This window comes from Phodopus roborovskii, unplaced genomic scaffold (assembly GCF_943737965.1).
Source record: "Phodopus roborovskii unplaced genomic scaffold, PHOROB, whole genome shotgun sequence".
Classification (NCBI taxonomy): Eukaryota; Metazoa; Chordata; class Mammalia; order Rodentia; family Cricetidae; genus Phodopus; species Phodopus roborovskii.
Window position 1 is genome coordinate 847,486 of NW_026126547.1, and position 136,956 is coordinate 984,441.

Genomic DNA, 136,956 nt, shown 5'->3' on the forward strand with positions numbered 1-136,956 from the left:
ATAGATATTCCATGTTCATGCATGGGAGGACAAAGTGGCCTGTCATTACACCTACAAAATCCCTAAAATGTCTTTTTTTTCAGAAATAGAAAAATCACTATAAAATTCATATGGAATCTCAAGAGACTTTGACTAGCCCAACAAGCAACAAAAAAAGAACAAAGCTGGAGGACTTAAACTTCCTGATTTCAAAATTTATTATAAAACCACAGTAATTGCTCTCTTTCTGCCATTTCTCTGAAAAGGCGGACATGTTTCTGTCTCTCTCTCTCTTCCCTCTTTCCCTTCCCTTCCCCTACTTCCTTCCTTTCCCCCAATAAACTTCCCATGTTAAAAACAAACACTAATTCAAAGAGTGTGGTACTGGCATAGGGACTGCCAATAGATCAAGGACAGACTGGTCAATCAACGTCATTGAAGAAACACTGAACATACACCGGATGTCCTTACTTTACACTGAATACAATAGTTAAATAATAGAGGATGCAGAAGCAAGAGCTAAAGCTAAAAAACACCGAGATGAAAACAAATCACAGTGACTTCTTCCCCATCGAAAGCACAGACAAGAAGACTACTTGATTTGGTTTTATTTCCTTTCCCTCCCTCCCTTTCTCCCTCCCTCTCTTTTTTTTTTTTTTTTTTTTTCTTTGTATTATTGTGTTCTCCTGTATTACTGTGATCGTCATGCAGAGCACACAATCACAAGACAACTTGCAGGATTCGGTTCTCTCGTTCCATGGTGGGTTCTGAATGGAGAGGTGTCTGGTACTTCCTTGTGGATTGTTTGAAGGAGAGAGTGGGCAGTTCAGTTCATCTGCCTCGACCAATGACCCCCAGCACCCTCGTCCTCTTTACAGATTCTAGCAGTGCGTCTCAACCTGGGTCAAGAACACTGAACACATTGAACACAGACCATAAAACAAGGGAAGGTAACCCCAAACTGCTGAGCAGGGGAAGCTGGAGACCATGTATCCTGTGTCGTCTGAGCTGGGGTGAGGCCAGAGAGGCTGGCCTTTCCTGTTAGTCTCTGTGAAGCATCTAATCCTCAAACACCTTGAGAGCTGGTTGGTAGCCTTTGTAGTCATTATCTATCACACTGCACTGCATTTTCTAACCTTAAGCCAAGCACTTGTGCTGTGTGGACTGCGAGGACCCAAAAGGAGCCTGAAAGGGTCCTGCAAGACCTCTCAGATGGATAGTCTGCCTGCAGAGCTGGTGCTTAGTGGGAATGTGTGTCCACATCTGTTACCCAGTCTTGTCAACATGGGGCCTCTGGCACATCTCTGCCCTTGGGAGGGTGCAGCAGGGGCCTCCCATCTAAGCTCTGAGTCACGGAGACAACATGGGTCTTGCCTGCTGTGCTGGGTGCAGAGTTCAACCCTGCCAACAGAGTTCATTCTATGATATTTCCTTCCTCATTTGACTGGACATTTTCTTCAAGCTACTTGGGCCAGAGAAAAGAGGTGTTGACACTTTCAGGGCAAACCTTTTAGTAGTAAGTAGCTGCACCCAGGAACACACAAATAACTTGCCATGCTCCTGCCTCCAGCGCATGCCCACAGCAGGGTAGGGCACGACACTGGAAACTGAAGTTTCATGAGTGAGACAGTTATTAGAGGCACAGACTGGGTTCAGGTCTGCTTCCTGGGAGAAGGCATGATGAGTGAGAAAGAATAATGCCCTAGACCTGCGGAAATACAACATATACACAGGACACAGCTAAACTGAATTTCACAGAAAACAATGTCCCCTCCCTTTTTGTGCTGCTGAGTGTTAATCCTAGGACCTCACACAATAGACACTGGTCTTCCACTGAACCACACCTTCAGCCCCCAATACATTTTTTAAATGTAATAACATTCCAGATACTGAATGGGACATGGTTATGTGGTAATCTTCTTCACCTTCCTTAAATTTTGAAGTAGATGAATGTCTGTACTGCCCCAGCTGAGTGAGCAGCCTCACAGCAGATCTGAACTTTGTAGGCTAGAGACATTCTGACAGGACCCTCCCTTAGCATCACTTAGCCAACTGAGTGGGTCTGTAATCAGAACCTGCTTGTCCACATGCAAGACAGATGAGTGATAAACCTCAAATGGTGGTCTAGGCAGCAGAGAATTGGCCTCACCTTGGAAGAAAGCTGTCAGAAACACAGATTCCCCAAGCCCGACCCTAGATCTGTAGAACAAGCAGTCGGTTGATGTGCCAGGAAACAGAACCTGAAGTCTTTAGTATGTTAAGCAAACACCTCGGAGCCTGTCTCAGCCCCAAGCCCCTGTATTTTATGAGGGTTGCTTTGTGATTTATTTGGTGTACCTGGGAGTTGGGGGTATGAACATTTGAGAGGCATCAGGTGTCAGCACAGAATAGGGCCCCAATAAGGGTGCTAGGTGACTAGGTCACACCAACACTTCACCTTTGTGCTCCATTAGCCTTCAGAGGAACCCCCCACACAGCACACTGTCGCCACTTACAGGGTACTAAGAGGCAGTGTCAGCCAGGTATGGCAGCCCACGCCTTTAATCCCACCACTCGGGAGGCCGAGGCAGGCAGATCTCTGAGAGTTCAAGGCCAGCCTGGTCCACAGTGAGTTCCAGGACAGCTAGGACTGTTTCACAGAGAAACCCTGCCTTGAAAAACAAACAAACAAGCAAACAAAAAGGCAGCATCTGTCCTTACGAGGCTATATGGCCAGTAAGTGACTGTGATGGTCTGGTCCAGGCTGTGATCTCCATCACAGGACTCTCTTAATGTGTCTTGCTATGTGTCCTTGCCAGACACCTTCACTGCACTCAATGCTAACCCTTGGGATTTGTTGGTGTATGTGTGGGCAGTCAGGTGAGTGAGCTAGAAAGGTTGGACCTGTCTGGTTCTGGAGACCTCCCAAGAATAAGTAATGAGTGTGTGTGCCCAGCACACAGCAGGTCTACTTGGCCCTCTTCAGTGAACCAACTTTCTCCTTCCTTTATCCCAGTTAAAAAGAGAGAGAGGGTTGGGCAAATCACCCAGATATGTAAAATAAAAATAAATAAATAAATAAATATTTTAAAAAGAAAAGGAGACCTGATCATGGTGGTGCACGCCTGTAATCCCAGCACTCGGGAGGCAGAGGCTGGCTGATTTCTGAGAGTTCAAGGCCAGCCTGGCCTACAGAGCTAGTTCCAGGACAGCTAAGGCCATTACACAGAGAAACTGTGCCTCAAGAAACCAAAAAAGAGAGAAGGGGAAGGGAGGGAAGGAGGGAGGGAGGATAGAAGGGGCAGGCTATTATAAATGGAAAAGTAGCAATTTGCAGCCCCTTCTGTAAGGTGGGCATCTCACAGTAATTATTTCCTGGGAAAGGAGGATGACATGAACTGAGGCGTCTCCCTGCTCAAGTTCTACCTTATCACTATTGCCTCTCAGGGACATCAATTATAAAGGCCAAAGTCCCGAAGTGAGTTCCTCAAAAGCTGAATCATTAATCCTTAGCAGGTGCAAGCAGAGAATCAGTGGCGCATGGAATCTTCTGTGCTCTAGGTCCAGAGGTTTTTGGACACACCCTGTCTGTCCTCCATTGTCAACCTGGCGTGACTATTGGGTCAGGATGCTATCCTCAAAAAACCCAGTGCGCCTTTCACCTTTTACAGGAGACCTTCAGATTTCCATGGGCTATCGGAGTTTTCAGTCTCACATCCTTTGGTGACAATCACACTGCTATTCTCATCTTCAAATGTACCTTCATTCCCAGGGAATTTGCACATGTGGGTCCCGTCAGGACTGCCATTTCCTCCTGCCCTTCCTGCCTCCGCAGCCTCTCCAACCAAATGTGGCCCTTCTCAAACCTCTAGCATCCTGGATCCCCCACCACGACTATTTCCCAGTGTATTACCCAAGTGTCAGCCCTCCACCCTGGGATGTAAGCCTTGAGGGACACACAATACTTTCCCTCCTACAGGCAAAAACAAATGGTACAAGCCCTAACTTGTCAACTGAAGCTTAGGGGTCTAACTCTTTTTTACCCCCAGACAGGGTTTCTCTGTGTAGCCCTGGCTATTGTGGAACTCACTCTGTAGACCAGGCTGACCTTAAACTCAAAGACTCACTTGCCTCTAGGTGTATGCCACCACTGCCTGGCTAAGGGTCCAATTCTTGGTTCTTGCATGCAGACTGCCTTGTTCCTGATTCTAAACAAGATCATGGCCAAGACACAGTAGGTCACCCAGGTCTAACTGAAAATGTCAGATTATAGGGCATCCCCAGACTGGAGAATTGCCTGGAATTTTTCTACTGCTTGGCAAAGCCTCAAGCTCCCAGCAAACCCTGCCCCTTTCTTCCTTTCCAGGCTAACATGGCCAAGTACCTCCTAATCTGGGGTAGCCCATTCTTGACTCTGAGTATACCTAGTCACAGATGCATCCTATCCTAGTGTAGAAAAGCTGTTGTAAAGTTAATGATACAGACAAGAGTCTCAAGAGACAATCCTGCCAACCCCAAGCACATGAATCTTCACACACAAGGCCATTTGGGCACAAAATGAGTGTGCTGACAGTTTCATGTCAACTTGACACAAGCTGAAGTCATCTGAGAGGGAACCTCAATTAAGAAAATACCTCACATGAAGCCACTGGCAGTGAGTCCAAGATCTAACATTAATGCACAAACTGACTTAGTGGAGCCCATTCTATACCTTGCCCAGCCTAGAGGGGTGTAGAGGTGCCTTGGTCCTGCTTCAATGAGATGATGGACAGACAGTAGACTTCCTAGGGGAGGCCATCCCTCTCTGTGGAGCAGATGGGAGGAGGGAGGGAGCAGGAGGACAGGAGGGAGGGGGAACTGGGATTGGAATGTAAAAATTAAATGAAAAATTAAAAAAGAAAATATCTCATTATGTTCAGGCTGTAGGCATAACTATAAGGCATTTTCTTACTTAGTGATTGATGGAGGAGGGAAGGCCCAGTCCATTGTAGGGGGGGGTGCTGATGGGAGATGTCATTCTGTAAATATGTTTCTCTTATTGGTTAATGAATAAAGCCCTGTTGGCCAATAGGAAAGCAAGACAGGTAGGACTAGGAGACAAGGAGGATTTGGGAAGAAGTAGGGAGAGGATTCAAGATGTAGGACGGGGAGAGCAGAATGTCTGGCCCTCTCTCCGGTAAGATAAGGCCATGTGGAAATACTTAGATTAATAGAAATGGGTTACTATTTAAGACAGAGCTAGCCAATAAGAAATGCTAGTAACAGGCCAGCAGAATTATATCTAATGAGCATCTCTGTGTGTTATTTGGGGCTGGTGTGGCTCTGGGACCAGGCCGGTGGAAAAAAAACCTAACGGTGCTATCCTAGGGATGGAAGTCCCGGATTCTATAAGAGAGCAGGCTGAGCAAGCCATTAAGCTGCACTCCTCTGTGGCCTCTGCATCAGCTCCTGCCCTCACTGCTTTTGATGATGAACTGTAAGCTAAATAAACTCTTTCCTCCCCAAGTTGCTTTGATCATAGTGTTTCATCCCAGCAACAGTAAACCTAAGACAGTGAGTTCTACATATTCTATCTAGACTCAGAGAACACAGGGAACTTTTTCTCTACAGTCTAGATCATTCCATCCCCTAAAACGTGTAGGACCTGTTGCAACTGCAACAGAATACCCAAGCACTTACATCACCTTCATGGGACAGGATGAAGCAGTGGCAGAAGTCCCAAGAGCTACTGCAGTTGACAACCAGGACAGGTGGCCCTGCAACCCCTGGCCAGGCCAGTCTCCAAACCCTACCTAATCCCAAATGCTGTATGACCTCATCTATACCGGGTTGCTTTAGTTTTCAATTTATTTATGAGGGTCACAAATGCTATGGTGCATATGTGGGAGTCAGTTCTCCCATCATGTGGATTCCGGAGACTGAATTGGGTTCATACACCTTGTTGGCAAGCACCTTTACCTGCTGAGCCTTCTTGCCAATCCAAATGAGTCACTTTTAAGCCTCAGCTACCCCAACTAGGACACCAAGGGCTACTGCTAAGCTGGGAAGTGTGCCTAGAATAGCTGCCATGCTCTCCACTGCAGCTCTGCCCCCACTCCCACAACTTGGTGACATCACACAGTAGAGTGCCAGCTTCATCTGCCCATAAAATCCTCACTGCGGAAACCCAATCTTTCCACTGTTTGGTTCTGGGGCACATCTTCATCATGGTCACTAAAAGAGACAGGATCACAGGCAGAAGCCATAGGAACAGGTGTGTACCATGTTAGAGCAGGCATGAATGCAACATTCAACTTAGAGCACCCAACTGTCATGGCTGTCAACAAAGCAGGATGGGAAATGCCAGGAGTTGCTTTGTGTGTTGTGTGTGTGTGTGTGTATGCTGGTACGAGCTGTTATGCACACCGAGGCCACAAGCTCTCTATTGCTCTCCACCTAATTTTCTGGAATCAGGTCTTTCACTGAACTTAGATCTTGCTGCATTAGCTAGACTGTCTAGTAAGCAAGCTGCAAGGATCATCTGTCCTCCCCACCTCCAAGGCCCACGGCGGAGCTGCAGATGCAGACATCTCACCCAGCTTTTACATGGATGCTAAGGGTGCAAACTCAAGACCCTCACTACTTGCATAGCAAGTATGCTACCCATGAAACCATCTTCCCAGCCCCTAGAGTTGTTCTCAATACATCTACCCACTAATAATTCCTTTCTTCCTTGGAGTTAAGATGAAGAAACCACGAATGCACATCTGTCACTCACCCCACACCCTAACTATATCCAAGCCTCACTTTAGGTTTGATATTTGTCTCTTCCACTGTCTCCTTCCACCACAGCCTAGCCTAATGACGCCTGATAGGCAAGTGAAAAGCAGATAGACAAAGTGACACTGCAATAAAGGGGCAGGTACGGTGCTGAATGCTCCTATAGTCAGTGCTCAGGTTAGGGCATGGAGGAAGGGATGTTGTGATGCTTTAAAGAAAATTACTTCCCTCCCCCCAATAAAGAATGACATTATTAGGAGCTATGGCCTTGTTGAAGTGCCACTGTCAAGGTGGGCTTTTGAGGTTTTCTAGGCTCAAGCTACACCCAGTGTTAAAGTTCATGTCTGGTTGCCTGTGGATCAAGATATCTGAAACTGTCTCAATTAAATGTTTTCCTTTACAGGCGTTGCTTGCATAGGTGTCTCTTCACAGGAGTAGAAACCCTAAGGCAGGTGTCATGGGTGTACATTCATTACACTATCACCTGTGCATCCGAAAGAGACATCAACTATCACACACCTTTCACCTGGGAAGGGAAGCCAGCTGCCTGGCTCCCAGGGCTCAGAGACTTTTTCCCCTCTGACTGTGAACATATGTGTGCTGGTGAGATCCAGGGGCTTGTGGTCAGGAATGCCCTGACCTGGAAACACAAACCCATCTTTCAGCTGATCTGGCTCAACAGAGCTGTAGGGACTACACACAGGGCTCTGGGTCAGCCACAGCCCAACACTGGACAAGCAGAATCAGGACAGGCTTCTCATGGCTTACACAGCTGACCTCTGCATACAGAGCCAGACAACACTACCTTCTGAAAGTTTGTCAATTCTGGAGACTTGTGAAAGCAGTCTCTTCCCAGACTGCCTGAGGCTCACTGCCAGGGGCAGCTGGAATCTTTATTCTGTTAAGCGGCAGGACAGCGATCCAAGTACAGTCTTTCCAGACAGTGAGCATCAGAGTGGGAAGCCCACTCACTCCATCCAGGTCAGGATGCCCAATTCAGCATCGTCAGGTCCAGGCCACCTCAGGAGGGCTTCGCTGTGGCTTTCAGTCTCTTTCCCCTGTGCTTGAAGTCACGCAGTGGGTTCTGGGTTTTCACCTTCTACAAGGATGGAGTCACAAGTTAGTTATGGGAATCAGCACCTGGCAAGACCCCTCCCTGTGCCATAAGCCAGAGACTGCTAGCTGCCACAGACAACATGAAGGAGCCAGCTAAGGACAGAAACAAGGCCTTCAGGCAGCTGGGGGAATACCACAAACCCACACCCCTATTCCACCCCTATTCCTGGGAGCCCTATCCCTCCCTCAGACAAGGCAACTGCTGAAGGTGAAGGGCAAGGTAGGAAGGAGTCCTGCTGTGATCCCAAGACTCCCAGGAGACATACCTTAACCTTCCTACAGGAGGGCAGCTTTCTCCGTTTCTTTCGAGGATGTACAATGTCACGAAGAGCGGCAGGAACTGGAAGAGATGCTGAGCCTCAGACATAGCTTCACTCTGCTTGTAAACTCCAGCTACAAAGTCCCACCCCCTTCTCAGGGCCACCCTATACAACTGTCTCAAAACAGGAAAACAGAAGTCTATATGTGTGGCTCCTGAAATGCAAATTCACTAGCCCTAACCTTCCCTCCATATTCCACGCAAACTTCATGTGATCTTGGACCTGCCCTCACAACATCTGACACTTTACACCTGGCTCTTGCAAACTTCCTGGCTATACTCTCAGTAAGTGGCCCTGCTTTTACATGAACTAGAGGCCAAAGGGACCCTCCCAGCATGTCAAAGACCATCAATGAAGTTTTCAGTCCCATCCCTATGAACCTGTTTTCAGCTCGTCCTCTGGCATTAGCATGCTCCCACCTTTCCCAGCACTTACAACCTTTCTGCCCTGTTATGTCCCTCCCATACCTTCCTATCACTTCTACGGCAGGAACATCACATCGACAAGTTATCTCCATTCTAGGCAGGCAAGATCAGGAATGGTGGAGGGCCTAACTCACTGCCCAGCTAACCCACTCTTCTCCATTTTGGTCATTGTAAGCATAGAAGGCATGAATACTCCCTGCTAAAAATACCCCACATTAGACATCAAAAATGATGAAATGCTATTACCAAGAGCCTTTATGAGCTGAGAAGGGTGAATGGCTACTCTCCTTCCCTTTGTAGTGTGTGTCTCCCTCATTTGTTCCTACCTACAGACCACAGAGGTCTCAACTTGATGCCTGCCAACTGAGAACATCCCCTAGCACAAGGCTCCTGTGCCTAGGACCCTCTCTCCAACTCGCTCAGCCTCGTCGGAACACAGAAAGCCAGTCACTGGCTCACTGTCCTGCTCAACCACACCCTGGAAATGTGCCGCCAACTCTGCACAACAAGTTTCCTCATCTCCACAACAGCGATGAACTGGTACACACTGGCTCACACATGCTGTGCTGCCTGGGTCTCTAGGTCCTCTCACATGCATGAAGCTTTCCCAACAAAAAGCACAGGGGCTGGTGGAAGATGACCAAGAAAGCTAGGCCATTTCCTCCAGTCTCCTGACCCTCAGCAACACTCACCCAAGTAGTCAGGGACATTGCCCAGATGAGGCTTTACCACGGCAGGGTGCAAGGGCAGATCATGGCGCAGCAGCTGCAGGTCCCTGGGATTGTCTTCAAAGTATGTCTGACAGGCAGAGAGAGCTCAAAGTTGAAGAGGTACAAAAAGTGACACCATGAAGTGTGCCTACCACTTTGTTCTTTACCCTCCTCGACGGCCAAAGCCTAGCACAAACCAGGACAAGATTCTCACGGCTTACACAGCTGACCTCTGCTGACCAAGTAAGGGACATTGCATGCTGCAGCAATGTCAAATACCCCCACCTTGTGGAAATCTGTCAACTCTGCAGTATAGTTCCTTCTCACATACCAGAGGTTGGCAACTCAGGGCAGCTAGAATGGTTATTCTCTGATGCTAGTTTTTCTGAGTCCCATCCATGGGCACACCCTCCTCTATGATACAAACAACAGCACCAAATCGCTTTAGCTTAGGGTCATCTTATAGATGAGATTTCTCATCACACTGGAAGCCTCTCCACTCTTCCCAATGTCTGTGGATTCCAAGGCTTCTGGTGTGGACCCCACGGGGGTTCCGTCTTTGGTTCTCTAATAGTGTTGCGTGCACACACACACAAACATACATATACACACACACCCTTATGTATACTCTTTTTTTAATGCTCTGTAGGCTTACCTATATTTCTTTTTTTTTTTAAGGATTTATTTATTTATTATATTTACAGTGTCCTACCTATATATTGCTGGCATACCATAAGAGGGCACCAGATCTCATTATAGATAGTTGTGAGCCACCACATGGTTGCTGGGAATTGAACTCTGGTCCTCTGAGTCATCTCTCCAGCCCATACACTCACTTGTTACCAATGCCAAGTGACTACCATGAAGTGTGTCCACCATCTGGGGGTTCCATGTTTGGCTCCCGAACACACCCATGTACACTCACTTGTGACTGATGCCAAGGGACTATCATCAAGTGTGTCCACCGTCCTCCCAGCACAACAGCTGTCTTTCAGCTGGCTTCCTGTCTCCCTGCCAAAGGCCAGCACACTGTCTAGCTCTCTGCTTCTCACCACCCAGAGCTTAGCCAGCCTTCCAATGGTCAGCTGCCAAGCTTGCCCTCACCTTGAGCTTCTCTGAGTGTAGAAGCTCCTCCTTGATCTCCTTCAATCTTGCCTCTCGGATGGCCTGTTTAGTCACTGAGCGCATAGCATCCTGTGGGTAGACCAGGGGTCAGACAAACTTATACCTAAGTGCTCAGCAATGGGGTGCAACTCTGGGTGATAGCCCAATCCTCAAGCAACCCCCACCCCCGCCCACCCTAGTGTTGAGCTTACCCTGCAGCGATAGCGAAAGCTTTCAATCTCCTCCATCCGGAACTGGTAGGGAAGCAGGATAGGAGCCTCGCCCTCTGGGGAGAAAGCAGCAGTGAGGGCTGAGGGCAGGGCCTGGTCGCCTGCTACTCCTCCGAATGAGACTATACCCTGAGACGACCCAGGATACTCTGGTCAGGGGTGTGTCCTTGAGCTCTGTGTGCCACCGCAGCCACAGCCTCAGCCTCGAAACCCACCACCCACTCACTTCAGGGCTTGGGTGGCCACAAGACCCTTCACAATTATGGCCTGCAGTCAAGGTATCTGAGTCAAGACAGAGCAGAATAGCTAATCAGTCCCTGACCATGAGGCAACCAGTGAACATGATAGTGGAAAACTACTTCATCCACTACCTGTGAAAGGAAAGGACACAGTGCTTGTCACATGTTGATGAACAGTGGTAGAGGGAGTCTGTCATCACTATGGATTTTTTGGTGTTTTTCACAGGGTCTTACTATATATATCCCAGGGAAGCCTCCAACTAGCTATGTAGCCTAGGCTGACCTACAACTCAATCTCCCTGCCTCAGGCTCCCAAGGGCTGGGATTGTGGTATGTGACACCACACTTGGCATTGTTGTGAAGTGTCTTCTTCCCTCTCATCTGGGACTTTAAAAGATTTATTTTATTTTTTATGTGTGAATGCCTTGCCTACATGCACATATGTGTACTGTGTACATGTCTGGTGCCTACATAAGCCAAAAGAGGGTGTTCGAGTTTTACAGACAGCCATGAACTGCCAAGTGAATGCTAGGAACTAAACCTGGCTCCTCTAAAAGAGCAGCAAGTCCTCTTAACCACTGATATAGCCTTTGATTTAAAAAATAGCAACAACAGCCAGGCTCTAGTAGCTCTCGCCTTTAATCCCAGTGCTCATGAGGTAGAGGCAGGTTGATCTCTGTGAGTTCAATAGTTCCAGGACTGGCTCCAAAGCAATAGAGAAAAACCCTATCTCGAGAAACCAAAAAAAAAAAAAAAAAAAAAAAAAGCAAAGGGTCTTGCTATGTCCCAGGCTAGCCTCAAATTGTCAATCATTCCATCTCACTCCCTGTGTTCTTCAATGGCTGGTGTGCACTACCATACTGGGTACAGTGGTAGGTTTCAGGGTGAGGTGAGAGAAAACCGGCTCCTATAGACTCACAGTCACGGAACAAAGGCTCTTACCTCCACTGAGAAGTGCCTCGATCTGTGCCAAGCAAGACTGTTCTGTGGGCAACACAAAGGTCAGAACTATGCCTGGGTTGTTGGCTCGAGCTGTCCTACAGTGGGAGATCAAACATGCATCACTATCCTGTCCGGATCACTCCAACTCCTTCAGCATGCCGGGCTCACTACTGTGCCATCCTCCTACCTGCCAGCTCGATGAATGTAGGCTTCTGGAGTGGGAGGAAGGTCAAAGTTGAGCACAGCAGACACGTGGTGGAAGTCTATGCCCCGGGCCACACCTGACTCCGGATCAGCAGCCCTGAGGAAATAGCCCAGTGTCAACCAGATCCTTATTCTCTGGAAAGGCATTCTCAAGTTCACTCTCTGAACTATCATGTAACCAAAGCTTAAACACCACCAAACTACTGGACGTTAGAATTACTCCAGGGCCAAACCCTTGCCCTGACCTCGGTTCTGCGCAATAGCAGAACAAACTGACCCACAAACCACCCCTGTGACCCTGAACTCTTCTAGCAGGCAACACTTGGAGAGTGTCTCTCCCCAAGCCCCCAAAGGCATTCCCTGCACATGGTAGCCACATGCCCAGGGCTGACTGGGCCACCTCCCCTGTAAGTCAGCTCCCATCAGCCCATGCCCAGCTTGACACTTTGCACTGAACATGCAGGCAGCACCCTTTACCACCCTCTCTACTTCTTCATGTCTGTCTGTCTAGGAAGCTAAGCAAGGGCCCACGGATGGCCTGGTATAATCATCAAGAATGTCTGGCAACCTGTTCTATGCACTTTGGCTTCAGTCTTAACAAATGTAGAAAAACAGTCCTCTCAGGGAACGCTGAGAAAACCGTGGCCTTACTTGTCTCCTTTGGAGCCTCGGCCTCGCCGCTTGCCTTTAACTGGCGGTCCCAGGATCTCAGCATCGGTTGCTATGACACAATCATAGAAGCCTTGGTTGAACTGTGAGATAATGTGGCACCTGCAATCCAAGAGGAATGGTTAGCCTGCAGCACAGAGGCTCTCCCCAGTCCTACCGATCCTAACAATCATCCTTTCCTATTTCATCCTCCATATCTCTTATCATCTTCAGGTCTGTGCCTTAACTTCCTCAGTTGAAAATGGAGTAATGGGCCAGGCAGTGAGGGCATACGCCTTTAGTCCCAGCACTCGGGAGGCAGAGGTAGGTGGATCTCTGTGAGTTCAGATCCAACCTGGTCTACAGAGTGAGTTCCAGGACGGCCAGGGCTACACTGAGAAACCCTGTCTCTGAAAAACACAAACACAAAAACAAAAAACAAGAACAAGGGACTAGGTGTACCACGCAGTGACTAAGTACTTGTCTAGCATGAACAAGGTTCTGTACTCAATCCCTAGCAATGCAAAAAGGGAGGAGGGAGAAATAAGACCAAGCTGTGTGAGCTGGCCCATAGAGCTTTAATTCCAGCACTTTGAAAACTGAGGCAGGGGGACTGCTTTAAGTTCAAGGTCAGCCTGGACTACAAATACCTCTTATACAAAGAAAGAACAAACTGGGTTCTCCTTCCATGTTTTTTCTCAGCTTTTCTTTACCAAGACATAGACCATAACAAACCTGGAGCGCAGCGGGAGTTCTCCATTGAGCACGCAGGAGGGGATGCTGAACTGTTCCAGGAAAAGACGGAGGCGGTAACCCCTCTCTAGAGTGTTGACAAAGAGCAAGGCTTTGCCCCGAATTAGTGACAGCTTGAGCAAGGCATACACGAGCAAGAATTTGTCTTCTTCAGTCTCACAGACCACCTGAAACTGCTGCAGCTGGTCTGGCCCCGGCAGCTGGGACTCTTGTAACTTGAGGGTAACCTAGGAAGAGGGCACACCTGTGATCAGGAAAGAAAGAAGGGGCACTATGGCCACTGCCTCAGCAACAAAAGCACCCACATCAGTGGGGAGCAGTGAGCTATCACCAAGCCCCCACACGCCCTATCCCCAGGGTTGAACCTAAGAACTCAAAGCGCCCTACTATTGTGGTATATAGAAACACAAACCATACGTACAGCATACAGCATCAGTGTACACAACCAAGAGAAACACTGATAGACAATATGCAGGACAGAAAGCCTGAGTAATGGTTCTGAAGACTAACATATATACAAGAAGAGAGCCCTGCCTGACCTTAGAATGTTGCCTCCCCTTGAGGACACAATGACCCCAGGTAAGCCTTCTAGGCAAAGCATAGTTTGGACTAGGGACACCTAGAAATATATAATAATTTTAGGTGGCTTCCTTTCAGTGACTAAGAACTAGGAACGACAAATCCAACAATAAACAGCCCCACCCCAAACACTGAAAGTTTCCTCTGAGAAGGAATGACAAGCCTCTGAGTGTCCCCAGCTCTAGCTCTAAATGTGCACTCAGCACCCCTTACCGGGTTATGTAGTACCAGCTCCTTCAGAGCTTGAACGTCCTCGTTGAAAGTGGCTGACATGAGAAAGGCCTGGTAAATCCGAGGCAAGTGACTAAAAGAAGAAACAGGGCCTGATCAGGCTCCAGTTCTACCCAGTCCTTTCCAGCCCTGGGGCTACACTCACAGAGGTTCCCACTGGGAGCCACGTCCATTTCTTTCTTACCAAAGAAGACTCTTGAGTTCATCCTCAAAGCCAAAAGAAAAGAGAAGGTCAGCTTCGTCTACCACCAGCAGCTCCAAGGAGTCACGGAGCTTCAAGTTGTCCTGCTTCAAGTGGTTTAATATTCGGGATGGGGTCCCCACCACCACATCAGGCTTCTCCATCAACATAGCTCTGCGGGTGGCAAGTTATAGGTAGCAAGAATTTAGCAGCCAGAACCTCACCCCGGCAGACCTGCCTTCAATTGCTATTCACAAAGCCAAAGCCATACACCTCTCCAAATAGCTTTGTTCCACCCACCTCTGAGAAGCCGAGTCTTCAGCGGCTGAGACGTTAGCCACTCTAACATCTCGCGCACAGTAGGCTGCCAGCTGCTGCATCATGGACTGAGCCTGCCGTGCCAGCTCCTTAGTAGGAACGAGGACAAGGCCTCTCACAGCTTGTTCCATTACAGGACCTGTCTGTAAAAGCATGAGTTAAAGACTGTTAAGTGTACTGGGCCCACGTAATGCTTTCTCCCACTCCTTCCAAACAGTGGGGAGGATGCAATATAGTCACCTAGTGATGTTCTCATAAACTCTTAATTCTGCCCACCTCAGGTCACTGAATGGAGAGTTTTCCCAAACACTGAAACTAGAAAATACTTGCTGCAGTCTTAAATTAATTAACACATACTGGAGCTAATATGCCTTCCCTAAATTAAAAAGTATGTATATATTTACTCGAGATTATAACAAGGCTGGTGGTAGTGGCAGCAAGGTCTGGGTTGAGACAGGTAACCTCAACTCCAGCTCGGAGCAAGTGGACCAGGTTTCTCTAGAGATCAAGGGATCAGGAGAAACCTTTGCACAGATGGGTACTTCCCTCCCCAGATTTTGGGGGGCTTCCTTCATCTTGCCTACCGCCCCTCTCGCTACCCACCGCTTTCTTGTGAAGAAGCAACTGCAGCATAGGAATAGCGTAAGCTGCCGTCTTCCCGGAGCCTGTGCGGGCGCGGGCCAGTAGGTCCTTCCCCTCCAGGGCCAGAGGTATAGCCTTTTCCTGGATCAGCGTAGGTTGTGACCAGCCCAAGTCGGCGACAGCCTAAGAAGGGATAGGACGCGGCTCAGGCGGCGCGCAGTGCGGGGGCACGCCGGGTTCCAGCTCCACAACCTTCCCCATACCTGCAGGAGGCGGGGATCCAGCCCCATGTGTTCAAAACCCAGCGTATCTTGGTCCTCCATGGCGTGCCTCTGCACTAACAGTGCGCACGCGTAAGGGCGGGACAAACCAGTAACCAATCAGTTCCGGAGGAGCCATCACTTCCTGGAAGTTCTTCCTCTAATTTATGCGGCCGTGCCGCGCGCAGGCGCGGAGGCGGTCTCTGAGCGCCTTGAGTCGCGGGTGCCTTTCTACAGGCACCCCAACCTTCCATGGCCCACTAGCGGCGGGGGCAGGACTTGGCCTGCTAAATTATGATTAGGACGCGACCGCGTTTTGCCTGAGAGGAGACAGGAAGGGCACATGCGCGGAAGAAACCATAAGACAGCTGCTAAGAAGACTCTCACGGATCCTGCCACATGCTCTGCTATCTTTCACAACCAAGTTGATCTGACCCCTTCTTGGGACCTGACTTTACCAGAAAACAAAAAACAAGGACTGCAGTCAGACAGTGTTACCACATACTAGCTAGGCCCATGCTTCTTCCAGAATCCCTTTCCCCGGGCATGTTCTTGGGACCTTTTCATTCTGTTTTTTTTTTTTTTTTTTTTTTTTTCAAACAGGGTCTCAGTATTTAACTGTGGCTGGCCTGGAACTTGGCAGGGACTGGCTGGGATTAAAGATGCGCCATCATGACCGATTTGATTGGGTCTTTTTAAACACCTTCTAAAGCCAAAAATATAATAAACTATGTCTCCAGATCTATTTGTGTGACGTCGGTCGACCTTGGGCCCATTTCTTCTGAGCTCCTCCACCCACAACCACTTTCATCACAAGAGACCTTGTGATGCTCCCTCGGGAGCAGATTGAAAGCCATTCCTTCATCTTATCACTGGCGCTTTAATTAACTACTTGCCTGAAGGTCACCTAATCTGGTCTCCCAAATTTAAGTTTGTATTTTAAGCTACCTGGTAATTACTGTTAAAGCAATAAAGAGATTGGTGGGAACTAAATACATTTACTAACAGGGTCTTATTATAATGACCATTTATTAAGAAAGGGAAAGACCAGGGCTGGAGAGATGGCTGCTCTTGCAGAGGACTTGAGTTCAATTCCCAGCACCCACATAGTGGCTCACAACTGTCTGTGATGCTATCTGGTGCCCCCTTCGGGCCCTCAGAAGAACACTGTATACATAATAAATCTTAAAAAAAAAAAAAAGACCAAAGAAGAGTCTTTAAAACCAGGAAAATGGCTCAGTGTAGAATTCTTCCCTAGCATGCATGGTGCCTTAGGTTCAGTTTCAACCAGCAGCAAAAGCCAGGAAAAATGGAAGACTAATGAGAAGGGAGACTAAGATAGAGGTCTAGAAGCCTAATTGTAGATCTCCAGCACCTGTTATTACCTACGCCAATGGTTCTCAACCTTCCTAATGCCAGACCCTTTAGTAAATGTTGTGGTGACACCAATCATGAAATTACTTTCATTGCTTTGTTAAAACTGTAATCCAGCTACTGTTACAAATTGTAATATAAATATCTTTTCCAGATGGTCTTAGGTAACACCTACAAAGGGGTTGTGACCCACGTTAGAACCACTGCTCTAGACTAACTTCTTCAAAGTCATCTGACTAGCAGTACTTGCCATGTCGGGTGGTACTCACAACTTTCAGGGGTTTGAGTAGTTGCATTTGGGGCACCCTGCCTACCATGTTCTTCATATACAAACCTGACTGTGGTAGAGCTTCAGTGCCACCAGAACCCTGTTAAATCTCTGAGGTGGAGTGAAACCCTGCTTGTTCACTGGGATATGTGCTCCAACGCCTGGCCTTTTCTAGCCTCTTACTCTCAGGTCCAGGGTCTGCTTTGCTGGCTAGAATTCTTGAGATACCAACAGCAGACAAGCATCTCTTCTCAAGAGCCTCACACTATGGGTCTAAACATCTAAGTCATTCAGAAGACATCTTATTTCTGAGTGTGTTGGCACACACTTATGATCCCAACACTGAAAGGCAGGGCCAAGAGGATCTTGACTTAAAGACCAACACAAGTGCCACCTCAAGGCTGTCTCAAAAACAAATCAAGACATTCCCTTACTGGGCATGGTGGCACAGGCCTTTGGTCCCAACACTCTAGTGATAAAGGCAGGTGGACTTCTGTGAGTTCAATGCCACCCTGGTGTACACTAAGGCTATGTATAGATAGATACTCTGTATCAAAAACTAAACTCTCTTAACACTTAACTTCTCATACTAGTTTGTTTGGTTTTTTTGTTTTTTCAAGAAAGGTTTTCTCTGTGTAGCCTTGGCTAACCGGGCCTTGAACTCAGAGATCCACCTGACTCTGCCTCCTGAGTGCTGGGATTAAAGGCAGACACCACCACCGCCTACCTTCGCATACTGATCCTATACCAAAAACTGCAAAACTATTTTAAGTATCAGAGGAAGTTGAACATCCAGAATTAGAAATAGGAGGGATATGCAGAATTTTTTTTCCTTTCTCTTTGCAAACTAAAAAAATTGCACATATTCTTTAAGTGTAAAACAGGCTCATAAATAGTAGAGAACACAGAAATAAGGGGAGAGCTTGGTTCTATAAGTCAGAAAAACAAATTTAATAAATATTCCAAATAAATATATAAAACTGTGAAATGAAATATCAAGAATGGGCAACTAATGGCATGAGGTTTATACAGGAGGGGACGAGGGAATTATTGTAAGAGCTGTTTGATTTGTTTTGTTAGTTCCTTGCTAACATCTTATCTACTAGGGTAATCTTAAGCAATCAACCCATCCACTCCCAGACCAAGCCTTAACATGGGTGCCCGATTAAAGTCTACCACACATTTTCTACAAAGGCAAGCAATCTAGGCCAGTAACCCCCGTTTTTTCCCCTTTTGGCCTTACCTCTGTCTACACCTATTATTTTATATCAAACATAGCTACTATGTTTCATTTCATTGAAAGAAAATCTGCATACAGAACCAAAACCTGGTTCTCTTGAAGAAAATATTTATGTCAGGTGTGGTGGCACTTGCCTCTTCAATCACAGCATTTGGTAGGCAGGCACAGGTGGATCTGAGGCTAGTCTAGTCTACATAGGGAGTTTCAGGCCAGCCAGAGCAACAGAGTGAGACTGTCTCCAAAACAAAAAAACCTACAAAACAGTACCATTGCTTAAATAAAAGTTAAGGGGAAGAGTACACTGCTCAGAATTACTGTGTCATCCTCTTACCCAACTCTGTGAACCTGTGGGATTGGACTCACAAGAGAATTCTTCTTGGCCTTCTAACATGGCGAGTAACTATAGTGTCTGCTTTCTGGGCCCAAACTGCTGAAATTATGAGCACTTCATCGTAGTGTGTGAGTAAGTAGAATGCATAATGTCTGAATTAGTGTTTTTGACTAGTTACAAGTAGTGATGATTCAACCAGGAAGGAAAATATATAATTTATCCAAAAATAGTTCTAAAATATAGAAAAAATCTCAATCCTTCAGGGCCAAGAAGTGCCCCTTATTTACATTCACAAAGCCATTGAGAGAACTCAGGACTGACCCAGGGATACTGAGGCAGGGCCAGTGTATGGGGTATGCCAGTTGTCCTCTGCACAAGAAGACAAACAGAAAGCAGAAGAACATTTGTTCATCTCTCCAAAAACAGGGGAGATCACCAGAGGCAAAAGAAACAACTCGATGTTGGGTTAATTCCAACTTCTCCCAAACCCTAAGGCAGATTTTGAAAGCTTGGACCAATGTCTGTTTCTTGGAGAACCAGGGTCAAAAGGTAGCTGATTTGAATGGCTTATTGCCATTATACCAATGTGACACATTGCTTTTCCATTTTCCCTCCTCAAAATCCAGGTGGACAGGGACTAGGTGGGGAAATTATCAAATAATTGAGGTAAAAGGGAAAGGTCATATGGCAAGAGCCCTACACCAGCTTCTTCGCTTCAAAGAAGCTCTTGAGGTGCCGCATCTGCCAGATCCCAGTGAGGATGAGGATGACAGTCTGGGCGATGGACCACCACAGGACCCGCTGATTGGTGCTCTCACTGGTCAGACGGAAGCGTTCCTCACGGTACTACATGGGACAGTGAACAAAGCATTAGAACTAGTAGGAAAACACAACTTGCTATTATAAGGTCCCTCTATCTGTGTAACTGCACAACTCCCAGAGCAAATGTCTCTGGAATACCACCTGTAATTCCAAATACCACCTGTAATTCCATTAGGTGTGCATCTTCCCACTGAGACTGCCCCTAGGAAGGAAAGTGATGTTCTCCTAGGTTATTTCTTCTACGACTAAAATAATGCTTCTACAGTAACAGCCCATGGAAAACAAGCAAGCAATAGGTACTACTAGATTGATTGTACGCTGTCCTCTCTAGACTGGCTCATACAATTTAGAAATAACTATCCAAAGCAAGATGAGAGCTCTTTACAACACACTATTATTCAACCTTAAAAGGAGAGTTCTACAGCTGGATGTGGTGGTGTACAACTTTAATCTCAGCACTCAAGAGGCAGAGGCAGACAGATCTCGGAGTTCAGAACAACCTGGTCTACAGAGCAAGTTCCAGAACAGCCAGGACTACACCCATCCTCAAGAGGAGTGGAGGTGGGCAGATAGTTCTACAGGCTGGAAAGATAAGCTAGTGGTTAAGAGCTCATACTCCTCTTGTAGAGGACCCATGTCAGATGGGTCACAGCCACCTGGAGCTCTAGCTCCAGAGGATGACGCCCTCTTCTGGACTTAGGGGACACCTGCACTAACACATACACAAACCATACATATTCACATAACTGATAATAAAAATCTTTAACGGGGGGCCATGATGGAGTTATCTAGCCTATATGGTGTTCAGTTTCTAGCACCATAGAAATAAAATAAATAAATGTGAAAATCAGAGAGTTCTGACACACTACAAGACAGATGAATCCTGGACACACTGATAAATGAACTGAGACAGTCACAAAAGAATTCCACTTAGTTGAGGTACAGTGGTCAAGACCACAGGCAAAAAGTAGAACAGCAACATGGGAAGGTAAGTGGGGAGTGGAGTCAGTGTTTAACACTAATCAGGGTCACAGATAAAACTGCAACTAGGGAAGTGGAGTGTGTGATGGGTTCAGACTCTCTAGGAGGGCGAAAGTTAGGCAGATAGAAGACAGGGTGGTTGCAACACAATGTGAATCTACTTAATGCCACAGTATTATACACTTAGAAACCGTTAAAATGCTAAGTTTTATATGTATTGCATAACAATTATTAAAAAAAAAAAGTTAAGGGTCCACAGCCACACCACCCGGAGCCCTTCGGAAACTAAGCAGGGACAGTACTTGGATGGAAAATACCAGGTAGTGTGGGATTTTAAAAAAAGAAATTGCATAAATGTGTGTGTGTGTGTGTGTGTGTGTACGTGCACACGCACATGGACTGAAGGAGTGAAGGCGTGGCTCAGTGGTAGAGATCTTGGCTAACATTCAGGTGAGGTTCAACCTTCAGCACTGCAGACATACACACAAAGTGCCAAAAAAACAAAAGAAAAAGCAAACCTCACCTACGTACACTGTTACCTCCTAATTCGTTCTCTGAAAAAGTGATCTAGCCCCAAACAGAAACGTTGCACGGTGGGTTTAAAGGTCAATCCCAGCCTCCAAGTGCAAAGAGATAGACGCCCTTACCCTCTGATAATCCTGCTCCTTTTGGATCTGTTCCACCTGATCAAGCAACTGGCGAGCGCGAAGCTGCAGCTCTGTTAATTTATCCTTAGCGGCAATCTCAGGGTAGTTGTTGGCATGCTCCCCAACCTGGATGTCCAGGTGTACACGCTACAAGGAAACAGGAATGATGAGTGGGCGCTGCCTCGGGTTACTGTTATGGAGTCCGTTCTTGGCTCTGGCTAAGGCAGAAGGGCAAACCTGGTCTCCCCAGTTCTGACCGTGCTCACCCGAGCCCCTAAAAAGGCAAAATTAAAAGAAAAAAACGCAATAAATCAACTTTGGATCAAGTGAAAAGCTTTAAGCTGAGCCTCTTACCAGTTTGCCTCCAGCGAAGAGAGCCATCCTGGTGGAGTTGGAGTGCAGACAAATCTGATGGTCCCCGGGTGTGTGGGAAGTGAAGGTAAAGCGGCCCTCGGAGCCATATTGCCGGGACAGTACCACCTGCAATATGCATTAGGTCCCAACTTTACAAGGACCTCTCAAAATGCAAGATCTGATACCCAGGGACCTTTTCTCAGAACCAAGGAGGTACTTTACATCCCGTAAGGACATTAACGGGCAGCTGACCCCCGCTAGTGCCTTCCGGGTGGGGTGGGGGGCTTACCTTGCTGTCTGGGTCCTTCACTTCTACATGCATGCCCAGGCCAGGAGTCGAGGGCAGGAAGACCTCCTTCTGCTTGTCCCACATCTGGGTTCGATAGTTGCCTGCGGGGCAGACATACAGTCACGACCGGGCCCGCAACAAGCGGCCCCGGGGCGCTGAGCAGGGGACCTGGCGCCCTCAAGGCACCCTCAGGATCGGGGCGAGCTGACAGGGGAGGAGGGGTGCTTCCGAGGGCCAGGAGAAAACAAAGGGCCTCTCCACCCTCAGCCCCCTGACCGATGACCATGGTCTCGTCGGGTATTTCCTCGATGAAGCAACGCTTCTCAGTCTCGCCGATGTGGAAATAGAGCCCATGGGCACCCGCAGCACACACAGCGAGCACCAGCAGCGTAAGTCGCACCATCGCCAGCAGCCGCTTGACCCCTACACCTGCCATCGCGCCTCAAGCCCGCGCATGCGCACGCTTGCGCACTGGTCAGCGTTGGTGACCCGGCACGAAAGCGGAAGTGCGCCTGCGCGGTGTTGCGGGCCCTCTGCTCTCTTACCCCGCTTTGTACCACACACACAGCGGATCCCAACCCCTAGTGCTCTGGCCTGCGCCCGTGCACCTCCTAGTAGACGAGCCACACAGAGAGAAACCTCCTGCGCGGTGATGCTGCCCGAGGCTAAGGTTCTTAGTCATTGGGCTTAAGTGTCCTTGCTATACACCGCTCTGCGTCAGCGCACCGTGTACGGTGGCGTAAGAGCGGTTTCCATGTAGGGTGCTAGGCGACCTTGTGAGTTTGGACTCACCCACGGCTAAGAGAAGTGGTTGTTCTTTAGCCTTTAGCCGAGGCCTGAACAACCTGAGTTCTTCTTGTCCTCAGTGCTGGAAGCAAAGTAAATCATTCTCATGAGCACACTACAGAAGAAACACATTAGTGTCATTTCACTATTGCAGGACTTGAGTGACAATCAATTCACAAGTTAGCTTCATCGGCTACAATCTGCCAATCTGGCAAGCACCGGGAGTTTTTTGTTTGTCTGTTTGCTTGCTTGTTTTGGGGTAGGATCCCAAGTATCCGAGGTTGGCCTGGAGTTTGTGACTTAGCTTAGAAGCTGTGGTCCAAATGCCTCCACCTCCTGGCCAGGGAGTCATCGCACCCGCACCCAGCGCTGCTGGGAAGCTGAAAGTGGAGCTTCCTGCATGTTGGCCAAGCACTCCACCCACCGAAATGCTCCCAACCCAGACAAAGATTCTTTTATTCCAATCTTAATTACAAATTCTGTCGCCCAGGTCACACATTGTATACACATCATACAGTGGTTATGTCTACGCACATGTCAAACATCAGTTGTCAACTTGACACAACAGAAAGAGGGAACCTCAATTAAGAATTAAGAAATTGGACTGGCTTATGGGTTTGTCTATGAGGCATTTTCTTGGTTGTTAGTTGATGAAGCTCCACTGCGGGTGGTAGCATCTCTGTGCAGGTGGTCCTGGGTTGTATAAAGAAGGTAGCTAGAGGAATCGAGCCAGTAAGCAGCACTTTCCCATGGATTCTGCTTCGGTTTCTGCATCCAAGTATCTGCCTTAGGTTCCTGCCTTACCTTCCTTGAGTGATGGACTGTAACCCATATACCAAATAAACCCTTGCCTGCCATGTTGCTGTGGGGTCATGATGTGTATCACAGCAAGAGAAAGCAAATTAGAACAGTGTGTGTGTGTGTGTGTGTGTGTGTGTGTGTGTGTGTGTGTGTGTGTCTGTGTTAAAGAAGAGCTATAAAAAGTAAAGGGCTAGGTGGTGGTGGCACACACTTTTAATCCCAGCATTCAGTAGGCAGAGGCAGGAGGATCTCTCTGAGTTCTGGTCTACAAAGTGAGTTCCAGGACACAGAGATACCCCATCTTCAAAACCAAAATCAAAAAGAAGAAAAAGTTTAAAAGGTTGCAACAGAGTTCAAGGAATTCAAAGAGGTCTTCATGGGAGGCGGAGGCACAGAGCCAGTTCAGATACAGTCACTGAGTGGCTCTGTTAGGTTAACCAGTCACAGAGCGTTTAGAGCCATTAGAGCTGAGGGTCAGAGTTGAACTAGGCAGAAGCAGAGGTGAAATGTGGGATCACAGAACCATGGATACAGAGCTCAGGACCAGGTCCAAGAAAATGAGCACAGTGGAAGTGAAGAGGAAAGATGAGAGAGAAAGAAGCAAATGTGTCATGGAGAGATGGAAGAGAAAGAGTATCAATGCTATGAGGACCAGCCTCCGGCACCTCAGTGCTTCAGGGGGATCCATGGAGTTGGCAAACTAATAACTAAACTTACTTTTTTTAAACTGCAAGAGTAAAACTTAATATTCTGGGAACTATCAAGGGGGCAAAACTTAATAACCTGGGGCCATCAAAAAAGGGAAATGCACACACACACACACACACACACACACACACACACACACACACACTCCACATCTCCAACATGTCAGGATCTCATCTAGGCTGCTAATGAATAGCCAGCCTTCAGCAGGTCAGAGAAACTGAAGAGGAGATGCAGAACAGATAAACTACTGGACAGACAGACACACAAGGATTTTTCTGAGGGCCAAAGCTTGGTTCTTTGTAGCGCCCGCGCTTCGATATGTTCCACGAATCCGGTGAAGATCTAGAGATTGAAATAAAGAGACAAGACAGCTGGTCATTGGTTCAATGGCAATGTCGGAACGCTGAATGATGAATGCTGTTTATTGAGGGGATAGAGCGGGCTTAAATACTGACTTACAGCACAGTGGAAAATTACAGGAATTTTAGGCTCAGCTCCTCCCCATGAGGGGTGTGCTGTGACAAGGTGAGTGTTACCAAAATGGGAAGAGTACCAACAACAGGTTTGGGGCAAGGAGTTCTGGCCAACAGCTTCAGGCTTGCTCAAGGTGCCTCGGGGTGTCCATGCAGGGTCCTACAGTTCTTCACTTCATTTTTCTTACTGTTGCTTGGTCTACTCTTTTTCTTTTCTATTCTGTTTTTCTACCCTGATGCTTCCCTTCTGTCTCTCTTGGTATATATAGCTTATATATCCAAGCAAAGTCTTTCAAGCAATGTAAAAATTATAATGTGGTTACATTCTATTTTAAGTGAATGTTTATAACGAAGAATAATAAAAGACATGTTTCCCACTTTGCTTACATAATTGAACATCCCACATACTGTAGATGGAAAACAAATTATCCCAAGAACCCACATATTCTCATATCCAAGCAACTTCTTATAGATTAACAGAGTTAATATCAAGCAAGGTATTTTTCTCAGCCAGTCCTTTTATTTGCAGAATATATTTTTCGGTTCACTTTCTTACTTATCTTGAAAGGTAATCTTATAAGAAAGCTTAAACTAATCACAAACCTAAACTTGTATATATGAAAAACAATCAGTCAGCTCTAAATACTCAGAGTTCATACCCATTTGTCAAAAGGTTTTTGTTGTGAGATACACACACACACACACACACATACACACATACACACACACACACACACACACACACACACACACACACACATATATATATATATATATGGAAGCTGAGGGGGAATGTCCTTCTGTATATATGTTTCTTTTGTTGGTTAAGTAATAAAACACTGTTGGCCAATAGAGGCAGGAAGATAGGAGGAACTAGGGGTTGAAGAGAATTCTGGGAAAGGTGGGCAGATTGAGGCACCATAGAGACACCATGGAACCACCAGAGGAGTAATAGGTTCCAGACCCATCTCCAGTAAAATAAGACCACATGGAAATACTTAGATTAATAGAAATTGGTAAATAATTAAGAGAGAGCTAACCAATAAGAAGCCCTAGCCAACAGTTTTATAACTAATATAGCATCCATGTGTTTATTTGGGGCCGAAAAGCAATGGGACCTGGCAGTCCAAGAAATTCCGGAAGCTCAGGGCAAAAGTAGGAATAAGGAATTAATCATCTTTGATCACCAACTCATCCTAGCAAGAAAGGCACATCAGCTAACAATGATTGGGCTTCTTTGTTCTTGTTCTTGTTCTCAATGAGTCCCTCTCTCAACTGTGTGCCTCTGTAGATTTTACATTGTTTCCCCTGGTTTTTCAAATCAAAGCTAGTAACAAAAACATCTTAATCTAACTTTATTTACTTATTTATTTATTTAGTTTGAGACAGGGTTTTCCTGTGTAGCTTTTGGAGCCTGTCCTGGAACTCACTCTGTAGAGCAGGCTGGTCTCAAACTCATGGAGATTTGCCTGCCTCTGCCTCCCAAAACTGGGATTAAAGGCGTGCGCCACCACCACCTGGCCCATTTTTTTAAAGCTTTTTTTTTTTCATCAATGAGGCACACCAAAACCTATGAACATATCTTTCAATTTAAGATTAAAATAACTTGAGCTGGCTAGGCTATTGGGACTCAATTGTTTTTCTTTTTTCTTTTTTGAGACAGGGTTTCTCAGCTGGGCAGTGGTGGTGAACGCCTTTAATTCCAGCCCTGGGGAGGCAGAGGCAGGTGGATCTCTGTGAGTTCAAGGCCAACCAGGTCTACAAAGCTACAAAGAGGAACAGTGTCTCAAAAAAACAAAACTAAAAACAACAACAAAAAAAGACAGGGTTTCTCTGTGTAGCTCTGGCTGTCCTGGAACTCAGGGTGGCCTCCAGCTCACAGAAATCCTCTTGTCTCTGCCTCTTGAGTGCTGAGACTAAAGGCGTGTGCCACCTCTGCCCTTAATAATTAACCTAAACAACAGTCTATGTGGCTCCTCAAGAGAAACTAGGTGTGTGACATTTCCTTGTTTTCATTTTCTATCTTCTGTAGGCCCTGCTTTATCAGGAGCTGGAGCAACACCCTATGTTACTTTTGCCTATATTAGTTTTCCCACTAAGCTAACCCCTACCATAACCCTTACTATATTTACTAAAGACCTTAATCATCAAAATCCTATTTAAACTAACACTATTATTATATAAAATCATTGCTTCAGCCAAACAATACAGCTTAGGAGAAAATCATCTTCATAATAGTGCACAGGTAAAAATGCCCACTGCAACAGGATATTTCCATGAGACAATCGTACTACATTAAAGACAGTGGGGACCCCCAACACCCATTCACACTATGCCAGATACCAGAGGAAAATGGCAGCGGCAACCGAGTAAATAAAGGCACAGCAGTAACAAGAAACATTCTGGGGCTGAAGCCCCCCACATTGCCTATCAGAGATTCACCCATGGGTGCTTCGCATGCTGGTGGGCAGATGCCCTGAAATCAACTGCCACCTGCTGCTCCTGGCAGGGCCACTGGCAAAAGAGAAAAACGAGCCATCGGCACTATGGAGAGAGGTGTAGGCACTTCAGTGGTGAGGAATTCCTGATGTGAGAGCTCTGTACAGCCAGCTGAGACCGTGGTGATGTCTGCATCCCTGCTGCAGGTGAGGGCCACATCTGGGTTTGTGGTCCTGAAGAAGCCGCATCTGATGTCAGTAGCCTGCGCTACCACTGAAGATTTTGAGGATGTCTGGGGTGTGTACTGCAGCTGGAAGCCATACTGACGTCTTTGGGCCCTCTTAGCTGGCTCTGTCCTCTCCAGTCGCCACATGGTGGTACCAGCTGAGAAGTGGGCTTGGGATAGCTGGCCAAGGGCATGGTGTGGGTGAGTTGGCCACATCTCTTGCCTGCTGATGAACTTGGGAGAGTGGCAGAGTAGGGGAGCTGGCCTTGGAGGCATGAGTACAGAAGAACCAGACCCAGTAGCAAGGGACAGGGAGAGCTGGCCCCATCCCTTGCCCAGGCTGTGTGTGAAGGCTGACTCCAGAGGTGTGGACAGGGGAGAAAGGGAAAGATGGCCCTGCCCTGCACCTGGCCCTAGGGGAAACCAGCTATTGTGGTGTGGTTGCAGAAAAGCTGGCAAGCTGACCAACTCAACTACCACCCAGACCCTGATCCAGGCCTTTGAGCTGTCTAGCCCTAATATCTTCCCCATCTAGGACCAGCGGGAGGGTATGAAAGGGCTGGCCCCCGGGCTCTGTGGCTACAGGATTCCCCAGGACTCAGGAAAACAGCAGAGTCTCTATATGGGTCCAGTATTGATGTTATAGCAGAAGCCAGAGGCATTGGACTAGCATAATGACTAGTTGCAATGAACATTCACAGGTAAAGCTGTTTGGGTTAACTGGGCAAAAGGGTATACTGCATGACACAGCAAAACTTCCAATGCCACTATGACAAACGGATGGGTGGAGGTGGAGAAAGACGGGGGATGGAATGGTACATCCACAGAGTGGTGCAGTTGATAGGGGAGCGAATCGTTGACCAGAGGGGTCGGGGTGATGAGATTTTTTGTTTGTTAGTTTTTTGTTTATTAACTTTTTGGTGGAGAGGCTACAGGGTAGAGGTCAGATTTGGAAGGACTGGGAAATGAGTGGGATTCAAGTACACAAGGTGAAATACTCAAAGATTCAATTCTAAAAATTATGATTAAAAAGCAAAAAGAAGCTAGCAGTTTGGCTTTGGGCTTAAGGTGTTTTGAATTTTAGATGTAAGTATCTAACTCAACCCTTATCTGTTGGATTTAACAATAAAAAAAAAACAATAGCCAACACTAAAAGCAATCAGGAAGGCTGGGTGTGGTGGCACATTTAGCTAATTCCAGTAATTGAAGGACAGAAACACAGAATTATGTGAGTTTGAGGCCAGCCTGTCTACATGGTCAGTTGCAAGATGACACCGACCCTGTTTCAAGAAATGAAAACAAACAAACAAAAAAACAACAAAAAACAAACAAACAAACAAAAACACTATCAAGTAGAACTGGCAAGATGCTACCAGATAAATCTGATAACCTGGATTCTATCTTCCCAGAATCTATGGTGAAGAAAGAGTCCCAGGTTCCAAAAGTTGTCTTCTGACCTCCTCATGCATCCTGTGGTACTCATGCCATGTGCCCATGCTCTAGCAATATTATTATTATTATTATTATTATTATTATTATTATTATAAAGCAATGAAGTAGACCACTTGTGATCTCTGTCAAAATCGACAGTTCCAAGAAGATCTGACATTTTCTTCTGACCTCCTTAAGTGCCATGTGTCTGTGGTGCACAAACATGCATGCAGGCAAAACACCTATATAACATAAAATAAAAACAAATCTCAAGCCAGGTGGTGGTGGTGCATACCTTTAATCCCAGCACTTGGGAGGCAGAGGCAGAGGCAGAGGCAGAAAGATTTCAATGAGTTGGAAGCTAGCCTGGTCTACAAAGCAAGTTCCAGAATAGCCAGGACTGTCACACAGAAAAATCCTGTCTCAGAAAAAAAAAAAAATTTAAGTAAATCAAAGTCATACATATTGGTGTATACTTTAATACCATCACTTAAAAAACAGAGGCAGGTAAGTGTGGTGGCACATGACTATAATCCTATTTCTATGGAGGCAGAAGCAGGAAGAAGATCTCTAGGTCTCCAACCAGCCAGTCTAGATTAATTGGCAAGCCTAGATCCCAGTTAGAGACCCTGTCTCAAAAAACAAGGTAGATTAATTGGCAAGCCTAGATCCCAGTTAGAGACCCTGTCTCAAAAAACAAGGTAGATTAATTGGCAAGCCTAGATCCCAGTTAGAGACCCTGTCTCAAAAAACAAGGTAGATAATGCACTTGTTGCCAAACCGGAGGACCTGAGTTCAGTCTCCAGTACGATCATAGTATGATAGGAGGAGGGGGAAATCAATTCCTGGGGGCTGTTCTCAAATTTACGGGCCATGGCATATACACAGATACATATGAGCTCTCTCTCTCTCTCTCTCACACACACACACACGATAAAATGTAATTTAAAAATTAAAAGATGAAAGAAATTAGATGGTTATATGCAGCCCCGGCAGAAGACAGCAGGAGGTATGGGTTGAGGACAAACAGGCAGGTCCTCTGGACCCAGGCAAGTTCCTGAATTGGATGGAGCATCATTTGTAGTTGTCACACTTTTACTGCAGCTGAAAGTCCAGAAAAGAATTCCACTTCAGGATTTCCTATCCTGGGCCACATGACATACTTGGCTAAGCACTGAAGGGCGTCCTGTTTCTGTGGAAGACTGGAATCACGCAGGTTGCTTCTGGCCAGGTCCCTCTTATCAGGATGTTGCATTCTCAACACATTCTGCAGTTATTATTTTGGGAAACTAAAGTGAGAAGGGGGTGGGGTTGGACCAGTTCAAGGTTACCTGGAGAGATGTCCTTAAATTTTGACATATGAGAATTGTCTTAGTTAGGATTATTATAAGCAAAAGGCTTACTAGGCTTTTACTTCTACACTGTAGCCCATGTTTAGGTGGAAGCTCCACCTCAGCCCCCCCCCAATCTCTCTCCAAACCCTGTCCCCTCGGAGAAAGCCAGCCAAGCAGTGGCCCCTTCCCTTGAGATGTACAAGACCACACCTACAGGGTATTTAAGACCTGGTCCGTATGATTTCTTTCCTGCTTCCCCTACCCCAGAAGTTGCTTTGCTCAGATTAAACACGATTTTATTGATTCACTTGATTTAGCTTTTTGCATTAGTGGAGAAACCCACAACTGGGTATTTCAAAATACTTATTAGTCCATCTTTGAAGGAAGCCAGGACAGGAATTCAAACAAGTAGACACCTGGAGGCAGGAACTGATGCAGAGAGGCCATGGAAGGGTCCTGCTTATTGGCCTGCTTCCCATGGCTTGCTCAGCCTTTTTTTCTCTCTTTCTCTTTTGTTTGTTTCTCTGTGTAGCTTTGGAGCCTGTCCTGGAACTAAGTCTTGTAGACCAGGCTGGTGTCAAACTCACAGAGATATGTCTGCCTCTGCTTCCTAGGATTAAAGGTGTGTGCCACCCAGGACTACCAGCCCAGGGATGGCACCACCCACCATGAGCTGACCCTCCCACATCAATCACTAATTAAGAAAATGCCTCACAGCTGGATCTTTTGGAGGCAGTTCCTCCATTGAGGTCCCTTCCTTTCAGATAACTCTAGCTTGTGTCCAGTTGACATAAGACTAGCCAGCAGAAAAATCAACATGCTACATCACCTTAATAGAAAGGAGAGGAATACAAGTCGATCTCAAGTAAGGAAGAAATGCTGCTGGACACAACCCAATAAGCTTTTGTTATTGGTATGGTTTGAATATGAAAGTCCCCCAGGGGTTCTGCATTGGATGTTTGGTCCCTATCCTGTGACTCTGCTTTCAGAAGCTGGGTAAACATTTAGAGGTGTACCTAGCTGGAGGAAGTAGGGGATTAGGGATGTGCCTTTGAAGGTTAAATCTATCCTCACTCCTGCTGCTGTCTACCATAAGATTCCCAGCTTTGGGCTGTGGAGATATCTCCATTGGTGAAATATTTGCTGTGCAAGCATGAGAACCTGAGTTTGGATACCCAACACTTACATAAAAAGCCAAATGCAGTATACAGCTGTAATCCCAATACTAGGGAGACAGAAGGAGCCTTGGGGCTCACTGGCCAGCCAGTCTGTTTGAATCAGTGAGCTCCAAGTTCAGTGATAGACATTGTCAACCCCCCCACAAAAAAAAAGAAGAAAGGAAGAAAAAAGAAAAGGTGAATCCAGACATGGTGGTGCACATCTTTAATGCCAGCACTCAGGAGTCAGAGATAGGCAGACCTCTGTGAGTTTGAGGTCAGTCTGGTCTATATAGTAAGTTTCAGGACAACTAAGCTATGTAGAAAGACTGTCAAAAATGATGTTGATTTCTGGTGCTCTCTCTCTCTTACACACACACACATCTCTGTGCCTGTCACACACACACACACACACACACACACACGTATACACACACATCTCTGTGCCTGTCTATCTCTCACACATACACACATATGTACACAGACACACAGACACATACACCTCTGTGCCTGTTTGTCTATCTCTCTCACACACACGTACACACATGTATACACACACACTGAACAGCATCTTCCTCCACATGCTTCCACCACCACATGCTTCACCAGGGGCCCAGGAAGGCTGTGGACTGAACTCACCAATGCTATAAACTGAAATAAGTAATTCCTTCTATTAAAAATTGTTTCAGGGCTAGAGAGATGGCTCAGCAGTTAAGGGCACTGGCTGCTCTTCCAGAGGACCTGAGTTCAATTCCCAGCAACCCCATGGTGGCTCACAACCATCTGTAATTCGATCTGATGCCCTCTTCTGCCCTGCAGGTAGAACACTATATACATAATAAATAAATAAATCTTAAAAAACAAACAAACAAACAAAAAGTTTCAAATATTTAGGCACAGTGATGCAAAGGTAACTAACAGAAGTATGAAAATAATACTAAAATATTAAGACCAGGGGCTGGAGTGATGGATAGGTCAGTGACTAAGAGTTCTCACTGCTCTTACAGAAGACCTGAGTTCAGTTTTCAGGACTCACATTTAGCAGCTCATAATTGCTTCTAACTCAAGCTGCAACAGAATCTGATACCTCTGGACTTTGCGCATACTGCACTCATGTGCACATACCCACACATTGGCACACATGCCATTCTAGTTTGTTTTTCTATTGCTATGGAAAAATGATCAAAATCAACTCAGATAGTAAAAGGTTTATTTCAGCTTGACATTTGTAGTACATCATGAGCCAGGCATTGGTGGCACATGCCTTTAGACCCAGCACTCAGGAGGCAGAGGCAGGTGGATCTCTGAGTTTGAGGCCAGCCTAGTCTACAGAGCTAGTTCCAGGACAGGCTCCAAAGCAATACAGAGAAACCCTGTCTCAAAAAACAAACAAACAAACAAAAGCCCCACAAAACCAAAAAATATTTGTAGTCCACCATGAAGAAAAGCTAAGGCAGAAACCTGGAGACAGGAACTGAAGCAGAGACCATGGAGGAATGATACTTACTGGCTTGCTCTGCCTGGGTTGCTTGGGTTAATGGTCAGTATTTTGTCAATTTGACATAAGCCAGGGTCATTTGGTAAGAGCAACTCACAATTGAGAAAATCCTTCTATTAAGATTTTCCAGCCAGGCAGTGGTGGTACACGCCTTTAATCCCAGCACTTGGGAGGCAGAGGCAAGCGAATCTCTCTGACTTTGAGGCCAACCTAGCCTACAGATATAGTTCCAGTAGAACTAGGGCTGTTACACAGAGAAACCCTGTCTCCAAAAACAAAAAACAAACAAACAAAAAAAAAAAAAGAACAACAAAAGATTTTCCTATATGTAAGTCTGTTGAAAAGTCTGTTGGGTATTTTCTTGGTTGATGATTGACAAAGGAGGGCCTAACCAACCATGCGTGAATCCAACCCTGGGAGGTGATCCTGAGTTGTATGAAAAAAGTAGGTTAAGAAAGCCATGGGAAGCAAGTAATTAAGCAGCATTCTCCATGGCTTCTGCTTCATTCCCTGCCTCCAAGTTTCTTCTTGAGCTTTGGCTCCTGCCAATGGTAGAGTATGATCTGAGGGTTATAAGGTAAAATAAACCCTTTCCTCAAGTGTGGTGTATTAATTATCACAGAAATAGAAACCATAACTAAGAGAGGAGTAGGATACTGCTGTTCAGACCTGGCTATGCTTTAGTGAGACTTGTTCAGATTGCATTTTTATGTATCTTAGGATAGCCTGCCCATGGGTGGCACAATCCTCAGCAGTCTTGGCTCTTCCACATCAATAATTAGCCAAGAAAATGTACCAGACACATTGTCTACAGGCCAAACTTTCCGTTGAGGTTTCTTTTTCCTGGATGATTCTAGTTGGGATTAAGTCGGCAAAAAAAAAAAAAAAAAAAAAAAAAAAAAAAATCCCAAAACAATACAACATTAACCACCACACACAAATAAACACATAATTACAAAAACAATTTCTAAAAGTTAATTAAAATTAGAGGGATTTTCCTCTTGGGCAGAGAATCGAATCTAGGGCCTTCCATGTGCTAGCTATGTTCTCCACAACTGAACTACAATGGCAGCTCAGTTACTTTCTTTTTATTTTCTCTTTCTTTCCTATCTTCTTCTGAGATAGGGTCTTATGCAGCACAGATTGGCCTAATCTAACCCCAAATTTATGATCCTCCTGACTCAATCTTCCAATACTAAGACCAAAAGCGTATACTCTCATGCCTGTCAGCAGTGGCAGAGAGATGGCCTAGCACCAGTAGCCCTAGGTCATCCCCTCTTAGTAACCTCGAACTTGGCCTGCCAATGACCAGTGTCCAGGAATTGAAGCTGAAGTCTGGATTCATCAGAACCAGGGAACGCTAGGCGATACTGCGCAAGAACCTTCTACTGGGCACCTGTGGTGTTTGAATGTGCATGGTCCTCATGAGCACACAGATTTGCATGCTTGATCCCCAGTTGGTAGAAATGTTTGGGAAGGATTAAGAGGTAAAGTCAGATCCTAGTCAAGTCAGCAAATTTATTCAGTAATGGTAAGGGATAGTGTACAATGTGAATATGACATTTATAGGCACACATATGAGATTCAGTACATACTGACAGCACGGGTTTCTTTTGCTGTTGTTTGTTGGAGCCAGGCGATTATGTATCCCTGGCTGGTCTGGACCTCCCAGAACTTCCCCTTCCTCTGCCCCCTCCCTTCACCCACCATGCTTGGCAGGTGCAGGTCTCTTGACCTAGGTGTCCTTCTAAGAGCTATGTGTGTGACTCTGTGGCTATCCAAGTTCCACTGATCAAAGGATGTCATTTACAACAAGGTCTAAGGACTATATAAAGTTTAAAACTTAAGGAAAAATTATATGGTCTGGTCTCCTTGTCTCTAAAAATAATTTCTTTTCAAAAATGAAATTGTAAGGTGTTTTCAGGAGATGTACTGATGAGAGAGGAGAGCGAAGACCTTTAAACTCAGTGCCACAAGCATTGTGGCCCTAAGTAAACATAGTTTGTCATTATTTTTAATTTAATGTCTTAATTTTTTGAGATTAATTACAAATTTCTCCCTTTCCTCCCTCCAAACACTACTATATACCTCTTCTTTGTTCTTTCAAATTAATGGCCTTATTTCATTATTATTGCAAATACACACATGCATGTATGCAGGAAATATATATATACATATACATATGCATATATGTATACATACACACACACACACATATATATATATATTCCTAAATATAACCTGCTCAGCCCATACAATGTTTTTTGTGCACAATTTCAGGGCTGATCATTTGATATTGGTTAACCAATTGGCGTGCTCTTCCCTGAGGGAAAACTATTTCTCCTGTTCCCACCACTCCTCAGGTGCCTGTAGCTCTTTGTATAGTGTCAAGGTCTCATGGGCTTTTCTCTATCATTTTGGCTTGTCTATTGGTGCTGTCCTTGTTCATCTCACATTTGGGCAGTCATGCTGGTGAGACTTTGTAGATGTGCTATTATTTATATGTATTATACATTTGTCTGCTAGTCCTTAGTGTCCTGTGTGAATGCAGTTTGTGTAGAGACCAGCAGAGGGCGTGGAGTCTGATGGAGCTGGAGTTGCAGGTGGTTGTGAGCCTGCTGTGACAGATGCGGATGCTTGGAGTGGCACCTGATTTCTCTGCAAGAGCATTAAGTGCTCCTAACTGCTAAGCTTTCTCTCTAGCCCTTAGTTTATTGCCTTTAACATTCTTGTTTGAGGTATTTGGAGTGGGGAAAAGACATTTTATTTTTCTGTAGGCAACTTTGGTTTTAAGGCTGTGTTGAAGTTTCTTGACTTTTGTCCAGAAGGAAACCCAAAGTAGATTCTGGGTGAGGGGATTTTCCCCTTCTTCCCATGTCCCCTTAGTTTTTCTTGTCTTTTTATCCTGCTTTGTGCCCTGGCACCCACGATTTTTATTAACATGTTAAAAGACATCCATGAAAATCCCACAGAAAGCAGCAAATTCCAGGTGAAATATTGAAAGCCTTTCTCCTATAATTAGGAACAAGGCAAGCATGCCCACGACACCATTACTGCTTGGTAGTGAATGAATCCTATAGCCAGAACAATTAGGTAAGAGGCAAGAACAGAAGACATCCAAACTGGAAAAGAGAAAGAGAGAACTATGTTATGAGCTGTGTCCCCACTCCCCCACCCCACCCGCACCCCCCGTCAGGACCCACTGCCTCACCAGCCCCAAATAACACACAGAGACACTGTATTAGATATAAAGTTGTTGGCCTGTTACTAGTTTCATATCGGCTAGCTCTGCTTAAATATTAACCCATTTCTATTAATCTAAGTATTTCCATGTGGTCTCATCTTACCAGAGAGAGGAGCTGACGTTCTCTATGTCAGTCCACCATCTTGAATCTCCTCCCTACTACTTCCTCTCTCCTCCTAGTCTCCTAGTTACACTTATCTTGCTTTCCTATTGGCCAACAGTGCTTTATTCATTAACCAATAAGAGAAACATATTTATAGAATGATATCTCCCATCATTTCCTCTTTTCTGTCTAAAATAAAAAGAAATGTTTTAACCTTAACATAGCAAAATATATCACACAACAGTTGTCAAATAAAAACCATGATCAACAATGTTTAGTCCATTAACATTAGCAAGATTTAAATATTTTATCATCTATCCTTAGTGAGTCTAACTAAAGTCTTACATGTAACTTATCTTTAATCCTAACTAAGGAAAACTATAACCATAACTATCTGTCTTCAACTCCTTCAAAGACCACAGAAGGATAATATATAAGCTCTAGAATTGACAGGGACATCTTGCCTAGCCAGTCACCTGAACTTCTTCTGTAATATCCCATCTTCAGCCTATAGGCCATAGTGTGACTGGCAGACTCCTCAGAAAAGCAGGAAACTTTAAACTGTCCACCTGTATTGGCAGTTTGTCAGTCACTTTTCTCTGTGTCCTGTAGACTGCCTGGCAGACTCTTCCATGAAGGAGGAACTCTGTAGCAATGTCCATCATGTATCAGCAGTCACTTTCCTGAGGTCCTACATGTCCAGCTTATACAGCATGAAGTCAAACAGTCTGGACAAGAGCAGTATCTTGCTCAAATGACTAGTCTCGCCATATTGAAAGCAAATTCCATAATGAGTTTCTTCGATATCCATCTTTCTTTCTGAGGCAGGTGGTGTTGCCAGGAGCTGTTATGTCTCACTGTCAAGAAAAACCCTAAACCATTTTAAATGCCATATTCTGTAGGTCTGTAAAAGGTTTGAAGAATGCCTATCCATCTCAAATACATCTTGAAAACCTAACTAAACTCTAAGTTTTGACTATCATAGGTAACTATAATCTGTACTAATTTATACATTATATTTCTAAGTGAACTATATAAACACAATACCTAAACAAGAGGAGAAATATACATATCACAAAATTGAGCTTAAATTGTATCAATAAATGAAAATCCATTCCAAAATAAAGTATTCATATTTATTTTTTATCTTTAAAAAGATTGGTTGTGGTCATTTACCATGTATAACCAACCCCATTTAAATGAAAACAAACATTTATAAACAATATTTGGGAATTTGAGTGTCGTTCTTTCCAAACTGCTTCCTGCTGGTAGGGGGCGCTGTCATGGGGATCCTAAGAAGATCAGAATTCTTGGCTGTAGTCTGCAAGGCTGTCTTGTCCCATCTGTTTTGAATGTTGGATCACCTGAAAAACTATTTCAGGGGGTCTTTCTTGATCAAATCATGTTAGTCTAGCTTTTCATTTTCTGTGGAAACAAAAATAGAAATCCTTTTCCCCAGTAACCTGTCCTTAGACTTAAATTTTGGAGTCAAAGCTTTTTAAAATATATAAATTGAATTAATCCAGCAGCATTTCTTTTAACAGTTGTTGTTATTTCCTCAGCAGTCAAACGATACAAAGACCATATAATTCTGTACAGTATCCAGATTCTCTCTGTGCTTTCCATCTTTACATGGCTTTTTTAATTACTCTATTTCTTTTATTTTCATTTTTTGAGATAGGTTTTCTCTGTGTAAGTTTCATCTGTCCTGGAATTAACTCTGTATACCAGGTTTACTTTGAAATCACAGAGATCTGCTTGCCTCTGTCTCCCGAGTGCTGGAATTAAAGTTGTGTGCCATCACATTCAGCTACTCTCTTTCTTTTTATTATTCTTTTTTAAAACATTTTATCCTGTTTCTTTTTCTCTCCCATGTCTACATATATTTTAAAACACAGTGTAACCTTTAGAAGTTTTTCTTACTCTGAATCTGTCTTTACTGTAAATCTTTATCTTTTTCTGGCCATGAGTCTTTTATCTGGTAAACAACAACACTGCTAAAATGAAAACCATGGCTGTATTAGCTGTGCTCACTGCCTTGGTCTACAGTGCCATCCAGCAGCATGCTGCCGGCTTGGAGATGTGGTCACTGCTATTGCCAGCTCTCATACACACCATTCACTTGTTAGCAGAGGTCTTTAAAAGTCTTCTGGGTTTTTTTTTTTTTGGCACTTATGCAGAGTCAGGAAACCTCCCTTAAAGGATCCTCGCAAGTCTCTGTCTCTAGCAATACATAGTCCAACCCAGAAAAATGCTGTTACCAAGAAGCCTTGCTTGTCTTTGTTCTTTTATTCCCAAAACCTTTTCTTAAGCTTTTCTTAAGTTTTAAGTGGAAGTTCTTATTAGCCACGTTGAAGGTGCCATTATGTTAGGAGCGGTTTTTCCCTCGACCCTAGTCCCACCGCCACGCCCACCCCAATTAACACACAGAGACACTGTATTTTATATAATGCTGTTAGCCTGTTACTAGCATGTCTTATCAGCTAGCTCTGTCTTAAATATTAACCCATTTCTATTAATCTAAGTACTTTCCCGTGGTCTTATCTTACTGGAGAGAGGGACTGGCGTTCTTCTCTCTCCATCCTCCATCTTGACTCTCCTCCCTACTACTTCCTCTGTCCTCCTAGTCTCCTAGTCCCACCTATCTTTTTTCCTATTGGCCAACAGTGCTTTATTCATTAACCAATAAGAGAAACATATTTACAGAATGATAACTCCCATCAGAACTAGTTCTATCCACAGATGGTATGATCTACATATAGAAAATGCAAAAACTGAAAAAAAAAAGAATAAACTCAGCTAAAACTAATAGACTCAATTTCAGGGCACACATTTATACCCTCCAAATCAACACAGTAGTAATAATCAACCCAAAAGGAAAAGAAGGAGAGTTCCTACTTATAGATATATTGAAAAGAATAAAACATCTTGGAGGAAAGGGTTTTTAAAAATCTGGTTCTGGGGACACAGGTCTTTAATTCTAGCCTTTGGCAGGCAGAATCAAGCAGAGGAAGGTGGATGTCTGTGAGTTCAAGACACACCTGCTACACAGTTAGACCCTGTCTCAAGAAAGGGGTCAGGGAAATAATGACATTTTAAAATTTGTTTCCAGTGGTAGTAACTGAACCCACAGCTTACTGCATGTCAGGCAAAGCAAGCAATTTATCACAGAATCATATCACAGCTCTGCTAGGAATAAATTGTTTGTTTTTCTTTCTTTCTTTCTTTCTTTCTTTCTTTCTTTCTTTCTTTCTTTTTTTTGAGACAGAATTTCTCTGTAGCTTTGGAACCTGTCCTGGAACTCAATCTGTATACAGGCTAGCCTCCAAAACACAGAAATCTGCCTGTCTCTGTTGTCCAAGTGCTTGGAATAAGGGCTTGCACCACCATCATCCAGCTCTTAGGAATATTTTTAACAAAGGAGGTAAAAGACTTGTAAATTAAAAGCTATAAGACATGCTGGGAAGAAATTGAAGAAGTTGCCATTAATTCCAGCACTCAGGAGGCAGGGGCAGGTGAGTTGGAGGCTAGGCTGGTCTACAGAGATAGTTCCAGGACAGGCTCCAAAGCTATACAGAGATACCCTGCCTTAAAAAAAAAATTAAAGAAGGCCTAGCTAAAGGGAGATGGAAAAAATAGCTTGGCTTCATGGACTGGAAAATTCAATAGTGCTAAGATGTCAGTGCTACAGAGTTGTCTACAGAGTCACAGCAGTTCCCATGAAGCTCTAACAATCTTTATGAGTAGTGGGAAGTCCAGTCCTCAAATTCATGTGAATTGCAAGAGGTCTTTGATAGCACAAAGGGTGCCAGATCTGCTCAGTGAGAGAAAGAACCAGTTTCTTAACAAATCACACAGAGATAGCCGGAGTTCTATAAGCAAAAGAATGAAGCTGGACCCTTGCTGCATACCTTACAAAAAAAATAACTAAAATGTATGTAAGCTGGTTGTGGTAGTGAGTGCCTATAGTCTCAGCTATCCACAAGGCCGAAGCAGGAGAAAAACTTGAGGTCCAGAGTTTGAAGCCAGTCTGGGAAAGACTGAAATTCTGTCTGAACATACATAAGCTAAAACCATAAAACTCTTAGAAAAATACCCACAAGAATAAATAAATCTTCATGACTTTAGATTTGCCAATGAATTTTTAGATTTTACATGAACATTAAAAAAATTAGTTGTTTTTGTTTTGTTTTTTTCTGCTGCCCTATACTGCAGAAGTTGTCAGCCCCAGCTGACAGACATGTGATACAAGGCCTCTTGCCTGCTGGCTGCCCTTGGGGCAACTTCTCTCCCAGTGCCAAAGGCATCAAGAAGATCCAGACAGTTTGGGCATTAAGGCAGATAATGACCAGCAGCAAGGTCACTCGTGAACTGAGGGGGGAAAACATTGAAGAAGTCATCACCTAAGGTGTTGGCAAGCTTGCCAATGTGCCTGCCAGTGGGGTTGTGACTATTTCTGCTGCCCCTGATTCTGCAGCTCCTGGGGCTTTTTCCTACTTCCTACTTCCCCACCCCACCCCCCACCTACAGCAGGGAAGACCAAAATTCTTATTCCCCTGCAAATAAAGCCTTATGTAAGAAATAAATTATACATAAATACAAATTCAAATTTAGTTCTTTTTGTGGGTATCCACAAACATGGAGAGAGGAAGTACCAGGAGGTGAGAGCTTCTTTTTTTTTTTTTTTGATTTATGTATTATATATACAGTGTTCTGCTTGCATGCATGTTTGCACAACAGAAAAGGGCACCAGATTTCACTGCAGATGATTGTGAGCCACCATGTGGTTGCTGGGAATTGAACTCAGGACCTCTGGAAGAGCAGCTGGTGGTGCTCTTAACCTCTGAGCCATCTCTCCAGCCCAAGGTGAGAGCTTCTTATAAACTCCCAGCTGTACAAAGTTCTTTACTGTGAATCTTTAGGCCTCTGGTATTTTGTATCTCAATCAAGAATGGACTCTTCGGCCAGGCAGTGGCGATTCATGCCTTTAATCCCAGCACTATGGAGGTAGAGATGGCCAGATTTTGAGTTTGAGGCCAGCCTGGTCTACAGAGTGAGTTCCAGGACAGTCAGGGCTACACAGTGAAACCCTGTCTTGAACCTCCGCCTCCCCAAAATGGGGTCTTTGGAGAAATATATATATATCCTTATGAACAGGTGTTGAAGATCTTTGTAGGTGAAGAACCTGGGCAGATGAGAAACTCCCTTTGTCCCCATGGCTACTAACTACATCATAGTGAGTTTTCAGGATAATCCACTCAGCTGCTGAAGGCAGAGGAGATCCCTCCCCACTGGTGACTGTCAAATAATTCTGCTCTCTGTAGTCAAATTCCAACTGCCTAGTGGGATTCTCAGTGTCAGGAGAGCCATGCTTACCAAGAAGTCCAGAAACAGCTTCTAGTTAGGTTACTATGCTAGTTAGGTTACTATCAGACGGACACAAGCTAGACTCATTCAGGAAGAGGGAACCTCACCTGAGAAAATGACTCCATCAGATTGGTCTATAGGGCATTTTCTTGAATAATGAATGTCTGTCGTGGGAGGGCCTGAGCAGGTGGGTGGTCCTGTGTTGTATAAGAAAGCAGGCTGAGCGAGCCATGGGAAATAAGCCAGGGATAAGTGTTCATCTATGGTCTCTGTTTCAGTTTCTGCCTTTAGGTTTCAGCCTTGAGGTCTTGCTCTGACTTCCTTTCAATAAGCAATAAAATAAACTAAATCCTTTCCTCCCAAGTTTACTTTTGGTCGTGGTAGGTTTTTCTGTTTTTTGTTTTTCTGTGTAACTGTCCTGGGTGTCCTGAAACTCACTCTGTAGACCAGGCTGGACTCGAACTCTGCCTCCCTAGTGCTGACATTGAAGGAGTGTGCCATCACTCCCCCTAGTCAGGGTGTTGTCTTACAGCTGTGAGTGGTTCAAAGCACATGCTCAGTGGCTGGTGCTAAGAGGCAGGCTGGGGTTGGACCAAATACTTCCATTGTATGGTGTAAGCAGAGTACCCCAAGCTCCCTTCCCCGGGCCATTGGGAGATGCTACGCTGTGCTGCTTTCCCTGGCTTTTCAACGAAGGTCCTGTTTTATTTTTTGTTGTTTTTCAAGACAGGGTTTCTCTGTGTAGTTCTGGAACTCTCTCTGTAGACCAGGCTGGCCTCGAAGTCAGAGATCCACATGCCTCTGCCTCCCGGGTGATGGGATTAAAGGCATTCGACACCACTTCTTGGCTGGGTTCAGTTTTTAAAAGGATTCTCTTGAGTGGTCATTTCTTGCCTACTTCTGGTAGTGTGGACTGAGGCTAAACACAAAGAAAGCTTTCTTGTGTAGGCCTCGGAAAGCAGGATTCCTTAGTGCTTAACATCAACCAGTGTTACATTGTAGGGTATGAGACCCTTGGCTGTAAAGAATTGACACCTCTCTGTGACTCTTTTTTAGACCTCAGATGAGGAACAAGGACTCCTGAGTACCTAGGCTGCCTTTAAGCTGCTGTAACCAAGGGTGGAGGAATCTTGGCTTCCTAGCCCATGTATGAGCATCTCACCTTTAGGGCCCAGGACTCCAATACCTGAGAAGAAAGACAATCACCTGTGCCATTTGCTGCTGCTTCTATCTGTGCATCATGGCCTGTCACTGCTAAAGATCAGATCTTACTCACTTGAAGACCTTACTCACGACTTCTATTCCAGAAGGGCAGATGGACTTCTGAGCCATCTCACACACAGCACTGGTACCATCTGACATATGTAGGCAAGGGTAAACTGCCTCAAATCATAAAGTATTTTAAAGTCTGTATTATTGTTCAGCAAAAACTTCCAGCTTATGTTCTGTAGTCTGTGAAAAAATAGAAATAGGCCGGGCGTTGGTGGCATACACCTTTAGTCCCAGCACTCTGGAAGCAAAGGCAGGCGGATCTCTGTGAGTTCTAGGCCAGCCCGGTCTACAGAGCTAGTTCCAGGACAGGCTCCAAAACAATACAGAGAAACCTTGTCTCAAAAGACAAAAAACAAAAAAAAAAAAAAAAAAAAAAAAAAAAAAAACCAGAAATAGGAGTGGAGTTAAAGGCCTTGAGCATGAAGCTGGGATAACACACCTGTAATCGCAGTACTTGGTACATGGAGGCAAAAGGAACAGGAGCTCAAGGCCAGCCTACATTGTGAGTTTGAGGCCAGCACAAGCTACTGTCTCAAACATAAAACGAAGGACATGAGTATGAAATGAACCATTCCCCTTTTTGAGACTGGATTCAGCTATGGAGCTTGGACTGTATTGCGGTAAGGAAGTAGGAAGGAGGAGTCAAGATGGAGAGTCTGGAGAGAGCTGGACGCCAGCCGCCTCCCCGGTAAGAGAGGGCCATGTGAAAATACATAGATCAGCAGAAATGGGTTAATACTTAAGACAAAGCTAGCCAATAAGAAACTAGTACCTGGCCAACAGTATAATATCAAATACAGAGTCTCTGTGTATTATTTGGAGCTGGTGCGGCGGCAGGACAATACCAGGTGGCGGGCGGAAAAACCGTACGCCTTACAAATGGTGCCCACGTGGTTAATAAGAACTTCCACTTAAAATTTAACAAAAGCTTAAAAACAGGTTTTAGAAACAAAAGAACAGAGACAAGCAAGGTTTCTTGGTAGCAGCATTTTTCTCAGTTGAACTCTGCTTTGCTAGAGACAAGCAGATATTCGCGCGGCTCCTTTAAGGGAAGATTCCTTACTTTGAATAAGCGGCAAAAGAAAAAAACCGCACAGCTTTTAAATAACTCTGCTAACAATTTATTGGTGTGTATGAGAGATGGCAATGGCAGTGACCACATCTCCAAGCCGGCAGCATGCTTTCTGGGTGGCAGCGCTGTCCAAGGCGGTGAGCACAGCTTTCCGTGCTGGCGGTAAAAGTACCCGCCACCATCTTTGGTAAACCGCGGCTGACACAGCTATGACTTTCATTTTAACAATGTTGTTGTTTAACAGATAAAGACTCATGGCCAGAAAAAGATAAAGATTTACAGTAAAGACAGATTCACATTAAGAAAATGTGCTAAAAGTTTACAGTGTGTTTTAAAAAAATACATAGGCATATAAAAAAAAAAAAAGATGAAAAGCTCAGAGAGAATCTGGTTACTGTATGCTATTGTGTTGTCTCTACATTGTTTGACTGCTGAGAAAATAACAACTGATAAAGGAAATGCTGCTGGATTAATTCAATTTATATATTTTAAAAATGCTTTGACTCCAACATTTAAGTTCAAGGACAAGTTACTGGGGAAAAGGATTTCTATTTTTGTTTCCACAGAAAATGAAAAGCTGTGGATTCCTTGCAGACTAATGTGGTTTGAGCAAGCCAGACCCCCTGAAACAGAGTTCCTGATGATCCTACATTCAAAACAGCTGAACAAAACAGCCTTACAGACTACAGCCAAGATTTCTACGTCTTCTCAGGATCCCCCATGACAGCGCCCCCTGTCAGCAGGAAGTAGTTTGGAAAGAACGACGCCCAAATTCCCAAATATTGTTTATAAAAGTTTGTTTTCATTTAAATGGACTTGGTTATAAATGGGTAATGATCACAACCAATATTCTTTTTAAAGGTAAAAAGGGAATTATGGTATAGATATGGATACTTTGTATTGGAATGGATTTTCTTTATTGATACAATTTAAGGTCAATTTTGTGATGTGTATATTCTCCTTTTGTTTAGGTATTGTGTTTATATAGCTCATTTAGAAATGTAATGTATAATGTAGTACAGATTATAAATAATTACCTATGATAGTCAAAGCTTAGAGTTTAGTTAGGGTTTTCAAGATACACAGAGATGTATTTAAGATAGATAGGAATTCTTCAAACCTTTCAAAGACCTACAGAATATGGCATTTAAAATGGTTTAGGGTTTTACTTGACAATGAGACATAATTGCTCCTGGCAATACCACCTGCACCAGAAAAGAAGATGGACATTGAAGAAACTCGTTTTGGAGTTTGCTTCCAATATGGCAAGACTAGCCATTTGGACAAGATACTGCTCTTGTCTGGACTGTTTGACTTTGTGATGTATAAACTGGACATGCAGGACCCACAGAAAAGTGACTGCTGATTCAAGATGGAGGTCGGAGGGGGCCAGGAAGGCGCTCTCTCTTTCTGGCGTGACTAGGACAGGAGAGGATCGGGTTGAATTTCCTGGTGTTCATCTGTCTAGGTTGTAAGTTATTTCTCCCTGAATAAACATCTATTCGGCCTATTTGTTTATCCTGATCCTTATTTACCGCAATAGGACTGTCCACAAGATCTCTATGTAACCCGTCTTGAACTCCAATTGGTCACAGCCTTCCCAGTTCTGGGACTACAGGTGTGTACCTCCAAACACTGGGAGCTATATCAAGAATTCTAATTGTTCTTATTAATAAAAAGTGAGTCAGAAATTGGGGGGTGAGCTGAAAGATCAGAGAAACAAACAAGCTAGCCAATACCTCTTTTTTTCTTTAAATTTATTTTATGTGTATTTGTGTGAAGATATCAGATTTCCTGGAACTGGAGTTACAGCTTGTGAGCAGCTATGTGGGTGCTAGGAATTGAACCTAGATCCTCTGGAAGAGAAGCCACTGACTGCTTTTAACAGCTGAGTCATCTCTCCAGCTCCCAGTCACTAGCTCTTAACCCTACCTCAGACCAAATGAGTGATCTTGTCCTCACAAATACTCAGACTGAATGATCAAACTAACGGCCTTAGACCGACTGCCTAGACTGCCAGACTGTCCTGAGTTCCTGTCTCCTCTGGTCTTAAATTCCTCTCACTGCCTAGCCATAACCCTTCCTGTCTCCAAGAGGTGGGATCACCTTTGTGTGAGCTATGTTTCTCTTTTAGAGTGGATCAATTTCTTGTAGTTCTGGATGGCCTTGAACTAGCAGAGACCAGTCTGCCTGTCGCTCCAGTACTGGGATTAAAGGTGTATACCACTGCCGCCTGGCCTCTGTGGCTCTCTAGTGTGGCTAGCTTTGCACTCTGATCTTCAGGAAAGCTTTATTTGTTAAATCATAAACAAAGTATTACCTCAGGGAGCATTTCATGACAAGTGGAGTGTGACAGGTTAACCAGTGGCATTCTGTCTGTTTATAGCAGGCTCTGGAGCCAGGAGGATCCAGCAGCATCCCAGCACAGCTTCCAGTCAGAAAGCAGGTAGGAACACCCAAGCGTGACTTACTATACAATAGGGCTCTCTAACTACTCTTCACAGAGACTGCTGCAAAGCAAGCGTTCAAAACAGTAGATCTTGTTATTGAAATTATTTTGTGCAGTGATAAATCTCACCAACCCAACTATTACTTAGTGCAGCTTGTTTTGGTGGGTCTGAAAGTCGCCACGCTCACGCTTCGGCCTGCCACACACTGCAATTACCAGAGTGCACCGCACGCCCTGAATTTACTAGAGTCTTAACCAGGCTTTGGAAGCTTCTCGTGTTTAACTACTAACGACAGTGGGAGCGCGGTGAGCAAGAGGCCGACTTTGGCCAGTGGCAAGTTCCGCGTTGGCGCGAAGCCGGAGTGACCGGGCCGTGACGTCACGACACGCCCACAGGCCTTCTCCAGGCCGCTCCCCTGGGGCCGGGCTACGCGCTGACGCCACACGCCGGGGCGGGGCCGAGAGTTTGGAGCCCGGAGTGGGGTGTCGGCGCCTCACTCGGGTGGAGCAGAACGGGAGACAGGTAACCTTGCGCGGCAGACGGGCTCGGTCCAGTGTTGGGGAGGCTCGGCGCTTGGCACCCGAGGCTTGCGGCCCAGGGTGAGGCCTACACGCCCTTGCAGCCGGGGCACCTGAGTGACGGGCGTGGAGCCGGACCTAGCCGGGCTGACGGAGGGAGGCGATGGTGGGCGGAGGACGAGGCCTGATGGACGGGCGTCGTAGCCAATGGGGTGGCAGGGTCCGCCTGGCGGGCGGAGATTGGCGGACACGGACGGGCGCCGGGGGTCGCCGGGCCGAGCGCTATTGGCTCGGGCAGCGGAGCTTCGGAGGCGGCGGGCTAGGGTGTAGGTGGCTCGGCGGCCCGGGAGAACCCCAAGGTCGCAGCGCGTCACGTGGCCCGGGCGCTTCCTCCGGCCCGCGCGCGTTCTTTTGTCCTGCGTGCTCTGGCCCCAGCAGGCCGCCGTCCGTGTGCTCGCCGCACCCGGTCACGGCGCTGACCTTGGTGCCTGCGGCTGCCCCACCTGCCGGTATGAGGTAAAACCGGCAGCGGGCCAAGGTGACACCCGTTTCCCTAGAAACGCCATCCACGCACCGCTTTCCTCGCGAGAGTGTGTGACAGATGTGAGCTAATCCGCTGAGTGACTGGGAAGCCTGCTACCGTGCTCTCGCACGAGGCAGCAGAGCATGTCCCTTTTACCCACCGAGCATCGTGCCAGTCGCTGAAATGACAAGTTCGCAAAGAGCGCTCACGTGGCAGACACAAGTGTCCCGACGGGAGCCCCGAGGGTAGGGCGTAGGAGTCGCTCCAGGGAGAGGTGCGGAGACAGGGAATTAAAGGTAATGAGAAGGGACGGGCTCGGTGTTGTGCGCATGCGTAACCCGACTTCCGGACTCGCTCTGCAGGATCAGAAAATGGCGCCGTTGTCATTGGAGGGTGGAGTTTTAGACCCTTGACGTCAAAAGGTCACTCAGGGAACACCTTTACAGGCCCAAGTCGGGTCAGTGGTGTCAACCAGTTTCGACTGAGGCCTCAAAGTACATGAGAACAATTTAGATATGGTGATCGCGAGTCAGAGGTGGTATCTATATATAGCAAAGCCAGTTGGAATGTGCAATTCAGCTTCTTCACCTCTAAGTACAAGCGAGTAACTAAAAACAAAAGTAAACTTCCCCCTATGCCCCCCCAGATTTCCTATGGATTTCATTACCCTTACAGGCCCGAATTGTGTCTGTGCATCCTGTGCTATGACTTTGAGCGGAGGACACTGTTGGAGTTTGCTTGTTTGCCTGGTCTTGTAGTCCTGCCCTTGAGGTGAACCCTGGTAGAGTACTTAAGTAGCTGGCTTTAGGCTGAGTGACCCTGTAATTGTCTTTTCTCTTTTTCTAGTCTTGTCACTTTGCATCACATATATGCAGTTTTCTTTTTTACTTAAAATGTTCACATTTATTTATTTGTGTGTAGGAGAACATGCATCTGTGACAGCACTTGAGTAGGTGTCATAGGACAACTTGTGAGAGTTGGTTTTCTCCTCTCACTATGTGGGTCCTGGGGATTGAACTTATGTGGCCAGATTTGGTGGCTCTGATCTATCTTAGAGGACCCTTTTTTCCCTGATACGTACACATTTAGGTTTGCTTATCTTTTGGTAGATTGACCTTTTCATTATTTTAACTCTCTCAGTCTCTGGTAAGTAATTGCTTTTTCTTTGCTCTCTGCTTTATTAGATAATAATAGGGCCATTCTTAGAAATATGTGGGGTTTTTGAGACAGGGTTTCTCTTTAACCCTGGGTGACCAGGAACTCACTGTAGACCAGGATGACCTCAAACTTACAGAGATCCACCTACTTCTGCTTCCTACGTGATGGGATTAATGGTGCAGCATCACTGCCTGGCACAAAATATGTTTTCAGTTTTACATTCAGTGTTACTATCTTTGAAGTGCTATTCTTGTCATGTATATATTTTGTTTTATTCACCTGCCTATTGGTCTTCTGATATGTTAGGATTTATAGTGATGCTAAACTTGAAGGCTTTCATTTTGCTTATTCTAGTTTCATTTCTCTGCTTTGTACTGACATCCTCTGGGTTACTTTTAACATATATATAGCTAAGGCTCACCTTGAACCCATGGTTACCCTCTTGCCTCAGCCTTCTAAAGTGTTTTCTGCAGTGTTTGACTGCAGTAGAAAAATTGTTTACGTTTTTCATCTTGCTGCTCCTGTCACTATCCTTTGGCTTATGAACATGGCTTTATGTCTTCCCTTGTCTACATCTGTTGCCATTTCTTCTTTTCCTTTCTTTTTTTCTTTTTTTTTTTTTTTTTTTTTTTTTTTGAGACAGGGTTTCTCTGTGTAACAGCCCTGGCTGTCCTGGAACTCACTCTGTAGGCCAGGCTGGCCTTACACTCAGATCCATGTGGCTCTGCCTCCCCACTGTTATAAGATGAACACCACCACTGCCCAGCTATGTGTTGGCATTTCTTAGACCTTCTCTATTACTTAATCTGGAACATGTGCCACAAGGATAGTATTCTGTCAGTGCTCTGTCTGAGTCTCTTTAGGTTGCAAGATTCAAGGTTCAAGTCAGTTTTCCTTTTCTGGCCTCCTTTTTGTGGCTGAGTTTAGCAGGAAACAAATTCTTTATTTGCTTTAATAAAATCTTGACAGATTATTATGCTTTCTATAAAGATTTCATAATTTTCACTCTTTAAGGACACACTGTTTTCTTTGAGATAGGGCCTAACTAAGCCAGACTGGCCTGGAACTCGAGACACATCTCCGTCAACCTCCAGAGTGCTGGGATTACAGGTGTGTGTCATAATGCAACACCTCTTAAAGTGCGTCTGCATTTCTGCACAATCAGCAGTCCTCCTGTTAGACCCCTGCAGTCTTGGGCACCTCTGATGTTGCAGAGCCACAGCTAGAGAAAGCACAGCAGTCTTCAGGTATAGAGACTTGCTCAGTCTGACATTGGAAGTGCTCCTAGATGAAAGCCTGCATGTGGTTAGATGGCCTAAGTAGCTCGTTGTGCTAAATAATGGAGATATTATACTAATGTTTCACAAGTTAGAGTAATTGTCATACCAACGTGGCTGATGTTTACTTAACTTGGCACCTTGAATTTCTGACATCCCTGTCGGCTTCTTATAAGTTGACCCACTTGTAAATTATAATTCTTTAGTCCTAGAAATACTTGAAGTTCAAAAAGAAATGGGAGAGACAAGAGTAATTACTGTCTGTACTCTTGTTTCAAAGATATTGAACAGGTCAGGTCTAGTATGTAATCCTTACATAGCAAGTGGTATCACTGATACCTGTACCACTATCAGTAAAGTGCTTACTGTGCAGGCATGAGGACCTGGGTGTGGCAGATGCTTGTAATCCTAGGGCTGGGAGGCAGAAGTGGGTGGATCCCTGCTGCTTCCTGAGCAGCAACCCTAGCTTATTTGACAAATTTTAGGTGAGTGAGCTTACCTTGTATACAAAAAGGAAGGCAGCACTTGAGGAATGACAGCAGAGATTGACCTTGGACCTTATCATGTATACACATGTTTATAATTAATGTTACATTTAATATATAAGTATATATACCATAATATACTATATATGTATACATATACACACATATCTAATATTTAGATGTTCCTGCCTCAGCCTCCAGAATGTTATGAATACAGGTGGGCATTATTATGCAACATTTTTTTCTTTTATTCATTTATATGATGTGTTTTATGTACATTGGTGTTTTGCCTGTATGTGTCTTGTGAGGATGTAGGATCCTCTGAAACAGGAGTTACAGATAGATGTGGCTTCTGGGAATTGAACCTGGGTCCTCTGGAAGATCTGCCAGTGCTCTTAACTGCTTTCTCCAGCCCCTTTGCAACACCTCTTAAAAGTCTTCTTTATGCCGGGCGTTGGTGGCACATGTCTTTAAACCCAGCAGAGGCAGGTGACTCTCTGTGAGTTCGAGACCAACCTGGTCTACAGAGCTAGTTGCAGGACAGGCTCCCTAACAATACAGAGAAACCCTATCTTGAAAAAAAAGGGGGAGGGGGGAAGCAAAGAAAAATTGCCTTTTTACTTCATCATCACCAATCTGCCTGCTTATTGACACCTGCTTAACTATCTGATTATCACATATGTCTGATATTTAAGTGTGTCTTTCCTAAAGTTATGAATTTAACACTTAAAAATAATTTTTTCCTGGTTCCATTCTTTTCTACTTTTAGGTTGCTGATTACTAATCCAAGGCCTTGCCCATGCTAGACAAGCACTGTACTTTTGAGCTTAGGCCACTGTTTCTTTTGCATCTTGTTTTTTCCAAATACATAGGATTCCTTTCTCTCTTTTAAAATTTTTCTGTGTATGTTTATGCCATGTATATGCCTGTGGAGGCCAGAAGAGGATTCCTTGCATCTGGAGTTATAGGTGGATATAAGCCTCCCTGTGGGTGTTGGAGATCAAACCTGAGGCCTCTGAAGGAGCAGTAAAAACTCTCTTAATCATTGAACCACTTCTCTAGCTCTAGTTTTAGCTCTTATGGTTAAGGCTTTGATCCATTTTGGATTTTGTATCATGTATAAAGGGTTTATCTTTTATTTATTTATTTATTTATTTATTTTTGATTTTTCTTTTAGACCAAGATGGCCTGGAACTCAGTGAGGTCTACCTACTTCTGCCTCCTGAGTACTGAGAATAAAAACTTGTACTGCCACTCCTCACTGATGTGCTCTTTTATTTTTATTTTGTAGACATTTAAAAACTTTATGTTTGGGTATGTTTTGTCTGCACATATATGTGTTCTATGTGCATGCCTAGTGCCATAGAGGTCAGAAGAGGGCTTAAGATCTCCTGGAGCTGGAGTTAGACTGTTGTGTGCTGTCATATCAGTACTGAGAATTAAACCTGAGCCATCTACAAGAACCCCAAGTGAATTGCCAACCCATCTTTTCAGCCCTAATGTGCTGTTCTTAATGCTTTATTTATTTATTTATTTATTTATTTATTTATTTATTTAGAGACAGGATTTCCCTGTATTGCTTTGGAGCCTGTCCTGGAACTAGCCCTTGTAGACCAGGCTGGTCTTGAACTCACAGAGATCTGTCTGCCTCTGCTTCCCAAGTGCTGGGATTAAAGGCCTGTGCCACCACTGCTCGGCTGTTCTTAATGTATTAGGCAGAGCCCCTGAAAGTGTTTCTTAACACTTATGTAAGAAAGAACAGGCTATACTAAGCTAATTGGAATGTAAATCTTAGTATGAATAAAAACAGGTATCCTGGTCATTCCTAGGTAGAGTCAGGACCTGTTATGCCATCTACTGAAGAGCAACTCTTTTTTTGAGGGGGAGTGTTTTTTTGAGGCAGAGTTTCTCTGTATAATAATGCTGGCTGTCTGGAACTTCCTTTGTAGACCATGCTGGCCTCTGCCTCCTGAGTGCTTGGATTAAAGGCATGTGCCACCACCACCTGGTGAAAGTTTTATAAAAAAAAGTTTATTTTTGTTTTATGTGCGTTGGTGTTTTGCCTGTATGTATGTCTGGAAGAGTGTCAGATTCCCTGGACCTGGAGTTACAGGCAGTTGCCATGTGGGTTCTGGGACTTGAACCCAGGTCCTCTAGAAGGACAGTCAGTGCTCTTAACTGCTGAGTCATCTCTCCAGGTCAAAAGGGCAACTTTTTGATGAGTCATTTTGAGGAGGGTTTGAAGCTCTCTAGCTGTTTGTTCTGATGAAGCCAAGCTTCCTTCAGCATTTTAATATTTATGGTGCTTGAGGATAAGCAAAGCCAAATTTCTTTACCTTCCCAGAATACTAAGAGCACAAAGAATGCTGGATTTCTGTATATACTAGAAAAATGCCATTTTGTAATTAATATTAATCTTTAGCCAATCCATGTTGTCTTTTTTGCAGTTATTTTAGACAGTATATAAATGTAGAGATTCCCAAGTCAGATGGTGAAGTCTGCAACTCTGTGCCTACTACCCTGGGCTAACCCAGGCATTGTAGATGTGAGTGTGCAAATGTGACAGTCATGCTCTGTCTTGCTCTTGAGCAAGTTGTAGCTGTTGTGAACACCTTTCAAGATAGAATCCTTTTCCTGAACAGCTGGACAAATTTTGTCTCCTTAATATTTTCTTAAAGCTTCTCTTTCTCTCTTTTTTTAAACAGGTACTTGTGGAAGGCATCAGGACAAAATGTTTCATTTAAGGACTTGTGCTGCTAAGTTGAGGCCATTGACGGCCTCCCAGACTGTTAAGACATTTTCACAAAATAAACCAGCAGCAATTAGGACGTTTCAACAGATTCGGTGCTATTCTGCACCCGTAGCTGCTGAACCATTTCTTAGTGGGACTAGTTCGAACTATGTGGAGGAAATGTACTGTGCTTGGTTGGAGAATCCCAAAAGTGTACATAAGGTAAGACTCACAGAGTAGTTCCTGTGCTGTGTATGTCGGTCAGGTACTCACTGACTGCCAGGTAAGTGAATATCCAGAAGAGACAGTGGGCAGGCAGGCAACTGGAACCCAGCACCATCTGCCAGGTCAACTGCATCAGACTCAGCGTGGCCTCAGTGGAAAACAGTCTTCTTGAGTGATTGCCAGCAATAAGCTTAACATTGAGCACACAAGGAAGCAAGTGTAGTCCTTCAAGAATATGAGGAGATACAAGTGTGGCTCTGCGAATATATGAGGAAGCACAAGACTGGCTTTCCGGGATCTCCAAAAGGCTGCTTTAGGATGAAGCCTCTGAAGAACACTGTGAGAAAGAATGGGACCTCGAGATGCTCTTCAGTCCTGAGAGAACATGTGTATTTGTGACATTTTAAATTCATCACGTGTAATTTTCTATATAAAGAGTGGTTTAGATCTCTGTTTCTATTTTCCTCCTTTGATTTCTCTGTGTCATCTACATGGATATTTTCTTCTTAGACCCTTTTCACTGTTTGCCAGAACCCTTTTTGAGTATGACTTGTTTAGACAATATGGAGATGTGCTGTGCTTTATTGGACAATCCCAAAACTATCAGTATATCCACCTCCCCCCGACTAACCCAGGCTTCTTAGTACTGTCAGAATCAGTTTGTTCTGTTTGTGGCCAATGACTGTTTATAGATTTCTATGGTCATTTCTTAGTTTTTGGATAAGGGAGCCAGCCTGATGCAGTAGTTGCAGTGTGGTGCGATGGTAAAGCCTATATATTCCACAGCTTCTCATCTGTAAGTTTTTGTGGAAATGGAAGGAAATGGCATAGGCATGGTGTTTATCATGGAGGCCATGCTGAGCCAAGATGTTTACCTTTATTATGGATTGGGCCTGTTTGTACTATTGAGTCACAAAGTCACCTCACCAGAAGGCATCCTGTGCTCAATGACCTGTGGCTGTTTTTCGTTTGTTTTATTTTAACTTTGGGGCTTTATTGTACAGGAGGGAGGACCACACTTTTGTGTGCTCACCCCCAAAACTAACTTTTTTTTTTTGAGACCCTTGATGAATATCATGAGCAAGCCAAATAGCAAACAGCCCATCCCCCACCCGATGCCACCCACACACCCTCTCTTTTGTACACACCTCATCTTCACTCTCTTCTTTCATTTTTTCTGTGTTGATAGTGGTGGTTCCCCTGGTGGGCCTGAATCAGCAGACTCACTTAACCTGGGCCCTACCCAAGCCTACTGCTTCTGATTCTGCCACCTGTGTTCTTGGATGCCTTGCAGATGACTCATGTACATGTGGCATTTGAGCATACTAACATAGCCTTTTTTTTTTTAAGGAAAAAAATAAGTAACTTTGAAGAGACTGGCAGCTTTGCTGGTAGCAAACCTGATTGGAACCATATTTAAGGATGCTTCATTTACTGTATGAATTAAGGACAAGGTTTCTCTGGCCTCAAACTCACAGAGCTTCGTCTGCTTTTGCCTCCTGAGTGCTGGGATTCAAGGCATGCCCATGCCCAGCTTCACCTCCAACTTTTAAGTTATTATCCCGGCATCCTTCTTCATTCACAAAGTTTACCTCTGCACTGCTAATAACAATCATAATGGGGTTTATTGCTAAGCAAATTTTATTTTTCCCTTTTTAAATGTCCTTGCTACTTACCTTCACTGTCTTGGTGACTTCTTTTTCTTTCCATTGTGGTCTTGACTCCTTTGTTCATATTATTGCTCCTCCCTCGCTTGTATTCCTGGAGCTTAGCCCATTGGTTAGTTGTGGATTTCTGCGTCTGCTTCCATCTATTTCTGGAAGAAGGTTCTACCTTCTCTGGGGTTGTGGATTTTAGGCTGGGTATCTTTTGCTTTATGTCTGGTGTCCACTTATGAGTGAGTACATACTATATTTGTCTTTCTGGTTTTGGGTTACCTCACTTAGGATGTTTTTTTCTAGTTTTGTTCATTTGCCTTCGAATTTTAGGATGCCAGACTTCTTTTTCTTAATACAATGTTTTGATTGTTGTTTAGATTTTTTTGACCTTCCTTGGCACCTTGAGTTACTCTGGGCTTAGAGGTTCACTCCAGCAGCTCTGGGTCTCAAACACCAATCATTTGAATCACCAGAGACTCCTTTCTCTTCCCGAACCTGTGTCAAGATTTCCATATCCTTCTCCATCGTTTTCTTCTCTGATGCATGAGGCTAAGAGATCTAACTCTGCCCTCTGAATCCCAAGCATGTTCTTTTCTCGCCCAATTTACACCTAGATACTGACTTCTTGGCTTCATCATCTGAATGCTGCATATTATTAAATTTTATCTTTTAAGTGTTGGTGACACTGAGAGTGAATTTGTTCCTTTGAAGGTTGAACCACCAGGCTGTTATTTGACAGTAAGGTTCCTTGCTCAATACTTACCCATTGCCATGGCAACCTGGGAGTTCTGTTACTCCTGGTGAGGTGTGGTTTCTTGTCAGAAATCTCTAGTGAATGTCTAGTATATAAGCACAATGCCTAGAAATAAGTATTTTCTGAAAATTGCCCATAGTTTGAATTATATTAGACACTGCAGATTTCTGGTAATAGTAATGTGAACTGTGTTTGGAGTAACACAGCCCAGATGTATCAGAGTCAGAAGTTCATCTTATGTTAGAACTTAAGTTGTGTTTTGATCTATACAGCAGCTTCTAAATAACAGCCCCTTGAATATGAATGGTGAAGAGTGCCTGCACTCAGGGCTGAGTGGTCTGTGGGTGAAAAACAGTGTTGCCACCAGACCAGTCCTGGGCTGTGGCATAGCTGTTTGTATACAGTCCCTCCATTCATCCCTTGTTCCTCTCTCCTCTCTTCCTTATTCCCTCCTTTTTCTCTTCCTTTTTTCATTTCTCTTTCCTTTTTCCTTCCTTTCATTTCTACTCCTTTTCCCTTTTTTTTTTTTTTTTTTTCTTTTTCGGTCTCCTTTTGTCTGAAGATAAAAATCTACCATCTGCAAACAGAGGTGGCACTTTTGCTCCCTGGCCACCCAGTCCCGAAATAATCACACAAAAGCTTAATATTGATACTGTTCAGGCTTATTGTTGACTAGCTCCTACTTTTTAAATTAACCCCTTTCTATGAATTTATGTATTGCCATGTAGCTCATGGCTTTATCTGTGGTATAGTACATCTTGCTGCTCCTGGGGCTGGCTGCATCTTCCTTGAGTCCACCCTCTCTCCCCGTTTTCTGTTTGGCTTTCTTGCTTAACTATATTCACCCTTGCTATAGGCCAAAGCAGCTTTTATCATCAACTAGTGAAATGTATATTCATAGCTTACAGAAGGATTATCCCACAGCATTTCCCCCTTTCTGTCTAATCAAAAAGGAAGGTTTTAGAGCCAGGCAGTGGTAGCACACGCCTTTGATACTATCACTCAGGAGTCAGAGGCAGGCAGATCTCTGTGAGTCTGGTCTACAGAGCAAGTTCCAGGACAGGCTCCAAAACAATACAGAGAAACCCTGTCTCTGTCTCAAAACCAGAAAAAAAGCAAAAAGGTTTTTAACTTTAACATAGTAAAATAAATAATATTGACAATAAAATAGTCAAGTAAGAATTACAGTTACAATACCTAGTCTGTTTGTATTTGATAAAATTAAAGGAAATATTTAATCTATCTTGCTGAATTTAAAGTTTTATATCTAATTTACTTTTGTTTTTCATAGATAGCTAACATTTTGGCAAAAAAACAAAAACAAACCACTACATGTGTGATTTTATTTTTGTGTTTAAAGCAGCCAAGGTCTGGCCATGTATTTCAGGCTAACCTGAAATGTGTTAGGTTGTCCATGTCCAGGGTGCCTTTTCCAGAGGTCCTGAGTTCAGTTCCCAGCAACCACATGATGGTTTATAACCATATGTAATGAGATTTGGTGTCCTCTTCTGGCTTGCAGGCATACATGCAGATAGAACACTATATACATAATAAATACATCTTTAAGTAAATAAATAAATAAATACAAAAATAAGGAGGTGGAGAGATGGCTCAGCAGTTTAAGAGGATTTGTTGCTCATGCAGAGGACCTGGGTTCAGTTTCTAGCAACCATGTGATGGCTCACAACCATCTGTAATTCCAGTTCCAAGGGACCTGACAGAAAAATAAAATAAAGCATTCCTTTTTTTAAAAAAATATTTATCTCTGGTAACAGAAAGTTTTATTTTTTTTTCTTTTGCTTGTTTTAATTGCTCTATTTATTGCTGTTTCAGAACATACAGTTTAGATAGAAATAATAAAATTAGAAATGCTATGAGATTTGAGCATCTTTATTAGAAATGTCTGAGGTCAGTTTCTGTAATTATTTTCAGAGGGGTCATGGGGGCTACTGGTGCCAGATGCTCATATTCAATACTTAACTGTAGTATGTGTCACTCCACTCCTATATTATTAATTAATTAATTAATTTATTTATTTATTTATTTTGAGGCAGGGTCTCCCTATGTAGCCCAAGCTGGTTTTGAAATCATAGCCCAGGCTGGCCTTCAGCTCATTATCCACCTGCCTCTACCTCATAAGGAGATGTTTTCATAACCACACTGAATACAATTGACAGTGTAATTCTCTAATAAATTTGCATCTTTGATTTATATTTAAATCTTTGCAAATATCATAAAATTGTCCTTTTACATTTAGTTTTATGCTTTAAGGAGTTATTTTTTATTTGCATTATGAGTAAGGATGTGTGTGTAGATTAGTGTATATGGGAAGGCTAGAGGCATCAGATCCCCTGGACTAGGAATTACAGATAATCATGACATAGATTCTGGGTACTGAATTGGGATCTTTTATATCAGAGTTTGTCTATGTAGCCCTGGCTGTCCAGGAACTTGATCTTTAGACCAGTCTGGGCTCGAACTCACAGAGGTACACTACCGCTACCCAGCTCTGAATTGGGATCTTCTAGAAGAGTAGCAAGTGCTGATAACCATTGAGCCATCTCTCTAGCCCCTGGTGTTTTGCTTTATAGGTAAGCACACATAAACTACATAAACATATATTTTTACTTTTGGTGCTCAGAATCCAACAAGGGTACTCTGTTTTTTAAGAGGAGTTGTGTTGTGTTTCCCAGACCCTGGGCTTGGTCTCTGAATTTCTGGGCTCAAGCAGTCCTGCTGCAGCCTCTCAAGTAATAGGGTAGTGTGGGCCAGAGGTCAATGTTGGTGTCTTCCTCTATTGCTGTCCATTTCATGTTTTAAAACAGGGTCTCAAACTAAATTTAAAGCTTACTGATAGTATTGACTAGCTGGCTAGTGAACTCTGGGTATCTGCCTGTCTCAACCCCATTCCCTCCCAGTTCAGAGATTATAAGCATGTGCCATCATCACACCCAGCTTGTAAATGGGTGCTAGGGATCTGAACTTAGGACTTCATGTTTGCCTGGCAAGCATTTGAAGTCATCTCTTCAACCCCTAAAGATTTATTTTATTTATGATTTATTTTTATTTACAAGGTGCTGGGAATTTACTAAGTATGTATTCTACTCTTTATTTTGTGGCATGAAAGATAATCTTGTACCTTATGCGTGTAGTCAAGCACTGTACCATTGAGCTCTATCCCTAGCTCCCCAGTCCCAGTTTATTTTTTTTAAGTATATTACTTTTGTATGTCTGTATATGTTCACATATACATGTGGGTATACATGTAGAAGTCAGAGGTCAGCCCAGGTGTTGTCCTCGGAAGCCATCTACTTTGTGTTTTGAGATAAGAGTTTCTTACTGTCCTGGAGCTCATTGAGTAGACCAGTGGGCACCAGATAGTCTCCTGTCTCTACCTCCCCAATGCTGGAACTAACTGTAGGGGTGCCACTGTGCCTGATTTTTGTTTGTTTTGGTCTGGTTTTTTATTTTGTATGGGATATAGGAATCAAATTCAGGTCCTCATGCTTGCATGGTAACCACATTACTGACTGAGCCGTCTTCTCAGCCATATTTTCATCTTACTTTTAGTTGGTTATAAATTATTATGAAAATAATACATAGTCAACTTAAGTAGCATTTTAATAATCGAGACTTTAAAGTTGCATCTCAGAGATCTTCAACTTCATCTGTCAGGAGTGGTTTCAGCAATTGTGTTAAACTAGCTATACCATTTCCAACTTGAGCACAACATTGTACTTCTAATGGGTTTGCACTTGTTCCTGAAAGAAGGGGGAATTAGAAAGCAGTCTCATGTGTCAGTTTGCAGATCATGGCAGCTTTGTTGCTGTGAGAACTGTGTGCTGAATGGTTTCTGTGTACTAGTAATATATGTAAGTTGACTCAGCTAACTTTGGAGAGAACCCTTGAACTTCTGAAAGGAAGTATAGGTAGTTCTGAGCTTTGAGAGACGATGGGCAGGGTGGAAGTGGGGGACTTAGCAAGGGCGTATAACTTTAGCAAGTGATGGTTGGGGAGCAAGGTCAGGATTCATATTGAGGTTCTAAAGGAATCTAGAAGAAGCTTTTGTTAAATTTTAAGTGGAAGTTTTTATTAGCCATGTGGGCACCATATGTAAGGAGTAAGGTTTTTCCTTCCACCGCTGGTCTTGTCCCGCCGCTGTGCCAGCCCCAATTAACACACAGAGACTCTGTATTTGATATAATGCTGTTGGCCCGGTACTAGTTTCTTATCAGCTAGCTCTGTCTTAAGTATTAACCCATTTCTGTTAATCTATGTATTTCCACGTGCTTTCATCTTACCAGGGAATGGGGCCTGCGTCTGGTCTCCCCAGCCTCTTCATGTTGACTCCCCCTTACTCCTTCCTCTTTCCTCCTTGTTGCCTATCTTGCTTTCCTATTGGCCAACATTCATTCATTATTCATTAACCAGTATGAGAAAAACATATTTACAGAATGACATCTCCCATCCGTTAAGTCAAAAGGTGTTGGTTTATTTTATATCTTGTTAGGTGCAACACATGTGTGAACCCTCCTCAGTAGGCTGGCCGGGATGGCCTTGAGAACTACCTCAGGAAGGGAGAAACTGCTTTGACAATTACTGCATCTTTCATGGATTTTTGTTGTTGTTGTCTTGTACCAAAAACAAAAAATCAGAATCAAAGGGAGAAACCAAAATAAATCTTAAGGGAAATGGTGAAAAGGATTGAGATGCTTAAGGTCAGTCTATCCATGAGCAACCAGAATGTCCCCCTCTCCTGTGTGTGGGGGGGAAATCTTAAAGAGCTGAGCTTGTAAGTCCAAAAAGTAGCTGGTTTTGTCTACATTGCATGAGTCCTAGAAGTTATCACATTGTAGAGACAGCTTGTTCAATTTTGAGGCTTCCTATACTCTGACTTCCTCCTTGCATTCAAGGCTATCTTAAAGGTCTTAGGCCCTGGAACTCTTGCTTAACTCTGTTATATTGTGAGCTGAGGAGATGGTGACTTGAAGCCTCAGCATTCTACAAGAAATCTTTGAGCAGCTAGCCTAGGACCCCCCTCTCAAAAGCCCCAGGCAGTACTGTGGAGGACAAAATCAGTTGGTACTTATGCAAATGGGCCCCAGCCAGATTAACACAGATGACCCCAGATAACCATTTTTTGACTGGTCTCTCGTGAGCTGTGTCACGTGCAGATCTGGGCAGAGATAAGTTCTCTAATTTCCTACAGAATGTCCTGAGTTTGCTTAAGAGTCACAGGGTATGTTGCTGTAATACTTTCTTTCCATGGGAAAAGCTTAGTTCCCTAGAGCATTGGTATAACAAACCATTCCTAAACTTAATCTTAAAGAGGTAAGTAACAGTATGATGTTTCTCTTGATTCAATTGGATGAGGCTCCTGGTTTCCAGTAGTGACCCCATGCAGCCAAGATTACTCTAGGCAGGGTCTATGAAGGCCTCAGTCATAGCTGACAATAGTTACTGACCAGCCTCTCTTGTTATGCAGTCTTAGTTTTAGGGAAGTTCCAGTGATGGAGAGTGGCTGCAGAGTTCCTGAGATCTGGGCTCAGGCCTCCTGCTGCTGCTCATTATATTGGTAAGAGAGGGTGAGGTCTGCCTACAAGGGTTGAAGAAAGACTGTCTATCCTGAGAGATGAAGAGGCAGGGCATGTGTGTGAATGGACGAACATGTGTGACTGACTGGCTAGCCTCCAGCCTGTTTAACTGTGATCCAATAGTGTGGCCACCTGTAGTTTAGTGCAACATGCCTTTTACTTATATACTCCATACGTCAGAGCTAAGGGAGCTTTTCTTTGTTAGTCTTAGGTATCCATCGAAATTTGATACACATACTTAGACCGAGAGTTTATAAACGTCTGTCACCTATACTGTACTATAAAAACAACAGCATTGTAATGGAGCATGCAATTATTGGTGACATCTGATAGTGATTATCCTAGTTTTTGTTAGTTTCTTTTTATTTCTTTACATGCTAGGTAACAATTTGTTACTATCATTTCTAGGCTGTCAGCTTCAAGAGTAGTGGAATTACAGGCATGCTCCCATCAGGTCTCTAGTTTTACTAGCTTGTAATGTGTTTGTAGTATCAGCAAGAGTGGGTGACAGTGTTCCTGAGGTTTTGTCTCAGATGGGGTAGTGCTGGGCAGTGGTTCTGTCTTGCTGGAAAAGAGACTTCCTGCCTAGGAATTGCCTGAGTGAATAGAAGTGTCTAAAGTTCAGCTCTCCCTCTTGAATCTCTCTTGGTTTTTCGAGACAGGGCTTCTGTTTGTAACAGCCCTGGCTATCCCGGAACTCACTCTGCAGACCAGGTTGGCTTCAAACTCCACTTGTCTCTACCTCCTGGGTGCTGGAATTACCCTCTTGAGTTCTTTTGATGATTGTAGCCTTTACTCTGGCTACCCTCGAATTGGGTCTGAGACCTGTTCACACAGGTAGTCACACATTCACATTTGAAATTATTCCCAAGGTGTTTCTGGAAGGACTCAGAGCCTGAGAGTCAGAACAGATTCAAATGTTTTGAGGAGGAGGGTAGCTAGCATGCCGCCAGGCTTGTCCCTCAAAGTTACACTCGCCATCCTGTGGGTAGGTGATCATAGGGCACTGTGTGAACAGAGCTTAAAGGAAACCCTTACTGTTGGCTTTCACTCATTTCCCTGTAGCTCATATTGATAACAGTAAGTATAATTAGCATTTGAACTTAATAATTGAGGGCATATATTTGATAGTGCTGGACATCATCAAAAATTTATCATTGGTAGGTAGGCCTTTGAGCCTGCCCCTCCCATACTACTGGATTATTGTCACATGTCCTTGGTTATTTGGCTGGCACCAGTATAGGACTAAGTGCATTTGGTTTTCTGTAAATAAAGTGGAAACTCAGATTTAATTTTATGTCAACCTCAGTATTAAAGTTATTTGCATTTGAAATCTGTTCTGTTTCAAGTTGTCTTGGCAGAAAGGTTATAACTTTAAACCCACTTATGGAAGATTGGCAGGAAGACATGAGCTCCTCTACTGTAAGTGCCCTCCTCCTGTTAGCATTGGGTGGCACAGGTTATCCAGTATCCAGTTAGGTGCTGGCTTCCCAAAGGATAGTTAAGCAGTGTGCCCTCAAGTATTGTGTCCCAGGACCCGGTTTCAGCACAGTTTCCTAGTCTGGTTCTTCCCATACCATCTTACCTTCCTGGTGTAGCTATGCCGTGGTCTTCAGCATGTGATCGTTCTCCCTTCAGTTTCCATGCTCTTCAAGACTCACAGTCTGAAAATGCCCTGTGAATAAGTGCCCTCTCTTCTCAGCATTGGTATACATTGTACATCTTGTGAATTTACATATTTACTTTTCTTACCCTCCTTGAGAGTAGAAGCTCACTTTAATTTGTTTCTTGGTCCCAAACCCTAAAGCATGATTCATATAGTTAGCCTTTTAATGGATGTCTGTTGAATTGGACCAGAAGTAGACTTTTATCATTGTTCTTACATTTGATAGTGAGGGCAGGTGCCATGGTGTGTGCATGTGGAAGTCAGAGGACAGCTCTTGAGAGTTGGTTCTTTTCTTCCACCATGTGCTCCAGGCATTGAACTCAGTTTGCCAGGCTTGCTCCCTTAACCACACAGAGCCACGTCACTGGCCCCACAAATGGTGGTGGTTGTTTTTGTTTGTTTGCTTGTTTTTTTCGATACTGGGTTTCTCTGTGTAACCCTGACTGTCCTGGAACTCAACTTTCTACACCACTTTGGCTTTGGACTCACAGAGTCTTCCTGCCTCTGCCTCCCCGGCACTGGGATCAAAGGTGTGTGCCACCACTGCCCGGCCAAAAATAGGTTATTTTGTTTTTTTTTTTAAGATTTATTTATTTTGTATACAGTATTTTGCCTGCACATCAGAAGAGGGCACCAGATAGCATTATAAATGGTTGTGAGCAAACATGGTTGCTGGAAATTGAACTCAGAACCTCTGGAAGAACAGTCAGTGCTTTCTTAATCTCTGAGTCATCTCTTCAGCCCCAGAAACAGGGTTTTTTTTAAAAAACATATTTTTGCTAGGCATGGTGAGGCACAGCTTTAATCCCGTCGTTGAGGATACCCAGACGGGATCTCTATGAGTTCAAGGCTGGTGTGGGATACAGTGTGAGACCCTGTCTCAAAACATTTCCCCTACCCACCACTTATACTATACAACCCTTTTTTGTTTTGTTTTATTTTGATTTTCGAGAAAGGGTTTCTCTATTGCTTTGGAGGCTGTCCTGGAACTTGCTCAGTAGATCAGGCTAACCTCGAACTCACAGAAATCCGCTCGTCTCAACTTCCTGAGTGCTGGGGATTAAGGGCATATACCACCACTGCTTGGCTGGATAATTCTTTTTGAAGGAAAAAAATATTTTGAGCTAGTAGGATGGCTCAGTTAGTAAAGCAATGACCTGAATTGAATACCTAACACCCATGTAAAATATGACCGCAGTGGGCAGTGCATCCCTGAAGCTCCATCCCTGGGGAGGTGGAGACAATAGGCTGCCTGGGGCTTTCTAGCAAGCTCTAGCCTAGCTCTACCAGTGAGCCCGAAGTACAGTGCGAGACTGTCTGAAAAGCTATGGTAAAGAACAATAGTGAAATACGATACCCCTGGCACCCACATTCACGTGCACACACATGACCCCCAAATTCTTCATATATATAAACATGTATGCATACATGTACAGTATGCCAAAAAAGAAAAGAAAAGAAAGAGAAAGAAAAAGAAACTATGTATACTTTCTGAGAGTCCCAAAATCGCTTAGTAGGTGCAGAGACTGGTGCCTTGGGATGGGCACCTCTTGTTCCTGTAGCCCTCTAATTTTCCTGACAGCTTCCTGCCCCTTGAGTGTTGTTTGTAACCTTGCCCACCTATTGTGATATTTTAACATTTTTCCTTTTATAAAGGGCTTTATCTCTAGTGAGATTTGAGTGTTGTGAACTTTGTACAGTCTAGTACTAATCTAGGCAAGGAAACAAATATTTTTCTTACTATTTGCAAAACATGCCAACTAAGAGGTTAGAGAGGCAGATGACCTTAGAAATGGGTGTGGTAGACTTGGGAACATGAACAAAGACCAGCGTGACTCAGCCTCCACTACCACCCTTCATCCTCCTGGAGCCAGAATCCAACTCTCTGTCTTGTGGACAAGAAACCATTCCTATTGTAGGAAACTACAATGTGTTGTAACATATCCCAGTGATCCAGCTGTTGTTTTCTTTCTTTTTGCTTCTTCCTGGTCCACAGACAGACAGACATTTTTTCTTCTTTTTTCTTTTTTTCTAGACAAGGTTTCTCTGTATAGCTTTGGAGCCTGTCCTGGAACTCACTCTGTAGACCAGGCTGGTCTTGAACTGCCTCTGCCTCCCAAATGCTGGGATTAAAGGCATGCACCACCAATACCCAGCCCCCACATTGACCATGGGCTTTGTTCAGGTGATAGCAAGGGATAGTGAGGGTAGGAATAAATTTGACTCAGAGAAACAGAAAACTGACATTGGTAGCTTAGGCCCACTTTTCTCACTCACCAGAAGATTGGGGTTGGTCAGGTTTTCATCGATGCCACCAATGCTGTTACTTTCCTTAAGTACTGAGCAGGAACTGGGGGTGAGGGAGTTGACCTTATTTTTCCCCTGAAGCTTATCTCATATTTAAAGAAGCTTCCTCTTGTGCAGACCAAGCACTAATGTCTCAGCTCAGTGGCACTCCTTCATCCCTATGGGATAGTTTTTTTGGCAGCATGGAGACAGACTAGTGACAAATAATAGACTCTCAAGTTGAGATAAATGCAGGAGACCAACAGGGCTGGAATTGGGGTAAAGGAAACCAAGATAGCAATAAATCTAGTTGTTAACTGTGACACTTGTGTGAGGTGAATCGGGAAGGCAAGGATCTAGAAGTAAGTGGCCAGTAAGGTCTCTAAAGCCTACAGAGAACCCCAAACCCAGAGCTGCGATGTTATAGAAGACAATGACATGGTTGTTGGCGCATCAGGGGTGGGAGAGATGAAGGCAGGGCTGGGGGAATGGGTGCTGTGGGGAAGATTCAGGGTTGCAGAGGTGAGAGAAATGGCAATGGCCTCTGGCCTTCCCGAATAGGAAGTTGTCTCAGTAAGGCTATTGGGAAGAAAGTGTGGTCAGTAGGTAGCGGTGCTTCTGACCTTGCTCAGGTACATATATTTTGGTTACCTGTGGCCACACATGTGGGCCAAATAATAACCTTCACTTGTCTAAGTCTTTTTAAAAGATCTAAATATAAATAGCATGTTTGAATTTATTCAGTGTGCTTAGTGCAAGTTTTGCCAGGTAGGTCTAGTCAGCTTGCTGTATACTGAAACCTTTGAAGATTACCTATTAGTGTGACAGCAATAAAGGTTCCAAGGGGGACCTTTATTTACAGTCCCAACCCAGTATGGGGGCTCTCCAGCCACTGGAGCTGCATTACCTTCATCTTCCTCTCTGGAAACACAGGAGTACTGTTTTGTTTTGTTTTTCCTGACTGACTTTAGTATAAGCAGAGTTTGTCTGTTGTTTGCAGCCGATTGAAAATCACCTACAGATTTAAGCACAAAAGAGGGTCTTGGGGAACTGGGCATGGTGTTCCCATGCCCCACTTTTCATATGTGTGCTCAGGATTTGAACTCAGTCATCATGCTTGTACATCCATGATTTTAGCAGAGTTGAACCTGGAGTCTGCCAGTTTGACTAAATTATCTGGATAGCAAGCCTCAGATATGATCTTCACCTCCCCAGCACAAGAATTGTAGGTGCACACCATCATACCTGGCTCTTTTATATGAAGGTCAAACTCAGGCCCTCATGCTAATGTGTCAAGCATTTTACCAGTTGTGCTATATCCCCAGCTTTAGCATTGAACTCACCTTCTTGCTTCTTAGCCTTATGAGTAGCCTTCAAATCCAGGCCCTACTGCTGTACCTGCTCCTTCTCCAACTTGTGTGGCTGTCTGTGTAGCACAGGCTAGCCTTGAATTGTCAATTCTTGTGCCTTACTTTCCTGAGTGCACCATCATACTTGGCTTCAAACATTTTGATTTTTTACTGTAGTGTTTGGATTCTGATCCAAAAATGGTTGTTGCTCACTAGGGTTTTACAGTGTTTTTGTTTTGTTTTTTTGTTTATTTTTTTTGAGACAGGTTTTCTCTGTGTAGCCCTGTCTGTCCTGGAACTCACTCTGTAGTCCAGGCTGGCCTTGAACTCAGAGATTCCCCTGCCTCTGCCTCCCAAGTGCTGGTATTAAAGATGTGTACCACCACTGCTCAGCTACAATGTTATATAACATTTTTTTTTTTTTATAACTCAGGTAAGTTCTCAGTTTTAGGTCTTGGTCTTAGGTACTGTTTCTGTATCGTTAGTAAATTCTATGAGATAGAAGAATGGGTACGTAGGCAGACTTTTCCTTTCCACCCACCAGGTCCCAAATAATTGACATGGAGATTTAATATTAATTATTAATGTTCAACTAATAGTTTAGGTTTTTTACTAACTTAAATTAGCCCATTTCTATTACTCTATGTACTGCCCTGAGGCTTGTGGCAAAAGCCTCTCCTGCAGGTCCTGCTTCCTTTCTGTATGTCTGGAGATTCCTCTGACTCTGCACTTCTTCCCAACATTCTCTTTGGACCAAAAGTCCTGCCTAGCTATCAGCCAGTCAGCTTTTATTAACAACTAGAGCAAAACATTTTCACAATGTACAGAAGGATTATTCTACAGCAGGGATAGTATGCTTTAAGGATTTAAGAGTGTCTGGAGCTGGGCAGTGGAGGTGAATGCCTTTAATGCTAGCTCTCAGGAGGCAGAGGCAGAGGCAGGCAGATCCCTTTGAGTTCCAGGCTTACCAGGGCTACACAAAGAAACCCTGTCTCCAAAAACCAAAACAAAACAAAAGGAGTGTTTGGGAAGCTGGGGTTAACCCCAGCACTCAGGAGGCAGAGGCAGGCAGATCTCTGAGTTCAAGGCCAGCCTGGTCTACAGAGCCAGTTCAAGGACAGCCAGGGCTATACAGAGAAACCCTGTCTCAAAAAAGCAGGAAAAAAGTGTTAGGGACCTAGCATGGTGAAGCAGTATTCCAGAGGCTGAGGCCAACAGATATCTGAGTTCCAGGCCAACCTATTCTACAGGTAAGTTCCTGGCCAGTTGGCCATAGTGAGACCCTATCTAAGAAACAAAGTTTGAGTGCTGGGTTGAGTGAGTTGGTACAGTGCTTTCCTAATATGCACAAAGTCCTGAGTTTGATCTCCAACACTACATAAGCCAGGTATTTTTGGCACACATTTGGAATCCTATCATTTTAGAAGAGTAGAGACAAAGGATAAGAAGTTCAATTTTATCCTCAGCTACATAGCAAGTTTAAGGCCAGCATGGGACACATGAGACCTTGTTAGAAAATTAAGGAAGAGGGGCTGGAGAGATGAGATGGCTCAGAGGTTAAGAGCACTGACTGTTCTTCCAGAGGCCCTGAGTTCAATCCCAGCAAACTCATGGTGGCTCACAAACATCTTTAATGAAATCTCGTGCCCTCTTCTGGTCTCTGGCCTGCAGATGTACATGTAGGCAGAACACTGTATATATAATAAATAAATAAGTTTTTTTTTTTAAAGGAAAATAAAGGAAGAAAGCATGCTTTGTGTTTAGTTCAATGGTAGAGAGCCTACTTGGTGTATAAGAGGCCCTGGGTTTGATTTCCCCAACAATGAGGGGTGCTATGAAGATAAAAAGATGGTTTGGGTTGTGCTGTTCTTCATGGGCTACTTGCTGTCAGGGCTATGCTAATCTTGCAGCCCTAAGGCCATGAGGGCTGTCCTGGAATTCACTCTGGACTAAGTGAGCCAGCTACTGGAACTAGTTTGGAGTGATACAGAACCTTCTTGAGGTTTTATATGGGAGGAGCTGCTTGTTGTTAGCGTGTAGTACTGGTATGGGATGGGATTGGGTTATCTCCTGCCTAGTTTGCTGCTACATTGGAGAGACTTCTACTGAAGGCCTGGATGTAGACCAGGGAGAGCTATATAATGATTTCTTGGACTGGATATTTGAAGATGAACCACTAAACCATATGTTCCATGGTCATTTCTTCTAGAACCGATAGATGCTTACATGTGCTATCATTGATCACCTCTGCTTCTACAACAAGCACCTATAGCCAAAGTATACAGTCTTCTTTAATGTCTGCTTCCAGATGTAGGACCTGCTGGAAAGGCTCCATGAAGTCAGAAGCTCCTGGGGATATCCATCAAGTTTCGTTTGTGTATAGCCATTTTCTAGATGTCTGGTATAGAACCTGATAGAACCTGGCAGGATCTGAATGGGATGCTAACAGTCATCTCTTCCGTTTTCCCCACTTAGGTAGAAATATGGTTCTCTCCCACATTAGAGAAAGAGCCAGGGTGAGTTTTGGTGGGAGCCAAATTGATAGAGGAAAATTAAGACCATGACTTTGAGAAATATACATCCTGGATTTGTATTAAAAACACTTGGATAATATCTTCTGAAAAGTAAAGTTGTAACCCTTTTTTGATTTTTTTTTTTTTTTTTTTTTTTTTTTTTTTTTGAGACAGGGTTTTTCTATGTAGCTCTGGAATTCATTCTGTAGACCTGACTGTCCTCAAACTCAGAGATCTTAAAGGCATGTGCTACCTACCACCCTTTGCTCTGTAATTTCTTTTTTCATGTCTCAGACAATCAGCTTATGTTTGAATGTTCCTATAATAGATTTCATGGTAGATACCTAAAGAGAACATCAGATCTTTCTTCCCTAGTCAGTACCCATTTAATTAACCCAAAAGGTGGTAATTGTTGAAACATTTAAAAATTGTCATGGGAGTATAGTTTATATAATACAAATGCCATCATTTTAAAGTGTGCAGTTTTCTTTTTCTTTTTTTTTTTTACCATATTTACAAGGCTTTTTAATCATATTCCTAGTGTTTTTTTGTTTGCTTGTTTGGTTTTAGGACAGTGTTTTACTGTGGAGTCTTGGCTTACCTAAAATTCACTGTGTAGACCAGGTTGGCCTCTAAGTCATGGAGATTCATCATCTTGCCTCTGTCTCTGAAGTAGGAGATTTAAAGGTGTATATAACCATGCCAAGCCCAAGTGGTTTGTTTTTAAATTTTTAAAGGTGATTTTTTTTTTTAGATTTATTTATTTTTATGTGCATTGATTGTTTTCCTTGCATGTACACTTGTAAGGGTGTCAGATCCCCTGGAACTGGAGTTATAGACCATTGTGAGCTGCCATGTGAGTGCTGGAATTGAACTCTGGTCCTCTGGAAGAGTTGTCAGTGCTCTTAACTCTCCATTTCCCTTCTTAATTTTTTTTTTTTTCCTGAATACAAAGGAATATGTTCTTATTGTAAACTGTTATAGGTATTTCAGAAAAGTCTTCATAAGTATTTTATAATGAGAGGCTACCTATTCTATAAGAGGCAGTCGGGCCTTTGTGTAGTTTCAGGGATCTTCCTGGTTTATGTACCAAGAGCATATAGATATATTCATAAATCAGATATGTTGGTACTGGACATCATCATGAAAACTAAGTCTACAAAAGCCAGGTGACCAAATAGGGTGGGGTGGTGAAGAGGTCTGTTGGCAGATCACTTGCCTAGCATGTTTCATTCCTGGCATGATGAAACAATTATTTTTTTTAAGACAAAGAACCTTAATGATCAATATTATGATTTATTGAATTGTTTTTACCTGCTGTCCCCAGGCACAGGCAGAATCATTGGTAGCCACTAACCTGTCCATACCATATTCCTCTCCCCCCCGCAAGAAAACAAACCCACATCTGGTAGTATCTTTGCAGAGTTCTAGGAGGGTGAGCACAAAAGACTAGAAGTTTTCACCTTACATACTACCTGGGCAGCTACAACTACCTGTAACTCCATTTCCAGGGTACCCAGTGCCCTCCCCTGGATTCCACAGGCACACAGTGTCAAGCATGCACATTGTGGTAGATTGAATGTAACTGGCCCCATAATCTCATAGGGAGTGGCACTATTAGGAGGTATGGTTTTGTTGGATTGGGTATGGCCTTGTTGGAGGAAGTGTGTCACTGTTGGGGGACAGGCTTTGAGATTCCTATGCCCAGGATACCACCCAGTGTCTCAGTCAACTTCCTGTTATCTCTGAATCAAGATATAAGGGTTCTCAGCTCCAGTACCACATAAGCCTGTGCGCTACCATGCTCCCCACTGTGACAATAATGGACTGAACTTCTGGCCTATAAGCGAGTCACCCCATTAAATATTTTATTAGTGTTGCCACGGTCATGATGTCTCTCACAGCAATGAAAACCCTAAGACACACATCCATACAGAAATAAAATTTTAAAAATACATATATCTTAAATATTTTAAAATGTATATCTTGTGTAAGGTGGGTAAAGTAATATTTAGTATATAATTTATAATATATAATACAGATTAAATTATTAAAATCTAAAGTAATAAAAATGGAAATGACAGTGTTGCCTTTTGGTAGAGGACAGTTCTATATGGCATTTAAGGGAGAGTCACATAACTGCTCTTTTTGTCTTTAGTCATGGGACATTTTTTTCCGAAATACCAATGCTGGAGCCCCTCCGGGCACTGCCTACCAGAGTCCTCTTTCCCTGAGTCGAAGCTCCCTGGCTACCGTGGCCCGTGCACAGTCCCTGGTGGAGGCACAACCTAACGTCGACAAACTTGTAGAAGACCACTTGGCAGTGCAGTCTCTCATCAGGGCATATCAGGTGAGCAGCAGCTGTCCATCAGTATCATACAAGTTACAGAATTCCCTAGGCCTTTCTGGATGCGTGCTGTTTCACTTCTCTTCCAAATGCCAGCTGTCTTCTTCCTGCTTTGGTCAAATATACAAGAGAAAAGAAGCAAGATTACCTCTAGTTAAGCAATTCTTCCTCTTTAATGGTTTGTCTATAATAGCTCATGATTTCTATTCATAAATGGACAACTCAGTATGTGGGCATGGAAGGATATTGCACAATTAGTAAGAAGGGCAGTGAATGGGATGGATCAGTGTTCCATCTCAGTTAACAATTGAGTACTGTAAAAAAGTAAATCCATACAGTTTAGAGGCAAAAGCCAGAGGTGTAGGGAAGAGTAACTGAGTCTGCAAAATGCTCTTGAGGCAAGGATATTATTCTCTTGGCAAGCAACCAGCCTCATCAAATATGTGCAGCATGACTGGGCTCTTTTTTCCATCTAAGCACTATGACCAAAGATTTTCCTCCATGCCCACCTCTGTTGGGGAGCCAGAATTCAGACCTTACAATTTGAGTAGATCTGAGGAGGAAAGGTGACAGAAAAATAAACCAGGTAGCTTCCTTCTAGGACATCCAATGAGAGTCCAGGGTCCATTGCCTACTCTAGCATGGACAAAGCAGTAGCATCTAGGGAGCTTGCCCTGAGCTCTTGTTTCTGCCTTTAGGCTTCTGTTTCCTGGTGGTGGTGATTCAGGAAGGTCCTGGGTCCTCAGTCTTTCCTGTCATACTCTTCAGTGAGGACTCTTCTTGGGACATGTGTGCTGACTTGAGAAGGAGATGTATACAGTGCTAAAATAAATGCTATAGCTCTGACCAGATACTGCATGCAGTTGGCTACAGTAACATTTTTAATCTAGTTTCCAGTGACTTCTCATTGCCTGCTGATCTTCTCAAATTGCTAGCAAGAACTGTGACAGAAATGTTCCTAAATGAAAAACAAAAACAAAAAGCCCACTTAAACTTGAAGGACTTTTCTGAGTGTGGTGGCACACATGTTTAATTCTGGCACTTGGAAGGCAGAGGCAGGTGTTTCTCTGTGGGTTTGAGGCCAGCCTGGTCTACATAGTGAGTTCCAGGCCAACTAGGGCCAACATAGTAATAGGCCCTGTCTCAGAAAGAAATATACTTTTTAAAAATTTTTAAGTGAAGGGATTCCCCACCTCCCCTCCCTTTGTTGTTTTGATGCTTTGTTCTGCTCGAGATTGGATTTGGCATGTGGGTTCACAAGTGGTTTGCAGGAGCTCCACCACTGAGCTCTACCCCGCCTCTTATTTTTTATTTTATATTATTTTATGTAAACGGTTGTTTTGCCTGCATGTATGTATGTGAACCACATGTGTACCTGGTGCCCATGGAGGCCAAAAGAGGGCATTGGGTCATCTGGACCTAGAGTTATAGATGGTTGTTAGCTTCCATGCTGGGAATGGAACCTGGGTCCTCTGGAAGACCATTGTTCTTTAAGTGCTGATCCTCCCCTCTAGCCTCTTCTGTTTTGTTTTTTGTTTGTTTGTTTGTTTTTGTTTTTTTTTTTAATAGCTCAGATCCAGTGCTTTAAACCAATGTAGTAGTGGGAGATTCTGTTCTGTGTGTGAGACCTACCTACTCTGTGCAGCATTAGGGCCAGAGCCCTTAGTCCTCCACACACATAGATATATAATAAAGTATACCTTCACTTAATAAGATGGCAGCTTGTTTATACCCTTTCAATCACAGCCAGCACCTAAGCCTTCATTTTCCTCCTCAGGGAAATAATTGTCTTTCCACTGGAGTAACAATTCTCCCAGCATATCTTATTTCCATTGATCTAGAGAAACTAAAATCCCTAAGATAAAGCTCATTTTTAAATATCCAAGTTTATTTTTTTGTTTTTTGTTGTTGTTGTTGTTTTTTGTTTTTTGGAGAAAGTGTTTCTCTGGTTTGCTTTGAAGCCTGTCCTGGAATTAGCTCTGTAGACTAGGCTGACCTCGAACTCACAGAGATTATTAGTCTTCCTCTGCCTCCCGAGTGCTGGGAATACAGGTGTGCACCACCAACACTTGGCTTTAAATATCCAAGTTTATTATAACTTGAGAAATATATTCCTTTTTTTATCCTTGTAAAAGGCCATTTATGTACAATAATGCTTTGGGTTGTTTGGGGTGTGTGTGTTACTGGAAATTGAACCTATAGGCCTTGAGTGTTGCTAAGCAAGTGTTCTGTCATTGAGCTATATATATATATATATATATCCTTAGCTCTCTTATTGAGACAGAGTCTCACTAAGTTTTCTGCTTCAATCTTGTATCTTAGGTTATAGGTCTGAGATACCAGAGCCACCTCACAGTAATGCATTTTAAAATAAACTGTTTTAAACTTTTTAAAGAACTAATTCTATTTTATTGGTTCATTGAGCTATATTCCTTTCTGAGAAAGATTTGTATGAAGTATAACTCTTTTACCCCTTCCTGCAGCTTACTGGATCTGCTTAATGACTTGCTTGTATTATTATTCCAGGTCAGGGGTCACCACATTGCAAAACTTGATCCTCTCGGAATTAGTTGTGTAAATTTTGATGATGCTCCGGTAACTGTTTCTTCAAACGTGGGTGAGAATTAATATGTAAATGCTAATTTTAATGTAATTTTACTTTTTTTTGCCCCTTCCCTCTTTTTTTTCTCCTGTCCTTTTGTGTGTGTCCTTCCCTCTCATTGTTGGCCCACTCATAGATACGAGGGCACCATGTAGCACAGCTGGACCCCCTGGGGATTTTGGATGCTGATCTGGACTCCTCCGTGCCCGCTGACATTATCTCATCCACAGACAAACTTGGTGAGGGTCTGCGAGCAGTCAGCTGCGCTGCTTGAGCTCCTCTCGCTGTGCACAGCCTGTGCTAGCCAGGATATCCAGACAGGAGGGAAAGGCTCTTAAGTTTCCTTCGTTCTGATCACTTGAAATTGAGCAGTAATGTAGCCTTAGTGTGCTTTAAGGGTATTGTTTTTATCTCAATTTTCATCCAGATTGTCCAAGTCTCAATCTGGAAAATAAAATTTCAAAGGAAGGTCTGAGGTACTGAGCAAACCTGGCTCATTGCTTCAGAAAATAGCTCTTCTGCCTGCAGCTCTCCATATCCTACACAGCACTGTCTTTCGTAAGGCCATGATCAGCCTTGCAAGGCTATTGTTGTCATAGCTGTCCTATTCTGGAATATGGTGGGCCTGCTTGGACTGGAGGATGGTCATATCCCTAAGGAATGAGTTGCAGAGCAAGGTGTGCAGTTTGGGTTTCCTAATTTGTAAATGCTGGTGATCACACTGAGGAAACTTTGGAAGGCGTTCCCTGCATCGTCAGGAGGCCAGGGCCTTTGGGAGGTGCATGTGTGGAAAACAATTGGGGTGTTGTCACTGTTGCCAGAAGATATGCCAACTTGCAACTGATCCTCCTTGTGAGTTTAATGGGCATTGCGGTGCTCACTGCAGTTGCTTCCAGAGTTAATCTGCTTATGTCACTGTGCTGCTAACCTGTACTAAAGAAATGATGATGTGACTAATTATGAAATGGTCAGAGTGTTCACAGTAGACACCTTGCATGCTAATGAAATCAACAATCACCTACTTGCTAATACTCTTGGGGAGAAGATGAACTTAGTGTCCTTGAAGGCACTTTGAGGAATGGTCCCTGGGGCTCTGCATGTACCTTGTAGTTTTACAGGTATTGCTGAGTAATAACCAAGGATTTAGATGTTAATCAGCTACAGTTCGACATAAGGCATTATTGATGTTGGAATTGGTGCTGACAGTTTATATTTAGTTTTTTTTTTTTTTTTTAAAGTTTTCAAGAACACTCCTAGATGTTACTAGATTTCCTCCATTTATATATCCTTTATCAGATTTAGGAAATATGTAGAAAAACCTTTTTCTTTATCAACACAAAAAAACTATTTGTGACCTCAAAAGGCTCAGGGGGTGCTAGGGAGATCACTCAGTGGATAAGAACACTTGCTATGCAAGCATGAGGACCTGAGTTCAAATTCTAAGCACCCATGTTTTAAAAAAAAAAAAAAACCATGGACGCATGAGCCTATAACTCCAGCATTGTGGAGAGTGGGGACAGGAAGATCACTGGGGCTTTGTTGTTAGCCTAACTCCAAGTTGAGTGAAAGACCCTGTCTCAAAGAAATAAGGCAGAGATACCCAATGCCCTCCTCTGGTCTCTGTGTAAGTGTATGTATGTGCGCATGTACACACGCACGCACACACACACACACTCACTCATTCACTCTGAAAGGTGTAGATAGATTTCTCCTCACCAGCAAGTAAGCAGTTATTACCAACTAGGTGTCTTCTCATTTAATTCAGTTCTGATAGATGGTTCTATGAAAACAATTTGTTTATGATGAACTCTAAAGCAGAAAATCTGGGAAAGATTAGGGTTTTCTGATCTATGTTTGGTAAGAGGAATTTTAGCTTATGGCCTGCATCAAGGAAGAAATTGTAAGCCAGGAACTATGGACAAAAACTAACTAGTTGAGGCTGGCTAGGTGATTCAGCAGGTAAAGATGCTTGGTGCCAAGCCTGGCAGCCCAAGTTTGGTCCGGAACCCACATGGTGGAAAAAGAATGAACTCCTCCTCACTCTCACTGTGGCACATAAATGCATACATACATACTGACAGACACACAAATTAATGTAAATGACAACCTAACTTCTCTCTACCTGGAGATGGAATCAGATCCAGGATGGGGCCTCCCTTCCCAAGACTGCCTCCATCAAACTACAAGTTTATGTTCAAATAGCTTTGTTAAGGTAGAGTCTCACTGAATAGACCAGCCTGGCCTCAAAGTCTCTGATTAAAGGCTTGTGCCACCATACTGGGATGTTCCAATAGCTTATAGAACCCAGAAAAATTTCCATATGTTTACCACCTTATAAAGGCCATATTAAGAATGTAAGTAATCAGTCAGATGAAGAGAAGTTGAGGGCTAGTAGTCTGGAAGTGGCTGAGATACTCTGCTCTATGGAGTTGGAGTGCACCACCATCTTGGCATGTAGACACGTTTTTGAACAACTGCCGTTTGTTTTGTAGTACATAGCCTGCAGAACACTGTCTTCATGTACTCCTATGGAGACTGTATTGTACAGATGTGACCAAAACAAGGACAGTGACACTAAAATGCAGTTGGATACCAGGGGTATGACATAATGCTTACCGATTCCTCAGCATTCCTTCCTCTCAGGCATAAGATGGGACCCTTCTGAAATGAGATTTTTAACTACTATCAGGTGTAGATCAAGGAATTTATGGTCAGTTGTGATAGGAAGACTTGGGAAGATTAAGAAGTTTTGGACACACTTGAGTAAGAGGAATTCTCGGCCTACTTGGGAAGAAAGTTATGAGGCAGGAGCTATGAACAAAAACATGGATATAAAATAACACCGGAAGCTAGGTGGTGGTGCCTTTAATCCCAGCAGAGGCACAGGGAGGTGTATCTCTGAGTTCGAGGCTAGCCTGGTCTAACAAGAGAGTTTTAGGACAGCCAGGACTGTTTCACAGAGAAATCCTGTCTCAGAAAACAAAAAATAAAATAACATAGGAGGAAAGCATTAAGAAACTACCCGAATCTGACCAAATAGGGCCAATACTGATTGTACACTTGGGCGTGAGTTCAGCCTTGCTCTGGGATTCAGTGGCAAAAACTTTAGCATAAGCTGTGGTCTCTTTGCACAGCTCCTAGGTGGTTTTAATGCTTCCTTCCTTCCATGTCATCCTTTAGTGCAAAAACTCTTGCTCACTGTCTTCCAGTCCTTCCCCTACATTGCAGTCCCAAACCTCTTTTGTCTTGTTGCTTGTATCAATCAGTTCATGAATACTTCAAAGCCTTCTGCACGTCATAGGGTCTCCTCCATGTGCTTGGATCAGGATAAGCCCCTGCCTGGACTTCTTACCCACCCCCTTTGTGAGCACAGACCTTCCAAGAACCTCCTCTTCTCTCAGGAACACCTCTTATAATAGTCAACTAGAAACCACAAAAAAGTGCTTGTTTTACATGTATGATAAAACATTTGCACTAGAGAGAGAAGCAGATGAGAAAACTGGCCCTTGTCTATACTATTGGAATCAACATTAAAATGTACCTCTCTTAGGCTCTATATTAGAATAATTGGAGACCCTCAAGCTATCCTCTGTCCCCTCAGATTGTAAATCAAGGTCAGTTGTGGGGATCCCAACCTAGAAGTCTGTGAGTGTAAAAACCTTAAGGAATTCCAACAAAGCCCAGCCTCCTGAATCCATATTGCCTTAGTTTGCCCTCCCTTCCTGGGACCTTGCCTCATATCCACTTTGGATATGTCCTGGTGTTTTTGTGCTTCAGTGAGGACCAGTGTTGAAGACTTTATAAATCATAAAGCTTAAATGCATAGAAATGGCTCAGAGCTCTCTGAAATCCTCCAACAACTCTGTGACCAGGAGCATGTGGATCCACTAAGAGTTGGAGATAAGAGAAAAGCACATATTAATGGTGTCTTTTTTAAGATAGGGCCTCATACCACCCAAACTGGCCTAGAACTTGCTCTGTAACCAAGGTTGAGTTTGAATTCCTGATTTTCCTGTTTCCACCTCCCAGGTTCTGGGATTACAAATATGTACCACCTGATCCTGTATATTTTATATATTTTAATCAGAAAAGTTATAAAGCCCTAAGCAGGTCTTTAATTCTCTTTGTACCCCTGGCTGGTCTGAAATTTAAGATTTTCCTGCCTGGATTTTCTAAGTGTTGATTAATAGAGCCCTTTGCCATCATGGTTAGCTTTCCTCCTAACCCCTACCCCATCAAACTCAAGTAAGCTAGGCAAATGCTATACCGTTTAGCTATATCCCATCCAAGATGTTGTGAATTTTAAATAGTGTGACATAAAGATATCTATAGGTAAAAATGATATCAGGTTGTTTGAAACTATAGGGAAAGTAGTTTGAACAACTATCCTGAGTACACAGATTTGGCCCGAGTTTAGACAGTACTTAGCATCGCCTACTTATTGAAATACAATCTTTATAATCCCCGACCGTTAGCTGAAGGCTTGACCTTTCAGTGTCTTAATTACCTCATCTTTAAGGCAGATGTGATGGTGTCATCTAAGATTGTTTTCAGAGTTAGGCTTTGCATGAGGGAACATACTTATATTGAAAGCTTTCTGTGTAAGCCAGTGTGGCTTTGAATTTACTGCAATGATCCTCTGTCTCGAGTCCTGGGCTTATGTTTGTGAGCCACTGTACCAAGTATCTCTCTCTTTCCTGTCTCTCTCTTCCTTCCACTTCTCTTTCCCTCCACCCTCACCTAGGCTGGGCTCAAAGGACCCTATTGCCTCAACTTCTTGAATAACTAGGACTACTTTTTTTTTTTTTTTTTTTTTTTGGTAAAAAAATTAAAGATTAATTTTAGAGCAGTTCCTTAGTTATGGGTTATATTCCATGATTGTGATTATGATGTCTGGAATGGGGATACCTATTTCCACAATATACTTAGTTGGGTTCAGGTTCCAAGTAAGCCTCTGGAGGACCATTTTAATTTGTAGTAGGTTGTACTGTAAGTCATACTTCCTTATGGGCACATTTCCTGTCACCCATAGCCATGGTTTATTATATTTTCTGATACTGTGGCAGTGAGAGTAAAGCCGTCCCACTGTCTCTTGGTCAGAGGATGCTTAAGGAGGCTTTTCCTAGACTTTAAAGAAGGCTCATGAGTTTAGTAGGTACCAAGATAGACACGAATGTGCCTATGTGCAGAATGCCACAGTTGTTATAAGTGGACAGGTCTAGACAGCAAACCTCCATTCACTGTCATCTTTTGTGATCTACCAGATCAATTTGTAGAGCTGACAGCAGTGTGACACCCTGTTGTCTGAGGGTTTGCATTCTATGCTTGTCATTTCTTCCTTGCTCATTTTGACATAGAAATGGGAGCATTAACATCTTGTGCTCATTAACTCTTGTTCTCAATTTTTCCTTTCAAGTATAATGCCCGAACTAAATTCCTGCCTAAAATTGCTATCATCTGTGACTTCTGTTACATATCCCACAGCAACTTCTCACGGTAACAAAATAATTTTTTTCTAATGTGAGATTTAAGTATAATAAATAAATTCAGATTAACATTCTGTGAACAGATGTAAGAAAATATGAAAAGTCTCACACATATACCCCTTTAGTGTTTGTAAATCCCTAATAATATTAGGATGTGAACTTACATTTAGTTTAAAAGCCAATTTGTAAGTCCCAGATTATGTCAGCCACTTAAATGAGTTTGCTCTTGCCTCTGTGGCACTAGACACAGTATGTCAGCATTTCCTGTACATCCTGACTTTCTTGTGAAGAATGAGCTGAAAGCTGAGTATGAATTTATTTAGAGATTTTGTTTGTTTGTGTTTTTGAACATGTCATTCTTGTTGCCCAGGTCGGTCTTAAAACCATGTGATCTACTGGCCAGCCTTTCAGATAGCTGGGACAACATGTTTATGCCACACCATAGAATTGCCTTTTAATCACAATTAAAAACTCTAGGATTGCTTTTTAAACACAATTTTGGAGTTATGGCAGTTTGTTTAGCAGACATTGTCTTCTGGGTGCAACATGTTGTGCCTCGGAAAGCTGGAGAGTAGTAACAAGCTCCTTAGGTGACTACAAGCAGGTCTTCCTGAAACTGTATTTAAAGGGCATGAGGGCCCAGACCAGGAAGCCACTAGGTGTTTAACCTAGTGTATATGCCCAAGAACTGGTAAATCCATACACTCACCTCCATGTGCATCCTGTACTTTTACAAGTGCCACAGCTGTATCTACTCACAGTGATCCTCCTACACTCTAAAAGTAATTGCTGAAAAGACTCAGATACACTCGGTGACACTTGTGCTTCCTGTGACAGCACAACACTTCTCTTTCACTCTCTTTGGATGCCAAAACTATCCCATGCTATATTCAGATTTTTCTTTTCTTTTTGGTTGGTTTTTCAAGACGGTTTCTCTGTGTAACAGCTCTGGCTGTCCTGGAACTCACTCTGTAGAGCAGGCTGGCCTCCAACTCACAGAGATCCTGCCTCAGCCTCCCAAGTGTTAAAGGCGTGTGCCACCCCTGCCAGTGTGTTCAGACTTTTTTTTAACAAGAATGAGCGACTCAGCTCCCTTTGAGGCCCTCCCCTATGTCTGTTCTCTTCAGGATCACCAGTGGCCGCTTGAGGTCTGTTTTGATTCTGGAGATCCCAGGAGAAAAATTAAAACCTTAACCCTAGCCATAAGCACAGCATTGCTGCTTTTGTGTAGAGCTTAGATGTTTTGTTGTGTTAAAGAGTCACCAGGTGCTCAGATCTTAGATGGATGCCCCTAGAAGAAGAAGGCAGAGTTTTGCCTATGTTTGCAGACTGTAGGAGTCTAACATGAGACTGCTTTTCCCCGTGAACCCTCCACTTGAAGAGAAGCACTTGGCTGCCCATATCTGCATATCCCAACCAGTGAAATGGCCGACCGTGCTGGGTGAAGAGTTCTGTGTATCTGGGTAAAAGTTGGGTTAGAAATGCCTGAAAGCTCACGGGTAGTAGACAGTGTAAGGTGTACTTAGCTATGTGTAGTTAGGGTTCTTAGGGTGGTTTTTGGCTGTTGCGTTCTTCTGTTTCAATTCTGCCATCTTCTACAAGAAGACTAGACTAAAGCCCCCCCCCCCCCATTCTTTGGAATCCAGTTCTGAAAGATGGCTACTTCACAAATTAGGTCTTTTCACCTTCTTTTCCTCTTTGTCTTCCATCACATAGTGGTCTAGAAATATATGTCACTTTCCGGTACACACTGTGTCGGTGGCTTCTTGAGGCTAGGCTAGAACAGTGGGATTAAATGATTCTGCTTGGTGGCTTCTCGGTGTCAGGGCGATGGCCTTTCCTGCCTTCTGATCGGTCTTACCCAGCTCTTCTATGAACAGGTTCCACATTTACCAGAACAGGTCTCAGCCATTGAATCCCTAATCACAAAACCCAACTTTGTCTCCTTTTGTGAGTGTGTATGTGTCCATGTCCATCCGTCTGTCCATCCCTCCGTCCACTTTGCCTGTTTCTGTGGTGATGGTATAGGATTTTGGTGTTGAGGTTTTAAACTAACTTTCACCTGTCTTTTTCCTTCTGCGCTCACCCATGCTACCCTACTCTGCCTCTCAGATCTTGCAGTTTTCAAGGAACGACTTCGAATGCTAACAGTAGGAGGTATGAAAATAATGGGCCTTTCACCTTTCTGGAGTTGAGGACTTCATTTGAATAGGATGTGCAGTTTTTCCTAGCATGTGACTTGGGGAAAGTTAACACATTTATCAATGTTTTAAAGTTTGTTAATTGTTTTAAAATACATTTTTTTTTCTTCACTTAGTTTCTAACTAACAAGTAGAGCTATGTACCTGGTGTATCTGGGCTTATTTATTTCTGTTCATTTTGTGTTCTGAAGAGCATTTCATCCTACACATGCTTTATCATCGCTTTGCTGTAAACTTCCATCTTCAGCATTGTTCATTCACCTTTAGCTCCTGCTGGAGCCAGCTGGAGGCCTGAGGCCACATTAGCTCTGCATGGTGGCTTGTCTTATCCTCTATGTTTTTTTCTTTGTTTTGTTTTTGCTAGACTCTGGATTCCTTCTGATTCTGCTTCCTGGGCCTTTTGAGCAAGGTTTCTAAACCATTCTGTGTTTAAAAGACAACCAAAGTATTTGTAAAAGTTTTCCAGGAGTTCTTATTCTGTGGAATAAGTCTTATTCCAGGACTTATTCTGTGTAGAATGCCCTTGAGGAATCCAGAGTTGAGGTGCTGGAGCCATCTGCCTGCTGTCTTCTCTACCTACCGCTCACTTTCCTGGCCAGTTTCTTTCCCTTCAGGCTTCTCTTAAGACATTTTTCTTTTCCACTCTCTTTTTCATAGTCCCTGTGAGATATTAAACTTTGCATTTTGAAACAAGTATAGACTTGTTCAGTTGTAAGAATTAATGATTTCACAACCTTTTAGTCAATATTGTTGTGACTATAGCACATTAGCATATCACACCAGGGTCAAGACTCAGAACCCTTTCCCTCTTACTCTACCCTCATGCTTAAACCCTGGCATCTACTCTTGCCACCTGCATTTCTGTAATTTTATCATTTTATGAATGCTATAAAAATAGACCCATATTTGTAACATTTTGAGATTGAGATTTTTTTTCCTTCAATGTAGTTATGTAGAGATGCACCCAGGTTATAAGTGTTTTTCAACTGAGTAGTATCTCATGACATGGCGGTGTGGTTGTTTTAAAGAATTCACAGAATGTTTTAATTTTTGTAATGTACAGTTTATCCATTTTTTCATCATATTGTGCTCTCATTGTCAATTTTAACTTTTCCCTTAGCCTTAGGTACCAGAGGTTTCCCCTTATGCATTTTGATAGGCATAGTATCCTACACCTATTATCCTATCACTTTGGAGGCACAGCAGGAGAATTACTTTGTGTTTGAGGCCAGCCTGAGCTATAAGTGTTTTACTAATTTTGAATAAGTCTAAAATCCATTTATTTTTAATTTATTTATATGTAATATCAGTGTCTAAATTGAGATTTATTTAAATTCTTATTTTGCCCATAGTCTCTAATTATTTTGGCATTGTGAGCTGGAAAGCTTCCTTCAGTGAGACTTTTGTACTTTTTCTCAAAAATAAGTAGGCGCAAAAGGCAAGCACTTGGGAGGCAGAGGCAAGCCTGGTTTACAAAGTGAGTTCCAGGGCAGCCAGGGCTGTTACACAGAGAAACCCTGTCTAGGAAAAATAAAATGAAATGAAATGAAATAGAATCTGGCACTTGCTTTCAAGCCTGACAAACCTTTCATTCCTGGGCCTTTGACCCCCACATGCATGCCTTGGAGCATGTGTTCTTCATGTACACAAATAACTACATATAGTAATCTTTTCAAAAAACTCATTAGGTCTTTGTGTGGATCAACTTTGGATTTTCAGTTTTTCCTTTAGTTGTGTTTATCCTATCACATCTAGATTATTGTGGCTATTAAACTTCATTTTCACAATTGTTAAGACAGTTTTAGAATATTTTAGAATGAGTGTTTCTGCCTATATAAACCTTATCAACATTTTATTACAAATTGGGTTAAACTTAAAGAGAAATTGAGAGGTGTTCTCCTTGGTTTATTTCTTCTAAGTGGTAAAATATCTACAGAGTTTGTGATATTCCCTTTTTAATCTTTTTAACATCTCGAGGATCTGTAGTGACATCGTGCTTCATTCCTGACTGACATTTGTAAATTGTGTTGTCTTTGTTTTACAAGGGGATTGTTAGTGTACTGAAGTTTTCATAGAAACAGCCCTTTGTGTGTCCCTGTTTTTCACTATTGCTTTGTGTATTGATTTCTGCTCTTTTAGTTCTTTACATCTGCTTGTTGGTTTTTGTTTTGTTTTTCCCTCTTCTCATCCTTGGCCAGGGTTAGGAACTTAGATTATCAATTAAAGACTTTTCTTGTTTTCTGATGTATGCTTTTTTCTACTATAAGTTTCTTTTTTGGGACATATTTAGATTTCCCACGAATTTTGTTAAATTCATTTCCTTTCTCTCCCTCCCCCATACTTTGTGTTTTGTTTTTAATACCTTTGGTTTATTTAAGAGTATCCAGGTGTTGTTGGTTTTTAATTTGATTCTGTTATGAACTCAATCCTTCTGCATATTCTGTTAGGTTTTTGTTTTTTTTACGAGACAGGATTTCTCTGTGTAGCCCTTGCTGTCCTGGAACTTGCTCTGTAAACCAGGCTGGCCTCTAACTCTCAGAGATCTGCCTGCCTCTGTCTCCTCTGGAATTACAGGCATGCACCATCATCACCCGGCTGGCTAGTCTATTAGTTTAGACATGTGGACCATGGCCATTTGAAGAATATTGCCTGTGGTTGGTTAGGTGGAGTGCTCTGTAACACCAGTTAGATCTTATTTGATGGTTGTTCTCCTAGATCTATAACAATTTCCTCATTTTTTTTTTTTTTAAATTCCCTTGAGAAAAGAGTATTGAAATCTTCAGTTGCCTAAATAGATTTCTCCTTTGAGTCGTTCATTAATTTTTGGTTCAATAGCTTGTAGCTCATTTTGTTTGTTTGTTTTTGGGGTGGGTTTTTTGTTTGTTTTTTGAGACTTGGTCTCACTGGAGCGCAGGTTGACTTTCAATTCACTGTGTAACCCAGGCCAGCCTCATGTAGTCCTCCTGCCTCATTCTCAGTGTTGGGAATATACGCTTTTTATATGGTATAAGAAATGTATATAGTTATATGTATAAAAACTGCTACTTGTGCACTTAGGATTGCTGTCTTCTCAGTATATTGACTCTTTTGTCATAATGTAGTATCTTTATGTGCTCCTAGTAATGTTTTACTCTGAAGTCTACTTTATCTGATAACTAATATTCCCTATTTTTATTGACTTGATGTTTATGTAATATGTTTTTTTTCCTATTTTTATACTTTCCACCTGTCTGTGTCATAGTATTATAAGTAAGCTCCTTATAAATAATTGTGCCAGGCAGTGGTGTGCATGCCTTTAATCCTAGCACTCAGGAGGCAGAGGCAAGTGGATCTCTTTAAGTTCGAGGCCAGCCTGGTCTACAAAGCAGTTTCAGGACAGCTAGGGCTATACAGAGAAACTCTGTCTCAAAAAAACAAACAGACAAACAAGAAAGAAAGAAACTAACAAAATGATGTGCTTAGGTCCTAGTTTTTCTGTAGAGTTTAAGTTTTTTAAAAATATACTCTGCCGGGCTGAAGAGATGGCTCAGCCGTTAAAGGCTAGGCTCACAACCAAAAACATAAAACTATACTCTGCCAATCCTTTTTTATTTAATGTTATTTATACTTAATGTAATTATTGATGTATTAAGAGTATAAGTGTGCCATTTTATTCTTTCCTGTTTTTTCTGTTATTGGAGTTGTTAGGATCAAAGCCAGTACCCTGGCAACCCTAAAAAGTTAGGCTCAGCTACTCATCCTCAAAGAGCCAATTAAAGAAAGTAATGGTGGGAAACAGAAAAATGTTTATTCCATGTGGTCACAGTAGGAAGAGGAATAAAGAGGTTCAGTGACCCTTCCGAAACCATCTTCAGGATCCTGACATGAAGTTTAGGTTTGAGTAAGAAGGCAAGAGGTATATATAACTCAACCTGGTCAAGGTATGGTGTCCACTTACTATCATCTCAGTTTGTCAGGTTGTCAGAACTGGGTGAACTCTTTTTTCCAGGAAACAGGTTACCCCTCTGTTTACCTTTTCCCAGGAAGATTACTGGGAAATTCCATTTTATTTAGTATAAGCCATAGGGAGGCTTACAGTTGTCACTATAGAATATCTTTATTCTTGCTAGAACAGTTTTTAAAAATAGCTTTTCTTTCTTCTTCATCTATGGATTTTTAGACAAACGTATTGTAGGAACATATGTTAGCTATGATACAGATATGGAGACCAGAAAACAACATATATTGTTAGTTCTCTCCTTCCACCTTTGTGAGTCCCAGGAGTTAAACCCAGGATGTCAGCCTGTGTGGCAAGCACCTTCACCCACTGAGCCATCTTCCTAGTCCCTGGATTTTTATACTCTTGTTTACAATCACATCTTTATCATGTATCTATTTATATAGTATGTTTAGTTGCTCAAGGTACTACATTATGTAGACATAATTTATCAGCTTATTTATGTCATTGTTCAACAGTTCAATTAAAATAGAAAACTTGCCTCCTTTGGCATCTGTGTCTTATTCTTTGAATTCAGCTTCTTGAGTCTGGGAGTTTAAGTCTTCTGTTGTATTTAGGAAGTTTTCAGCCATTTTCTAAGTACCTTTTCAGGAATTTGGGCCCACATGAATGTAAAATCTTTAATTAAAGCATCACATGTACTCAGTGCTTTTTAGTGTTCGATTTCATCATCCAGAGGGTAAGCTTCTGGTCTTCCATCTTCAGATCCACTAAATTTCTCTCTACATTCCTTTGTGCCTTTGAGCCTATCTAGTGAGTTTGTGGGGTTTTTTCCTCTTTAAAAAATAGATTTACTAACTTATTTTTATGTGCATGTGTGGAGGTCAGAGGACAGTTTGCAGGAATCAGTTCTCTTCCACTCTGTGTTCTGGGAGCTGAAGTCAGGTCAGGTTTTGGTGGCAGGCTCTCTTACCTGCTGAACCATCTCACTGGCCCCTCCATCTAGTGTTTTATATGTTTTTAGTTTTTGCTAAGAATTTCAATTTGTAACTCAACTTTTCTCTCATTATATTTGTGACTACTCATTAAAATGGTTTTGTGATGGCTTCATTTGACTCAAGTAACTCTAACATGTGTATCTGTGATAGCTATTAACTATTGTTTCTTATTCTTTCTTTATTTTTTATTTCCTTTTTCAAGGTCTTACTATGCAGCTACACTGGTCTGGAATTTGAGATGCTGCAACCTCAACTTCCCTAGGGTGGGATAGTAGGCTGTACGGGTGTTAGCATTCTTAGCTTCTAGTCTGTCTTAAGGACACATTTAATTTTTCCCAACTTCTCTTTTATCAGTCTAGAACAGATATCCCACAGAGAGTAAATTATGTCAATTAGCTAAAAACTCAACATAAAAACAGTTAATGTTCTCATTTTCACTGGACAAGTTGCCCTTCTATCATCCCAACACTAATCAGTTTTCTCTCAAAGCTACAGTAATGAGTTCCTAATGGATCTAAGTCCTGAGTGCATCTCTGTGCTGTCAGACACCCTCAGGCATTTCACTTTGCCCCTGCCTGCCATTAAGGGAAACCATATGGTCCTGATTATTGTTTCTCATTCATCCTAAAATATTCTTGATTCTTTTGAGATAGAATCTCAACACATGACCAGACTTACATCGAACTCACAGAGATCCTCCTATTTGGTCTTGGTGTAGAATTAAAAGCATATGCCACCACATCTGGCAAATAGTCCTGTTTTGTTTCTTTTATTTCCTGTTGTGCTAGGGATTTTTATGCCTGCTTTTAAAAAGTTCTATTTCTATTTTTATATAGTGGGGTGATAATGATGGTGTTTGTTATTTGTATGGTTCTGGTTTTTGTGTAGCCCAGGCTGACCTCAAATTCGTTGTGTACCTGAGGCTGACCTTAACCCCCTGATTCTCCTACTCACCTTCCAAGTGTTGAAATGCACTGCCATGCCAGTTACCAAGTTCTGTTGAGTGTGTGTGGATGCTGTAGTGATCTAAAGACAACTTGAGGAATTTTAATTCTCTCCTCTACACGGGACCTGGGGATCAGTTCAGTTTATCAGGCTTGATGGCAGGCTACCTTACCCACTGAGCCATCTCACCAGCTCTGTTGTATGTTTTTAAATTTTTTAAATGGTAACAAAGACATTTTGGTATTAATGCTATTGGGCTCTAAAGAAAGTCTGTCATAACAGACCTCATGTGGACACTGCTTCTGCCGGTGGCATTATGTTCTCATTTATCTCTCAGAAAGGAGGCAGTTTTAGACTCACTCAGGTTTTCCCTGAAACCTCAATTTGGGTGCTGAGGCTTGTAACAAGTTAATGAGAGACAGTAGGGTGGGCAGGTGTGGCAGGAATTGGCTCAAGGTCTCTGGTCTGATTGTCGTCCTCCTGATCTTCACATAGAGCAGCATTTGTGGGCTTTGTTGTTTCTTCTTGAGATTTCTCTGCTGCTCATTCTCTCCTCTCTGGGATGTGGGAGTAAAAGAGAACCCAGAGAGACTTCTATGACTTTATCAGCTGGCTTTCTCCTTCTTTCTGCCTTTCAACAGGGTTGCCTTAACCATTTTTCTACATAATCAACCTAGTTTTTGGTTGGAATTAGTAAAGAAACAGAAAACAATGGTTTTTCCACCTGCCCAAAGCTTGTGTCTGTGGATTTTGTTTCTCAGATGACTGAAGATCTAGAAATGGGCCCAGCATTTCTGAGGTTGATCAGTGCAGCCCAAGAACTGTGAATTACAACTGAGTGTTACACCTAAATGACCATCACACAGCTAATGCCTCCTTAACCACGTCTTCATGCAGATAGTGTAGCAGCACAGGTCTCATCTGCAGGTGTATGCTTGCAATCTGAATGTTTATTTCCTAAACGGAATGGTGTACTGTTTTGACACTGTGGTCCTCTGATCTTCCCCTTAACCTGAGATTTCTGGTATTTTGTCTTGTTTAATTTGGTGGTAGTTGCTATTTTGTTTTGAAATGCATTCTTTCTGTAACCAAGACTGATGTTGAATTCCTGATCCTCCTGCCTTCACCTCCAGAATAATGGGATTACAATAACTGCGCCTGGCTTGGGCTGAGTTTTGTAAGCCTGGAAAAGTTTCTCAAGAATAATTTTAATAAACCAAGCACGCAGTGCTGCATACCTATAATCAGAGCATTTAGGAGGCTGGTACTGGAGAATTGCCACTGGATCAAGGCTAATTTGAGCTGTACAACAAGAGCTTGTCTTTAAAAACACAACTATGGAAAATATTTGCTGTTTTCTTCAGTAACACTGTGGAGCTGTTGTTTATTAAGCTGGCCTACAAAAGGCAAGAGCTATGTGCTTCTTATAAGCCTTTAACTGCTGTTCCTTTATGATAAAATAATAGGAAAAATCAAGTAAATAGGCTAAAACTACTTTTACTTTTGCCATTAACTTCCCTAGGTTTTGGAGGGGTTTTGTTTTGTTGTATTTTAGGTTTTGTTGTTGGTTTTGGTTTGGTTTTGTTTTGCTTTTGCTTTAATAAAATTAAAAGGGCTTGGGAAAAAATATAAATTACTTTTTAAGACTTAAGGATGTAATTCCCCAGCCAGATGTTGTGGTGTATGTCTTTAGCCCTAGCAGTCAGGAGACAGGAAGGTGGACCTCTGAGTTTAAGGGCAGCTAGGGCTATGTAGAGACACCCTGTCTCAAAAAAAGAGGGAGAGGTTCTAATTCCCCAGCCTAGCTTCATTGAGAATCATGAGAATTCTGGGCCGGCCACCTGGGTCTTCACTGATGTTAAAAAATGAAAAGCTGTTTTTACAAATCCCCCTGAGAGCCAGGCAGAAAGATTACCTTTGTTCAAGGCTATCCTGGTTTGCGTAGCAAGTTCCAGGCCAGTTTAGAGCCAAATAGGGACTCTCTCAGGGAACAGAACAAAAAAGTCATCCTGGAGATTTGTGCCCATGCTTGTGTTTGCAAGTTCTTTGCATTAGTATGGTTCCCTGATTCACGTGTCTCACAGTGGCCCTTGTTTATACTTAATTCAGGCAGAAAACAATGAGAATATGTTATCGCAGCCAGTCAGATGTCTGAGGCTCTGCCAATTGTCTACTGGTTCACTTTTCATTTCTGGAGCCTGAGAAAATGCTGGCATCAAGTATTCAAGTACTATCACTCCTATACTGCAATCTTTATCCTCCTTGAATTGATAATTATTTCAGAGTGCCAAACCGAAAAACAAACCAGTGATGTCATTTGGTAGTTGCTCCTTTAATGAAATAAGTGTGATGCTGAAGGAAGAGCCTCCTGTTGTTCTTACCAAATTGAAACATGCTTTCAGATGAAGAGGTGTCTTCCCTGTAGGGGTGCTTCAGGGAGACTGGATAGGGAAAGTGAGGATTAGATCTGTAGCTGACTACCACTTCAGAATGCACCTAGAACAGTCATTTGGGTGTTCCTGGCAAAGAGGCTTGCCCCTAATCCAAAGCTAGGGTCTGTTTGCCTTTTCTTTGCCACCCTAGGTGTACCCTGAAGGACACTTCTCCCACAAGCAGCTTGGTTCCTAGTGACTATTTCTCCCTCGCTTTGTAGACCCCAGCTCTGTCACTCACTTTGTAATATATATTCATATTCCTGTTAATGATCTGCTGTTCTCTATCAGTTCCTCATTTCCTAATTTAATTTTCTTAACTTTTTATTTACTTATTGGTTGATTTCTTATGGCTCTTTTCACTTCCAAAAATTGGCTTTTATCTTGGGATCTTCAAATATATTTAACTCTAAATTGTAAATAATTGCCAAACACTGGACTAATATATGCATAATAGCTTTACTATGGTTTACATAGTAATAATCTTAGTGCCTCGTTATTGTTAAAATTTCTGGTTTTGATGGTAAATATTGTTTGTGTTCATATGCACATATATATATCAGGGGTATGTGATACTTTTTTTTTTTTTTTGCTCTTTGGGGCATCCCTTCTTTTCCCTGTAAACTATGACCCCTGCATGGCTGTACTTGTCCTTCATCGTCTGTAGGGTTCTATGGCTTAGATGAGTCTGACCTTGACAAGGTCTTCCACTTGCCCACCACCACTTTCATCGGGGGACAGGAGTCAGCACTTCCTCTTCGGGAGATTATCCGTCGACTGGAGGTAAGAACAGTTTTTAGAAAACAATCTTAATAGACTTGAAACCAAGATATTTGTTTGGGTTTTGTCCTGTGTTTTTAAAAATAGAAAGATAACCTTTTTTTGTCTATTTGTTTTCTAGCTAGAAATCTATTTTTTGGTTAGTCATAAAGAAGGAAAATTTTGGTTTCAAAGAAAACCTGGTGTATGCCTTTAATCCAGCACTCAGGAGGCTGAGGCAGACACTTACTTGAGTTTGAGGCCAGCTTGATCCACAGAGTGAGTTCCAGGATAGCCAGGGCCGTTGCACAGAGATCCCCTACCAAAAAAGAAAAAAAAAAAAAAAAAGGCATGGTCAGCCTGAGGGAATGCTCAAGAATAATCCGTTGTGAATTAACCTTGGGTCCCACCAGTGCACCTAGATTATGTTGTCTGACCCTGCCTTTTTCAGCACCTATTAGTTAATTTCACCACCTATTAACTATTGATTACTTGAAGCCAGGTGTGGTAGCGAACGTCTTTAATCCCAGCAACCAGGATGCAGACACAGATGGACCTCTTTAAGTTTGAGGCCAGCCTCATCTACAGAACTGTTGAACACTTGAAATAGGCAAAATGCCTGAACAACTTTAACTGTGAAACAATAGGTTTAATATATTGGGTCTAATAAAATAGGAAAATTCATCTCCTCTATTTCTGCTAGGAAAATTTAACTTACTAAAATTTTCCAAACATATATTGTTAAGTTCTGTATAATTACACCACAGCATAATACATCTACACATCCCGTGTAAGTGAAGCATCACCACCAGTATGGTAGTGAGAGGTTTATGTACATACCTATATTCTAAGTTGGGATTGCTCTGAGGACAACAGTTATGGCTTTCTGGGGTCTCATGTATTTCTTGTTTTAGTTTTCTTTTTCTTCTTTTTTGGTCTCTGGAGACTATGTTTCTCTGTATAACAGTCCTGGTTGTCCTGGAACTAGCTTTGTAGACCAAGCTGGCCTCACACTCTCAGAGATCCACCTGCCTCTGCCTGCCAAGTGCTGGGATCAAAGGTATGCATCACCACTGCCCAGCTTAGCTTTTCGGAATTTTTTTTTTTTTTTTTTTTTTTTTTTTATTGTTGACTTTTTGTTGTTGTTTTGTGGTGGTCTCGTGTATTTCTGCTGGCTCTTGATGACATGGAAGTTCTATCAACTAAACCAAACATATTGCCCCATATAAGCCAGTCATCCTCCAAGAGGCCATGTCCCAAGGGACTTGGCTTTTCTGTGTATCCCAACCTTTACCTCTTACTAATCTGGTGCTTTCAGGACAACAATCAGATAAAAACCATTTATACAAGAACCTGCTTCACTTTCTAGGAGTCTTGGTGAGGACTCTTCCTATACACACTACCTATCCAAACCATATGATCTGTTCACATATTCTCCAGGCCCTTCAGTACCTTTCTTCCCATCTTTGTGGGAATGGGAGAGTGGCTAGTGTCTCATCTGGTTTATTTCCCATAAAATTCTGAGTCCTAAGTAGCCCTGAGCCTGGTGTGAAGGGGTGGACAGCCTACAGCATACTTAAGGGTCGCCTCCCTTTTCTTTAAGCTAATGCAAGCTGTAGGTCACATGACACTGATCCTCTAGTGGGTCTTGGAAAAAATTACAGATAACACTTCCTGACTCCCTTAAACTAGTTTCATTAGAGCAGGAAGCAAAGGGATCCTGAAACTCACACAACTCCCCAAAACAAATTCAATTCTCCTGAGCACTGGGCCAAGGACAAATGGGGAAGAAACAAAGCCATTCTTAGAGTCTTTTCCCCAGTAGTTTTCTCTCTGCTTTTAGTTGTTCAGTAATGGAAATTCTGCCTGTTGGGCTTAAAAAGCATAAAAAAAGGACCTGGACAACAGGCTCATGCGCGGGGCTCAATGCAGTAGTGACCAAGGGAAGTCTTTCTTCCCTAACACCACTCCCATCAGCAGGCCACCCAGGATAACTACAAGATAAGGAGTCAGTTGTTGGTTGTACTATGAAGACAGCCTCTGTGATGCTTGGTGCAAATAGCTTCTCTGGGGCTGAATTGTATAGACGCATACCTTGTTCTGCTGGTTGCCAGATTCCTCACAGATCTGCAGAAATGAGACGTGACAATGGCTGGCGAAAGCTGTAAAGTTTTTGGATAGCTTAATCTAATTTAGAAGTTCTAAGAGTTATCATTTTATATGATAGATACCAGCACTCAGGAGGCAGAGGCAGGAGGATCTGAGTTTGAAACCAACCTGGTCTACATAGCAAGTGCCAAAACTACTTAGTGAGACACTATGTCAAAAAAAGAAAAGAAAAAAACATAATGTGAATTAGTCAAAACAACTTCAATTTCAAAGGTCTTCCCAGCAATATGATTTTTTTTTTATTTTTTTATTTTATTTTTTTTTTTTGGCTAGAAAAGCTGTAGTATATTTCAGGCAGTCTTACTTTTGTAAGTTCAGTCGAAGCCTTTCCACTGTACAAAGAATAGGCACTTGACCACAAATCCAACAAGCCTGCAACTGCCAATGCCAGCTGGGCTCGTTGTCTAAACCAAATGGAGGCACAGAAGGGAGTCACTGGGGCTCACGCTGGGGCCCTCTGGCTGTTTGAAGACAGCCGCGCTTGTAGGTCTGTAAAGTTGGCAGCATCACACCCCGATGCCTTTGCTATCCCTGTGCTGCTCCCAGTTTACTTTCACATCTGTGTTCTGGGCCTCTAGGACAGTGGTATAGGTGGTAAAGGCTCATCAAGGACTGAGAGTCTGTAAGAATACTGGAGTTGGGCATCGCTGAGGTGAATTTACAAGAGACCCCCCAGTTAGGCTGTTTTTCTCCCCTTAATTTTCCTTCCCCAAAAGCCAGCTGGTCTCCACCTTTGCAGGGCTGACAAACACCTCCTTTCCAGACTCAGTTCAAGCTTGTCAGGTCTATTAAAAACCTGTTCTTTTACCTGGTTATGGTGTCACACACCTTTAATCCAAGCATTTGGAAGGCAGAGACAGATGGATCTCTGACTTCAAAGCCAAGTTGGTCTACCCAGTGAGTTCCAAGACAGCCAGGGCTGTGTAGAGACCTTTGTCTAAAAACAAAAACAAAAACAAAACCTACCCAAGATAAAAAGGTTCTATCCTTTTTCTGGTGCTGTCATGTTCTTCAGTCCTTAAGCTTCCAGGGGAATCGGTTATTAGAAAGTTGAAGTTAGAAGTCTTACGTGTCCAAGTAGCCACTGAGCTGATTAGCTTTTCTTCTCATGGGTGGTGAACATACTATAAGACAGCCTGCCTTTCTTAGAAAGGGATCTGGTCCAAAAGCTGGCATGGCCTTTGCTACTTACTATGAAGATAATAAACTAGTTATTCATTAGCCTGGTTGACCCCTCAGGTTCTTGGTGTACCCATAACCAGATCCTAAGAAAGTATTACATGGCTGTGTTAGAAGTACCTCAGAAGCTAAGTGTGGCATTTATAAGTTGGTAATCCCAGCAGCATTAGGAAGGCCAAGGCAGAGATATTGCAAGACTGATACCCCTACTTGATTTCTGCTTTCTGTCACAGCACTTTAAGTGTATAGGAGAGAAGGCAGTTTGCTCCTCCCTGGCCTAGATAAATAGGGCAGTTGGTATCTTCTTACACCGAGACTTGGTGAAACATGCCCTTACCAGTATGAAGGTAGTAAACAGGTTTATTGCTGGCACACTGGAATGCAGTTCATGTTCACCAATGACTTTTGTGTCCCTGTATATATGTGGACAGATGGCCTACTGTCAGCACATTGGTGTGGAGTTCATGTTCATTAATGATTTGGAGCAGTGCCAGTGGATCCGGCAGAAGTTTGAGACCCCTGGAATCATGCAGTTCACCAATGAGGAGAAACGGACCCTGTTGGCCAGGCTCGTAAGGTCCACCAGGTAAAGAGGTGTGATTTGGGCCATGAGCTCCCAGGGGGTCCTTGGCCCATTTGTGGAGTGTGGGTATCCTGTTCTCCAGGGTGGTGAGCAGGCAGGAGAATAGAATTGGCCTCTACTGTACCCTCTTGTCATTTGAGAATGCCTGACATTGAGTCTGGCCCTATGGACATTGCTCTTCAAGATACATTGTTCTCCATGCAGGTTTGAAGAGTTCTTACAGCGGAAGTGGTCCTCTGAGAAGCGTTTTGGTCTGGAAGGCTGTGAAGTGCTGATCCCTGCCCTCAAGACAATCATTGACAAGTCAAGTGAAAATGGAGTAGACTATGTGATCATGGGCATGCCACACAGGTACCCATGGGCCTTGGAGGCACAGTAGTGGGCCCTGCTAGAGATCTGCTGGTGCTGCCTTCCGAGTACTCCTTGTACTCCTACATCACGATGACTACAGAGTCAGTGTCAAAGCCAAATGTAGTTAAGACTTATATTTCATTCTGTAGTGAGTTTTGTTAAAATTAATCCGGGTGGGCATGGTAGTACATACCTATAATCACAGTACTTGGGAGACTGGGGCAGGAAGATCACAAAATTCAGTTCCAGCTTGGGCTGATATAGTAGTAGGTCCTAGACTAGCCTTTGCTGCACAGTGAGAGCATGCCTCATAGGAAAATCAACCCAGTGCCATTGCTGCTATCTCACTTATAAGAATGACTACTCTCTGAGGTTTGGGAGAGGCAGGGCGCCGGGGCTGGTAGCATTTGTGCTTTCTGCTGTCCATGGGTTATGGCTCAGTATGCTTGATGGCCAGAGACTTGATTTCCACATCAGCTTTGGATCAGCATTATTCTTGTGCTATAAACCAAGGAGATTCTGTGTTCTGGGTAAGGGGCAGGGCAAGGCACCCTTGCTCTGGGGATTACTCACTCTTCCCTGTGTCCCAGAGGACGACTGAACGTGCTTGCGAATGTCATCAGGAAGGAACTGGAGCAGATTTTCTGTCAGTTTGACTCAAAGCTGGAAGCTGCTGACGAGGTGAGGTTCTGTATGGAGATACACACACTATGGTTGTCTGAGTCTCCTTGAAAATCCCTGGAGCCACTGTTTTCTCTAAATGTCTTAACTAAAGCTCCACTCCAGACCATTTACAATTCACCTTCCTTATTGGAATTGGCCTATCTCCTCCACCCAGCAGCTTTGTATTCCTCCTGCTGGGGGCAAGAATATATTCCTTCTGCCCAGGTGACCCTGTACTTGTTTCTGGGAGGGATAATGTTGAGGAAGGCTTCCCTATCCTCCTGCAGTTGGGCTCTAGGAGTAAAAAATCCCATCTCTAGGGCTGCCATTGAGAACGAGTCTCTCCAACCAACATCACTTGCCATTTTTTTCATCAGGGTTCCGGGGACATGAAGTACCACCTGGGCATGTATCACCGCAGGATCAACCGTGTGACGGACAGAAATATCACTCTGTCTCTGGTGGCAAACCCTTCCCACCTGGAGGCTGCTGACCCTGTGGTGATGGGCAAGACCAAAGCTGAGCAGTTTTATTGTGGAGATACTGAAGGGAAAAAGGTGAGCCCCTCAGAGACTGTGAGTAAAGCTCTTCCACGTCATATTTCACACAGTGCTTTACAGATATAATCACACTCCTTCCAAGTTATAATCACCAAAATGGGTAATGTGTTATCTTGTGTCTTCACAATATCAATGGAGGAGGTAGGTTTTAGTTATGAACAGAAAAAGGGGCTGCAAGGAAAAGGTATGGGACTCAGATGTCAGGAGAGAATGTCAGTGTCACTGATCAGACCAAAAATGCATTACAGCTCCCATGGCATTTCCTTTGTGTGACAAAGAATGCTGAATATTTGTTGGGTGGCTCACTCAAATATAAAAACCCTTACCTGACTGCAATCTTACATAATATTATATATAATTCTTAGTTGTACTAATTTTCATATATATATATATAGTAAATCATTGAGTTTTTATTAGAAATTATGTTAAAAACTAAGGGGGAAATCATGTTTTCAATGTACATGGTGCAAGGTACATTGAAGAATATGTAAGAAAGACACTGTCGACCTGCTCCCAAGGATCTTCACTCTGTTTGAAGAAAAGGAGATAAACAAAAGAAATGGGGTAGGGGATGTCAGGAAGTCAGTGAACAGTGAGCACATGGGAACTGCAAAATGAACCGTGATGCACTTCAGAATAAGCATCTGTAGATGTGGGGTCAGGTTAGATGAGAAATGAGACAAGCACACATAGCAGGGCTCAAGATGTCTTGGTGGCTAAGCATAGGCGATAGATACTCTTGGGGCTGGAGAGATGACTCAGGGGTTAAGAGCACTGACTGCTCTTCCAGAGGTTCTGAGTTCAATACCCAGCAACCACATGGTGGCTCATAGTCATCTGTAATAGGGTCTGATACCCACTTCTGTCATGTAAGTATACATGCAGAGCACTTATACATAAAATATAAATAAATAAAATTTTAAAAAAGTACATAATACTCCTACAGAAGATCTAAACTCAATTCCTGGCACTCACAATAAGACTTCTCAACAACTACCTATAACTCTCGATTCAGGGAATCTAATGCCTTCTGGTCTCAGCACATCCTGCCCATGTATGAAATTCAGAACAAGGAGAGGGGGGCGGGCTAGAGAGATGGCTCAGTGGTTAAGAGCACTGACTGCTCTTCAGAGGACCTGGGTTCAATTCCCAGCACCCACATGGCAGCTCACAGCTATCTGTAACTACAGTTCCACAGGACCTGATGCTGTCATAAACACCAATGAAAATGAAATAAAAATAAATATTAAAAAAAAAAAAAAAAAGCCAGGCATTGGTGGGGCACGCCTTTAACCTCAGAACTCAAGAGGCAGGCAGATCTCTGAGTTCCAGGCCAGCCTGGCTTTCAGAGTGAGTTCCATGAGTTCCAGGACAACCAAAGGTAAAGGGAAACCCTGTCTCAACAAACAAACAAACAAACAAAAACCTACTTTAAAAACTTTTAAAAGTTAAAGTATTTAATTGAAGAAACAAATGTGATTCAGGGAGGTAAAAGGAAAGAATATTTTGTGGAGATGAATGAAAAGTGGAGAGAGGCTTGGGACCATAGCAGCAAGCCAGCCTCTCAGAGTGGCCTGAAGAGGGCACGATTTTGGTAGAGTCTGCAAAACTCATTTTTTTCTTTATTTAAACACAAAGTCTCACCGGGCAGTGGTGGCACACACCCCTATTCCCAGCACTTGGGAGGTAGAGACAGGCGGATCTCTGTGAGTTTGAGCCCGGCCTGGTCTACAGAGGGAGCTACAGGGCTATAGAGAGACCCTGTCTGGAAAAGCCAAAAAGAAGAAAGAAAAAAAAAAAAAAAAAAAAAAAAAAAACATGGTCAAAACTCTACTCAGGCAGACCCTATTTAGAATATTAGAAGTGTCCTGAGAGGTAATAAAATAATAAGAAAGGTAGGATCTAGATGAAGGGAATTGGCTAGCTCCTGTTTGGCTGGAAATTGACTCATAGGGTTTGTTTTGCTTTTCGAGTGCTGGGATAAAATGCGTGTGTCACTACCACTCTGCTTGTTTTTTGTTTTTTGTTTTTTTTTTTTTTTATGTGTATTAGCCTGCATATATGTCTGTTAGAAAGTGTTGAATCCTGGAATTACAGACAGTTGTGAGCTGCCATATAGGTGCTAGAAATTGAACCTGAGTCCTCTAGAAGAGTATCCAGTGCTCTTGACCCCTGAGCCATCTCTCCGGTCCCTTCCTTGTGTTTTAGGAGTATTCCGATTCACATGTACTTTGTTGTTGTGCTTTCCTTTACCCCAGTGCAGGTGGCTGCCAGCCAATTTCTGAGTTGCTTCCTCACCTTACTCTAAGCCCTTGCATGACCTCAGCCTAGTGAAAAGAAAGCTTAGTGTCTTATCTTTTTCTTGCTACTTTTCTGACATTCCTTAGAGGTGATGTGATTTCTACTAAATCTAGAGCTCAGTAAGGTGGCAGGTTACATAACCTTAGTGCTCAGGAAAAATTGCATACTTGTGTAAATTGGGCTAAGGTCAGTTCATAACATTGTGCATTGATAAACTTACCTAATTTGACTTGATACTAATGTGACCTTTGAGATTTTGGGTTCCAGAAACATTTCTTGTAAAAGCATAAATCAACGTTGTGGTGGTGTTTTAGTTACATCCCTATGTCTGTTATAAGAGTGATACTGAGACCAAAATCAACTTGAGGCAGTATTATTATTTCAGCTTTTAGTTCATATCATAGTCCATCATCAAAGGAGGTCAGGGCATGAACTGGAGGCAAGAACTGAAGCCAGGACCATGAAAGAGTGCTGTTGACTGACTTGTTCCTCATAGTTTGTTCACCCCGCTTTCTTACAGCACTCATCACCATCAGGCCAAGGATGGCAAGGATTGGGCCCTCCCACATCAGTCATTAATCAAGAAAATGCCATAGGCTTGCCAACAGACCAGTCTGGTGGAGGCATTTTCTCAGTTGAGGTTCCTTGTTTCCAAATGACTCTAATTTGTGTCAGTTGACATAAGAGTAGCCAGTACAAGCAGGTCAACCAGTACAAAGGTTGCCTCTGCCAGAGGGTTTACATCTCCAGACTCAAAGGAAGCCCACATGTGCCTGGGATGATTTCAAAAGCTGATCACCCTTTCCCAGTGTAATACCCAGTTAACATGAGACCCTGTGTTTAGTTTGCAGCACTGTATAAAACTGAGTATGGCAATGCAACTTTGAGGAGGTAGAAGTGAAAGGATGAGGAGACAAGGTCATCCTTGTCTACATAGCAATCTTTAGGCCAGCCTTGGCCCATGAAACCCTGTCTTTTAAACACCGTGGTACCAAAATGAGAAGGAATTCTGCCTCTAAATAGTTTCAGACTCAAACTGCATCCTCAGTTCCTCCCTTGATCTGTAGCCCCCCCCCCCCCCACTCACAGTGCTTAAACATGCCAGCTTACTTCTTAAAATCAGCTAGACGGTCCTGTACCAACCTCTACCTCATTGGCTCTGGGTTAATTTGTTTGTCTGGTTTTTTTGAGACCCCTGACTAACATAAGGGATTGGGAGAGACATAGGCTATATAGCCAAGAAATAGGTCTTACTGGGGATACTGAGCTAATAAGTAAACTCTATGAGTAGCTGGAGGAGATATTGATGGATGGTGTTATACAGAAATAATAGAAAGAACCTATGTGTGCACACCTATATATTCACTAGCTCTGACTTAGAGACTGGTGTTGGTAAACATAGCTGTGAGTTCTAAATTCCCATCCTTTACTGGAGGAATCAAGGCTGGTAATAGGCAACACAATATGAGGTTGCAGTGCTGTGCTGCCTGAAAATAAGGTACCCTGAAAGGTACAGCACATTGAAATAATGTGAGCATCAGAATAACTGATGGTGTCATGACTCTATTGCATGAATCTGTAGAATAAGATAGGAATCATGAACATAAAATCATAAATTGGGGAGAAGGAAGAAGATGCCAATTAATAGATGTAAGAGTAACAAATCAGAGGTCATCATTTATTAGCCACTCAAGGAACCAGGGTGGGTCCAGATGTTGCTGAGGATGAGATGAAGGTTTGAGAAGGGATGAGATAAAGTTCTTTCCACCAAATATCACTGTGCCAAGAAGAATTGAAGGGAAATTGGCAGAATGTGACCAGACCAAGTGACCCCAGCTAACCTATCTGGTATGTAGGAGTAGCCAGAGGTATAATTACTAAGGAAACCCATTCCCTGGGGTGGCTGGGGCTGGAGTTGCTTTCTTGGATGGAAGGATTTGTAAGGTATAGAAGGATGTCTTGCATAGTACAGAAGAGATGGCATATCAGGTAAGTGGCTTTCTCTGTATTTAGGGACAGTCCTAGTAGGTGGTGACATGTGGTATGGTAGCAAGTCTGGCTAGACAGGAATCCCTTCTAGTAGGGCTTTGTACTCCTTCTAGAAGCCTTTTGTACTCCTGTTACTTTGTGAGTTGTAAATGACCTTGAAACATTACTCTTGAAAAAAATATGAGCTGCATGAGATGGCTCAGTGCATAAAGAAGCTTACTTGATCCCCAGAACCCATATAAATACAGAAAAAAAGAATCCAACTCCACAAGGTTATCTTCTGACCTTTGCACATGAACTGTGGCATGTGTACCCTGTTCTCCCTTTCATGCACTCAAACTCAAATAATAAAAACAAATTGCAGCTCATTTCATCCACTTACTGTGTGGACTTAATCATCAAGATGTGTTACATTTGGAGTCTGTTTTGCAGGTGATGTCTATCCTGCTGCATGGGGACGCTGCCTTTGCTGGCCAGGGCATCGTGTATGAGACCTTCCATCTCAGTGACTTGCCATCCTACACAACCCATGGCACCGTGCATGTGGTTGTCAACAATCAGGTAACCTCAGGTGTCTGTCTATTGCCACCTACATGTCCTCCTGGTCATTTAAAACCTTCACTGTATCATGGGTTTTTTGTTAAAAATATGGGTGACGTGGGGTTAGAGAGCTGGCTCAGCAGTTAAGAGCACAGCTGTTCTTCCAGGTGTCCTGGGTTCAATTCCCAGTACCTACATGCCAGGTTACAACTGTGTATAACTATAGTCCTGGGGATCTGATGTCCTCTTCTGATGTGTGTACACATAAAATAAATGAGTAAACTTCTTTGGAAAGCCACTCTTTACAATGGAATGATTTAAATTACATTATTTAAGGGAAGGGCATTATTGTTTTAGAGTATTTCTGTCTAGAATCAGTTAAAAGTAATTGGTTTTCTCTTTAAGAAGCTGGAGTCTTATATATACATCTTATCATCCACTCTTATTTACGTTATTTCCTGATGTCAAATGCAGTCTTTTAGAACAGCTTTAGAAGAGAGGTAGGAAAAAACGCCTTTAGTAAAAGTAGTCACAGATTATTTCATAAAGTGAACTTCTAATCTTAGGTTTTCTTGTTTCTAGTATTACTTGAATTAATAATATTCTACTAGTTCTCACAGTTTAGTTCTGCCCAGTGTTGACACATATATCATCTATTACTTATTATGTCCTTCCTTTAGGTAATCTCACCCAATATATGTAACTCTCCCTGACAAATACTCAACTACTGGTTAAGTATAAACACTATCTTAGGCTTCAAACAGAGCAAGGGATACTGTGATCTACTAACACAGAACTTTATTTTATTTCACTGAGGTGTAGGGGCTCAAAATGCCAAGAAGGAAAGGAAGGCCAAATTCTCTGCTTAATGACTAAGTGGAAATTTAAAGGTCAAGTAGACAAATGGTGGTGGGGTAGACAGGAAGTCTTTGTCTAAGGAAGTTTGTCTGTCACAGATGTTTAATATGAGCCATAGAGGCCATCAGCCAGTGCTCAGAAAGCTCCAGAATAGCTCAGCCTATAAAGCATTTGCCAGGGAACCCATGTTCAGTCCCCAGCTACCGTATAAAAAGCTGTATGTGAGGGCTGGAGAGATGACACAGCAGTTAAGAGCCCTGGCTGCTCTTCCAGAGGACCCAGGTTCAATTCTCACGACTTACATAGCAGCTTACAGTTTGTAACTCCAGTTCCAGGAAATCCAAAGCCTTTTTTGGCCTCTGCAGGCACACATATGATATGCATGCATACATGCATGCAGGCAAAACACTCATACACATAAAAATAAATTAATTTTCAGAAAGGTGCACATAATTGCATATATTTATATATAATCTTAGAGGTAGGTGTAAGAGTTATGGCTCAGATGGAAAAGTATTCTGGCATTTGGCAACCACAGAATACTAAGTATTACAGCTAGAATGGAAAGGTATTCTGGCACTCGGGTACCAAACAATACCACAGATCACAGTAACCATAGCAGAAGGGCTTCCCCAGAGAAATTGTTATAGTTTGGCTCAGTTCCTTGCAGTGAAGTGTGGAGTGTAACAGTTCTTGGCATGTTAAAGAAGGTCTCACCCAAACCTCGTTCAAGAGATTTATTGAGAGGGAAGAATCCAGGAGAGTGGTTTCCTCTGCCAGGGTGGTAGAAGATAACCACAAACTGAATGGGCACAGGGTTCATATAGGGAATCTTAGGGGCAGGGTTTTTCCAGGGAGATTTTCAGGATGGGAGTTGGTCAAATTTCAGTCCCTGAGCTCAGATTGGCTAGATCTCGTGCTCAGGGATTGGTTAGTTTTCTGCTCAGGTTCAGGGTTCAGAATTGGCTGTGGTTTCAGGGCCAAAGTGTGCTTCTTTGGCTCTGCTCAAGGTGTGTTTTTTTTTTTTTTTTTTTTTTTTTTTTTTTTTTGTTTGTTTTGTTTTGTTTTTTTCTGCTGGCCCTTTTCCCCTACAGTAGTAGGGTAGCAGCGAGCATCTAATTGGTGAACTCAAGGTCAGTGGGGAGACCCTATCTCAAACCTTAGTATGACACCTGAGGTTGTTATTACCCACCGCATACATGCATTTAAAAGAAAGCTGCAGTCCAGATGCATTATGAGGTTGTGGGGGAGACTGATGGGTGACAAAGTGATATCACAGTATAAGGCAGAGCTGCCATTTACTTAGTGCATATGATCAGCAACATGTGAACTTAGGTATCTGATATGCATTAATTCAATCCATGGGGTTGTTACTTGTACAATGAAGGTGGTATTACTAGTTCTTTCTCTTTCTTTCTTTCTTTCTTTCTTTCTTTCTTTCTTTCTTTCTTTCTTTCTTTCTTTCTTTCTCTTGAGGTCTCATATGTATACCTGGCATGCCGAGACCAGGCTGGCATAAAACTCACACAGATAGACCTGCCTCTGTCTCCCAGTATTGGGGTTAAAGGCATGCACCATCACATCCAGCTGTGGTATTACCATTTTCCAAAAAAGAATATTGAGGAAAAGGAAGTGAGTGGCTTGCTTGAAGTAAATGATAGTACTAGTATGTAATCTGCCAGCCTTCAGAGAATGATGTTAAGCCTTGAGAAAAAATACCAAAGACAAAGAAATACCTTTTAAAATAAATAAAAAGCCCCACTAATGAACTTTACTTCCTTTTTTATATTGTGGCAGAATGCCTAACAAGCTTATTATTGAAACCATTTCTAATGAACTGTTCACTTGTATTAGACACATCCCTAATGTGCATTCACCACCATTTGTCTCTGTCAACAGAAGTTCCACATTAAACAACCACTGCCTGGGGCTGGAGAAGGGCACAGTGGTTAAGAGTGCTTACTGCCCTTGCAAAGGACCTGAGTTGCGTTTCCAGCACCCACGTTGGACAGTTCATAATTGCCCAGCTTCAACCATTTCTTCTGGCTTCTGTAGGCACCCACAAACATGTATCAGACACTCACAGAGAGACAAATAGACAGACAGACAGACACACACACACACAAACACAAACACACACAGTAAAATAAATGTCAAACAAAAACAGTTGCTGCCTATTCTCTGTTCCCTCACCCCACTCCTGGTAACCACCATTTTACTCTGTTTCTAATTTGTGGTTAGGCTGGGTACCTTATTTAAGTGACACCCTATAGTATTTGTCTTCTTAAGATAATACTTCTTCATTAACCTTTGTATCTTCAAGGTCCATCTGTGTTGGGAAGTGTCAGAATCTTCCTTTTAAGTCTGAATAACATCCCAATAGGGACACACCAAATGTTGTTAGTTATCCGTTGATAAACACTTGAGTTGCCTCTACATTTAATAATTGTAAATGCTGCCGTGAACATGGGCATACAGATATTCTTCAAGACCCTCCTTTCTGTTGTTTTGGCTATATACCCATGAATAGAATTGTTGGCTTTGAGTTCCATTTAAACTTTTGTTTGTTTTGTGGAGTTTTGTTTATATGGTTGTTTTTTAGCTCTTAACTCTGTAGCCCAGGCTAACCCGCTCTTCACAAGGTAGCCCAGGCTGGCCTCATTTATGAAGATCCTTTATGTCTCCTGAGTCCCGAGCAATTTCAGAGTTTTGTGTTTTCTCTGCACATAATATCCATAGATTTCAGTGTACCTAGCTGTACCATACCTTTAATCCCAGTACTTGAAAGGCAGAAACAGGTAATCTCTGAGTTTGAAGCTAGCTAGGTCGATATAATGAGTCTCAGGCCACCCAAAGTTACATACTTTGAAGCAGTCAGGCCCTGTGCTTTCCACACTAGTATGAGAACCTTAATGACTTTAGCACTGGGAAGGCAGAGGCAGGTAGGTACTAGGAGCGGTCTAGCTAGCCAGCCTCACCAATTGGTGAGTTACAGGTTCAGTGAGATAAGAAGACAACTTACACTGATGTTTAACTTCCACACAGTGTACTCATATATCCCCACATGAGAACAAGCCACACACATATGTTACCTCCACACAAAAATGAGCATGAGAAGGGAGATGATTTAAAAGCAATTTGACTTCTCTAAAGTGCATAGCTTGGCTAACATCATCTTTTCAGTTACAGTACTGGGGATCAAACCCAGGGCTTTGTGCACACTAGGGAAGTGTGCTACTGCCAGCCTACTCTACCTGTAGCAGAGGAATAGACCAGTTGTGCATTGGTAAAGCAAGATCTTAAACTTCAATATGTACTTGTACGTATTTACATATGTATGCCTGCAGAAAAAGTAATCTACAAAGAAAAACATAAAAATGTTCTTGCCAGCCCAGCAGTGGTGGCATACACTGTTAATCCCAGCTCTTGGGAGGCAGAAGCAGGCAGATCTCTGACTTTGAGGCCAACCTGGGCTACAGAGTGAGTTCTAGGACAGTCATGGCTACACAGAGAAACCCTATATTGGCAAACCAATAAATAAAATGAAAGTTGGGCTAGAGAGATGGCTCAGCTGTTAAGACCACTGGCTGCTCTCCCAGAGGTCCTGAATTCAATTCCCAGCACCTACTTGATGGCTCACAACCATCTGTTATAAAATCTGATGCCCTCTTCTGGACTGCAGGCAGAACATTGTATACACAGTAAATAAGTAAATAAATCTTTTTTTCTTAAAGATTTATTTATTTATTTGTTATGTATACAGTGTTCTGTCTACATGTATCTCTGCAGGCCAGAAGAGGGTGCCAGATGCCATTATGAGGTGATTGTGAGCCACCATGTGGTTGCTGGGAATTGAACTCAGGACCCCTGGAAGAGCAGCCAGTGCCCTTAACCTCTGAGCCATCTCTCCAGCCCAAGTAAATAAATCTTTAAAGAAAAAAAAAGTTAATACTACAACCTATTTCCTCTTCCAAATTACCTATGTTAAACATGCATGGATTTTGTTATTAGGAGAAAACAAGCAAAACTAAGTAAAAAAGCCACTTAGGGCACACATTTTTAGTAGCCCTGCAGAAAGTATAGGCTGTGTCCAACACTGCCTACCTCCCTCTGTACTCTGTACTCCAGTTTCAGATATCCTAATGCCTGATCATGTGTTCCATTATTACAGATTGGCTTCACCACAGACCCTCGGATGGCCCGCTCCTCCCCCTACCCTACTGATGTGGCCCGAGTGGTGAACGCTCCCATTTTCCATGTTAACTCAGATGACCCTGAAGCTGTCATGTATGTATGCAAGGTGGCAGCTGAGTGGAGAAGCACCTTCCACAAGGATGTTGTTGTTGATCTGGTAAGTAATGCCAAGGTAAGCACATCCAAGCAGAGTGTTTGGCCTGTCCCCTTACTTTTGCTAAGTCTCTTTAGGCTTTGTAAATTCATACTTAAGGTAGGATCCTTCTGGTTCCAGAGTATTCAGATATAGACTCTCCTCTTAATACTCTTCAGTGGGAGCATACAGGTCCATCTAGTACTGTCTTAGATTGCTTTACAAATAATCTGTGCCAGGCAGTGATGGCACATGCCTTTAATCCCAGCACTCGGGAGGCAGAGGCAAGCAGATCTCTGAGTTTGAAGCCAGCCTGGACTAGAGTGAGTTCCTAGACAGCCAGGGCTACACAGAGAAACCCTGTCTTAAAAAAATGAGAGAGAGAATTTATATTCCCAAGTCACTCTTATTATGTCTCATTTAATAGAGCAAGTTCTCCATGTAAAAGAAAGATCAAAATCTTAACTGTAGAAGAAGTAAATTGAGGCAAAGCAGTAATAGCCATGTTGGCATCACATAGATGAAATGATAGATAAACACACACACACGCACATACACACGCACACACACACACACACGCACACACAGTGCTGTTCTTTTCTACACATGAGCCACAATCTCTTAATAGTCTTCTCTTGCTACTCTGACTAGGTATGTTATCGACGAAATGGCCACAATGAGATGGATGAACCTATGTTTACACAACCACTCATGTACAAGCAGATCCGAAAGCAGAAGCCTGTGCTGCAGAAGTATGCAGAGCTGCTGGTATCTCAGGGTGTCGTCAACCAGCCTGAGTATGAGGTATGTCCTGGTGGGCCTTTAGTGCTAAGGCAAACTGAGAAGATCATCCCAGGCCAGTCTTCGTCATAGGACTCCAGTGGAAGCATGTAAAGTCTTGACAACTATAGCATTTCAGCATTTCAACTTCTTTGTGGATCTGGGGCACCAAGATGCTTTTTAAAGAAGGCAGATCTATTAAAGGTAGAGAAAAGTGTTCTGGAGATGAGGTAGTGGCTATTCAGTGGTTTCTCTCTGTTGACACAGGCTGTTTGGGTTGGGAGATGTATGGACAAGAAAGCGTCCGTTAGCTTGCTAAAGATCCTATTATGTGCACAGAGCATTCTGTCACCTGTGGGGCAGCAGTTCTGGACACAGGGGAAGGTGCTAGGCCCCAGACTGAACACTGCTGAAGGCACAGCTCTAAAGCCTGTCTTCTACAAACACACAAAACTAACCAGTTCTTACAAAAAATGGTCAGTCCGGGGACTCATACTAAACAGAATCTCTAGCCAAGTGATGCAGGGAATGAGGAGCAGAAATTACAGGCTTCTCTCAGATGTTAAAGAGGCTATGTTGGAGACTGGCAATTCTGAGTAAATACAGTGGGTGGGTAGTGAGATATGCAAAAGTGCAGAAGGACTGGAAGGCCAGGGTGCAATAGGCATGTACAACACGGTGTGCTGTACTCAGCCCGCTGTGTGTATTCACCCACTCTTCCAGGAGGAAATCTCCAAGTATGATAAGATATGTGAGGAAGCATTTACCAGATCCAAAGATGAGAAGATCTTGCACATCAAGCACTGGCTGGATTCCCCCTGGCCTGGTAAGCAAGGGATCATCACTCCAGATAGACTCCTTGTAAATTGGATATAACCATGAAGCCTCTTCCCAGACAAAGCTCCTGCTCTCTTCTTCTGTACCTACAATACAGTGAATGTTCCATTTCAGCAAGGCCTCTGTGGTCCCTGAGGAGGCCATCCAGGCTTTACTGTCTCTTACCCTTCATTTACCCAAAGCCATGTGGTACTATGGTAAAGTTTCTAGAAAGTCAGAGCTGTTACTCTGGTCTGCACTGTGGATGTCCCTTCCAAAGTAGAGAGCAGCCACAGCCTATCTTTGTCCTTTTAGGCTTTTTCACCCTGGATGGACAGCCCAGGAGCATGTCTTGTCCCTCCACTGGCCTGGAAGAGGATGACTTAGCCCACATTGGAAATGTCGCCAGCTCTGTACCTGTGGACAACTTTACCATCCATGGAGGTAACCACCCCCCTGCACTTGCCCGAAGAAACACTGGTCTAGATCAATACCTCTTGAAGGCGTGTCCCCAGCCATGCACTACAGAAATTCCCCTGTCCAGAGCCCACTGGATGTATTGGTAGACTTAGCTCCCACAACAAATTCTTTCACTTGAAAAGAAGCAGAGAAGCAACTAGGAGGTCAGTCACCACTTTCCTATCCTAACACTGGGTGACAAAAACTCTGCTTGTGTCATTGGAGCACAGAAAGAAAGGTGTCCACATGAGCTGGACCTGCAATACTGTGAGTGCTCTCTCTTGCTCTTTTTTTAGGGGTTGGAGGAAGCCTATCCTGGAATTCACTCTGTAAACCAGGCTGGCCTATAACTCACAGAGATCTGTTTGCCTCTGACTCCCGAGTGCTGTACTTAATGGTGTGCAGCACCACTGCCCAACATCTTGCTCTTTCTCTGCAGGGCTGAGCCGGATCTTGAAGACTCGGAAAGAGCTAGTAACAAACCGGACTGTGGACTGGGCTCTGGCAGAATACATGGCATTTGGATCACTCCTGAAAGAAGGCATCCACGTCCGGCTGAGTGGCCAGGATGTAGAGCGGGGCACCTTCAGGTAACAAAAATATTTACCCTTCAGTTTGAAATGGAAGGGAAGGGCTTTGGTATTTATACTCCAGGGTGGGGAAATCATTTCTAGAAGTCACTACGTCCTCATGTCGAGAGTGCCTTACCCTTTCCTGTTTTGTTTTGGATGCTCCATTTATATGCTGGGAGGGCTCTACTGTGCAGCATCTGGCAGAAAGCTAGGTTGTCACAGTGGGTCTATTAGAGCTTCAAGGTCCAAATGGTTGATTCAGGTATCTGTACTCTTGCTTATTAATCTTGTCATTCTGCCTCAGCCATCGCCACCATGTTCTCCATGATCAGAATGTAGACAAAAGAACCTGCATCCCCATGAACCACCTTTGGCCCAATCAGGCCCCCTACACCGTATGCAACAGCTCTCTGTCTGAGTATGGTGTCCTGGGTAAGGCCAACTCCAACCCCACCTCAACCTTCTGCATTCCTTGTCTGGTGTCCTGAACTCTTCCTTTTCTGTCCATTATAGGCTTTGAGCTGGGCTTTGCCATGGCTAGCCCTAATGCTCTGGTTCTCTGGGAGGCCCAATTTGGTGATTTCAACAACATGGCCCAGTGCATCATTGACCAGTTCATCTGTCCAGGACAGGCAAAATGGGTGCGGCAGAATGGCATTGTGCTCCTGCTGCCTCATGGCATGGAAGGCATGGTGAGATCTTTCCCTTGCCCACCAAACTCAAGACCTGGGAAGGACCTGTCCAGGACCCCATCCCAAAGACCAGAGGGTTCTATCGGTGCTTCCCATACATTTGATGGGAAGACTAGCACTTTGGAAGGCAAGAGTGACCCATCTGTGTGCAGCCTCGATGGCCATCGCTAGATAGGCAGCAGATGGTGCCAGTGCTACTCAGTCTTTCCAGCACTCAGTTCCCTTGTCCCTGCTGCCCTGTGCTTTGCTAGCGGGAGGGGGAAAGAATCCATTGAGCTCTGACATCAGGAAAAAGAAATGGCAAGTGTAGTAGATGTCAGCATGTGAGAACTTGCAAACTGTGTGTCTGATTCCAGGGTCCAGAGCATTCCTCTGCCCGCCCAGAGAGGTTTCTGCAGATGTGCAATGATGACCCAGATGTCCTGCCTGTGAGTAGAGCAAATCATGTCACTCAGCTGCCTGGGGCATCTAGGAAAGACTTCCACTTGGCTATCCTGAGGGGTCAGATCTCAGCTGATTCTCCCTCTGGCTTAGGAATCAGAGTGGGTAGACCAGTATGGCCCCATACCTTCTGATGTCCCTGAAGTAGACTATTTCATGTTTCCTGCTATTGCTGGAAGCCTAGAACCTCAGCCTGACCTCTTAGGTGATATTGCCACTGCTGTCCTTCAAATAGGGATTTAAGGCAATTTTAAAGAACTCAGAACTACTAGGAGCCAGTTACTAAGGAAGAGGAGACTTAATTGTAGCCAGCACCTGTGTCTCCTATATTCCATGCATCCACTGCCAAGCAGTACCCTTCAGAAGCTGTCAAGGGTTAAATGGGATTCAGACTCAGGAAACTTGTGTAGCCTGCTCCTTTGTCTTTTTTAAGTCTTCAGTGAGACATCCTGGGGCCCCTCTGCCCTAAGTTACCTCTTCTCCCAGGCAGAATGCTCATAGCTGCTGCCGGCCTCTGGCCATTTGCTCCCATGCTGCAGGACCTGCAGGAAGACAACTTTGACATCAATCAGCTGTACGACTGCAACTGGATTGTTGTTAACTGTTCTACCCCTGGCAACTTCTTCCATGTACTTCGACGACAGATCCTGCTGCCCTTCCGGAAGCCGGTCAGTGCCGGGTTGTCCAGAATGACCAGGGTGCTGGCCATCCTGTGTTAATACAAAGGACTCCCCTAGTGTCTTTTTCTCTAGGTTGAGTGGGTCACATTTAAAGGGGAATAAGGGTAAGATGTCTTAGGAAGTCAGGTCCTATTGTTATGAATACCAAGGAACTGCACATTCTCACTCCCAGACTGAGAATCTTCACATGTTCTTGAGTACCACATGTAAGAGTCCAACATGCCAGGTGGTGGTGGCACACACCTTTAATCCTGGCACTCGGGAGGCAGAGGCAGATGGGTCTATATAACAAGTTCCAGGACAGGCTCCAAAGCTGCAGAGAAACCTTGTCTTGAAAAACCAATGACAGACAGACAGACAGACAGACAGACAGACAGAAGACAAGTACAGTCATGGTATATTGAGAAGTAAGACAGGTTATCACGTAGGTGTGCTGAGCATTGGAAAGAAATGTGAGCCCCAGTAACAGGGACCAAGGAACTTCAGGGACCCCAGAAAGCAGCTTTTGAACTGGGTGTTGAGGTGTGAGTAGGACTTGTGTGGAAAAGGCAAGTGGGCAAAATGATCAGAATAAGGGGTCTGGGGTAAGGATACAGGAGGGCCCTGCTGCCTTGGGATACTGCAAAGGGTGGATGCAAAGCTAAGGCTTCCAGCTTTGTATCCCAAGAAGCCTGCAGACCCACAAGGCAGAACAGCCCCAGTGCTAGGCCTTAAGCTTTCGACAGGCTAAAAGTGCCTTATCTCTGAGACCAACTGGGTCAGCTCACCAAGCTCCAGGCCAGCAAGGTGGTCCTGGAGAGTAAATACCTACCCAGAGGAGGTGAACAACAGAAAAATTGGAATCTTTTTCTTCTTGTATTTTGTGAGTCTCCTGTTGAGATCTGGAAGACAGGCTGTCTGGCTGTGTACCAAAGATAAAGGTTTAGATGGCCCTTACCTTGTATCTTCATTCTAAAATCTTTAAAATAGTCTATTATAAGTATATTTTGTCTTTCAGTTAATCGTCTTCACTCCGAAATCCCTGCTGCGCCATCCTGAGGCAAGAACTAGCTTTGATGAGATGCTTCCAGGTAGGTGTGGAGGGTGTAGGTGTTTTCCAGGACAGTGTTAGTAAGCTCTTGGGCCTCTTTGTTGTTCTGTAGGGCTTGTGGGACTTGTGTTTATCTCCTGAGGCTTTTTAGGCATGAGATAAAGACCTCTGACTGTGAGTGGCCCAGGAACTGCATTAAAATAGCAGACCCACGCCTTTAATCCCTGCACTCTGTAGGCAGAGACAGGAGTATCTCTAAGTTCAGAGCCAGCCTGCTCCACAGAGCGATTTCCAAGCCAGCCAGACCCTGTCTAAAAAAAAGAGGGAGGGAGTCTAGGTTCACAAATAGGTGCATGTGAAAACTCACCACAGCTCAGGAGTACAAGTGTCAGATTAAATTCTTCATAGTGAGGAATAATGCAGGGGAGGAAGCATGCCAGCTACACTGCTAAGATAGGAATCTGTGGCTTGAGATCCCTGCCTGGAAAGTGACAAGCAGCATGTGGCCACCCAAATGTTTCTGTGGCTCATGAGGCCAGGAACACTGCTTCCTCTCAACCTCCAAGCCCCTGTAGTCTTCTGTACAGCATTTTCTATTTTTTGTGTGTGGAAGCATTTACTTAATGTGGGATCTACTGTTAACCATTTTTAAGTGTTCAGTGTCACAGAGGAACATTGTTACTGTTGTACAGCCATCGCACCATCTACTTCTAGAGCTTACATCAGGTAAAGCTGAAACCCTTCACCCACTAAGTACTCCTTACACTTTGCTGTTCTTGCTCTGGCAGCCACTTTTTCCCAAGTAGAATCAAACAGTGCAGCCAAGCAGCCCTTCTCCAAAATGCTTAGAACCTGAGTGGTTTTAGCTTTGGTGTTTTTCCTGGTTTTGAAATATTTGTATAGACCCGAGTCTAAATGTAGACTGCATTTATTTTATGAATATCTTACACCCATCTAAAAAAAAGTCACTCTAGGAGGCTGGAGAGATGGCTGCTCTTCCAGAGATCCTGAGTTCAATCCCCAGCAACCACATGGTGGCTAACAACCATTTGTAATGAGATCTGGTGTCCTCTTCTGGTCTACAGGCATACATGTAGACAGAAGACTGTATAGATAATAAATAAATCTTCTAAAAGAAAATCACTCTCTATTTCCAGTGTACCTGAGCTTTAGTTGTAACCTATCATGTAACAGGTGAATAGTCTACTTGTGGTTTCATGTTGGTGTTCAGAAAGTTTTCAGGTTTTTGAATTCAAAGAATAGGAGTGCTCAGTATGTTATCTTTTTATAACTAACTTACTTCAGTTAGTATACTGTCCTTAGGGTTCACCCATGGTAGAGTATGCCATTATTTCCCCTCTTGTTAAGGTGGAGGAGTGTTCCATTCTACATACTTGGTTTTAGCCAAAAGACTAAAAAGTGCCCTATCTTTTGTAGCCACTGCATTTGGTTTATCCATTCACTGCTTGGTGGGTACTTGGGGCGCTTCCATGTTTAAGCTCTTGTAAGTAACAGTGTTTTGAACATGGAGATTAAAGGCATGTGCCACCTCTGCCCTGCCAGTGTCATGCTGTTTACTATAGCTATTATAGCTTGTTTGGAAAGCACAAAGTTTATTTTGAAAGTTTTCTCCTGAACTTTGTTTTGTCTTAAATTTTTATTTGGTTATTCATTGTCCCTTGAGTTACAATACGAATTTTAGAAAGAAATCCTCTCCTCTACAAAAACCATAATTGGGATTTTATTTTATTTCATATATTTGTGTGTACGTGATGTGTAGACGTGAGAGGACAACTTTCAGAATTTGGGTTTTCCACTTTTATGTGGGTTCCAGGGACTGAACTCATATCAGGTTTGCGTGGCAAGGGTTTTGCCCATTGAAACACCCTCACTTTCCACGTTTCCATTTTATGCCATTGTTTCTCCTTTCTCACCCAGCTGTTGTGCTTAGGGCTTCAGTAGCATGTTGAATACAAGTGGCAAGAGTGGGCCTGCTAGCTTTGCTCTTGACCTCAGAGGAGCAGTTTCCAGTCTTTCACCATTGAATATGGCCTCTGCCTCCCAAGTGCTGGGATTAAAGGCGTGTGGCACCAACACCCAGCTTGCATATGATTTTTGCCATGGATTTTTCCATCTGTACAACTCTGTCATTTACCAGTTGAATGTTTAATCATAAAAACAGTGTCTCAAGTCTCCTCTGTTTTGTGAATACCAGTTCTAGCAGCAGTTGTTTGGATATACCCTCTTGAGTGTTGTAACTCTTTTCATTTGTAAATTTGTAAGGTATATGTATAAGTAGCCATCAGATGGGGTTTTTTTGGTTTGGGTTTTTTGAGACAGAGTCTGTTATGTAGCGCTGACTGAGCTGGAACTCACTATGTAGAACAGGCTGGCATTAACTCAGAGAGGTCCACTTGCCTCTGTCTCCTGCATACTAGGGTTAAAGATGTATGTCCCTACTTCTACTTATACAGCATTCTTAGTCTGAGGAAATGCACAGGCATCAGAAGCTTATGAGGTAGAAGTCTCTCTAACCCTCAAACCATAGATCCCAGCCACTGTGCGATAGCCCTCAGCTCATGCACCGCAGCTGTAGAGTAGGCCTGGAGAAAGAACCAGTCCCGCTATGGAAATTTTCTTGCAGGAACCCACTTCCAGCGTGTGATCCCAGAAGATGGCCCTGCAGCTCAGGACCCAAACAATGTCAAAAGACTACTCTTCTGCACTGGCAAGGTGTACTATGACCTCACTCGAGAGCGCAAAGCCAGGGGCATGGCAGAGCAGGTGGCTATTACAAGGATTGAGCAGGTGAGAGCATGTGATATAGCAGCTAGTTGTCAGTGTCCTACCTATGGGGTATGTGGGTCATAGTGCTTTGGCAAAACATCATTTGCTGAGGTTTCTAACCTTTCCTGCCTACAATAGCTGCAAGACTTTCCCTTCTGAAATCTCAGCCTCCCTTTGCTTAACCAACCCTACCACCTTCTGAATGTCCCTTTCTTGATCTCAACCCTGCTCTCTTCCAGCTATCACCATTCCCCTTCGACCTCCTGCTGAAGGAGGCACAGAAGTATCCCAATGCTGAGCTGGCCTGGTGCCAGGAAGAGCACAAGAACCAAGGCTACTATGACTATGTCAAGCCAAGACTTCGGACCACCATCGACCGTGCCAAGCCTGTCTGGTAAGGCCCAAGTCCCTGACGGGGAGGCCTGCAGAACCTTCCCTCGGGTTCAGGTTGGTGGGTTCAGGTTGGTGGCAGTTAACCTGGAGGCAGGCTTGGGAGGCAGGCAGGGCCCGCCTCTGACTGTCGTCATTGCTCCCTCTCTGTGCCTCTCAGGTACGCTGGCCGAGACCCTGCCGCTGCCCCAGCCACTGGCAACAAGAAAACTCACCTGACAGAGCTGCAGCGCTTCCTGGACACAGCCTTTGACTTGGACGCCTTCAAGAAATTCTCTTAGATGCCCTTGGAGTTGATGGCCCTGTGTCCATGATGCTCTTTGCTTCTCAACTAAAGAATAGTGTCTCAGCACTGCCCACACTTCTGCCCCTTGCCGTGCCACATGCCTCCTCCCGTTCTCATAGGAATTAGGTTGTCTGCTCCAGTGCTCAGCTGCGCCCCAGGCCAATACTGGCCAGCCTGTGCTGACTTCTCTCAGGCTGCACACCTTCCATGGAGGCAATAAGGAGCAAGATGAAGAAAGGTCCCCTCAAGATGTCCTAGGGAAGGCAGCTCTGGCCCTACCCATCCTCACTGTGTAATTCTCTGGTCTTGGAATAGAAAACCTGTGTGGCTTCCCAAGGTACTGGTAGTCAGTCCTTGTCACCCATCAAGCCAGATTCAAGACTAGGCCCAAACTGAGAAGACATGGAGGAACTGTAGCTGGCAGGGCTTCTGGGTGTCACTCAGCTGTTGGGTGATTGCAGTTAAAAAGGCTTTAGCAGCAAACATAGGTCCAGTCCTGCTACCCTTCTTGGGTTTGGGGCTGTATGTGGGGAAGCTGCCCTAGCTACCATGCTTGGAGTGATGGGCTGTGAGTAGAGTCCAGAAGTTCCCTTGGGTCCCAAATCTCAGGCACTGGCTGCCTCTTGGTCCTGCTGACTCTTCCCCCCTCTTCCCTAATCCCCCAGCCACTTACTTTTCTTTCTGTTGTTCCCTTGAGCACATTGAAGCAGTTGATAAGTCCTTATCTTCACTGTGCCAAGGCAGGTCAAAAACAGGAGATCAGTGGATAAGGGCAAGGTGACCCAAGAAGCCAGCTGTCCTTCCTCCCTCTTTTGACCTTCAAAGGGACAGATCTGATTTATTTATTTTGGTTAAAAAAAAAAAAAAAGAAAGAAAGAAAGAAAAAGAAAAATGATAAAAAGGACAACCAACTTTGCATTGCATCAGCTTGACCCATAAACTAAGTTATCATGGCCAGCCTGTCTGCTGTCATTCTGTGTGTTCCAGCTCCCCGTAGCCAGGCCCTTCCAACCTGCTTGGGGGGCTGCCACTTGTCTACTGGATGTGTGCCCACAGCTTTCTACACCCCTTCATGGGCAAGAGCAGTCGTTGTAAGTGGATGCATGACGCACACTGGGTCAGCTGCTCTGTCGGGGTGGTGCCCTGCCCTCTGGCCTGGGCATTTATATCTGAGTTAGCATTCCTCATGAGCTCTTCTTAGTGGCTGTCATTTAGCTTGCAAATTTAAAGCCAACCTAGATGAGACCTCGTACCAACAAAGGTCCTAGGGGTCGGGGCCCTGCTTTCGGGGCAGCACTGGCCCAAGCCTGGGCCTTTGGTGCCATCAGCTTCTCCTTTCTCCTGCCATATCCACGCAGCTTAGGTTGAACACTTCCAATAATGGCATCAGTCCCCAGTAGAGAAGAATGTCCTGGGATGGGAGCAAGGCCCTTACTCTCAGATGTGGGGAGGACAGAACACTACTGCATCTGGCTGTGGTTAGCACGTTTGTTTTTGGTTGTTGGTTTGTTTTTTTTTTTTTTGTTTTTGTTTTGTTTTCAAGACACAAATTGGCATTTACTCACAAACATAATAAACAGGATAGAAGCTGTGTGAAAAACAGCTGGGTTGGTCCATGCTTCTCTGTTTACACACAGAGCAGCAAGGTCCTCCCAGCAGGTGCTGCTGTAGGTGCACCTTTGAAAACACAGCCCTGAGCACACTTAGAGCAGCCTGCTGCAGCAAGCGTAGTAGCAGTTCTTGCAGGAGTTACACTTGCAGCCTTTGCAGCCTCGGGAGCTGGAGTGGGTGGGTGCAGGAGCTGCTGGTGGAGTGGGAGCAGTTGCCATCCATTCTGAGATCTTACGAAGCTGGAGCAGCAGAGCAACTGATGAGGCTGCTGGAAGTCGTGGTCAGGCAGCACGTAAGCACATACTTGTACTTGCCCAATTTCCCCAGGGAAGGAAGGTAGCTGCTTTAGGCCTGCCCCATGCCAAAGGGAATGTGCCGTGACTGCACTGCTGACCTCACCCTGCCATCTAGCTGGTGATGAAACCTGTGCCATCTCCCCTCACCCTCAACACCATTTAGAAAGGATAGCCCAAGGTAACTGTAGGAGGGAGGCTCACCGCTTGGACGGAAAGGATGACGGGAGCAAGATGTCTGAGTGGGCAGAGCCCAGAAAAGGAAGAAGAGGTGGTTTCTGAAGCAGCTCAAGGTGTTAACCATACTCAGATGCTACTGATGGCGACAGACCTAGCTGCTGAGAATGGGCAAGTCCTCTGAGTGTGGGTCAGTGGCTCTGAGTACCCTGCAAGGAGAAATGGCTTCATAAGAACTCTTGAAAGACCAAGAAGCCAGGTGGGGCCAGAACACCACTGTGGACCAGCAGAGACAGTGAACAGAGATGAAGGACTAGGGCCACTTAGTCCTAGCTCTGTTGTATAGTGAACTTCCAGTTAGAGCAGTTCTCAGTTAGAATTAGCTAATCAAACAGAAATGCTCTCATTTAGAATCCCTCGATCCTCCAAACAGTATTTCCAGGTGACTGCAGGGTCTCCTCACAACTCCCTGCATGTCCTTGCCCTAGCCTGCCGTCCAGGTTGCCATGAAGCCCTGTTAATCCCCCAGGTTCCTAGGTTTATTCAGGTCATTAGCTAGCAGGTAGCTTTTTCTTGGAGTGGCCCCGGCTAGGCTAGCATTGTCTTGGAGACCCATGGCCTAGACAACGTGAAAGGATTCCCTTCCCACATCAAACCTTTACCTGGTCAACTAGGAGACCAGCCCTGGCGGAAAGTGGCCTCTGCTTTATTTCCCCTAGGCCACCTCAGCTGCTCAGTTCTGAAGGTTAGCCTTAAGAACAGGGTTTAGATGTATCACACACCTTTAATCTCAGCACTTGGGAGGCAAAGGCAGGTGGATCTCTGGAAGTTTGAGGCCAGCTTGGTCTACATGATGAGTCCCAAACTCATCCATCAGCCAAAACTACATAGTGAGACCCTGTCTTGTTGAAAACAATTCTGCTTAATTCTAGGGTTAGCAATGCCCAGAGCTTGAGAGTTAATGACGGTTTCTTGACCTATCTTGTATGTCGAAAGGCACTACAGATCAAAAGGAAGCTACCGCACCAGGAGATGTTTGGAGTTGAGGGAGACTGGGCTTATAGATCAGGAAAGAACTTAGGGAGGGAGATAAGTGTTGGCTCATCTACCATAACATAGAATCAAGACCAGGCCACAAGGAGTGGCAGAGGTAGATGGGAGTGGCATGGAGGCCATGGACTGAATCTGAGTAAGGAATGGGCTCTGTGAGTCATTGGGAAAGGGAAAGATAAAGGAAAACTGGTCCTTACCAGCCCCACACAGACACAGGTGAGTTAGTCCTCCCCAAGGCCCTTACCCCCACACACATATACACCTTGCTGGTCTCACTAGGACTGTATGTACTGTTTTGTTACTCCATGGTCTTCAAATTCAGCCTGGATCCTATGGTTTTCAGAGGTCTCTGGGAGAAGGCAGAGGTGACCAGTACTCTGGGGTGAGAGATTAAGGAGAGGGTTAAGAAATCAACACTGCTGGAAGGTGGTGTCACACGCCTTTAATCCCAGCACTTGGGAGGCAGAGGTAGGCAGATCTCTGCGAGTTTGAGGCCAGCCTTAAACCTTAAGGCAAGACTCACTCCATTTATTTTTTTGGTTTTTTTTTTTTATTGTTGTTGTTGTTTTGTTTTCAGATGCACCTTTCATAGTGTCTGCCCTTACCTCCAGTCTCCATATCACACCTTTCCCTCCCAACAAATCTCTCACATTCGTATCTATTCATTTTGTTCTGTGATCCACCATGATTAACCAGAGCCATCTCTGTGAGCATAGGTTTGAAACTACCCATTGCAGCCTGGTGGGTTCAGCAGAGGACACAAAAAAGACAGTGAGGCCTTCTCTCAGTTTCTTAGTAGCCAACAGTAAGCAGTGAAGGGCAGGGTCCTTTGAGGCCCTCCCCTTCCTTGACTGTTGATAGGACTGGTCTTCTGTGATTACAATGGTTGTGTCAAGTCTAAAGAAAGGCATTTTGCAAGTCTTCACCCAGTCTTCCAGCTATTACATACTTGCCCACTCCTGCAATGTTACTGCACCTTCAAGATGGGGGCATGAGTGTTGCTCAGAGCTATTGCTTATTCTGCCTCTTGGGCAGCCTTCATTGTTCCTTCACTGTTGCTCATTGCAAGAAGAGGCTTCCCCAGTTAAAGCTGGGCACCTCTTTTGACTATAGATATAAACAGGTATTTAGAAAGCAATTAGGCCAGGCAGTGATAGCCTTTAATCCCAGCACTGGGGAGGCAGAGGCACACTGATCTCTATGAGTTCAAGACCAGCTTGGGCTATAAAGTAGATGCCAGGACCACACAGAGAAAATTTTCTCTTTAAAAAAAAAAAAAAAAAAAAAAAAAAAGACTGTGGTGACCTCACCCATGGAGGGCACTATCCGCAAGGTTCACATAACCAAGGACATGACACTGGAAGGCGATGACCTCATCCTAGAGATCGAGTGATCTTCCTTCAGACTGGCAGCCTGGCCAACCCTACCCCAAGCCTCACAACAGAAGCTGTGCAGCCAGGGCAGGCCCAGGCCAGCCAGTACCTGAGAGAGGATGGCCAGGTCCTTGAGGTCTTGTCCCATGGGACAACACACACACTACCTGCATTGGCCCATTCCCTTCAGCCATTTGTCCTTTCCTTACTGGCAGACAGTTGCTCACATATTCATCTCTTGCCAAATAAGGGTCTGCTCCTTGTGGGAGACTAAGTGTCCAGCAGGTGGCCTTGGGACCTGGGGGAGGTGGTTTAGGGGTTCTACCTCTGGGGGGGGTAGGGGGAAGACCTAATTTGCAGGTCCTGGGAAATTTGTTCAATAAAAGTGGCCTTCCCTTGCCCTCCAAAAGAAAGAAAGAAAAAAGGGGGGAAAAAAGCATCTTGCTACTACTATACCAGTTTAGTCACCAGGCATTGGTCTTCCATGTTTCCCAGGGAGGAGTCTTGAATCCATTTTGATGGTAGCTGTGCCCCCCCCACACACACACAGGAATAAAGACACTGTTGTACAGGTGGGCATATGATTTCTGTATACTTCTTTTGTCCTAATTAATCCTTCCTTCATCTACCTCCTCAGTACTCCTTCATGAACTTCCGCCTACGGCGTTCTTTTTTCCTGTGTTCTCCTGTTCCCTCTCCTTTAGGTAACCCCTTTCCTGCTTTCCTGGTTTACATAGACATTCCATGTTAATGTTAAATAAGCCACACTAAAGAGCCAGGCCATGGTGGCACACACCTTTAATCACAGCACTTTGAAGGCGGAGACAGGTGGATCAGTGTGAGTTCGAGACCTGCCTGGCCTACAAAATGAGGCCAGGCTCCAAAGCAATACACAGAAACCATGTCTCAAAAAAAAAAAAAAAAAAAACACAAAGGAGGGGGGTGGGGTGGGGAGTCAGATGATGAGAGGAAGAACATGCAGTTTGGTCTTTGGGGCCTGGGTTATCTCAGGATGATTTTCCCAACTCCGTCATTTCTATGTGAAAGGACAACTGGAATACTCACACCCAGACATTCAGTCAACATTTTAAAAATGAGGTGGCCACTTCAAGGAAAACAACTGGGGGTATTTATCACCAAGATTCAAGCTTTTGTTAGAACATAAGGATTTGGCTCTTCCAGTCTCTTTGGCTTCGGCGGCAGAAGCAAGGTGACGAAAGGAACGTCATCCTTTGGAAAGCATCGCAATAAGACACACACGTTGTGCCGCCGCTGTGGCTCCAAGGCCTACCACCTTCACAAGTCCACCTGTGGCAAATGAGGCTATCCTGCCAAGTGCAAGAGAAAGTATAACCGGTGTGCCAAGGCCAAGAGGCGAAACACTACCGGGACTGGGCGTATGAGGCACCTAAAGATTGTCTACCGAAGATTCAGACATGGATTCCGTGAAGGGTCAACACCTAAACCCAGGAGGGCAGCTGTTGCAGCATCCAGTTCATCTTCAGGATTTCAGTCAGTCATAAAATAAATGTTCTGATTTAAAAAAAAAATAAGAATTTGGAAATCTTTGAAAATTTCTATCTACCATCATGATCACAATGGTTTCCCTGAAGGGTTTACATGATACTATATACTTTTGACACCACATCCTAAAATGTGTTAAAATCTGTGGGAAGCTGTGTTTTGGGGCTGCAGTCGGAGCAGGCTGGGCAGCCGATGCTTTTACCTGAGAGGGAGAGGGGACTAAAGAAAGGCTAGCTCAGGAGTTAAGAGACAAGACTGAGACACAGGACAGGAGTCAGGAGGGCCATTCATCCATTCTTTATGAATGCCCTTCTGCCCTTCCTTTATTCTTTAACAATCTTAAGTACCCACGTGGGGTAATCTTAACTGGGGACAGTAGCAGAAGACTTCTATTATGTGTAAGAGGTAAACAGACTTACTTTCTTTAATTCCCCAGGTATTTGGTAGCCACACCTACCATCTGGCCTTCAGGGTTCCAGAGTAAACACATTTTAGTCCTGGTCTGTTATTTAGATAGAGACCTCTGATACCAAGGCCAAAACATCCTGCAACCACCAAGCTATGTCTTATAGGTAAGAAGACACATTTGAACTCTCTGAACTTGAGGCAAGATTGTTAGACCCTAATACTGGGGTCCTGATGGGCTGGTGGGAGAGCCCATCGATACCAAAACCAGGAGATGCAACAAGCAAGAGGTGTTTATTGAAGGAGTGCACTTGGGTGTCAGCAATCTCAGAGAAAGCTGCACACACCTCAAAGCGTCCAGGCTCTTCTCATAGAGAAAGACCGCAAATCAGCATACATGAATGGGGCACAAGGTGATTGATTACAAAGTATGGTCTCATTTTTGAGAGATCACCCAGGTGTGACCTGTTCTTCAAAGGAAAAACCACAGAATGACTTGGAAAGTCCCCAGACTGTCCGCTGGCCAGGGGTGATCCAGACAGGGCTGTTCATTTGGGACCATTTGTTTCAGGGTTGGGGTCTATTTCCTTGTGGTGGGCCAAGACCTGTGAGAAACTTCTTTCATACTCTGGCTTTCTCTTGCCTGTACATTTAGAGCCTTCAGTTATTCCACAAAGGATTGATGATTCAGTAACTAGACCTATTTAACAAGATCATCCTAGCATATAACCACTAGCCCCATCACCATAGTAACCTTTCTTGTTCTCATAATTCCTGTTCTTTCCTCCCATGTCAATGTCCATTCTTTATGATTTTCTACATTCTGCTTGCAAGAACTATTCTCCTGCCCCTTTCCTACATCCTTGCTCTGCAAACTAAAATTTTTCAAGATGAATGAGCTCCTTTTCATGGGTCCTGACAATTTCCCCTTCTCAAATTAATAAAAATACCTGTGCTTCTGCTACAGGACAGATGGCAGTGTCTGCTTTAGGTCATCTTCTTTCACCTTCCAGTCTTACCCGTCATTGGGCCACACACGTTCCGTCATGCGTGGCCTGTCTTAGGTCACCTGGAGGCAAAAAGATCTTACCCATCTCTACCAGTCTCTGTAATTACAAAAATGTTAGGCGGTAGTGCATAGCTGATGCCATGCACCTTTGAGCCAACTTTTCATGGAGAGTTCACAAGCAAGCTTGATAATGTTAAGCAATGCATATGCTTTTATGGCTACAACATCTGTAAAGGAGAGGATGAGTCAAGATAAAATGGCCTTTTAAGGGGCTGGGGAGATGGCTCAGAGGTTAAGAACACTGGCTGCTCTTCCAGAGGTCCTGAGTTCCCAGCAACCACATGGTAATGAGACCATCTGTAATGAGAATGCCCTCTTCTGATGTGCAGGCGTACATGCAAGCAGAACACTGTATATATAATAAATAATAAATCTTAAAATAAAAAAATGGCCTTTTAAATATATATGTATATATATAAATCTAAAATGCCTTTTTAATTACATTGTATTCAAAGACTCATCATAAGCATCATGTCAAATTCCTGTCAGAATTTTTACATCTGTAAACATTTACATAGGACAGTAAAGGTTGTAAACATTAATAATCCTAGTATGATTAACAACAACAGACATATAATTGGCTGGATTACAATTCTCATAATTTCAATTTAATCAAAGGACAATAAAATGTTCTCTTGGTGGGTGAAATATGAGTAACTCTACCATTTTGAAGCTTTTTTCTTTTCTAAAGTCTAATGTACTGTTGCTTGTAATTTCCAGAGATAAGTTTGAGATACTACAGTCCTTGAGTGCTGAATACCAGTTGTAAAACTTTTGTTAATCCTCTTTATATATTGAGGGATTTTTGCCACACATCATTTCTTTTTTTATTATTTATTTTTTATTTATTTATTTATTTTGGTTTTTCCAGACAGGATTTCTCTGTGGCTTTAGAGGCTGTCATGGAACTTGCTCCTGTAGACCAGGCTATTGCAGTTTAATAAGGGTCAAGATAAACAAATAGGCCAAATAGATGTTTATTCAGGGAGAAATAACTTACAACCTAGACAGATGAACACCAGCAGGTCCCACCACATGCTCTCCTCTTTGCGTCCTGCCAGCAAGAGAGCGTCCTGGGCTCCTCCTCACACCTAGTTCCACAGGTCACTTCCGCCCCTGGCTCCACACCCCCCCCCCAGTGGGCGTAGTCAGTGCCACAAAAGCAGACAAAGTGAGTATCTCACTACATCAGGCTGATCTCAAACTCACAGAGATCCACCTGCCTCTGCCTCTCGAGTGCTGGGATTAAAGGCCTGCCCCACTGCATGGCTTCGCCACACATCATTTCTACAATAGTGTTCAACTGTCCTTATGAGTCCTTTAACCCCAAAGGGGAAGGCTGGCAAAAATGAGTTCTGTGTCCCTAGATGTAGTGTGGATGAACTGTTAGACATTAAGTCCTTGGCTGGATCCAGGATAAAAGTTGGTCTGGGAAGTTGATGCAGCAGACTTGTTGAGAGACTGGAAAACTCCAAGTATAGTCTCCTTTCCTTCTTGGACTGTAGAATTGATGACATCAGGGGGTCAGGAACAGCTCAGCAGATCTCCCTCAAACTCGTAGTCACAGGTCTGGTATTCCTCTGCTCCATACACCTCACCAGGCATTCTGGCAGCCATCAAGCCTCGTTTGCTTCCCGCAAGAAAACACAAACATGCCCTGGACCCCATATTAAAACAGGATGGGACCCTTCCCATAATCCAGTGCATGGATCTTTCCATTTGGCTTGAGTGAAAGTTCCATCATGCCACACTGCTCACAGGCATCCACAGTAAAAGGAAGAGTGTATGGTTTAATGCACTATGTGGAGACTGGGGCACAACTCCCCTTCGCTTATTTTTTGAGGTGTGTTTCTAAGGAGCTATGGACACGCTCCACAATCCCTTGTCCTTGTAGATTATAAGGAATGCCTGTTCTGTGTTCAATTTTCCATTAGGAACAAAATCACTGAAATGCTTTACTAATATACCCAGATCCACTGTCTGTTTTTATAATTTTTGGAATTCCCATGTAAGCAAAATATTTTAAACAGTGACTTATCACATGCTTAATGGCTTCTCCAGTTTGTGCAGTGGCAATTTAGAAGCCTGAATACATATCAACTGCCATGTGTACATATTTTAATTTGCCAAATTCTGTAATATGTATAACATCCATTTGCCATAAATGATTAGGAAGCAGGCCTCAAAGATTTACTCCTAAATTAGTTACAGGTAAATATTGTGAGCACACATCACACAGATGGCTAATGCATAATATTACACACATGTAGATGCATTTAAAATGAAGGCAGACCATGGCCATTAATACAACAGTATAAAATATTCCAGCCTGGTCTTCAGTGGGAGTTCCAGGATAGCCAGAGCTACACTGTCAAACCCTGTCTCAAAAAAGGCCAAAAATAAATACATAAATAAATCCCCCTAAGTGGTTTTTGATTCCCCAACTCAAATAACTTTTTTTTTTTAGTGTCTCAACAAGGCAAAACTTTACTCTTAATGAAGAAGATGTGCTATAAAAGCAATATACGGAGACAGGGATTGCCTTTGGGTCTTATTCTACTCAGATAGTGACTGTGTCTTTTCCCTGTTGGCTGGGATTCATCTTCAGTCTTTGGAGACTGGCTAGTTTTAAAAGAATCGGTGCAAAGGAAATGAAGGGGGAGGGGCCTGCCACTTTACACCTTTGTATAAAAAAAAAAAAAAAAAAAAGGTTTTACTGCTGACTGGTAGGGAAGCAGTATTTCCACAAAAAGTTTTATTAGGTAGAGCTGGAGAGATGGCTCAGCAACCACATGGTGGCTCACAGCCATCAATTATGAGATCTGGCGCCCTCTTCTGGGCTGCAGGCAGAACATGGTATACATAAATCTTTTTTTAAAAAGCCGGGAAAGATTACTAGGTGGGGAAGATAAAAGGTTTGAATTTAGGGCTGGAGAGATGACTCAGAAGTTAATATCACTGACTGCTCTTTGAGAGGACTAGGGTTCGACTCCCAGAATCCATATGGCAGCTACCCTGACACTCCATTTCCAGGAGGATCTGGTACAGGACATAGTGATACACATGTTTAATCCTAGCACTTAAGAGGCAGAAGCAAGTGGATCTCCGAATTGAAGGCCAATCTGGTCTACAGAGTGAGTTTCAGGACACTCAGGGCTATGTAGAAAGATCTTGTCTCAAACCAAAAAAAGAAAAGAAAAAAAAAAAGAAAGAAAAGAAAAAAATTAAATGAAAAAGAAAGGAAAAGGAAGTGATTTGAATTTCTTGTTGTTAACCTAAGTTTTATAGTATTTGGTTAAAGTAAAAAGACTTATATTTGACTTTTTTGTTTGTTTGTTTGTTTCATTTTGCTTTGTGTTTTGAAGATAGGGTTTCTCTGTGTAGCCCTGGCTGTCCTGGAACTCACTCTGTAGACCAGGCTGGCCTCAAATTTCTGCCTGCCTCTGCCTCCCACGTTCTGGAGGCATGGACCACCATGCCTGGCTAAAATGTTTTTTTTTTTTTAACTTTGAGACATAGTTCCACTAAGTCTTCCAGACTGGTCTTAGGTGTGCCTCGATGTCCTCAGTGACTAGGATTTCAAGAGTATTGGTCCCTTTTCTCATCGCTGTCACCATAAGCAACTTAAAGAAGGCAGCATTTATTTTGGCTCAAAGCTTGAGGGTATCATGGTGGGAAGCCATAGCGACAGGAGTATGAAGCAGCTAGCCATGCTGTCCACAGCCAGGGGGCATAATGAAGGCACTAGCAAGCCCAAGGATGACAAATGGCTCTGGCAGGCCTTGCTAAAAACCATTCCATTCCTAACGCTAGCCACCAAATTCTATTTCCTTATTTGGCCATTTCCTCCTCCTGAGATTGACTACCAACAATCAAAAGCTCCCTTTTGGCTACCCTAATTACTACAGTGAATCAAAATTAAACAACTCATCCTAACACTAGGTTTCCCCATTTCCCTAACTGCCATTTGCCTATGGGTAACATGTGTCTCTTGTCTATTGAGAGGCGGTCTTTTGTCCCTCGGAAGCAAATATTCATCTTCCTTGTTCCTTCTCCCTAGTCCTCTCTTACCCCTTGCCCTTTGGCCCCTCTGGGGCAAATAAATCTCCTTCGTGCTGAGAACTTGGTGTGTCCTCAGCTGACCCTGATCCTTTCCCTGAAATGGAAGTTGATGTTCAGCTTATCTTGTCCTCTTTGGTTGCTTAGTTTTGTTTTTTTATTTGTTTTGTTTGTTTGTTTTTTGAGACAGGGTCTTTCTGCATAGCCCTGGCTTTCCTGAAACTCATGTAGACCAGGCTGGCCCCAAAATCAAAGCTCTGCCTGCCTCTGCCTCCCGAGTGCTGGAATTAAAGGTGTGCGTCACCACCACCCAGATACCTTTTCTTTCTTTTTTAAGTTTTTATTTATTTTGGTGTCCTGGAACTTACTTTGTAGACCAGCCTGGGCTCGAATCCAGAGATCTAGCTGCCTTTTGGGTACTGAGATCAAAGGCGGATGCCACCACACTGGCCATTTACTAATTTTTGAGACAAAGTCTCTTTATTTAGTCTGGCTGTCCTGAAACTCTCTACACAGACCAGCTCAGCTTTGAACTCAACGGAGTTTCACATGCCTCTGCTTCCTGAATGGTTGGAATAAAGGTATGTGTCCCCATAATCATGTCCTGTGTGTGTGTGTCCTCCTGCTAGTGTCCGGCTCCCACCAAGTAGGATCCTCTAGAGTGAGTGTGTGTGTGTGTGTGTGTGTGTGTGAGTGTGTGTGTGTGTGTGTGTGTGTGTGTGAAAGAGAGAGACAAAGGGCAGTTCTATGGAATCAACCCCAAGGATCAAGTTGTCAGGCTTGCACCTCTGGGCAGCCAGCCTTTCACCTGCTGAGCGGTGTCACTGCCCAGTTCCCAACCACATTTGTGCTTGGGGTTTGGGAGGGTTTTGTTGTTGTTGTTGTTGTTGTTGATCGTTTGTTTGTTTTTTGTTTTGTTTTGTTTTTTGAGACAGGGTTTCTCTGTAGCTTTGGAGCCTGTCCTGGAACTCGCTCTGTAGACCAGGCTGGCCTCAAACTCACAGAGATCCTCCTGCCTCTGCCTCCCCAGTGCTGGGATTAAAAGGCATGCCCCACCACCACCTGGCATGGACATTATTTCTCAGCATCTATTTGTAGGTTTACTATTCTGCTCATTGATCTGTATCCTCTCTCCCCAATAGTACAGTGCATTGATTACTCACGCCATGGTTTTGATATGGATCACTTGCCCCAAAAAGCTCATGTATCTGTGGAAGCTTGGTCACCGGTGCAAGCAGTGTTCAGAGATGGGACTTGGTGGGACTGACCGTATCATAGGGCTCTGTCCTCAGGAACAGACTGACGCACAGATTTAAAGTGTGCATAGACTACTGAAGGTGGAAACTATAAGTATGGCCTTGAGAGTTGTTCTGGTCCCCAGTCCTATCTTATTCTGCTTCCTAGATGCCATACTGTTCTCCTTATCATAGGCCCACAACAATGGGCCCAGCCAAGTGCAAACTGAGACACCTGACCCCATGAGCCAGAACTTGAAGCTGTTCTCTCTAGTATTTGGTCACAGGGCCAACTGGTATATTTCAAGTCACAATGTGACAAATTTTGAGACCAAGAAAACTGATCTTGTATCCTTTTTAAAGGCTGTGCTATCTTACTACACACTGGCCAGCATGGCTAACCCCAAACACTGGTATCATCAAATGAGGAGAGTGTAGAGCAGTAGGAGGGCTCACCTACTGCTCTGTGGGGGCACAAGATGGCACATGTTCTTTGGAAAACAGAGCAGCAGTCTCTTACCAAACTTGAGGGGCCCTGCAGGAGTCATAGCAGGCATGGGAATGAACTGCAAAGGAAGGAAAACAAAAACTCAGTCCAGCCACTTACTCTGCAAGACCGGGTCGAACTTCTTTTTACTTGATTTTTATTTCCTGTGCATTGGTGTCTCGCCTGCAGGTATCTCTGTGTGAGGGTGTCAGATCTTGGAGAAATAGACAGTTGTGAGCTGCCATGTGGGTGCTGGGAATTGAACCTGGGTCTCCTCTAGAACAGCAGTTGGTGCTCTTAACCACTGAGGCATCTCTCCAGCCCCTGGATCAAACTTTTATAAAGAGTCTGATGCCAGGTAGTTTATTGCCAGCACATTTAAAAAAAAAAACAGTTGAATTAAAAAGAAAAAAAAACAGAATTTGGGGAAAAGTTTCCAGGTAACAATTATTCCAATTCCAGATACACAATAAAGCTTAAATGTGTGACTACATAGAAATTCCTTCAATAGCTTGGCAGTGGTGGCACACACCTTTAATTCCAGCACTCTGGAGGCAGAAGCAGATGGATCTCTGTGAGTTCGAGGCCAGTGTAAACTACAGAGCAAGTTCCAGGAGAGGCTCTAAAGTTAAAAAAAAAAAAAAAAAAAAAAAAAAAAAAGTCCTTCACAAAATACATGTGACCATGAAGATGGGTTTTATAGCTAAAGGGCCTAGGGTCTGGTATGATTTCTGACTGGAATAGCATAGAGGTCAACAGGCTATAAAATACATGTGACAGCTTCCCTAAGGATGGGTTCTATGAAGAGAGCTATAGATAAAGGTCTAGACAGGGAGTCCGGGATAAACATTCTGGGGTAAGTCAGGTCTGCTTCCACAGATAGCAAAAGGGTCTCCAGTCATTAGCAATATCCACGCCTATCCTTCTAGGTGGAAAACAGATAATCTCTCCTTTGAGGTGCTATCCCTGTGTGATTAACACCCCTGGTTTCTCTAGTGATCTATAGGCACAAGAACCTTTGTGCCCCTAACAAAAACTAAAAATTCTCTTACAATGCAATCTATTACCCTAGGAATTCACCCAACTGAACAGAAGACACGTCCACACAAAAACCTGGCCATAATGCTTGCGGCAGCTTTATTCATACTTCAAAAACTTACAGAGAAAAATGTCCCTCAGTAGGTGAACGGACAAACTATGTAGTAGAATACTCAACAGTTAAATAAAAGAAATAAGCTATTGAGCCATGAACTGAGATATAGGAATCTTAAATGCATATTGATAAATGAGAAAGGCAATCTGAAAAGGACCCACAATGCATAACTCCAACTCTTGGATCTTCTAAAAAAGGCAAAAGCCTGAAGATGACATCAGTAATGATTCCCAGAGGACAGACAGGAAGGGATGAACAAGGGCCACAGGCATTTGAATACAATAAAACTACACAATAATAATGTAATGGTGGACGAAAAAAAATTACACACTTTCCAAAATGTATACAGCACTCAGGAAGCAGAGGCAGGCAGATCTCTGTGAGTTCGAGGCCAGCATGGTCTACAGAGTGAGTTCCAGGACAGGCTCCAAAGCTACACAGAGAAACCCTGTCTCGAAAAACCAAAAACAAGATGAATGAAACTCACCTTTGAGAGTGCCTGGGAGGTTCTCTGGAGCTCATTAGATCCTGACCTAATCAAGGTTGACTCTAATTACAGATTCAATTTTAGACAGAGCACTGTGAGGTAGTACGGCAGAAGATGGGTCTAGCAAGGAAGTGGGTTTCTGCAGGGGTGACTCCCTGGCTCCTTCCCTTTGCTACTTTGCTCTGTCACCCTCTTCTTCCTGGAAGCACACCCCTCACCACAGCGACCATAAGGATTCAGGCATTATGCTGGCCTGCCCCTGTCATCTGACAGAATGCACTCAGGCAGTACCCTGGTCAGCCCAGGTGCAAAGGACCCCTTTAAAAGAAAGGCCTCTGCCCATTTGCGCTCTTTCCACTCCTCTCTTTCCAACTCTGGTTTTGGATCTTTCGTGCTGTTTCCCTGGGGCAGACAGGACTTTTCCTGTCTCCCTCTTCTCTTCTGTCCTCTCTCTGTGTCTCTGTGTCTCTACCTCTTTTCTCTTTCCTTCCCTCTCCCTCCCCTTTCTAATAAAACTTCTCACTTAAGCTCTGTCTGCCAGGCATGTTTATCCCCAGCCTCAGTCACCCTCGCCTGCCATGGAATCTGCCATGGAATCCGTCATAACAGTGACCATAACAGTGACCATGCGCTGAAGTGGCCGGTGTTGTCCCAGTTTTTCAGGTTGGGAAATGCCTGCTATTCTGTCTTCTGACTTCCTGACCCTGAGATCGCTTCCACCCTGCCTTTGTGCCTCTTTTAAGTTCTTAGCTACTATGTTTTTTAGTTCTAAAGCCCTGGCTGTCCTGGAAGTTGCTCTGTATACCAGGCTGGCCTTGAATTTACAGATACCCACCTGCCTCTGCCTCCCAAACTCTGGGATTAAAGGCACACACCACCACTGCCTGGTTTGAACTTGTTTTGCAAACAAGGCTGGCCTTGAACTCCTGACCATCCTGCCTCTGCTATCCATGTGCAAGGATTGTTTGGGTTTTTTGTTTGCTTGTTTTGTGGTTTTTTTTGAGACAGGGTTTTTCTGTGCCTTTTGGAGCCTGCCCTGGAACTAACCCTTGTATATCAGGCTGGGTTTGAACTCACAGAGATCTGCCTGCCTCTGCCTCTTGAATGCTGAGATTAAAGGTGTCTGCCACCACCTGGTTTAAAAATGTGTAGCCCAGACTGACCTCGAATTCATGCCTCTGCCTCCTTCAACAAATCCTACCAGCGTGGGCCACCACAGCCAGCACTAGGATTGCTAAGTATGGGCCACAACACCTGTCTAGATCTTCTATTTATGTAGTGAGGCTATTTTAAAATCTGATTCAATTGTCCCTGGCCGGGCTAGGGATGTAGCCTGGTGATAGAGCACTTGTTTATTAATACATGTATGTGAGGTCTAGGTTCAGTCCCCAGGACTGTAAAAAAAAAAAAACAAACAAAGCAAACAAAACTTATTCATAATTGCTTTGAAGCATTTTAGAATTTGTATTGATATGTATGTATGTATGTGTTATGTGTGCTGGTGTCTGCAGAAACAGGAAGAGGGCATCAGATCTCTTGAAGCTGGAGTAACAGGCAGTTGTGAGTCACCCAACATGAGTGCTGGTGGAAACCCAACTCAGCATCTCTGGAGGGGCAGCAAGCATTCTTACCTTCTGAGCCATCTTATGAGCCCCATTGCTGAAGCCCATTTTACATTAGTGTTGGTATCTATTAACTGTTTTTACAAATTATATTTGAGATCTTCCTGAGTCTTGGTATGATAAATGACCTTTGAAAACTAAACATTTGGAGGTAGAGGCAGGTGGATCCCTGAGTTCTAGATCAGCCTGGTCTACACAGTGAATTCCAGAAACACCTGAGTACACAGTGAGACCCAGCACTCAGGAGGCGGGGCAAGCAGGACTCTGTGTGTTTGAGGCCAGCCTGATCTACGAATGGAGTTCCAGAACAGCCAGAACTGTTATATAAAGAAACTGTCTCAAAAAAACAAATCAAACAAAAGAAAGAAAGAAAACTAAATAGCTTGTGTTTCATGGGCCTCTGAAGCTGGAGAGATCTCTTGGTGTTTTGGCTCACTGGCCACTTTTACAAAGGACAAGGGTTCCATTCCCAGCACCCACATGGCAACTCTCAACCATCTAATTCCATCTCAGCTCCAGGGGATCCAGTGCCCCCTTCTGACTTCTTTGGGCATAGCACACACGTGGTGCACAGGCTCACATGCAGACACTTACACACATTAAATAAGTAAGCCTAAAACCAAAAGGTCACTGGAACTTGTTAAACCTTGTATTTTATACTGTTTGACTTTCGTTCAACAGGATGTGGAGGTTGTGTTCCTAAACACTGCCAGGCTGATTCCCGCCTGGGCCTTGGGTAACACCTGCAGGGCAGGGCTGGGACTCTGTGCTGCCGGGTAGAGCAGGAGTGGTTGCTGCTCGGGCCCCATTGCCTCCCTAACTGGACCTGAGCTCCAGGTCTCCTTGGATTGTGTGTGTGTGTGTCTCAGTCAGAGCCAGTCACTGTCCTTACTTTCCAAGCCTCCTCTGAAACCACATCAAAAGCGGCAAGCTTTGCCACATGGAGGCTGGCAGGGGCGGAAGACAGGTTCCACAGTTTGGAACCTGTCTGGGTGTTTGGGCTGGGACAGTGCAATTTCTGTTTAGTTGCTAATATTTCTTCCGTGTGTGTGTGTGTGTGTGTGTGTGTGTGTGTGTGTGTGTGTGTGTGGTTTTTCGAGACAGTGTTTCTCTGTAGCTTTGGAGACTGTCCTAGAACTCACACTGTAGACCAGGCTGGCCTCAAACTCATAGAGATCCACCTATGCTGGGATCAAAGGCATGTGCCACCACCTCCCAGCTTGTTTTGGTTTTTCAAGACATAGTTTCTCTGTAGCTTTGGAGACTGTTCCCGAACTCACTCTGTAGACCAGGCTGGCCTCAAACTCACAAAGATCTGTCTGTCTCTGCCTTCCCAGAATTGCTAATATTTCTACCTATTCTAAGCTGCCATTTCTGGGTCCTCTGACGGAAAGAATAGGCTATCTTGGTCTATCTACACCTGTTATGTTCCAGATTGCCAACTTCTCTAGCACCTATCTTGGGATAGATGAGGGAAAAAAAGGAAATGTGGGTTCTGGGGTTTCTACTCAGTATTGCTTCATCCCTCCATTTTTTCAGTGTCTTTTTATATTTTTTCCAACATATTTTTATTGATTACTTGGGAATTGCATACAATGTACCACACCTCACTTTCCATTCCTCCAGGCCCGCCTTCCTACACTTGCACCCTCCCTCCAAAAAGAAACAAGTCCAATTTGTGTTGCCATATACTCATTGGAGCATGGTCAAACTCCCAGTGGCCGTCCCTTAAAGATAACTGAGTCCTTCTCCTTCCCCCCCCGCCCCCCCATCAACTACGAAGAGCTATACTTCAGCAACTTTATCGCCTCCGGAGTGCTGGGACTAAAAGCGTGCACCACCGGTTTTTAAGGATTTGCTTCAATAGCTTCCTGTCTGGACTATTTTTTGTCTTATGTTTTCTCTTTTCTGTCTTTCTTTCTTTTTTAATTTGAGGGGGAGGTTGTCACAGAAGCTTCAATCTCGTTCTCAGTTATGCGTCAGCAGTCATCCACACCACTGCAAAAGAACCTTCCTCGTCCATAGCAGCCTGTGGCAGCATGGATCATGGACTTCCATATGGACTCCAAGAACAGCACAGAACAGACCTCAGCATGGTCCCCATGGCAGCATGGATGATGGGCATCAATATGACTCGAGCAGCAACAGAACCAGGGACATCTATCTACATGGCGTCTGGAGGCAGTCGAACTGCGGAGACCAGCACTCGCCCCTGTTTGCAGCAAGGACCTTGGACACCAATATGGCCTCCTCTTCTAGAAGGCTTACTCCAGAAAATAAATGGTTCTTCATCTAGGATATCTTGTTGCTCAGAGCCCAGGTGATGTCCAGCTGGGCGGAGTCTTTGTGAGCTCCAGACTGCTACGCTCCACCCTGCTGGCCCCACTCAGCAACGACACGACTTTGTCCACCGCAGCCTCCCCTCCCTCCCACGCCTGTCAGCGCAGCCTCTGTTCCGTCTTTCTCCACCTCGCAAGTGCTGCTCCTTCCACCACCTTTCCCACCTCTCATTCACATACTCATCCACCGAAGTGGCTTTGCAAACTGCTGTGCGTCACACTGCATCCCCCCCCCCCCAAACAACTTTACGTACAAATACTTACTGCAATGAGTCATTGGTCTGGTTCAAGGTTTCTGCTTTCCGAAGCACCATAAATACTGAGACTCATCTGGGATATTCTGTTGTTGCCCAGAGTCAGGGTGATCTTGCAGCTGGGCTTCGAGATCCAGGGAAAGATCTGCCTGAGGTCCAGGACACTGCACGCCTCCCTGCTCTGCGTGCCAGCTATCCCTCAGGCTCACCTGGCATGACCATCATGCTTGCCGCCTGCAGGCAGAACGACAGCCCCTTAGCTCTCCTCCCCTCCTCCGCACAGCAGGGTGAATAGCTAGAGCTGCAGCAGTGGCTGCCTCTCGGTACAGGTCAGGACTGCTGGCCCAAGCCTCCCAGCGGGTGGAAAACAATCCATACTTGGCAACAACAAGCACCTTTGCCCCTGTGGCTGGGCTTCCGTACCCATTGCCGCCACCACTTCCCTCTTGCCTTGTGAGAAACTCTGCTCCGCCATCTTTTTCCCTCAGCTTCATGAGACTACTTTTTAAAAGCATTTTCCCATAGACTTGTGTTATTTCTTCTTTTAGTTGTTCAGGAGATGGATGCTCCTTAAACTCATCCTCTCCGCTCAAAGCTTCCATGCATCCCTCAGCGCGGCCACACAGTCCTGTGGATGCCTGCCAGCAGGTGCAGCAACTTAAATTTTATTTATTTTGGTTTTTTGAGACAGGGTTTGTCTGTATAGCCCTCGCTGTTCTAGAACTAGTTCTTGTAGACCAGTCTGGCCTCCAACTCACAGAGATCTACTTGTCTCTGCCTCCCGAGTGCTGGGATTAGAGGTGTATGCCACCACTGCCTGGCTCTTCTCTCTCTCTCTCTCTCTCTCTCTCTCTCTCTCTCTCTCTCTCTCTCTCTCTCTCTGTGTGTGTGTGTGTGTGTGTGTGAGTGTGTATGTGTGAGATTGTGTGATTAATGTGCATGTGCACACATGGGGAGGGATGAGGGATGTGTGAGTGTTCTAGAAGCTCTGCTATGCCGGGAGTTGCTGCCTGGGGAAATACTTCCCAGGACTGCCAGCTCTAACAGATAGTGAGGTTCATTTCCAAGAACATGGCCATTACATGCAAAGCATCTGCCTAGACCTCATCCCCAACCATTTCCTCCCAGACATACACCAAAAACACTCCCCCCTGCCCTAAACCAGCCAAGGAGGTGACTGGTGCTACTGCCCCGCTCTACCTCACGGTCCCTGTAAAACCCCAGTAATGGCATGGGACTGCCATTTCGCGTGACTACTGTCTCCTGCATGGCCTACTGCACCTCTGATTTCCAGAAAGCTAAAGCATTAAACCTTTCTCTGACAGCACTGGCTCCCCACTGTGTGCAGATATTAATGTGAACAGATGAACCAAGAAAGAGAGCTCGGGGTGTCAAAGGACAGGGTGCATTTGAAGTCAGAAGCCAGCAAGGCAGCCACCCGTGTGACATGAAGAGGGACAAGAGCTGGGCCACCATGGAGACATTGGGAGGCCTCGAGCTTCACCTTACTGCAAGGATGGGGTTTTGAGAAGGGTTCCCTTGGTATGGGTATATAGTTTGAGTAAAAGACAGAAAAAAGAGAGTCCCTTTGCACCCTCACCAACAATCCTTCCATCTCACTTAAAAAGGTTTTTTTGTTTGTTTTTGGAGCTGAGTGGCTGGTGGCACATGCCTTTAATCCCAGCACTCAGGAAGCAGGGGCAGGTGGATCTCTGTGAGTTTGGGACCAGTTTGGTCTACAAAGCAAGTTCTAGGACAGCCAGGGCTACATAGTGAGACTTTGTCTCAAAAAAATTTTTTTACAAAGACTTATTTAGTATAGTATTCTGCCTACAGGCCAGAAGAGGGCACCAGATCTTGGTGGTTGGTTGTATGGTTTCTGGGAACTGAACCCAGGCCCTCTGAAAGAACAGCCAGTGCTCTTAGCCACTGAGCTATCTCTCTAACACCTTGAAAGACAATTTTTTACACTGTATTATATTGTATATATTGAGCATACCTTCCCCCTCTTCCTCTCCCAGAAGCTTTTCCTTAGCCCCTTGCTTTAATCCTATTTGTTCTAGTCAAATTCATTTCTGTTGTCACTTCACATATACTGTATATAATTTTATGTAACATTATAAAAATCTGGGAACTGCAATGTCTGAAAACCTTTAATATCTATCTTTCTAAACCTGGCTTAAGCCTTTTAACATGGGTATCTCCAATTGCACCCATTTTCCTACAAATAACATGACTTCATTCTTCCTTTCTTTTTCAATATTCATGTTCTGTGTATGAATGTTTTGCCTGTATATATGTACGTGCTCCATATATGTGCCTAATGCAGTGGTTCTCAACCTGTGGGTCATGGTCCTTTGGAGCTCAGTGAGTTTGAGGACAGCCTGGTCTACAAATCAAGTTCCAGGACAGCCAGGACTGTTACAAAGAGAAACCCCATCTGGAAAAACCAGAACAACAATGACAACAAAAGCAAACTCAGTATCTAAAGGATCCAGCAACCCAGGGACCTCCACTAGTGCCAGGACCAGAGTTGCTAGAGCAGATTCCAGGTAACCCTGACAGCCTGGAGGCACCTGACTCCTTAGGTGGATTCATCTGGACCACTCCATGAATCTTCATCTTCCATCAGCAGGACTTCTGAGGCGGATGGGTCAAGACCCTGACGTGGCTTTCCATTCACTGGAGTCTT

General features: G+C 43.8%; 3 protein-coding genes across 3 annotated transcripts; 1 reads left to right on the plus strand and 2 right to left on the minus strand.

Moving 5' to 3' along the window:
* Positions 1 to 7,585: 7,585 nt before the first annotated feature.
* Ddx56 (DEAD-box helicase 56) lies at positions 7,586 to 15,701 on the minus strand. Its single transcript, XM_051200542.1, has 14 exons — positions 15,563 to 15,701; positions 15,321 to 15,482; positions 14,700 to 14,860; positions 14,403 to 14,573; positions 14,201 to 14,291; positions 13,391 to 13,635; positions 12,659 to 12,778; positions 11,991 to 12,104; positions 11,804 to 11,898; positions 10,605 to 10,678; positions 10,393 to 10,482; positions 9,271 to 9,376; positions 8,100 to 8,173; positions 7,586 to 7,816 (listed from the first exon to the last, which is right to left on the minus strand). Exons 1-14 carry the CDS (start codon positions 15,620 to 15,622, stop codon positions 7,739 to 7,741), a joined length of 1,641 nt encoding a protein of 546 aa, XP_051056499.1. The 5' UTR covers positions 15,623 to 15,701; the 3' UTR covers positions 7,586 to 7,738.
* A 2,427-nt stretch (positions 15,702 to 18,128) lies between these two features.
* Tmed4 (transmembrane p24 trafficking protein 4) lies at positions 18,129 to 22,334 on the minus strand. The gene is made up of 5 exons (XM_051200545.1): positions 22,142 to 22,334; positions 21,866 to 21,966; positions 21,577 to 21,702; positions 21,223 to 21,369; positions 18,129 to 19,618 (listed from the first exon to the last, which is right to left on the minus strand). Exons 1-5 carry the CDS (start codon positions 22,299 to 22,301, stop codon positions 19,469 to 19,471), a joined length of 684 nt encoding a protein of 227 aa, XP_051056502.1. The 5' UTR covers positions 22,302 to 22,334; the 3' UTR covers positions 18,129 to 19,468.
* Positions 22,335 to 46,600: 24,266 nt separating this feature from the next.
* Positions 46,601 to 116,080, plus strand: Ogdh (oxoglutarate dehydrogenase). Its single transcript, XM_051200549.1, has 24 exons — positions 46,601 to 46,748; positions 52,893 to 53,140; positions 71,122 to 71,313; positions 74,049 to 74,151; positions 81,511 to 81,555; positions 90,579 to 90,694; positions 94,450 to 94,604; positions 94,806 to 94,952; positions 95,543 to 95,633; positions 95,993 to 96,172; positions 100,898 to 101,026; positions 106,035 to 106,214; positions 106,842 to 106,994; positions 107,694 to 107,796; positions 108,102 to 108,230; positions 108,685 to 108,835; positions 109,122 to 109,249; positions 109,331 to 109,509; positions 109,866 to 109,937; positions 110,490 to 110,618; positions 111,628 to 111,700; positions 114,305 to 114,468; positions 114,687 to 114,841; positions 114,998 to 116,080. Exons 2-24 carry the CDS (start codon positions 52,919 to 52,921, stop codon positions 115,116 to 115,118), a joined length of 3,117 nt encoding a protein of 1,038 aa, XP_051056506.1. The 5' UTR covers positions 46,601 to 46,748; positions 52,893 to 52,918; the 3' UTR covers positions 115,119 to 116,080.
* Positions 116,081 to 136,956: the final 20,876 nt, after the last annotated feature.

Bases quoted from the DNA above. Each gene is read 5' to 3' on its own strand.
- Ddx56 (XM_051200542.1), bottom strand. From the start codon at position 15,622: ATGGAGGACCAAGATACGCTGGGTTTTGAACACATGGGGCTGGATCCC. The intron at 15,483-15,562 runs GTATGGGGAAGG...ATCCCTTCTTAG, and splicing joins TGGATCCCCGCCTCCTGCAG to GCTGTCGCCGACTTGGGCTG. The intron at 11,899-11,990 runs GTAGGAGGATGG...CTCCCACTGTAG, and splicing joins TACATTCATCGAGCTGGCAG to GACAGCTCGAGCCAACAACC.
- Tmed4 (XM_051200545.1), bottom strand. From the start codon at position 22,301: ATGGCAGGTGTAGGGGTCAAGCGGCTGCTGGCGATGGTGCGACTTACG. The intron at 21,967-22,141 runs GTCAGGGGGCTG...TCTGCCCCGCAG, and splicing joins CGACGAGACCATGGTCATCG to GCAACTATCGAACCCAGATG. The intron at 21,703-21,865 runs GTAAGCCCCCCA...TGCATATTGCAG, and splicing joins TGAAGGACCCAGACAGCAAG to GTGGTACTGTCCCGGCAATA.
- Ogdh (XM_051200549.1), top strand. From the start codon at position 52,919: ATGTTTCATTTAAGGACTTGTGCTGCTAAGTTGAGGCCATTGACGGCC. The intron at 109,938-110,489 runs GTGAGTAGAGCA...CCCATGCTGCAG, and splicing joins ATGACCCAGATGTCCTGCCT to GACCTGCAGGAAGACAACTT. The intron at 111,701-114,304 runs GTAGGTGTGGAG...ATTTTCTTGCAG, and splicing joins CTTTGATGAGATGCTTCCAG to GAACCCACTTCCAGCGTGTG.